Genomic DNA, 144,179 nt, shown 5'->3' on the forward strand with positions numbered 1-144,179 from the left:
CAACATTTCAAAGAGAACATCAGCAACAGAATCAATCAACAGCCAAAATATCATTGAAGCTGCGAATACAAGCCCCACATTTCTTCGGTTTTTTTCTTCAAAGGGATGAAAAGAAAATCAAAGATTCGGGAAGCAGGAACCATCACAATTTTTGCCCTCATCTCAAGCGCATCCACAATTTAATCTAGCACGATTTATTAGACATCCTCAGAAAAACATGACTTCATACTTTCAACGGTTACGCTTTGTTTCCTGATTATAAAGCTATGTTTCTATGCTTGTGTCGGATGCAGAAAAAAAAGATCTGGTAAATGATCTACAAAACTCTAACCAATAATTTCAATTCAAATGTAAATTACTCAGAATATAACTCTAAGGTTAGATATCTACATGCTTTAAAATGTTAAATAAATTAATCAGCATTGCTATTAATATAATAGTCTTCAAATTGTGGCTGTTCGTTCTCATGGATAAAAATAAGATAAAAAGGCTCCTTTTTGTCTATTAACGGGTACTCTCTATTTTAAAGCAAGTTCTACTGTTAAAAGTTCTTATTGAATAGAGCAATTTGTTCCATTTTTGAACGCTTTTCAAGATTAAAGATTTGTAACTCCACTTCCTTTTCCTTCTTTTTTTTTATAATAATTTGATTTGTTCCCTTGTTCTGGCTAGCATTATGGCGACTAGAAAACATTTTAAAATTTTCGGATGTTTCCCCAGTGTTTATATCTGTTTCTAGCTTCATTAGGCTAACTTTTGAGAAAAACAATTCGGCTGGCACGATACGATCTTTATTGAGAAGATCAATGTAGTGGTCACATTGTGTCGTAAATAGCAATCTTTTATTAAGCCCAGTTAATTTGACTGTTTATGCGGTTTATGCTTTTTGCTGTAAGAGACTGAAAGAACACTCCACTGAAAGAAAGACGAGAGAGTAAAATTGACTTGAAAACATCAAATCTTACTTTCAATAGAATTTAATTTATTATAAGATACAAAGAACGACTTGCCTTAGCCACTTTGCGAAAAACTCTTTTTAGGTGATTTTCAAAGGTCTGGTTTGAATCAATTTGTACTCCCAGATAACGCAAAAACATGAGCTGGTTTGATAACTTTTTCATTAAAAGTAGACTCAGAATCCAAGTCAGAATGATTTGTGAAGAATAACATCTCTGTTTTATCCGCATTTGGAGTGAGTTGATTCTCTTTCAGGTATTTGCCTGTTTGTTTTAATATTTTTTCCATTTTTTTATGGAATACTTTCATTACTTTCACATTTGCATCTAATACTAGTGCCATCTACAAATTGAACAACATCAATTTCACCTTACAATTTTTCAGATACATCGTTGACATATAACAGAAAAATAAGAGGTCCTAACACAACTCCTTGTAGAACACCATGATTAATAGTTATTTTATCTCGTAAGTCATCACCCAGTTTTACGCATTGTATTCAATTTGCGGGAAACGATTTGAGAAGTAAAGTTGTCGATTGAGAGAGATTGAAATTTTCAGCTTTCTTGAGAAAGATATCATGTGAAATTGAATTGAAAGCTTTTGCAAGATCTAAGGACACAGCACTTGTGTGGTTGTTATATTTCATATTTCGCAATATTTTTTTAGTAAAGTAAAACACAACATCAGTATACGATTTTCTAGATTGGAAACCGAATTGTTTTTTAATCAACAGCGCATGTTTTTTAAGATATTCTACTAACTGATTAAGTTAAAGTCTTTCAAATTTTTGCAAAAATTGGTGTTACCGAAATTGGACGATAACTGAGTTTTGGAAAAGTGATGTGATGATTAAGATTCGTTGAAAAAATTCCTCTTGAATACAATCGTTAGATATGATCTGAAGATGAGTCCTATTAGTATATTTTCCAGATTTCAACACCCAAGCATTGATGTATCCCGGCCCTGGTGCTTTGTTGTGGTCTAGATTGTCAATAACTTTATAGATTTCCTTAAAAGGTCTAAAGTTAAAGTTTTGAAATTTCTGCTCTATTTTTTCGACGTTCAATGGATCAATCTGCCCTCTCTTGAAACTCTGTTTAAAGCGTTACATATTGACTTTTTGTCTTTCGATCTATCATCAATCTTAGTGATGTTTGGACTGTTGTTTTTCTTTCCATTTTTTTTCTTAATGAAATTCCATTTCTCTTTCGAAGTTTCAATTTTCTCAAAAAATCCTCTGAAAATCGATTTTGTGGATCTTTTAACTTTCGATTTACATGGTTGTGACACTTTTTGAATGACACAAATGATTCAGCACTTTGCGTCACTTTGTCGTTTTTGAAGTGTTATTGTCGTTTTGAATTACTTATGCATATTTCATATGCAATCATACCGCAAGAATCATAGTAAGTTCTGGTTGATATGAACAAGATGTGAATTTGGTTTGTTGTAAAGAAGTAAATTCGTGTAAATGTTGCTATGTCTCTACAATGAAATGTGAAACTTTTGTCAGAATGACCTCCAAATTTCCCATACCCAATTTTTGTGCTAGTTTGTATTCGCTTGCTCATTCATTCATCTATCGTAAATCCTTTTTAATTAATTGTATCCGTTGTCAATTTAAATTCGTACTTAATTTTATTTCTTGTAGGTATAAAATAAACTAAATAAACAGATATGTGTATGCTACAAATAGCTGAATAAAAATACAAAACCATCACAGTTCATAACAGTTTAAAACCATATATTCGCTGGTTGCCATTATTTCTAAGATTGCCAAATATCTTTGTGAGGACAAAAAGTGAAGTTTTACATAGAAAAAATTGTTTTTTTTTTTCAAAAATTCGGTTCCATGCGGCACGAATAATCACACTATGGCATCAGTCGATCGCCTAGCATTTTCTGCTCCAAACAGTTGTCAATTGATTGTTCAGTAAGCAATGGAGACACAGAGCAGTTTAATTTTGTTCAATATCAACTTTCGGTATGAGGACCTCAGCCTGGGATGACTTCCCAAAAGTGCAAATGAGGGTCCCCTGATTGTAACCAAAAGAATACAAGACCCTAGCAGAGGTCTCTACTTATGAATAACGTCCTCGACCGAAATTAGGCAAGCATGAAAGAATTTGGGATATCATTTGACCTGTATACGGTGTCATCGACTTTGGTTTCATCTAAAAATAACGTCCTCGAATTCCACTCCTCAGAGGAAGGTGAGAAGAATTTGTCTCAACTTTGACTAGGTTCCTTTTTATAAGATTATGAAAGCCAATATTTACCCCTCATGGACTTATTAGGTCTTTTCATAAATTGAAAGCCTTGTATAGGGAAGATTATTTTTAGTGCAAAATTATTCCAAGCGGTACATTAGGCCACAAGTGCGTTTTTTCCTTAACAAACTTTTGTGTTCCTTTTGCGTTCTCCCTCCTTCTTTTCTTCTTTTCCTTTTTAATCGGAGGGGTGATTTGCGTGTATTTGAGTAGTTGAGGGAGAGAGAAAGAGAGAAAAAGAGAGGGAGGGGGAGAGAACTCTCCAGATATGATTGTAATAATTGAGACTATTTGAGACGCTTTTTGTCCCTTCTAGAAATACTAAATGCACCACCACTATGTGATTACAAGAACACACCAATATACCACAAAAAGAAAAAAATGAGAGAAAAAGAAATTGGGAAAAAAAGGAATTGAAGTTGATTTAAACTGATTTGCATAAATAATTTTTTCATGGTACAAAGCATTTTTGTAAAAAGAAAATGTAAAAATTCATTTTTCATGCCTTTGCTGATAAGCAAAAAACTTAAAACTATGCAAAACTGACCTTGAAAAAGAAATGTCTTATCAGAAATTTCTGTTTAAAAGGCATGCAATCAATCAATCCTGAAATGGCAATTTTCTAGAAGTAATTATTTCTCAATTAGTCAAATATTATCAATCAGAAGTGTTCCCCGAATTTGTCAATCCAGACGTTTTATTTTTTCATTCTATTTAACCGGCTTAGTTATTTTGAATGAACTGAGCAAAGAACTAGACCTCTGATTAGTTTTCAAAACTTACAGGAGAATTTAGTTTTCCAGGATTTATTCTCGAAGAATAAGATCTTACCTGGCAAGTGATTATTTTCTAAAAATACAGCAATTTAGCATCTTTAGAAACATATTTGGCTGGTTTTATATCGCAATTGGGGTTTCAAAATACTCATTTTTAATTTAGCATTTATCTCAACTTGTTTTGCGACAATTTAATTGCTTTTGTGTTGCTTTCTTCAAGAAAATTTACATAGTATCTTTTAGATTTTACAGCACAATTTTTGAAATCAAACATTTTTTTTGAGAAATGGAAATCAGTTCACATGATTCTCTCTTTCTAAGAAAAAAAGACACAAATTTTTGAACACTCATTGAATCAGGGTCAGAAAAATTTTTTTCTTATTTTTTCAAAAGTTGGAAATCAAATTAAACTGTTTGCTTTGCAACAAGGTTGTTCAGAAAATGAATTATTGTGAAGGTGTTGTTGCTGTATACGATGTTCTCCAAATCAATATACGTAAAAAATTATGAAAAATCTACAAATTTAACGTTTACAAACACAAATTTAACAGTGTCGAGTAGTTGGTTAAGCAATTGGATAATAAATTTGTATTGGACAACAACTTTTCAAAACGTTAATGAAAACTGAAAATTAAGTTTCCCGATAAAGATCTGGATATTGTTTTTTTTTGTTTTTTACTAAATTTTTCTTCGATTACACTTTGTAACATGCAGAAAACCTCACAGTTTCCAGTTTAATCGCTATTAGAGTGAATAAAACGTTGGCGCACAAAATTCAGAAATCAAACTTTTATAAGCGGTAGGGGCAACTGAAATCTTGTTCGTCTTTCCATTTATACAAAGCCACAATTCATGATATATCGAAATTTTATAGAACAATCTTGTGAACAACACAAGATATTCGGTAACCTCCATTAATTGAAAGCAAAATCTTCTATTCCTGTGGCTCTCTTCTATTCATTTTTCTGCTCGAAAAAATTTTTTCAAAGACTTTTGGCGCAAATTTTTATGTGTTGGTCTCCCAGAATAACTTTCAGAATAGTCATCTCTAAAAGGCTCTCTAATTTTCTCTCAAAAGCAATTTACTAAGTCTGAAAAAGATCACAATACAATCTCACTGTTTTTCAAAAAAACTTCACAAAGAAACGATAGAAATCGTTCAAATAAAAGAGGAAAACAGTATTATTTAAAAAATATAACATTTTATATGGCACATGGAAGAGTCTCCGGAATCCGTGTACAGAGGTTAAGTATTGACATAAAGAAAAACGGAGTATTACCGACATAAATATAATTTTAAATAGAAAAAAATTCTCTCAGAAAAAAAATAATTGCAAGGAGTAAATTTGAAAAATGTGCAATAAAATTGACTTTCAAAGATTAATAGCAATGCACATTGTTACAACAACGCTTTTGCCTAGTTGGCATTTTTCTTACTCAATTTTGATGTGCAATCTTTTTGTTTCAGTTCATCATTTAAAACTGCAATTATATTTCGTGAAGTTAGTCATTGCGAGCAGTGTTAGACGGGAACGAAAGATAACTAGTCATTTTGTATGATCTTGCAAGATATTCATTGTCTTGCAAAGTATATCAGGATAAAATTCTTTTGGCAGCATTTTGCACGATAACCATGGGACCTCACATGGGAGAAAGAAGGAATGAACGAAAGAAATAGAGAGAAAGAGAGCAAGAGAGAGAGAGAGAGAGAGAGAGAGAGAGAGAGAGATAGAGAGAGAGAGAGAGAGAGAGAGAGAGAGAGAGAGAGAGAGAGAGAGATAGAGCGAGAGATATGGAATTGAACGCAATGTTAAACCGCAATGTCATTTTAAAAAGTTTTATGTCGTTTTTTATATATGGAACTTCAAATATGACGCTCAACATAAAATGCTATATTCTGAAATATACTTAAAACCCAGAAATTATAGGTTTTATGCTTAAACCATTTTTTACAATGTTTTGCATTTTCTCAACAGGCCATACCAATTTTAAATTATTTCTGTCAAACGTGAATTGATAAGAGTTTCCGAGAAACGGACCACTTGTTTGAGTGATGTAAATTTCGTTTTCTATCATTCATTAAGATTTATTACAAAAACCATTTGGTAAGAAAAGGGCGGATCTAATTGTACAAACGCCCCAACAATTTAAATTAGATTCTAACCAATTCTTTCAAATCTTGTTCATTTTAACTTCAGACAAATCGTCTTCGTTAGTAAAAAGATATAAAAAAAAACCAGTATAGACTCCTTTTATGTTTCTGGCGCCTCGAATCTATATCTCAACAATAGACAAATTTAATTCAGCGTTTGTCTGAATCTCGATTGAAAGTCGGATTCATAGTTGAACAAAAAGAACCCCTAAGGATGGTATAAGTGTGTATAAATTGAAAGACACCCAAAACAATCTTGCATGAACAATCAATAGATTTGTGAAACTCGGCGCACTTGCGTCGAACATATTTTCATCGTGAGACCACGCCTATCAAATTACTTAGACATAAAATCATGCTTAAAGTAGAATCCGATCGTGAACACCCCCCCCCCCCCCGTCTTATCTAGCCATGCAATCGTAGTACAATAAAATACTCGAAATTTCTGCTTCAATGTCAGAGAAAAATATTTGTTTTTGCCGGTAATAAGATACAAGAGAATCCAAAAATTGATACTGTTTTGTATAAGTTTTCTTAAAAAGAAAACGAAAACCTAGAATTTGGGTTTAAATTTATCAGAGATGCTGTACAGGAACATTTTTGCACACGGTTTAGCATACCAAAATTTGATTGCTGTTGCTTGTTCAGGATCTAATATGAAAACATTCATCAATGTATAGAAAAAAGTTAGAATAGCATTTTTAATCGTAATTGTTCTGACCCCTCTTGAGGGGGGAGGAACTATATACTCAACTGGGTTTTTTTTGTTCAGACGGTTTTGACCGATCGATATATTCATCGTAGAGAGTCGTGAGTTGTATCATTAAAAAGCCCGTCCTGCGTAGAATATGGCATGAAAAGATTTTTTTTAAAATTTCGTTTTCTAGAGCGAGTTATCTAAAAATTAGACCGATTTGCAATATTTCATAACTTCGGAATTTTTGCCTACAATTTCGTAAATTTTGCTAAAATATGTAAAAATTATTGACGACAATACTGTTTATTTTATTACTAAAGACAAAAAAGTCTTTTTGACTATGTCAATTTAGTTTTTTGACTAAAATTTGGGCTAAAGATTTCAGAAATCAGCATTTTTCATCAAAAATTGCGCGAACAAAGCTTGTTTAGTCCAGTTTGATTGGTCCACTTTGCCGGAACACACAAAACAACTAACTATCTTTGTAAACTACAAAAGGAGCTAGTCTTACTTCCAATTCCATTGAGAGTAGTCTGGATTTAAATTTTTGACGTTTTTTGCTAACTTTACTCTCTGATTATCAAAAACTCTGCTTTTATATTTGATTTTTTGATTAAAAGATTATCTAGATCTATAACGTTTGAAACAATTGAGCTGTCTTAACGGAGAAACAGCAAAAGCAGGGCTAGTTTCGGTCCAATTATGGGCTGTTAAAAAATCCAAAAATAATTGGGATTGTAATCATTCTGTTTCTCTTTCTTTAAAAAAAGGAACTCTTTCATGTTAATTAATGAACAAAACAATTCAATTCAAAGCTCACTATTGATTGGTCAAAATGGTTTTCTAAGCAGTTCCAAACTAAGTTATCTGGTTTTTTACTCAAAATTTTATGGTTGTTTTGACATTTAAAAATGTTTGATTTTTAAGTAAACAACGGTTTGCTGAAATTTGCCCCTATTTTTCTTTTAGTTTGATCTACTTGTAGCTTAGAGTCCACTAAGAAAGAATGCGTGTTCTTCCTCCTCGTTCTATTGAATCAAATATAAATTTTTTTGGCAGCTTCAGGCTTTAGTATATGGTTATCTGGCTTTGATACTAATAGATTTCAATTTTTTTTATTTTTAGGCATTGGCCGATTTTTCACGTTTTTTTCTCGTTTCGTCACATTATCAGATTATTGACAGTTCACATATCTGGTGTCAACACATTATTGGTGTTCAAAAACACAATTAATCAGAACAAAATCCTTAAAGATATAGATTATTGTTTTAACGGCTTCGACACCACTATCTCGAAGAATTGAGTTTTTTATATTTGTTTTTACTGTCGTTTTTACTCCCGTTCAATAACAGGTTTTATAGTCGTATGAAATTTCCTGTACAATGACCGGTTTCATTGGTTTTTCATGGAAAAATAGATGAGCCGACATTCTGAGTTGTGTAGATAGCTGTTAGCTTTCATGACTTTGAAAAAAATTGTTTTCAAAAATTAAAAACAACTTTTAAAATCAGCTTGCATTTTTTTCTATTTGTTACCTAGTTTTGGGGGTTACAGTTCACATTTGACATTATTGTCGTCGGGGCAGGTTCAAAAATACAAATTCTAAAGTTTTTAAAGAATTCGATATGAGTTTAGTGGCTTGACACCGGATTTTTGCGAAAGTAATAAGAAAATTAGTTTTTTTTCTATATTTGACGTTCTATTTATAGACGTAAGGTAAATTCTGAAAAAATTATTGGTATCAAGCGCCTCTTTTTGCCAAGCGCCTCCGAATCTATTTAATAATTTCATTTTGTAGCTAATGGTTTTAATGACTTTGAAAATAATCGTTTACGAGAAATACAAAAGTATTACTTAGTTTTTTTTCTTTGTTTGTCCACTTGCTGCTTTTTTCATCAATGAGTGGTCCTATACCACTTTATTGGCGTTTGAGGCAGGCTCAATTGAATATATTTTGAGGGGCGAATTATGGCTTTACGGCTTCTACAGCGTTTTTTCGCAAGTTTCAATTAAATTTTTGTTTGTTGTCTATATTTTTTGTTTTTTCTATAACCGCATAAAAGTTGAATACTGACATCTCCTAATGATATCCCATAGAAACGTATGTGATCATAATCTTGGATGTTTTCAATTTCTATCTAATGGTCTTCATTACTTTGCAATTAGGTTACTTCTCGTTTCTAGTTACTTTTCAAACTTTTCTAGTTACTTCCAAGTTTTTTTTGTTTACTTTCAGTTCTATCCGACGCTTTTTTGAACTTTTTAACAAGTTATTTTTTAAAATGGATAAAATTTTGGATGTAATTAACAGTTGTTGTTATTGTTGTTTGATTTTGTTGTTCGCCCTGACTTGCCTTCCTAATAATGGTTGATTTCATCAATCTAATTTGACATTTTTTTTAGTCCACTGAGTTATTTTCGTTGGAGGTGATCTTTTTATTCATACACATTTTTTTTGAAAAATATTTGATTTTTTGGGGTTTTTCTATCTGCTCCTCCTTTGGTAGACATTTATACCAAAAATGTGGATGAGAGGGGTCGGAACCTTATGTGCAATCGCACATTACCGATCCTCCTTATTTTTTCTATATCCAAATTTCTAATATTATATTGCTATAACAGTTTTCAAATTGAACTTCAATAACAAGAGCCGATTCATCAAAGTTTTACTTACTCATATTAAACTTTACGTACTGTAACTGGAAATTTTTCAAGCTAAATATAAAATATTTTAAAATTGAAGATAACTTTTTCGCATGAAATACGCGTGTTTCAAAACTCTGGATCTCTGCAAAATCAGGCTCTAGAGTGCCAAATCTTCTTCTAGAAACTGCCTGATCTTCTTATCAACAATTCCAGATTTTAAAACTGGCGAAATTCGTGCTTCAGGCAACGTTGCGAGACTGCTTAGGTCTCCTCAAAGATCTGACTTGCAATCCGAACCAATACACGCTTTCGACGAATGCCTAAATTTTAATTAACTCCGTCAAGTCATTTACCCAGAAACCCTGAGCATTTGAAGATCCAGCATAATAACTATCAATGCAGGAAAAAGACCCAATTCCTAAAAGTTGATTAGATGACTAACAATTGTTTAAGTAAGAAGATTGAGGTTCCAGCCCTAAATGCCTTCTACTCAGACGTTTTCCAGAGCACATTCTGGAATTGGGCACACTTTTGTGGCTGTCCAGAATGTGAAATTTCGAGCGCAGACCCCCTAGTGCTCTCGAAACTGGTTTGATTAGAGGTCATTTTGTTCTGAGAACCTCAACAGTGTTGGTTAAAACATTGATAGTTAGTCCCATAAAGTTGCAACTCAAGCAAGCTTTCGAAAAGCTTCCGACATGCATATGAACAACGAACTGCTGATCTCCGCATGTTTAAAATTTGATCTTTGACCTTCGAAATGTTTCTTAGCGTTGCAACTTTATGGGACTAAATAAAAAAATCATGTTTTTACTCTATATTTTAAGGTTTTCAGGTTTTATATTTGAGCTACTTTGTTTTGTGATTTTTGAAATTTTCATCTTTATATGGCACGCTATATGCTAACTTATCGACGTAACTGGTCAATCAATAAATTTTCACAGTCAGCGGTAGATCAAAATAAAATGAACAACGCATTTATGCTCCACAAAAAATGTTGCAAATGTTGGTTTGTGTTTGCTTGGATGACTGTACGTCGTATTAGCCACACTACATTGACATACATACTCACATACGCACACATGTATATCAAAAAGGGTTCTGTTTGTCAAGAGCAAGTAGGAGGACGGAAGTGCACTGGAGCGATAAAAGTGGGAAAAGTTTGAACAGAAATTAGGTCCACAATTCAATGAGGAAAATTGACTGTTGAAAGGACAAAGGAAAAGTAAAGGAAAAGCTGTTGGAAAATGCAAAGTGTTCAATTTCCTTGTAAATATTACTATCAAAAATACATGCCCGAGTGATCAAGTGCCCCCAAAAAGCACTTTGACCTAACCCAGAGGTCTTTTTTTGAACCCAGATGCATTTAAAAAGTAAATACAAATTCCATGAATAAGGAAATAAAAGTTTTTGATGTTCAAGATTTGCACTAATTTTTGAGATTTTTTTAGCCATGCAGAAGTTTTCACATAAAAGATGTGGACAAAAAGACAATCGGGTGAACATAAGAAAATTGTACCTTTCTTTCAATCAAAAAAGGAATACCACTATTATAACCAAAATTTTATAAACTTGCATGCAAGTTTATATGAACTAAATTACATCTGCTATCATTTGAAAAATGCAAGTTTAGTGAAAACTCAGATTTGGCTGCTCGAACATGCACGATGAAGTGAGACTTGAATGGTCACAACTCTCTGGTATTCGGGAAAATATCATCTTTCATACATTTGAGTGTCATAATATGCTTAAAAGACGCCGCCGACAAATTTCCCTCCGACAAAATTTTCCCCAAATTATTGCATAATTTTAATCCAGTTTTGTTGATCTTGATTAAAATGACGAGAAATGCCAGTTTTAACTCATTTCAAGCCTTTTTTAGCAAGTAGCTTCTAAAGCGCTGAGGAATTTTTGAAGAAAAACGAATAGCACATGAGAATGTCACGCGCAGAATCCAAAAGAAATTCGTACTAGGCGGTCAAAAGAGGCCACAATATTGCGTGAGTGATTCCATTTGACCCTCAATTGAAAAACAAGTAACCATTTACAGACAGTAATAAATGCAAAAATTATGAACTGATAATTCACTCATATTTTTTAGAGAAACGAAAATGCTGCAAACGGTTCCCTTAAAGCTTCGAAGAAAAATGCATTGGAACTTCTGCTTCAAGTTGTTTCTGAAACGAATATTATACTCTTTTTTGGCAACTGATAGCAAAGTTAAAAAATACGAGGGCAAACAAATAGTTTCCTTATGTGAGATTAACGCGGACATAGCTTATTAACGTAATTTTTAACGCCTAAGCATCGAAAAATTGAAGATTTATCTGAGACTCACTCAAATCAAATGACGAATTTTTTTTACTCCTTCAAATCAAGTCCACCATGATCACAAGTTTATTTTCCCCGAAAAAATGATGGTCAATTTGTTGCCAGGACAAAAACTACCAAAAAATTAATCAAAACTTTACACATTTATTATTGTTACTGCGGGCTCAAAATCAGTTTTAGCACTTTTGGTGGCCCAGTAATTGCTTCAACTGACCTCATTAAAAAAATAATAAAACAATATGGAAAAGAGAGCTTTGATTTCTGAATTCACTAGAATGAGCCTGGAACCCTCAACGTGATAAAATATTTTAAAAACCGATCCAAAAGACTCTATGAAATAAGCATTGAATACTAGAACTCTTTAACAACTGCCATGACCTCCTTAGTATAGGTAATCTAGAGCAATTCAGTGGCTAGGCTCAGTGGTCACTCGGAAATTAAATTCAGAATAATGACAAACCACAGACTATGTTTCCCAAATGATCATGCGGAAAAAGACCCATGCAATAAGATTTTTTCATGTTCACAGCAACCACGCACTAATCTTCTATGGAAGTGGAGATGATTTAGCAGACACACAATAAGTTAAAGATAAGACGAAAAAAATGACCCGGTTTTCTCCAATTGTTCGCATAAACTTTCGACAATGATATTTGAAAAACTGCAATCTCCTTCAACGATTCGTGATTGCAGCTTGCTAATTTCTAACGCCTATGCACTAACAAAATGATATTTGCTCTAAGACACTTTATTTTAGATCTATTGTTGCTTCGGAAGTCCTGGTAAACAAAAAACCAATATGAAAAAGAGGGCTTTGGTTTCTAAATTCACTTGAATGTGTTCAAAATCCTCAATTTGGCAAAATATTTGAACAAACGATTCAGGTGCCTCTATAAAATAAGCATTGTATACTAAACTTCATTAACAAAAACCGTGCACTCCTTGATATTGGCAGTCTACAACAATACAATAGCTGGGCCCGCTAGTCGCTCAGAAAACAAATTCAGAATAATGGCAAACCACAGACTATGTGTCTTAAATGAACATGCGGAACAAAAGCCTTGCAAAAAGAGGTTTTCTTGTTCACTTGTTCACAGTGACCACGCACTAGTCTGCCATGAAGGGGAGATGAGTTTGCAGACACATAAAAATTTAAAAAATAATATAAAAAACATGAACTTATATTCTCCAATTGTTCTTAGAAAATTTCAACACAAATAATTGAAAAAAATTGCAATCAGTTCTTTCAACGCTTCAAAAAAGTGAAACTTCTGCTCGAATTTATCAATGAATGTTTTGCTTCCTTCTTTTTTGGCAACTGATGGTATAGAATTTAAAAACATGATTGCAAGCAAATTTCTCTCCTAAGTGATATTAACGTGGAGCAGCTTATTTATCTAATTTCTAACGCCTATGCATAAAAAAAATAATATTTTCTCTAAGATATTTTCTGTTTGCTCCACTATTGCTTCAGACGACCTAATAAAACAAAACAATAAAACAATTTGTAAAAGAGAGCTTTCGTTCTAAGTTCACTAGAATGTGCTCAAAACCCTCAATGTGAAAAAATATATTTGAAAAAACGATCCGAGCGAGCCCAAAAAATAAGCATTGATTACAAGACTTCTTTAACAAACACCATGCACTCCCTGGTATTTTTAATCTACAACAATACATTAGCTGGGCCGCCCAGAAAACAAATTCAGAATATTCTGAGCAAACCACAGAATATTTTCCTATATGAACATGCGGAAAAAATGCCTTGCAAGAAGAGGTTTTCTTGTTGACGGTGACCACGCACTAGTCTGACATGAAGGGGAGATGGGGTAGCAGACACATGATAAGTTAAAGATGAAACAAAAAACATGACCTTATATTCTCCAGTTGTTCGCAAAAACTTTCAACGCAAACAGCTGGAAAAAAACTTCAATCAGTTCCTTCAACGCTTCACAAAAACTTAGTGAAATTTCTGTTCAAAGTTATCTTTGAAACTATTGCTACATTCTTTTGCTGCAACTGATTGCATAAAGTTCAAAAACATGATGGCAGGCGAATTTCTCTCCTAAGTGAGATTAACGTGAATGCAGCTTGTTTATCTAATTTCTAACGCCTATTGACAAAATGATATTTTCTCTGACATAGGTTCTGTTGGCTCCATTATTGCTGCGGACAACCTGGTAAGCAAATTAGTAGCCCAAAATTTTAAAGGGTTTTTTGGATCTTAAAATTACTAGAAAATGTTTAAAACTTTAGAACTAATCAACTGCTTCCAAAAACGATCCAAGACGTCCTATAAATTAAACAGAGAAGTCTAAAGGTTTCAAACTAAGGCCGTGCCATTGGAAATATTGGTTTTCTGCTCCACAAATACTGTTGCTAGGCCTTCAAGTCAAACTCAGAATTATGACAACACACGGACTAAATTTCGCAATTAATGAAGCAGAGAGAAAATGATTTTATGCATTGCAACAACAGTACTTGATATGCACGGTGACCACGCTTTAGCTTGCGGTGGACGGGGAAATAAAGTAGCGGTCTTATGTCGAAGTAGTTATACAACGAATTATCATCTTTAATATCTCTGCTTTTTGTCGCCAACTTCATTGCCACCATAAGTTGAATAAAAATAGGATTATTTAACCTATAGCATTCAAGACCCACCAGATGCTTATTTTGTTTTGTATTGGAAAGTTAGAAACAGCTGTTTTCGACATAATGTAACGTGTTTGGTACTGGAAAACAATAATTTCAAGTGCAGCTGGAAGGCTGGTTACGCCCTTGATAAGCTGTTACACTCAGATGTTTGGAGTACAGGTATCCAATTCTTATTAAATAGCAGCGGAACACAGTTTGCTCCCTTGCTTTCTTGCTTCAGAGGTACTTGGAAACTTTCTATTGGTGCTCAAGAAGACACTGAAACGCATTGTGGTTATAACAAAGAAAAGATGTTTTGTGTCTCAGGGTTGTTCTTTTTGCGTTCATTACACCTTTGAACAGAAGAACACCATGAATTACTTGTGATGCTTCGCTGAAGAAATCCTAATAAACCTATGCTTTTGTGCTATTTGTTACCTAATTAGAGATGTTAGCACGGCAAACTTATTTTGATCTCAATTCAAAAGCGGTAAAAAAACAATATTTGGTAAACAAAATGCAATATTCTTTCAAATAAGAAGACGAGAGTGAAGAAGGATTCAGTATGTCACTTTTTTTAACCCTGTCAACAGGAAGCCGTGAGAAAGTGCATTAACTAATATCGAACCTTCTTAGCTTTTAAAACCTTCTAACTTTACTTCTCAATTGTTCCTTGAAATCGACCTGACAGCATTACATAACAAAGTCTATTCGGAGTTTTATTACAACGACTAAATACAGAGTCATAGTACAAAATACAAAAGTCAGTGCTTAACTGAGTTACTTTATAAATTTGAGTTGACAAGTTTCGAAACTAAATTCCAAGTTCTGTAAGGCAATTTGAGCTTCAGTTCAATTCGACTTGAAAAGAAGTGTCTACCGAACAACCGAAGAAAACAAAGTTCAAAGGAACTTGAGATCAACTTACGGCTTAAATATAAGAAAAGGTATTTTTATTTCCAATTGCTGCTTTGTAATTGGGTTATGGAATGAAAATATCGAAGGGATCAAATTGGATATTGCTGCCTTGGGCGAAATATCAGGTAACAACGTCAATTTTAATATTAAAACGAGGGTTCTGATCTACCAATATGAGTTACAATTCGGTTTTTATTTCATCATTTCCTAAGTGTTGCTGATTTAGCTGCCGCCTGAACTCTATAATGAGTTGATCATAATTCTGTGTCTTTCCTTTAGAAATTAAGTATGTCCAATATTCAACTTGAAAGGAGGTTTTGGTTTTTCCGAATAACGTTTTGAGATTTAGTTTCTAAAAAGATAAAAAATGCCTATTCTAAAATTGTATCTAGAGATTGAAAGTCAGGTATGGATCAGGCCGGACAGAATGGTCAATCAGGGGCAGACCTTTGCTTCGCGCAGCTCATCAACGTAAACCACGAGCATTGCAAGAAGAAAAAGCCTAGGCTAGAGTCCCAATCTCATCAATGATTCATGATAATTTCAAAGCAGCCCAAAATTCCATCGATGAATTAGAACATTTTGGGAAAAAGCTCTCTAGTCAAAAGATTATATTAAGTAAAGGTTTTTGTTACAGTTTTTTTAATGATTACATATTTGCGGGCAACCGTTTTCAACTTGTTCAAGGACTTGAGTCAAGTTTTCATGCGCTTGACTTGATTGTTTCACAACAGTGTCTGATGTGCACCGCCCATTTCCATTAACTTTAAAGCATATAGATTCGCATAAATATTGTTCATACAGGTTTCTAAGATCAAATATTTCTCAACGATGAATATAAAACAATTTCGGGATGTTTACCGAATATAAAAAATTGAGAATTTTTAGGGATGTGCTATTTTATACAACTTTCATAACATTCATAACTAAATAAGAATATTTAAAATTTTATTTTGCGAGAACTTAGTTGCAAGAAATCAGTACTGTAAACTTCATCAATTACAACAGTCCGGCTTTCCTCAGCGATGACGCAATCAGCTCCTGCTTAATATTGTTGAACACATCGCAAATAGCTGAAGTATTAGTAGCGACAGTTTTGTGGAAAATGACTTTCTGGTCCGGGTTGTCTTTATTCTTAAGTTTCTTTGTGTACAACTTCTCAATGAATTGTAAGCAACTTTCCATGCTTTTCGACTGTCCTTCCTCCTTTCTCCATTCTTTGAACTCTGGAAAATGCTTATCAAAATCAGACGCGGAGAATTTCTCCTCAAACAAGTCACGCTTGTTCAAGAACACTATGATAAGCGTGCTCTGAAAAGCGTTGTGATTGGCGATATACTCGAAGAGTTTCAAACTCTCTCGCATTCGGTTCTCGTCTGTTTTACTCTCGGCTAGTTTCAAGTCGTAATCCGAGAGGGATGCCAAGAATATGACACTTGTGACTATCTCGAAAGAGTGGATCCATTTTCGTCTTTCCGCTCTTTGACCTCCGACGTCAATGAACATGAATTCGGTTCCTTTAACGTTGTACCTTAAAGCAGATACTTTTAAAAACACGAAACTATTCACAACCAGGTCGAGAAGGTCCAGCAATGCTAAAATTGCTAAAGATATGAGAATTGCAGTGAATGCTGTGGAAAAAATTCGTGGCTGAAAAAAAGCAATTCTCACAGAAAAATTTACAGCTAATTTCAACGCAACTCTTATAAAAAAAAATCACCACTTTGACCGCATTCACTACTAAAATATGCAGATACTTTGCGGTGAAAAAAAAATTGTTTTCACCGCTATTTACCGCAATTTTTACTTTATTTCATGGTAAAGCCTCGACCTCTGGCGCTACTACAGAGAACTGGCGTTTTCGAGAACCCAGTACCGGTTCTGTTCAGACCGGACATCAAAGTGACTCTTGCTTAAAACACGCATTCTGTGAGTTTTGAAAAGCACGAAATTTAGGATTTTTAACATTCTGGCTATGCGTGAAGTAACTTCTGGCATTGTAACTTTGGCACTGCAGACATTTACTACATGAAAGTTTTAAACTCTAAATTCAAAAAAGGTCGATAGACTTAAAAAAAATGGAACCCAAATTGTTCAATTTGAATCTAATTCAACTTTTCTCTATCGAAAATTACACAGATATTAATTATAATAATTAGTCGAGACAGGAGGGGGATAAACATTGACTTAAATTACACTTTTTTGACAGATAAACAAATTTAAGTAAATCAAATGCCTTTAATCATTCTGACAATATTTTTTATAAACAATCATTTTTTCTTCGAAACTTTTCTTACATTCTCGAGGTATATCTCAAACCGTACTCAAACTTACTCTAAGACTTTGCCTAAAGCTATACCACGCCTCAAATTTTGCCTATTTTTGAGGACAACATAAAATGAGTAACTAAATGAATTGCAACCTAAAGTTCTTACTGGCCAGTTTTAGAAGAACATTAAAAAATGGGGACAAGTTTGAGGTCGAGCCAGATTTGAGTTTGACTTTTTGTGTTAAAATTAAGTCAAGGACGCCCATATTGACCGTTGTCTGCGTAGAGGAATACTGTTTTCGTTCGTGCTAAGCCTTAAGATCCCACCAAAACCTTCTTATACGCACAATCTGTCAAGCTCGGTCTTTTGGTGCCTAGAAGGGTCGAAGACAATCTTTTTATAAGTTGAATTCCAGACACTCTACTTGAGAGGTCAACTTATCAAAGAAAAGACTGTGGTCGTCATGATGGATGCCAGACTGGATTATGGGTTGAAAAAAGCTGGTCAAGCTCAAAAGTCAACAGATAATGGTCGGGCCGACAGTGTTTTGACTTAAAATCCGAGTGACACTCGACCCGATTAAAAAACTTCTAGAATTTTTCAATTGGGTTGAGGAGTAATTGAAAACAAATCGAACTTCAGCTGAATAATCTAATGAGTAAATGGAGTCTGAGACACAATGAACTTTTACAGTTCTGTGAGTTACTCATTGCAACTAATTTTGCAAACCACCGAGTTTGAAAATGTGGTGAGATATTAGGTAAAATCTAAAATTACCTTTGAGGTCGGCTAGTGCTTGAACTCACAAAAGGAGGAAAATTTCGGGAAGGCACAGTTTGGTTTGAAATGATTATTGATTGACAGATTAAAAGAGTTTGGTTTGGCTTTAACTAGTTTCTCTGTAAAATATTTTAAGCTGTAGTAGTAATTTCGTTCGATTGTATCGCATAAATTTGAAAAATTCTTTTGGAGAAATAGTGGTTTTCAATCAATTCAATTTAGTGGTGCACGTGTTGTTTTTTAATTAATCTCGTTGCGTACTTTACATAAAGCACACTAGAACGTGAGAAATTGCAGCTTTTATTAGTAAGAAAATCACCAAACCTTTGAGTTATTTATGTTAGCTATGAAGAGGCGCTGACTCCTCATCAAAGGAATAAAGGTCAACCTTAGAAAAAGACTTTGGTTCGACTGTATTTCAGGTATTGAAACAATGCGAGTCGACCTATGAAAAGAACGTGGGTCTAATGTATCTTGGTTATGAAAAAAAACGGGTCGACCTACTAAAAGCTTTGGTTCGACTGTACCTTCGGTATGAAAACAACCCGGATCAACCTATGATAAGTCTTTGTGTCGACTGTATCTTAGGTATGAAAACAACGCAGATCGACCTATGAAAAGACTTTGGGTCTAATTTATCTTTGTTATGAAAACCATGGGGGTCGACCTATGAAAAGACTTTGGGTCGGCTGTACCTTGGTTATAAAAAAATGCGGGTCGATCAATGATAAGACTTCGGGTCGCCTGTGCCTGGGGTATGAAAACAATGCGGGTCGACCAATGAAACGACTTTCTGTCGGCTGTACTTTGGGAATGAAAGCATGCGGGTCGACCTAAGATTAGACTTTGGGTCTAATGTGTCTTGGTTATGAAAACAATGCTGGTCGACCTATGAAAAGACATTGGGTTGGCTGTACCTTGGGTATGAAAACAATGCCGGTCGACCTATGAAAAGACTTGGGGTCGAATGTACCTTGGGTATGAAAACAATGCGGGTCGATCAATGACAAGACTTTGGGTTGACAGTACATTGGGTATGAAAACAATGCGGGTCGATCTATGATAAGACTTTGGGTAGACTTTATCTGGGGTATGAGAACAAAGCGGGTCGATCAATGACAAGTATTTGGGTTGACAGTACATTGGGTATGAAATCAATGCCGGGCGACCTATGAAAAGACTTGGGGTCGGCTGTACCTTGGGTATGAAAACAATGCGGCTCGATCTATGATAAGACTTTGGGTAGACTGTATCTGGGGTGAGAACAAAGCGGGTCGATCAATGACAAGTATTTGGGTTGACAGTACATTGGGGATAAAAACAAAGCGGGTCGACCTATGAAACTACTTTCTGTTGGCTGTAATTTGGGTATGAAAGCAAGCGGGTCGACCTAAGATAAGACTTTGGGTCTAATCTGTCTTGGTTATGAAAACAATGCTGGTCGACCTATGAAAAGACTTTGGGTTCGCTGTACCTTGGGTATGAAATCAATGCCGATCGACCTATGAAAAGACTTGGGGTCGGCTGTACCTTGGGTATGAAAACAATGCGGGTCGATCTATGATAAGACTTTGGGTAGACTGTACCTGGGGTATGAAAACAATGCGGTCCGATCTATGACAAGACTTTGGGTTGGCTGTACCTTGAATGTGAAAACAATGCGGGCCGACATTCGAAACGACTTTCTGTCGGCTGTACTTTGGGTGTGAAAGCATGCGGGTCGACCTAAGCTAAGACTTTGGGTCTAATGTATCTTGTTTATGAAAACAATGCTGGTCGACTTATGAAAAGACTTTGGGTCGGCTGCACCTTGGGTATAAAAACAATGCGGGTCGACCTATGAAAAGACTTTGGGTCGGCTGTACATTGGGTATGAAAACAATGCGGGTCAATTTATGATAAGACTTTGGGTCGACTGTACCTGGGGTATGAAAACAATGCGGGTCGATCTAAGACAAGACTTTGGGTAGGCTGTACCTTTGGTATGAAAACAATGCGGGTCGACCTATGAAACAACTTTCTGTCGGCTGTACTTTGGGTATGAAAGCAAGCGGGTCGACTAAAGATAAGACTTTGGGTGTAATGTATCTTGGTTATGAAAACAATTCGCGTCGACCTATGAAAAGACTTTGGGTCGGCTGAACTTGGGTATGACAGCAATGCAGGTCGATCTATGATAAGACTTTGGGTCGGATGTACCCTTGGTATGAAAACTATGCGGGTCGACATATGAAACAACTTTCTGTCGGCTGTACTTTGGATATGAAAACATGCGGTTCGACTAAAGATAAGACTTTGGGTGTAATGTATCTTGGTTATGAAAACAATTTGCGTCGACCTATGAAAAGACTTTGGGTCTAATGTATCTTGGTTATGAAAGCAATGCATGTCGAACCATGATAGGGCTCTGGGGTCGGCTGTACTCTAGGTATGAAAACAATGCTGGTCGACTTATGATAAGACTTCGGGTCGACTGTATCTAGGGTATGAAAACAATGCGGATTGATCTATGACAAGACATTGGGTAGGCTGTACCTTTGGTATGAAAACAATGCGGGTCGACCTATGACAAGACTTTGGGTTGGCTGTACCTTGAATGTGAAAACAATGCGGGCCAACATATGAAACGACTTTCTGTCGGCTGTACTTTGGGTATGAAAGCATGAGGGTCGACTAATGATAAAATTTTGGGTGTAATGTATCTTGGTTATGAAATTAATTCGCGACGACCTATGAAAAGACTTTGGTTTGGCTGTACCTTGGGTATCAAAACAATGCCGGTTGACGTATGAAAAGACTTGGGGTCCGCTGTACCTTGGGTATGAAAACAATGCAGGTCGATCTATGATAAGACTTTGGGTAGACTGTACCTGGGGTATGAAAACAATGCGGTCCGATCTATGACAAGACTTTGGGTTGGCTGTTGTACCTTGAATGTGAAAACAATGCGGGCCAACATATGAGACGACTTTCTGTCGGCTGTACTTTGGGTATGAAAGCATGCGGATCGACCTAAGATAAGACTTTGGGTCTAATGTATCTTGGTTATGAAAACAATGCTGGCCGACCTATGAACGACATTGGGTTGGCTGCACCTTGGGTATGAAAACTATGCGGGTCGATTTATGATAAGACTTTGGGTCGACTGTACCTGGGGTATGAAAACAATGCGGGTTGATCTATGACAAGACTTTGGGTAGGCTGTACCTTTGGTATAAAAACAAAGCGGGTCGACCTATGAAACAACTTTCTGTCGGCTGTACTTTGGGTATGAAAGCCTGCGGGTTGACTAAAGATAAGACTTTGGGTGTAATGTATCTTGGTTATGAAATTAATTCGCGTCGACCTATGAAAAGACTTTGGGTCTAACGTATCTTGGTTATGAAAGCAATGCATGTCGAACCATGATAGGGCTCTGGGGTCGGCTGTACTCTAGGTATGAAAACAATGCAGGTCGATCTATGATAAGACTTTGGGTAGACTGTACCTGGGGTATGAAAACAATGCGGTCCGATCTATGACAAGACTTTGGGTTGGCTGTTGTACCTTGAATGTGAAAACAATGCGGGCCAACATATGAGACGACTTTCTGTCGGCTGTACTTTGGGTATGAAAGCATGCGGATCGACCTAAGATAAGACTTTGGGTCTAATGTATCTTGGTTATGAAAACAATGCTGGCCGACCTATGAACGACATTGGGTTGGCTGCACCTTGGGTATGAAAACTATGCGGGTCGATTTATGATAAGACTTTGGGTCGACTGTACCTGGGGTATGAAAACAATGCGGGTTGATCTATGACAAGACTTTGGGTAGGCTGTACCTTTGGTATAAAAACAAAGCGGGTCGACCTATGAAACAACTTTCTTTCGGCTGTACTTTGGGTATGAAAGCCTGCGGGTTGACTAAAGATAAGACTTTGGGTGTAATGTATCTTGGTTATGAAAACAATTCGCGTCGACCTATGAAAAGACTTTGGGTCGGCTGAACTTGGGTATGACAGCAATGCAGGTCGATCTATGATAAGACTTTGGGTCGGATGTACCCTTGGTATGAAAACTATGCGGGTCGACATATGAAACAACTTTCTGTCGGCTGTACTTTGGATATGAAAACATGCGGTTCGACTAAAGATAAGACTTTGGGTGTAATGTATCTTGGTTATGAAAACAATTTGCGTCGACCTATGAAAAGACTTTGGGTCTAATGTATCTTGGTTATGAAAGCAATGCATGTCGAACCATGATAGGGCTCTGGGGTCGGCTGTACTCTAGGTATGAAAACAATGCTGGTCGACTTATGATAAGACTTCGGGTCGACTGTATCTAGGGTATGAAAACAATGCGGATTGATCTATGACAAGACATTGGGTAGGCTGTACCTTTGGTATGAAAACAATGCGGGTCGACCTATGACAAGACTTTGGGTTGGCTGTACCTTGAATGTGAAAACAATGCGGGCCAACATATGAAACGACTTTCTGTCGGCTGTACTTTGGGTATGAAAGCATGAGGGTCGACTAATGATAAAATTTTGGGTGTAATGTATCTTGGTTATGAAATTAATTCGCGACGACCTATGAAAAGACTTTGGTTTGGCTGTACCTTGGGTATCAAAACAATGCCGGTTGACGTATGAAAAGACTTGGGGTCCGCTGTACCTTGGGTATGAAAACAATGCAGGTCGATCTATGATAAGACTTTGGGTAGACTGTACCTGGGGTATGAAAACAATGCGGTCCGATCTATGACAAGACTTTGGGTTGGCTGTTGTACCTTGAATGTGAAAACAATGCGGGCCAACATATGAGACGACTTTCTGTCGGCTGTACTTTGGGTATGAAAGCATGCGGATCGACCTAAGATAAGACTTTGGGTCTAATGTATCTTGGTTATGAAAACAATGCTGGCCGACCTATGAACGACATTGGGTTGGCTGCACCTTGGGTATGAAAACTATGCGGGTCGATTTATGATAAGACTTTGGGTCGACTGTACCTGGGGTATGAAAACAATGCGGGTTGATCTATGACAAGACTTTGGGTAGGCTGTACCTTTGGTATAAAAACAAAGCGGGTCGACCTATGAAACAACTTTCTGTCGGCTGTACTTTGGGTATGAAAGCCTGCGGGTTGACTAAAGATAAGACTTTGGGTGTAATGTATCTTGGTTATGAAATTAATTCGCGTCGACCTATGAAAAGACTTTGGGTCTAACGTATCTTGGTTATGAAAGCAATGCATGTCGAACCATGATAGGGCTCTGGGGTCGGCTGTACTCTAGGTATGAAAACAATGCTGGTCGACTTATGATAAGACTTCGGGTCGACTGTATCTAGGGTATGAAAACAATGCGGATTGATCTATGACAAGACTTTGGGTAGGCTGTACCTTTGGTATGAAAACAATGCGGGTCGACCTATGACAAGACTTTGGGTTGGCTGTACCTTGAATGTGAAAACAATGCGGGCCAACATATGAAACGACTTTCTGTCGGCTGTACTTTGGGTATGAAAGCATGAGGGTCGACTAATGATAAAATTTTGGGTGTAATGTATCTTGGTTATGAAATTAATTCGCGACGACCTATGAAAAGACTTTGGTTTGGCTGTACCTTGGGTATCAAAACAATGCCGGTTGACGTATGAAAAGACTTGGGGTCCGCTGTACCTTGGGTATGAAAACAATGCAGGTCGATCTATGATAAGACTTTGGGTAGACTGTACCTGGGGTATGAAAACAATGCGGTCCGATCTATGACAAGACTTTGGGTTGGCTGTTGTACCTTGAATGTGAAAACAATGCGGGCCAACATATGAGACGACTTTCTGTCGGCTGTACTTTGGGTATGAAAGCATGCGGATCGACCTAAGATAAGACTTTGGGTCTAATGTATCTTGGTTATGAAAACAATGCTGGCCGACCTATGAACGACATTGGGTTGGCTGCACCTTGGGTATGAAAACTATGCGGGTCGATTTACGATAAGACTTTGGGTCGACTGTACCTGGGGTATGAAAACAATGCGGGTTGATCTATGACAAGACTTTGGGTAGGCTGTACCTTTGGTATAAAAACAAAGCGGGTCGACCAATGAAACAACTTTCTGTCGGCTGTACTTTGGGTATGAAAGCCTGCGGGTTGACTAAAGATAAGACTTTGGGTGTAATGTATCTTGGTTATGAAAAAATTCGCGTCGACCTTTAAAGAGACTTTGGGTCGGCTGTACCTTGGGTATGACAACAAAGCAGGTCGATCTATGATATGACTTTGGGTCGACTGTACTTGGAGTAAGAAAACAATGCGGGTCGATCTAAGACAAGACTTTGGGTCGGGTGTACCCTTGGTATGAAAACAATGCGAGTCGACCTATGAAACCACTCCCTGTTGGCTGTACTTTGGGTATGAAAGCCTGCGGGTTGACTAAAGATAAGACTTTGGGTGTAATGTATCTTGGTTATGAAAAAATTCGCGTCGACCTTTAAAGAGACTTTGGGTCGGCTGTACCTTGGGTATGACAACAAAGCAGGTCGATCTATGATATGACTTTGGGTCGACTGTACTTGGAGTAAGAAAACAATGCGGGTCGATCTAAGACAAGACTTTGGGTCGGGTGTACCTTTGGTATGAAAACAATGCGGGTCGACCTATGACAAGACTTTGGGTTGGCTGTACCTTGAATGTGAAAACAATGCGGGCCAACATATGAAACGACTTTCTGTCGGCTGTACTTTGGGTATGAAAGCATGAGGGTCGACTAATGATAAAATTTTGGGTGTAATGTATCTTGGTTATGAAATTAATTCGCGACGACCTATGAAAAGACTTTGGTTTGGCTGTACCTTGGGTATCAAAACAATGCCGGTTGACGTATGAAAAGACTTGGGGTCCGCTGTACCTTGGGTATGAAAACAATGCAGGTCGATCTATGATAAGACTTTGGGTAGACTGTACCTGGGGTATGAAAACAATGCGGTCCGATCTATGACAAGACTTTGGGTTGGCTGTTGTACCTTGAATGTGAAAACAATGCGGGCCAACATATGAGACGACTTTCTGTCGGCTGTACTTTGGGTATGAAAGCATGCGGATCGACCTAAGATAAGACTTTGGGTCTAATGTATCTTGGTTATGAAAACAATGCTGGCCGACCTATGAACGACATTGGGTTGGCTGCACCTTGGGTATGAAAACTATGCGGGTCGATTTACGATAAGACTTTGGGTCGACTGTACCTGGGGTATGAAAACAATGCGGGTTGATCTATGACAAGACTTTGGGTAGGCTGTACCTTTGGTATAAAAACAAAGCGGGTCGACCTATGAAACAACTTTCTGTCGGCTGTACTTTGGGTATGAAAGCCTGCGGGTTGACTAAAGATAAGACTTTGGGTGTAATGTATCTTGGTTATGAAAAAATTCGCGTCGACCTTTAAAGAGACTTTGGGTCGGCTGTACCTTGGGTATGACAACAAAGCAGGTCGATCTATGATATGACTTTGGGTCGACTGTACTTGGAGTAAGAAAACAATGCGGGTCGATCTAAGACAAGACTTTGGGTCGGGTGTACCCTTGGTATGAAAACAATGCGAGTCGACCTATGAAACCACTCCCTGTTGGCTGTACTTTGGGTATGAAAGCATGCGGGTCGACCTAAGTTAAGACCTTGGGTCTAATGTAACTTGGTTATGAAAACAATGCAGGTCGACCTATGATAGGGTTTTGGGTCGGCTGTACTCTGGGTATGAAAAAATGCGGGACGATCTATAATAAGACTTCGACTCGACGGTATCTAGGGTATGAAAACAACGCGAGTCGACCGATGAAAAGACTTTGAGTCTTATGTATCTTGGTTATGAAAAAAATGCGGGTCGATCTATGACAAGACTTTGTGTCGGCTGTACCTTTGGTATGAAAACAACGCGGGTCGACCTATGAAACGGCTTTCTGTCGGCAGTACTTTGGGTATGAAAACATGCGGGTCGACCTAAGATAAGACTTTGGGTCTAATGTATCTTGAATATGAAAATAACACGAGTCGACCTATGAAAAAACTTTTGGTCTAAATAATTCTGGTTATTAGAACAATGCGGGTCGAGCTATGAAAAACTTTGAGTCGGCTGTACTTTGAGTATGAAAACAATGCAGGTTGACCTATGATGACACTTTAGGTCTACTGTATCTTGGGCATGAAAAAAAGGCGGGTCGACCAATATAAAGACTTTGGATCTTATGTATATTGGTTATGAAAACATGCGGGTCGACCTAAGATAAGACTTTGGGTCTAATGTATCTTGGTTATGAAAATAACACGAGTCGAACTATGAAAAAAACCTTTTGGTCTCATGTATTCTGGCTATTAAAACAATGCGGATCGAGCTATGAAAAAACTTAGGGTCGAATGTACCTTGGGTATGAAAACAAGGCGGGTCGACCAATGAAAAAACTTTGGATCTTATGTATCTTGGTTATGAAAACAATGCAGGTCGACCTATGATAGGGCTTTGGGTCGGCTATACTCTGGGTATGAAAACAATGCGGGTCGACATATGATAACACTTCGGGTTGACGGTATCTAGGGTATGAAAACAACGCGAGTCGATCAAAGAAAAGACTTTGGGTCGTATGTATCTTGGTTATGAAAAGAATGCGGGTCGATCTATGAAACGGCTTTCTGTCGCCTGTACTTTGGGTATGAAAGCTTGCGGGTCGACCTAAGTTAAGACTTTGGGTCTAATGTACCTTGGTTATGAAAATGAAGCGGGTCAACCTAAGAAACGAATTTCTGTCGGCTGTACTTTGGGTATGAAAGCATGCGGGTCAACCTATGATAGGGTTTTGGGTCGGCTGTATTCTGGGTATGAAAACAATGCAGGACGATCTATAATAAGATTTCGAGTCGACAGTGTCTAGGGTATGAAAACAACGCGAGTCGACCAATGAAAAAAATTTGGGTCGTATGTATCTTGGTTATGAAAACAATGCGGGTCGATCTATGAAACGGCTTTCTGTCGGCTTACTTTGGGTATTAAAGCTTGCGGGTCGACCTAAGTTAAGACTTTGGGTCTAGTGTATCTTGGTTATGAAAATAACACGAGTCGACCTATGAAAAAACTTTTGGTCTAATGTATTCTGGTTATTAGAACAATGCGGGTCGAGCTATGAAAAAATTTTGGGTCGGTTGTACTTTGGGTATGGAAACAATATGGGTTGACCAGTGATAAGACTTGAGGTCGACTGTATCTTTGGTATGAAAACAAGGCGGGTCGACCAATGAAAAGACTTTGGGTTGGCTGTAACTTGGGTATGAAAACAATGCGGGTCGACCTATGATAACACTTTAGGTCGACTGTATCTTGGTTATGAAAACAATCCTGGTCAACCAATGAAAACATTTTTGGTCATATGTATCTTGGTTTTGAAAACAATGCAGGTCAACCTATGATAGGGTTTTGGGTCGGCTGTACTCTGGGTATGAAAACAATGCGGGACGATCTATAATAAGACTTCGAGTCGACAGTATCTAGGGTATGAAAACAACGCGGGTCGATCAATGAAAAAAATTTGGGTCGTATGTATCTTGGTTATGAAAACAATGCGGGTCGGTCTATGGAACGGCTTTCTGTCGGCTGTACTTTGGGTATGAAAGCATCCGGGTTGACCTAAATTAAGGTTTTGGGTCTATTGTATCTTGGTTATGAAAATAACACGAGTCGACCTATGAAAAACCTTTTGGTCTAATGTATTCTGGTTATTAGAACAATGCGGGTCGAGCTATGAAAAAATTTTGGGTCGGATGTACTTTGTGTATAAAAACAATGCGGGTTGACCAATGATAAGACTTTAGGTCGACTGTTTTTTGGGTATGAAAACAAGGCGGGTCGACCAATGAAAAGACTTTGGGTTGACTGTAACTTGGGTATGAAAGCATGCGGGACGACCTAAGTTAAGACTTTGGGTCTAATGTTTCTTGGTTATGAAAATAACACAGATCGACCTATGAAAAAAATTTTGGTCTAATGTATTCTGGTTATTAGATCAATGCGGGTCGAGCTATGAAAAATTTTTGGGTCGGTTGTACTTTGGGTATGAAAACAATGCGGGTTGACCAATGATAAGACTTTAGGTCGACTGTATCTTGGGTATGAAAACAAGGCTGGTCGACCAATGAAAAGACTTTGGGTTGGCTGTAACTTGGGTATGAAAACAATGCGGGTCGACTTATGATAACACTTTAGGTCGACTGTATCTTGGTTATAAAAACAATCCTGGTCAACCAATGAAAAGAATTTTGGTCATATGTATCTTGGTTATGCAAACAGTGCAGGTCGACCTATGATAGGGTTTTGGGTCGGCTGTACTCTGGGTATGAAAACAATGCGGGACGATCTATAATAAGACTTCAAGTCGACAGTATCTAGGGTATGAAAACAACGCGAGTCGACCAATGAAAAAACTTTGGGTCGTATGAGTCTTGGTTATGGAAATAATGCGGGTCAACCTATTAAACGACTTTCTGTCGGCTGTAATTTGGGTATGAAAGCATGCGGGTCGGCCTAAGTTAAGACTTTGGGTCTAATGTAACTTGGTTATGAAAACATTGCAGGTCGACATATGATAACACTTCGGGTCGACTGTATCTATGGTATGAAAACAACGCGAGTCGACCAATGAAAAGAATTTGGGTCTTATGTATCTGTGTTATGAAAATGTTGCCGGTCGACCTATGAAATGACTTTCTGTCGACTGTACTTTGGGTTTGAAAGCATGCGGGTCGACCTAAATTAAGACTTTGGGTCTAATGTATCTTGGTTATGAAAATAACACGAGTCAACCTATGAAAAACCTTTTGTTCTAATGTATTCTGGTTATTAGAACAATGCGGGTCGAGCTTTGAAAAAATTTTGGGTCGGTTGTACTTTGGGTATGGAAACAATATGGGTTGACCAATGATAAGACTTGAGCTCGACTGTATCTTTGGTATGAAAACAAGGCGGGTCGACCAATGAAAAGACTTTGGGTTGGCTGTAACTCGGGTATGAAAACAATGCGGGTCGACCTATGATAACACTTCAGGTCGACTGTATCTTGGTTATGAAAACAATCCTGGTCAACCAATGAAAACATTTTTGGTCATATGTATCTTGGTTTTGAAAACAATGCAGGTCAACCTATGATAGGGTTTTGGGTCGGCTGTACTCTGGGTATGAAAACAATGCGGGACGATCTATAATAAGACTTCGAGTCGACAGTATCTAGGGTATGAAAACAACGCGGGTCGATCAATGAAAAAAATTTGGGTCGTATGTATCTTGGTTATGAAAACAATGCGGGTCGATCTATGGAACGGCTTTCTGTCGGCTGTACTTTGGGTATGAAAGCATCCGGGTTGACCTAAATTAAGACTTTGGGTCTATTGTATCTTGGTTATGAAAATAACACGAGTCGACCTATGAAAAACCTTTTGGTCTAATGTATTCTGGTTATTAGAACAATGCGGGTCGAGCTATGAAAAAATTTTGGGTCGGATGTACTTTGGGTATGAAAACAATGCGGGTTGACCAATGATAAGACTTTAGGTCGACTGTTTTTTGGGTATGAAAACAAGGCGGGTCGACCAATGAAAAGACTTTGGGTTGGCTGTAACTTGGGTATGAAAGCATGCGGGACGACCTAAGTTAAGACTTTGGGTCTAATGTTTCTTGGTTATGAAAATAACACAAATCGACCTATGAAAAAAATTTTGGTCTAATGTATTCTGGTTATTAGATCAATGCGGGTCGAGCTATGAAAAATTTTTGGGTCGGTTGTACTTTGGGTATGAAAACAATGCGGGTTGACCAATGATAAGACTTTAGGTCGACTGTATCTTGGGTATGAAAACAAGGCGGGTCGACCAATGAAAAGACTTTGGGTTGGCTGTAACTTGGGTATGAAAACAATGCGGGTCGACCTATGATAACACTTTAGGTCGACTGTATTTTGGTTATGAAAACAATCCTGGTCAACCAATGAAAAGAATTTTGGTCATATGTATCTTGGTTATGCAAACAATGCAGGTCGACCTATGATAGGGTTTTGGGTCGGCTGTACTCTGGGTATGAAAACAATGCGGGACGATCTATAATAAGACTTCAAGTCGACAGTATCTAGGGTATGAAAACAACGCGAGTCGACCAATGAAAAAACTTTGGGTCGTATGAGTCTTGGTTATGGAAACAATGCGGGTCAACCTATTAAACGACTTTCTGTCGGCTGTACTTTGGGTATGAAAGCATGCGGGTCGGCCTAAGTTAAGACTTTGGGTCTAATGTAACTTGGTTATGAATACATTGCAGGTCGACATATGATAACACTTCGGGTCGACTGTATCTATGGTATGAAAACAACGCGAGTCGACCAATGAAAAGAATTTGGGTCTTATGTATCTGTGTTATGAAAATGTTGCCGGTCGACCTATGAAATGACTTTCTGTCGACTGTACTTTGGGTTTGAAAGCATGCGGGTCGACCTAAATTAAGACATTGGGTCTAATGTATCTTGGTTATGAAAATAACACGAGTCAACCTATGAAAAACCTTTTGTTCTAATGTATTCTGGTTATTAGAACAATGCGGGTCGAGCTTTGAAAAAATTTTGGGTCGGTTGTACTTTGGGTATGAAAACAATGCGGGTTGACCAAAGATAAGACTTTAGGTCGACTGTATCGTGGTTATGAAAACATTCCTGGTCAACCAAAGAAAAGACTTTTTGTCATATTTATCTTGGTTATGAAAATATTGCGGTTCGACCTATGAAACGACTTTCTGTCGGCTGTACTTTGGGTATGAAAGCATGCGGGTCGAACTAAGTTAAGATTTTGGGTCTGATGTAACTTGGTTATGAAAACAATGCAGGTCGACCTATTATAGGGATTTGGGTCGGCTGTACTCTGGGTATGAAAACAATGCCGGAAGATCTATAATAAGACTTCGAGTCGACAGTATCTAGGGTATGAAAACAACGCAGGTCGATCAATGAAAAAACTTTGGGTCGTATGTATCTTGGTTATGAAAACAATGCGGGTCGATCTATGGAACGGCTTTCTGTCGGCTGTACTTTGGGTATGAAAGTATCCAGGTCGACCTAAATTAAGACTTTGGGTCTAATGTATCTTGGTTATGAAAATAACACGAGTCAACCTATGAAAAACCTTTTGTTCTAATGTATTCTGGTTATTAGAACAATGCGGGTCGAGCTTTGAAAAAATTTTGGGTCGGTTGTACTTTGGGTATGAAAACAATGCGGGTTGACCAATGATAAGACTTTAGGTCGACTGTATTTTGGGTATGAAAACAAGGCGGGTCGACCAATGAAAAGACTTTGGGTTGGCTGTAACTTGGGTGTGAAAGCATGCGGGTCGACCTAAGTTAAGACTTTGGGTCTAATGTATCTTGGCTATGAAAATAACACAAATAGACCTATGAAAAAGATTTTGGTCTAATGTATTCTGGTTATTAGATCAATGCGGGTCGAGCTATGAAAAAATTTTTTGGGTCGGTTGTACTTTGGGTATGAAAACAATGCGGGTTGACCAATGATAAGACTTTAGGTCGACTGTATCTTGGGTATGAAAACAAGGAGGGTCGACCAATGAAAAGACTTTGGGTTGGCTGTAACTTGGGTATGAAAACAATGCGGGTCGACCTAAGTTAAGACTTTGGTTCTAATGTAACTTGGTTATGAAAACATTGCAGGTCGACATATGATAACACTTCGGGTCGACTGTATCTATGGTATGAAAACAACGCGAGTCGACCAATGAAAAGAATTTGGGTCTTATGTATCTGTGTTATGAAAATATTGCCGGTCGACCTATGAAATGACTTTCTGTCGACTGTACTTTGGGTTTGAAAGCATGCGGGTCGACTTAAGTTAAGATTTTGGGTCTGATGTAACTTGGTTATGAAAACAATGCAGGTCGACCTATTATAGGGATTTGGGTCGGCTGTACTCTGGGTATGAAAACAATGCCGGACGATCTATAATAAGACTTCGAGTCGACAGTATCTAGGGTATGAAAACAACGCAGGTCGACCAATGAAAAAACTTTGGGTCGTATGTATCTTGGTTATGAAAACAATGCGGGTCGATCTATGGAACGGCTTTCTGTCGGCTGTACTTTGGGTATGAAAGTATCCGGGTCGACCTAAATTAAGACTTTGGGTCTAATGTATCTTGGTTATGAAAATAACACGAGTCAACCATTAAAAAACCTTTTGGTCTAATGTATTCTGGTTATTAGAACAATGCGGGTCGAGCTTTGAAAAAATTTTGGGTCGGTTGTACTTTGGGTATGAAAACAATGCGGGTTGACCAATGATAAGACTTTAGGTCGACTGTATTTTGGGTATGAAAACAAGGCGGGTCGACCAATGAAAAGACTTTGGGTTGGCTGTAACTTGGGTATGAAAACATGCGGGTCGACCTAAGTTAAGACTTTGGGTCTAATGTATCTTGGCTATGAAAATAATACGAATCGACCTATGAAAAAGATTTTGGTCCAATGTATTCTGGTTATTAGATCAATGCGGGTCGAGCTATGAATAGATTTTGGGTCGGTTGTACTTTGGGTATGAAAACAATGCGGGTTGACCAATGATAAGACTTCAGGTCGACTGTATCTTGGGTATGAAAACAAGGCGGGTCGACCAATGAAAAGACTTTGGGTTGGCTGTAACTTGGGTATGAAAACAATGCGGGTCGACCTATGATAACACTTTAGGTCGACTGTATCTTGGTTATGAAAACAATCCTGGTCAACCAATAAAAAGACTTTTGGTCATGTGTATCTTGGTTATGCAAACAATGCAGTTCGACCTATGATAGGGTTTTGGGTCGGCTGTACTCTGGGTATGAAAACAATGCGGGACGATCTATAATAAGACTTCAAGTCGACAGTATCTAGGGTATGAAAACAACGCGAGTCGACCAATGAAAAAACTTTGGGTCGTATGTGTCTTCGTTATGGAAACAATGCGGGTCAACCTATTAAACGACTTTCTGTTGGCTGTACTTTGGGTATGAAAGCATGCGGGTCGGCCTAAGTTAAGATTTTGGGTCTGATGTAACTTGGTTACGAAAACAATGCAGGTCGACCTATCATAGGGTTTTGGGTCGGCTGTACTCTGGGTATGAAAGCAATGCGGGACGATCTATAATAAGACTTCGAGTCGACAGTATCTAGGGTATGAAAACAACGCGGGTCGACCAATGAAAAAACTTTGGGTCGTATGTATCTTGGTTATGAAAACAATGCGGGTCGATCTATGGAACGGCTTTCTGTCGGCTGTACTTTGGGTGTGAAAGTATCCGGGTCGACCTAAACTAAGACTTTGGGTCTAATGTATCTTGGTTATGAAAATAACACGAGTCGACCTATGAAAAACCTTTTGGTCTAATGTATTCTGGTTATTAGAACAATGCGGGTCGAACTTTGAAAAATTTTGGGTCGGTTGTAATTTGGGTATGAAAACAATGCGGGTTGACCAATGATAAGACTTTAGGTCGACTGTATTTTTGGTATGAAAACAAGGCGGGTCGACCAATGAAAAGACTTTGGGTTGGCTGTAACTTGGGTATGAAAGCATGCGGGTCAACCTAAGTTAAGACTTTGGGTCTAATGTATCTTGGCTATGAAAATAACATGAATCGACCTATGAAAAAGATTTTGGTCTAATGTATTCTGGTTATTAGATCAATGCGGGTCGAGCTATGAAAAAATTTTGGGTCGGTTGTACTTTGGGTATGAAAACAATGCGGGTTGACCAATGATAAGACTTCAGGTCGACGGTATCTTGGGTATGAAAACAAGGCGGGTCGACCAATGAAAAGACTTTGGGTCGGCTGTAACTTGTGTATGAAAACAATGCGAGTCGACCTATGATAACACTTTAGGTCGACTGTATCTTGGTTATGAAAACAATCCTGGTCAACCAATGAAAAGACTTTTGGTCATGTGTATCTTGGTTATGCAAACAATGCAGGTCGACATATGATAGGGTTTTGGGTCGGCTTTACTCTGGGTATGAAAACAATGCGGGACGATCTATAATAAGACTTCAAGTCGACAGTATCTAGGGTATGAAAACAACGCGAGTCGACCAATGAAAAAACTTTGGGTCGTTTGTGTCTTGGTTATGGAAACAATGCGGGTCAACCTATTAAACGACTTTCTGTTGGCTGTACTTTGGGTAATAAAGCATGCGGGTCGGCCTAAGTTAAGACTTTGGGTCTAATGTAAATTGGTTATGAAAACATTGCAGGTCGATATATAATAACACTTCGGGTCGATTGTATCTATGGTATGAAAACAACACGAGTCGACCAATGAAAAGAATTTGGGTCTTATGTATCTGTGTTATGAAAATGTTGCGGGTCGACCTATGAAATGACTTTCTGTCGACTGTACTTTGGGTTTGAAAGCATGCGGGTCGACATAAGTTAAGATTTTGGGTCTGATGTAAATTGGTTATGAAAACAATGCAGGTCGACCTATCATAGGGCTTTGGGTCGGCTGTACTCTGGGTATGAAAACAATGCGGGTGGACATTTGATAACACTTCGGGTCGACTGTATCTATGGTATGAAAACTACGCGAGTCGACCTATGAAATGACTTTCTGTCGGCTGTACTTTGGGTTTGAAAGCATGCGGGTCGACTTAAGTTAAAATTTTGGGTCCAATGTAACTTGGTTATGAAAATAACACGAGTCGAATTATGAAAAAAACTTTTGGTCTAATGTATTCTGGTTGTTAGAACAGTTCGGGTCGGGCTATGAAAAAACTATGAGTCGGCTGTATCTTGGGTATGAAAACAAGGCGGGTCAACCAATCAAAAGACTTTGGATCTTATGTATCTTGGTTATGAAAACAATGCAGGTCGACCTATGATAGGGCTTTGGGTCGGCTGTACTCTGGGTATGAAAACAATGCGGGTCGACATATGATAACATTTCGGGTTGACCGTATCTAGGGTATGAAAAAAACGCGAGTCGATCAATGAAAAGACTTTGGGTCTTATGTATCTTGGTTATGAAAATGATGCGGGTCAACCTAAGAAACGGCTTTTTGTCGGCAGTACTTTGGGTATGAAAACATGTGGGTCTACCTAAGATAAGACTTTGGGTCTAATGTATCTTGGTTTTGAAAATAACACGAGTCGACCTATGAAAAAACTTTTGTTCTATTGTATTCTGGTTATTAGAACAATGCGGGTCGAGCTATGAAAAAGTTTTGGTTTGGCTGTAACTGACTTTAGGTGGACTGTATCTTGGTTATGAAAACAATGCGGGTCGACCAATGAAAAGACTTTGGGTCTTATGTATCTTAGTTATGAAAACAATGCAGGTTGACCTTTGAAAAGACCTTGGGTCTTATGTATCTTGGTTATGAAAACAATGCGGGTCGACCTATGATGAGACTTTAGGTGGACCGTATCTTGGTTATGAAAACAATGCGGTTCGACCAATGAAAAGACTTTGGGTCTTATGTATCTTGGTTATGAAAACAATGCGGGTCGACCTATGACAAGACTTTAGGTCGGCTGTACCTTGGGTATGGAAACAATGCGGGTTGACCTATGATGAGACTTTAGGTGGACTGTATCTTGGTTATTAAAACAATGCGGGTCGACAAATGAAAAGACTTTGGGTCTTATGTATCTTGGTTATGAAAACAATGCGTGTCGACCTATGATAACACTTTAGATCGACTGTATCGTGGTTATGAAAACATTCCTGGTCAACCAAAAAGAAAAGACTTTTTGTCATATTTATCTTGGTTATGAAAATATTGCGGTTCGACCTATGAAACGACTTTCTGTTGGCTGTACTTTGGGTATGAAAGCATGCGGGTCGACCTAAGTTAAGACTTTGGGTCTAATGTAACTTGGTTATGAAAACAATGCAGGTCGACCTAAGATAGGGCTTTGGGTCAGCTGTACTCTGAGTATGAGAACAATGCGGGACGATCTATAATAACACTTCGGGTCGACTGTATCTATGGTATGAAAACAACGCGAGTCGACCAATGAAAAAATTTTGGTCTGATGTATCTTTGTTATGAAAATATGGCGGATCGAACTATGAAACGACTTTCTGTCGGCTGAACTTTGGGTATGAAAGCATGCGGGTCGACCTAAGTTAAGAGTTTGGGTCTAATGTAACTTGGTTATGAAAACAATGCAGATCGACCTAAGATAGGTGTTTGGGTCGGCTGTAATCTGGGTATGAAAACAATGCGGGTCAATATATGATAAGACTTCGGGTTGACTGTATCTAGGGTATGAAAACAACGCGGGTCGACCTATGAAAAGAATTTGGGTCGGCAGTAACTTGGGCATGAAAACAATGCGGGTCGACCTATGAAAAGATTTTAGGCCGACTGTATCTTGGGTATGAAAACAAGATGAGTCGACCAATGAGAAGATTTTGGGTCTTATGTATCTTGGTTATGAAAACAATGCGGGTCGATCTATGACAAGACTTTGGGTCGGCTGTACCTTTGGTTTGAAAACAATGCGGGTCGACCTATGAAACGGCTTTCTGTCGGCAGTACCTTGGGTATGAAAACATGCGGGTCGACCTAAGATAAGACTTTGGGTCTAAAGTATCTTGGTTTTGAAAATAACACGAGTCGACCTATGAAAAAAAAATTGGTCTAATGTATTCTGGTTATTAGAACAATGCGGGTCGAGCTATCAAAAAAGTTTGGGTCGGCTGTACTTTGGATATGAAAACAATGCAGGTTGACCTATGAAACGACTTTCTGTCGGCTGTACTTTGGGTATGAAAGCATGCGGTCAACCTAAGTTAAGACTTTGTGTCGACTGTGTCTAGGGTATGAAAACAACGCGAGTCGACCAATGAAAAGACTTTGGGTCTTATGTATCATGGTTATGAAAATAATGCGGGTCAACCTATGATAAGACTTTAGGCTGACTGTATCTTGGGTATGAAAACACGGTGAGTCGACCAATGAGAAGACTTTGGGTCTTATGTATCTTGGTTTGGTTATGAAAACAATGCGGGTCGATCTATGACAAGACTTTGGGTCGGCTGTACCTTTGGTAATAAAAAACAATGCGGGTCGACCTATGAAACGGCTTTCTGTCGGCAGTACTTTGAGTATGAAAACATGCGGGTCGACCTAAGATAAGACTTTGGGTCTTATGTATCTTGGTTTTGAAAATAACACGAGTCGGCCTATGAAAAAAATTGGTGTAATGTATTCTGGTTATTAGAACGATGCGGTTCGAGCTATGAAAAACGTTTGGGTCGGCTGTACTTTGGGTATGAAAACAATGCAGATTGACCTATGATAAGACTTTAGGTCGGCTGCACTTTGGTTATGAAAACAATGCGGTTCGACCTATGATAAGACTTTAGGTCGACTGTATCTTGGTTAGGAAAACAATGCGGGTCGATATATGACAAGACTTTGGGTCGGCTGTACCTTAGGTATGAAAACAATGCGGGTCGACCTATGAAACGACTTTCTGTCGGCAGTACTTTGGTAATGGAAACATGCGGGTCGACCTAAGATAAGATTTTGGGTCTAATGTATCTTGGTTTTGAAAATAACACGAGTCGACCTATGAAAAAAATTTGGTCTAATGTATTCTTGTTATTAGAACGATGCGGTTCGAGCTATGAAAAACGTTTGGGTCGGCTGTACTTTGGGTATGAAAACAATGCAGGTTGACCTATGATAAGACTTTAGGTCGGCTGTACTTTGGTTATGAAAACAATGCGTTTCGACCTATGATAAGACTTTAGGTCGACTGTATCTTGGTTAGGAAAACAATGCGGGTCGATATATGACAAGACTTTGGGTCGGCTGTACCTTAGGTATGAAAACAATGCGGGTCGACCTATGAAACGGCTTTCTGTCGGCAGTACTTTGGGTATGAAAACATGCGGGTCGACCTAAGATAAGATTTTCGGTCTAATGTATCTTGGTTTTGAAAATAACACGAGTTGACTTATGAGAAAAATTTGTCTAATGTATTCTGGTTATTAGAACAATGCGGGTCAAGCTATGAAAAATGTTTGGGTCAGCTGTACTTTGGGTATAAAAAGAATGCAGGTTGACCTATGATAAGACTTTAAGTCGACTGTATCTTGGGTATGAAAACAATGCGGGTCGACCTAAGTTAAGACTTTAGGCCGACTGTGTCTTGGGTATGAAAACCAGGTGAGTCGACCAATGAGAAGACTTTGGGTCTTATGTATCTTGGTTATGAAAACAATGCGGGTCGACCTATGGTAAGACTTTAGGCCGACTGTATCTTGGTTACGAAAACAATGCGGGTCGACCAATTAAAAAACTTTGGGTCTTATGTATCTTGGTTATGAAAACAATGCGGGTCGACCGATGAAAAGACTTTGGGTCGGCTGTACCTTTGGTATGAAACAATGCAGGTCGGCCTATGATAAGACTTTAGGTCGCCTGTATCTTGGTTATGAAAACAATGAGGGTCGACCTATGAAACGGCTTTCTGTCGGCAGTACTTTGGCTATGAAAACATGCGGGTCGACCTAAGATAAGAGTTTGGGTCTATTGTATCTTGGTTTTGAAAATAACACGAGTCGAACTATGAAAAAAATTTGGTCTAATGTATTCTGGTTAATAGAACAGTGCGGGTCGAGCTATGAAACAAATTTGGGTCGGCTGTACTTTCGGTATGAAAACATGCGGGTCGACCTAATATAAGACTCTGGGTCTAAGGTATGTTGGTAATGAAAATAACATGAGTCGACCTATGAAAATACTTTTGGTCTAATGTATTCTTGTTATTAGAACGATGCGGTTCGAGCTATGAAAAACGTTTGGGTCGGCTGTACTTTGGGTATGAAAACAATGCAGGTTGACCTATGATAAGACTTTAGGTCGGCTGTACTTTGGTTATGAAAACAATGCGGTTCGACCTATGATAAGACTTTAGGTCGACTGTATCTTGGTTAGGAAAACAATGCGGGTCGATATATGACAAGACTTTGGGTCGGCTGTACTTTAGGTATGAAAACAATGCGGGTCGACCTATGAAACGGCTTTCTGTCGGCAGTACTTTGGGTATGAAAACATGCGGGTCGACCTATGATAAGACTTTGGGTCTAATGTATCTTGGTTTTGAAAATAACACGAGTCGACCTATGAAAAAAATTTGGTCTAATGTTTTCTTGTTATTAGAACGATGCGGTTCGAGCTATGAAAAACGTTTGGGTCGGCTGTACTTTGGGTATGAAAACAATGCAGGTTGACCTATGATAAGACTTTAGGTCGGCTGTACTTTGGTTATGAAAAAAATGCGGTTCGACCTAAGTTAAGACTTTAGGCCGACTGTGTCTTGGTTAGGAAAACAATGCGGGTCGATATATGACAAGACTTTGGGTCGGCTGTACCTTAGGTATGAAAACAATGCTGGTCGACCTATGAAAAGACTTTGGGTCGGCTGTAATTTGGGTATGAAAACAATGCGGGTCGACCTAAGTTAAGACTTTAGGCCGACTGTGTCGTGGTTAGGAAAACAATGCGGGTCGATATATGACAAGACTTTGGGTCGGCTGTACCTTAGGTATGAAAACAATGCGGGTCGACCTATGAAACGGCTTTCTGTCGGCAGTACTTTGGGTATGAAAACATGCGGGTCGACCTATGATAAGACTTTGGGTCTAATGTATCTTGGTTTTGAAAATAACACGAGTCGACCTATGAAAAAAATTTGTCTAATGTTTTCTTGTTATTAGAACAATGCGGGTCGAGCTATGAAAAAAGTTTGGGTCAGCTGTACTTTGGGTATAAAAAGAATGCAGATTGACCTATGATAAGACTTTAAGTCGACTGTATCTTGGGTACGAAAACAATGCGGGTCTACCTAAGTTAAAACTTTAGGCCGACTGTGTCTGGGTATGAAAACCAGGTGAGTCGACCAATGAGAAGACTTTGGGTCTTATGTATCTTGATTATGAAAACAATGCGGGTCAACCTATGAAAAGACTTTGGGTCGGCTGTAATTTGGGTATGAAAACAATGCGGGTCGACCTAAGTTAAGACTTTAGGCCGACTGTGTCTTGGGTATGAAAACCAGGTGAGTCGACCAATGAGAAGACTTTGGGTCGGCTGTATCTTGGTTATGAAAACAATGCGGGTCGACCTATGGTAAGACTTTAGGCCGACTGTATCTTGGTTATGAAAACAATGCGGGTCGACCAATTAAAAAACTTTGGGTCTTATGTATCTTGGTTATGAAAACAATGCGGGTCGACCGATGAAAAGAATTTGGGTCGGCTGTACCTTTGGTATGAAACAATGCAGGTCGGCCTATGGTAAGACTTTAGGTCGCCTGTATCTTGGTTATGAAAACAATGAGGGTCAACCTATGAAACGGCTTTCTGTTGGCAGTACTTTGGTTATGAAAACATGCGGGTCGACCTAAGATAAGAGTTTGGGTCTATTGTATCTTGGTTTTGAAAATAACACGAGTCGACCTATGAAAAAAATTTGGTCTAATGTATTCTGATTAATAGAACAATGCGGGTCGAGCTATGAAAAAAATTTGGGTCGGCTGTACTTTCGGTATGAAAACTTGCGGGTCGACCTAATATAAGACTCTGGGTCTAAGGTATGTTGGTAATGAAAGTAACATGAGTCGGCCTATGAAAATACTTTTGGTCTAATGTATTCTGTTTATAAGAACAATGCGGGTCGACCTATGAAAAAACTTTGGGTCTTATGTATCTTGGTTATGAAAACAATGCGGGTCGACCTATGAAAAGAACTTGGGTTTTATGTATCTTTGTTATGAAAACAATGCGGGTCGACCAATGAAAAGATTTTGGGTCTGATGTATCTGGTTATGAAAACAATGCGGGTCGACCTATAAAAAGACTTTGGGTCTTATGTATCTTGGTTATGAAAACAATGCGGGTCGACCTATGACAAGACTTTGGGTCGGCTGTACCTTGGGTATGAAAACAATGCAGGTCGACCTATGATAAGACTTTAGGTCGACTGTATCTTGGTTATGAAAACAATGCGGGTCGACCAATGAAAAGAGTTTGGGTCATATGTATCCTGGTTATGAAAACAATGCGGGTCGACCTATGAAAAGAATTTGGTTCGGCTGTACTTTGGATATGAAAACATGCGGGTCGACCTAAGATAAGACTCTGGGTCTAAGGTATGTTGGTTATGAAAATAACATGATTCGACCTATGAAAATACTTTTGGTCTGATGTATTCTGTTTATGAGAACAATGCGGGTCGACCTATGAAAACTTTAGGTCGGCTGTACTTTGAGTATGGAAAGCATGCGGGTTGACCTATGATAAGACTTTAGGTGGACTGTATCTTGGTTATGAAAAAAATGCGGTACGACCAATGAAAAGACTTTGGGTCTTATGTATCTTGGTTATGAAAACAATGCGGGTCGACCTAGGGTAAGACTTTGGGTCGATTGTATCGTGAATATGAAAACAATGCAGGTTGACCTTTGAAAATACCTTGGGTCTTATGTATCTTGGTTATGAAAACAATGCGGGTCGACCTATGACAAGACTTTGGGTCGGCTGTATCTTGGGTATGAAAACAAGATGAGTCGACCAATGAGAAGATTTTGGGTCCTATGTATCTTGGTTATGAAAACAATGCGGGTCGACCAATGAAAAGACTGTGGGTCTTATGTATCTTGGTTATGAAAACAATGCGGGTCGACCTATGAAAAGACTTTGGGTCTTATGTATCTTGGTTATGAAAACAATGCGGGTCGACCTATGACAAGACTTTGGGTTGGCTGTACCTTGGGTATGAAAACAATGCAGGTCGACCTATGATAAGACTTTAGGTCGCCTGTATCTTGGTTATGAAAACAATGCGGGTCGACCTATGAAACGGCTTTCTGTAGGCAGTACTTTGGCTATGAAAACATGCGGGTCGACCTAAGATAAGACTTTGCGTCTATTGTATCTTGGTTTTGAAAATAACACGAGTCGACCTATGAAAAAAATTTGGTCTAATGTATTCTGGTTAATAGAACAATGCGGGTCGAGCTATGAAAAAAATTTGGGTCGGCTGTACTTTCGGTATGAAAACATGCGGGTCGACCTATGAAAAGACTTTGGGTCTTATGTATCTTGGTTATGAAAACAATGCGGGTCGACCTATGAAACCTTTGGGTCGGCTGTACATTGGGTATGAAAACAATGCGGGTCGACCAATGAAAAGATTTTGGGTCTTGTGTATCTGGTTATGAAAACAATGCGGGTCGACCTATGAAAAGACTTTGGGTCTTATGTATCTTGGTTATGAAAACAATGCGGGTCGACCTATGAAAACTTTGGGTCGGCTGTACCTTGGGTATGAAAACAATGCCGGTCGACCAATGAAAAGATTTTGGGTCTTATGTATCTGGTTATGAAAACAATGCGGGTCGACCTATAAAAAGACTTTGGGTCTTATGTATCTTGGTTATGAAAACAATGCGGGTCGACCTATGACAAGACTTTGGGTCGGCTGTACCTTGGGTATGAAAACAATGCAGGTCGACCTATGATAAGACTTTAGGTCGACTGTATCTTGGTTATGAAAACAATGCGGGTCGACCAATGAAAAGAGTTTGGGTCTTATGTATCCTGGTTATGAAAACAATGCGGGTCGACCTATGAAAAGACTTTGGGTCGGCTGTACTTTGGATATGAAAACATGCGGGTCGACCTAAGATAAGACTCTGGGTCTAAGGTATGTTGGTTATGAAAATAACATGATTCGACCTATGAAAATACTTTTGGTCTGATGTATTCTGTTTATGAGAACAATGCGGGTCGACCTATGAAAACTTTAGGTCGGCTGTACTTTGAGTATGGAAAGCATGCGGGTTGACCTCTGACAAGACTTTAGGTGGACTGTATCTTGGTTATGAAAACAATGCGGTACGACCAATGAAAAGACTTTGGGTCTTATGTATCTTGGTTATGAAAACAATGCGGGTCGACCTAGGGTAAGACTTTGGGTCGATTGTATCGTGAATATGAAAATAATGCAGGTTGACCTTTGAAAAGACCTTGGGTCTTATGTATCTTGGTTATGAAAACAATGCGGGTCGACCTATGACAAGACTTTGGGTCGGCTGTATCTTGGGTATGAAAACAAGATGAGTCGACCAATGAGAAGATTTTGGGTCTTATGTATCTCGGTTATGAAAACAATGCGGGTCGACCAATGAAAAGACTTTGGGTCTTATGTATCTTGGTTATGAAAACAATGCGGGTCGACCTATGACAAGACTTTGGGTTGGCTGTACCTTGGGTATGAAAACAATGCAGGTCGACCTATGATAAGACTTTAGGTCGCCTGTATCTTGGTTATGAAAACAATGCGGGTCGACCTATGAAACGGCTTTCTGTAGGCAGTACTTTGGCTATGAAAACATGCGGGTCGACCTAAGATAAGACTTTGCGTCTATTGTATCTTGGTTTTGAAAATAACACGAGTCGACCTATGAAAAAAATTTGGTCTAATGTATTCTGGTTAATAGAACAATGCGGGTCGAGCTATGAAAAAAATTTGGGTCGTTTGTACTTTCGGTATGAAAACATGCGGGTCGACCTAATATAAGACTCTGGGTCTAAGGTATGTTGGTAATGAAAATAACATGAGTCGACCTATGAAAATACTTTTGGTCTAATGTATTCTGTTTATAAGAACAATACGGGTCAACCTATGAAAAAACTTTGGGTCTTATGTATCTTGGTTATGAAAACAATGCGGGTCGACCTATGAAAAGAACTTGGGTTTTATGTATCTTGGTTATGAAAGCAATGCAGGTCGACCAATGAAAAGACTTTGGGTCTTATGTATCTGGTTATGAAAACAATGCGGGTCGACCTATGAAAAGACTTTGGGTCTTATGTATCTTGGTTATGAAAACAATGCGGGTCGACCTATGACAAGACTTTGGGTCGGCTGTACCTTGGGTATGAAAACAAGGCAGGTCGACCTATGATAAGACTTTAGGTCGACTGTGTCTTGGTTATGAAAACAATGCGGGTCGACCAATGAAAAGAGTTTGGGTCTTATGTATCCTGTTTATGAAAACAATGCGGGTCGACCTATGAAAAGACTTTAGGTCGACTGTATCTTGGTTATGAAAACAATGCGGGTCGACCTATGAAAAGACTTTGGGTCTTATGTATCTTGGTTATGAAAACAATGCGGGTCGACCTATGACAAGACTTTGGGTCGGCTGTACCTTGGGTATGAAAACAAGGCAGGTCGACCTATGATAAGACTTTAGGTCGACTGTGTCTTGGTTATGAAAACAATGCGGGTCGACCAATGAAAAGAGTTTGGGTCTTATGTATCCTGTTTATGAAAACAATGCGGGTCGACCTATGAAAAGACTTTAGGTCGACTGTATCTTGGTAATGAAAACAATGCGGGTCGACCAATGAAAAGAGTTTGGGTCTTATGTATTCTGTTTATGAGAACAATGCGGGTCGACCTATGAAAACTTTAGGTCGGCTGTACTTTGAGTATGGAAAGAATGCGGGTTGACCTATGATAAGACTTTAGGTGGACTGTATCTTGGTTATGAAAATAATGCGGGTCGACCAATGAAAAGACTTTGGGTCTTATGTATCTTAGTTATGAAAATAATGCAGGTTGACCTTTGAAAAGACCTTGGGTCTTATGTATCTTGGTTATGAAAACAATGCGGATCGACCTATGATGAGACTTTAGGTGGACTGTATCTTGGTTATGAAAACAATGCGGGTCGACCAATGAAAAGACTTTGGGTCTTATGTATCTTAGTTATGAAAACAATGCAGGTTGACCTTTGAAAAGACCTTGGGTCTTATGTATCTTGGTTATGAAAACAATGCCGGTCGAACTATGACAAGACTTTAGGTCGGCTGTACCTTGGGTATGAAAACAATGCGGGTTGACCTATGATGAGACTTTAGGTGGACTGTATCTTGGTTATGAAAACAATGCGGGTCGACCAATGAAAAGACTTTGGGTCTTATGCATCTTGGTTATGAAAACAATTCGGGTCGACCTATGAAAAGACTTTGGGTCTTATGTATCTTGGTTATGAAAACAATGCGGGTCGACCTATGACAAGACTTTGGGTCGGCTGTACCTTGGGTATGAAAACAATGCAGGTCGACCTATGATAAGATTTTAGGTCGCCTGTATCTTGGTTATGGAAACAATGCGGGTCGACCTATGATGAGACTTTAGGTGGACTGTATCTTGGTTATGAAAACAATGCGGGTCGACCATTGAAAAGACTTTGGGTCTTATGTATCTTAGTTATGAAAACAATGCAGGTTGACCTTTGAAAAGACCTTGGGTCTTATGTATCTTGGTTATGAAAACAATGCGGGTCGACCTATGAAAACTTTAGGTCGGCTGTACTTTGAGTATGGAAAGCATGCGGGTTGACCTCTGATAAGACTTTAGGTGGACTGTATCTTGGTTATGAAAACAATGCGGTACGACCAATGAAAAGACTTTGGGTCTTATGTATCTTGGTTATGAAAACAATGCGGGTCGACCTAGGGTAAGACTTTGGGTCGATTGTATCGTGAATATGAAAATAATGCAGGTTGACCTTTGAAAAGACCTTGGGTCTTATGTATCTTGGTTATGAAAACAATGCGGGTCGACCTATGACAATACTTTGGGTCGGCTGTATCTTGGGTATGAAAACAAGATGAGTCGACCAATGAGAAGATTTTGGGTCTTATGTATCTCGGTTATGAAAACAATGCGGGTCGACCAATGAAAAGACTTTGGGTCTTATGTATCTTGGTTATGAAAACAATGCGGGTCGACCTATGACAAGACTTTGGGTTGGCTGTACCTTGGGTATGAAAACAATGCAGGTCGACCTATGATAAGACTTTAGGTCGCCTGTATCTTGGTTATGAAAACAATGCGGGTCGACCTATGAAACGGCTTTCTGTAGGCAGTACTTTGGCTATGAAAACATGCGGGTCGACCTAAGATAAGACTTTGCGTCTATTGTATCTTGGTTTTGAAAATAACACGAGTCGACCTATGAAAAAAATTTGGTCTAATGTATTCTGGTTAATAGAACAATGCGGGTCGAGCTATGAAAAAAATTTGGGTCGTTTGTACTTTCGGTATGAAAACATGCGGGTCGACCTAATATAAGACTCTGGGTCTAAGGTATGTTGGTAATGAAAATAACATGAGTCGACCTATGAAAATACTTTTGGTCTAATGTATTCTGTTTATAAGAACAATACGGGTCAACCTATGAAAAAACTTTGGGTCTTATGTATCTTGGTTATGAAAACAATGCGGGTCGACCTATGAAAAGAACTTGGGTTTTATGTATCTTGGTTATGAAAGCAATGCAGGTCGACCAATGAAAAGACTTTGGGTCTTATGTATCTGGTTATGAAAACAATGCGGGTCGACCTATGAAAAGACTTTGGGTCTTATGTATCTTGGTTATGAAAACAATGCGGGTCGACCTATGACAAGACTTTGGGTCGGCTGTACCTTGGGTATGAAAACAAGGCAGGTCGACCTATGATAAGACTTTAGGTCGACTGTGTCTTGGTTATGAAAACAATGCGGGTCGACCAATGAAAAGAGTTTGGGTCTTATGTATCCTGTTTATGAAAACAATGCGGGTCGACCTATGAAAAGACTTTAGGTCGACTGTATCTTGGTTATGAAAACAATGCGGGTCGACCTATGAAAAGACTTTGGGTCTTATGTATCTTGGTTATGAAAACAATGCGGGTCGACCTATGACAAGACTTTGGGTCGGCTGTACCTTGGGTATGAAAACAAGGCAGGTCGACCTATGATAAGACTTTAGGTCGACTGTGTCTTGGTTATGAAAACAATGCGGGTCGACCAATGAAAAGAGTTTGGGTCTTATGTATCCTGTTTATGAAAACAATGCGGGTCGACCTATGAAAAGACTTTAGGTCGACTGTATCTTGGTAATGAAAACAATGCGGGTCGACCAATGAAAAGAGTTTGGGTCTTATGTATTCTGTTTATGAGAACAATGCGGGTCGACCTATGAAAACTTTAGGTCGGCTGTACTTTGAGTATGGAAAGAATGCGGGTTGACCTATGATAAGACATTAGGTGGACTGTATCTTGGTTATGAAAACAATGCGGGTCGACCAATAAAAAGACTTTGGGTCTTATGTATCTTAGTTATGAAAATAATGCAGGTTGACCTTTGAAAAGACCTTGGGTCTTATGTATCTTGGTTATGAAAACAATGCGGATCGACCTATGATGAGACTTTAGGTGGACTGTATCTTGGTTATGAAAACAATGCGGGTCGACCAATGAAAAGACTTTGGGTCTTATGTATCTTAGTTATGAAAACAATGCAGGTTGACCTTTGAAAAGACCTTGGGTCTTATGTATCTTGGTTATGAAAACAATGCCGGTCGAACTATGACAAGACTTTAGGTCGGCTGTACCTTGGGTATGAAAACAATGCGGGTTGACCTATGATGAGACTTTAGGTGGACTGTATCTTGGTTATGAAAACAATGCGGGTCGACCAATGAAAAGACTTTGGGTCTTATGCATCTTGGTTATGAAAACAATGCGGGTCGACCTATGAAAAGACTTTGGGTCTTATGTATCTTGGTTATGAAAACAATGCGGGTCGACCTATGACAAGACTTTGGGTCGGCTGTACCTTGGGTATGAAAACAATGCAGGTCGACCTATGATAAGATTTTAGGTCGCCTGTATCTTGGTTATGGAAACAATGCGGGTCGACCTATGATGAGACTTTAGGTGGACTGTATCTTGGTTATGAAAACAATGCGGGTCGACCAATAAAAAGACTTTGGGTCTTATGTATCTTAGTTATGAAAATAATGCAGGTTGACCTTTGAAAAGACCTTGGGTCTTATGTATCTTGGTTATGAAAACAATGCGGATCGACCTATGATGAGACTTTAGGTGGACTGTATCTTGGTTATGAAAACAATGCGGGTCGACCAATGAAAAGACTTTGGGTCTTATGTATCTTAGTTATGAAAACAATGCAGGTTGACCTTTGAAAAGACCTTGGGTCTTATGTATCTTGGTTATGAAAACAATGCCGGTCGAACTATGACAAGACTTTAGGTCGGCTGTACCTTGGGTATGAAAACAATGCGGGTTGACCTATGATGAGACTTTAGGTGGACTGTATCTTGGTTATGAAAACAATGCGGGTCGACCAATGAAAAGACTTTGGGTCTTATGCATCTTGGTTATGAAAACAATGCGGGTCGACCTATGAAAAGACTTTGGGTCTTATGTATCTTGGTTATGAAAACAATGCGGGTCGACCTATGACAAGACTTTGGGTCGGCTGTACCTTGGGTATGAAAACAATGCAGGTCGACCTATGATAAGATTTTAGGTCGCCTGTATCTTGGTTATGGAAACAATGCGGGTCGACCTATGATGAGACTTTAGGTGGACTGTATCTTGGTTATGAAAACAATGCGGGTCGACCAATGAAAAGACTTTGGGTCTTATGTATCTTAGTTATGAAAACAATGCAGGTTGACCTTTGAAAAGACCTTGGGTCTTATGTATCTTGGTTATGAAAACAATGCGGGTCGACCTATGACAAGACTTTAGGTCGGCTGTACCTTGGGTATGAAAACATGCGAGTCGACCTAAGATAAGACTCTGGGTCTAAGGCACGTTGGTTATGAAAATAACATGATTCGAACTATGAAAATACTTTTGGTCTGATGTATTCTGTTTATGAGAACAATGCCGGTCGACCTATGAAAACTTTAGGTCGGCTGTACTTTGAGTATGGAAAGAATGCGGGTTGACCTATGATAAGACTTTAGGTGGACTGTATCTTGGTTATGAAAACAATGCGGGTCAACCAATGAAAAGACTTTGGGTCTTATGTATCTTGGTTATGAAAACAATGCGGGTCGACCTATGATAAGATTTTAGGTCGCCTGTATCTTGGTTATGAAAACAATGCGGGACGACCTATGAAACGGCTTTCTGTAGGCAGTACTTTGGCTATGAAAACATGCGGATCGACCTAAGATAAGACTTTGGGTCTATTGTATCTTGGTTTTGAAAATAACACGAGTCGACCTTTGAAAAAAATTTGGTCTAATGTATTCTGGTTAATAGAACAATGCGGGTCGAGCTATGAAAAAAAATTGGGTCGGCTGTACTTTCGGTATGAAAACAAGCGGGTCGACCTAATATAAGACTCTGTGTCTAAGGTATGTTGGTAATGAAAATAACATGAGTCGACCTATGAAAATACTTTTGGTCTAATGTATTCTGTTTATGAGAACAATGCGGGTCGACCTATGAAAAAACTTTGGGTCTTATGTATCTTGGTTATGAAAACAATGCGGGTCGACCTATGAAAAGACTTTGGGTCTTATGTATCTTGGTTATGAAAACAATGCGGGTCGACCTATGAAAAGACTTTGGGTCGGCTGTACTTTGGATATGAAAACATGCGGGTCGACCTAAGATAAGACTCTGGGTCTAAGGTACGTTGGTTATGAAAATAACATGCTTCGACCTATGAAAATACTTTTGGTCTGATGTATTCTGTTTATGAGAACAATGCGGGTCGACCTATGAAAACTTTAGGTCGGCTGTACTTTGAGTATGGAAAGAATGCGGGTTGACCTATGATAAGACTTTAGGTGGACTGTATCTTGGTTATGAAAACAATGCGGGTCGACCAATGAAAAGACTTTGGGTCTTATGTATCTTAGTTATGAAAACAATGCAGGTTGACCTTTGAAAAGACCTTGGGTCTTATGTATCTTGGTTATGAAAACAATGCGGGTCGACCTATGATGAGACTTTAGGTGGACTGTATCTTGGTTATGAAAACAATGCGGGTCGACCATTTAAAAGATTTTGGGTCTTATGTATCTTAGTTATGAAAACAATGCAGGTTGACCTTTGAAAAGACCTTGGGTCTTGTGTATCTTGGTTATGAAAACAATGCGGGTCGACCTATGACAAGACTTTAGGTCGGCTGTACCTTAGGTATGAAAACAATGCGGGTTGACCTATGATGAGACTTTAGGTGGACTGTATCTTGGTTATGAAAACAATGCGGGTCGACCAAGGAAAAGACTTTGGGTCTTATGTATCCTGTTTATGAAAACAATGCGGGTCTACCTATGAAAAGAGCTTGGGTCGGCTGTACTTTGGATATGAAAACATGCGGGTCGACCTAAGATAAGACTCTGGGTCTAAGGCACGTTGGTTATGAAAATAACATGATTCGACCTATGAAAATACTTTTGGTCTGATGTATTCTGTTTATGAGAACAATGCGGGTCGACCTATGAAAACTTTAGGTCGGCTGTACTTTGAGTATGGAAAAAATGCGGGCTGACCTATGATAAGACTTTAGGTGGACTGTATCTTGGTTATGAAAACATTGCGGGTCGACCAATGAAAAGACTTTGGGTCTTATGTATCTTGGTTATGAAAACAATGCGGGTCGACCTATGATAAGATTTTAGGTCGCCTGTATCTTGGTTATGAAAACAATGCGGGTCGACCTATGAAACGGCTTTCTGTAGGCAGTACTTTGGCTATGAAAACATGCGGGTCGACCTAAGATAAGACTTTGGGTCTATTGTATCTTGGTTTTGAAAATAACACGAGTCGACCTATGAAAAAAATTTGGTCTAATGTATTCTGGTTAATAGAACAATGCGGGTCGAGCTATGAAAAAAAATTGGGTCGGCTGTACTTTTGGTATGAAAACATGCGGGTCGACCTAATATAAGACTCTGGGTCTAAGGTATGTTGGTAATGAAAATAACATGAGTCGACCTATGAAAATACTTTTGGTCTAATGTATTCTGTTTATAAGAACAATGCGGGTCGACCTATGATAAGACTTTAGGTGGACTGTATCTTGGTTATGAAAACAATGCGGGTCGACCTATGAAAAGACTTTGGGTCTTATGTATCTTGGTTATGAAAACAATGCGTGTCGACCTATGAAAAGACTTTGGGTCTGCTGTACTTTGGATATGAAAACATGCGGGTCGACCTAAGATAAGACTCTGCGTCTAAGGTACGTTGGTTATGAAAATGACATGATTCGACCTATGAAAATACTTTTGGTCTGATGTATTCTGTTTATTCTGTTTATGAGAACAATGCGGGTCGACCTATGAAAACTTTAGGTCGGCTGTACTTTGAGTATGGAAAGAATGCGGGCTGACCTATGATAAGACTTTAGGTGGACTGTATCTTGGTTATGAAAACAATGCGGGTCGACCAATGAAAAGACTTTGGGTCTTATGTATCTTGGTTATGAAAACAATGCGGGTCGACCTATGATAAGATTTTAGGTCGCCTGTATCTTGGTTATGAAAACAATGCGGGTCGACCTAAGATAAGACTTTGGGTCTATTGTATCTTGGTTTTGAAAATAACACGAGTCGACCTATGAAAAAAATTTGGTCTAATGTATTCTGGTTAATAGAACAATGCGGGTCGAGCTATGAAAAAAAATTGGGTCGGCTGTACTTTCGGTATGAAAACATGCGGGTCGACCTAATATAAGACTCTGGGTCTAAGGTATGTTGGTAATGAAAATAACATGAGTCGACCTATGAAAATACTTTTGGTCTAATGTATTCTGTTTATAAGAACAATGCGGGTCGACCTATGAAAACTTTAGGTCGGCTGTACTTTGAGTATGGAAAGAATGCGGGTTGATCTATGATAAGACTTTAGGTGGACTGTATCTTGGTTATGAAAACAATGCGGGTCGACAAATGAAAAGACTTTGGGTCTTATGTATCTTAGTTATGAAAACAATGCAGGTTGACCTTTGAAAAGACCTTGGGTCTTATGTATCTTGGTTATGAAAACAATGCGGGTCAACCTATGATGAGACTTTAGGCGGACTGTATCTTGGTTATGAAAACAATGCGGGTCGACCAATGAAAAGACTTTGGGTCTTATGTATCTTAGTTATGAAAACAATGCAGGTTGACCTTTGAAAAGACCTTGGGTCTTATGTATCTTGGTTATGAAAACAATGCGGGTCGACCTATGACAAGACTTTAGGTCGGCTGTACCTTGGGTATGAAAACAATGCGGGTTGACCTATGATGAGACTTTAGGTGGACTGTATCTTGGTTATGAAAACAATGTGGGTCGACCAATGAAAAGACTTTGGGTCTTATGTATCCTGTTTATGAAAACAATGCGGGTCTACCTATGAAAAGAGCTTGGGTCGGCTGTACTTTGGATATGAAAACATGCGGGTCGACCTAAGATAAGACTCTGGGTCTAAGGCACGTTGGTTATGAAAATAACATGATTCGACCTATGAAAATACTTTTGGTCTGATGTATTCTGTTTATGAGAACAATGCGGGTCGACCTATGAAAACTTTAGGTCGGCTGTACTTTGAGTATGGAAAGAATGCGGGTTGACATATGATAAGACTTTAGGTGGACTGTATCTTGGTTATGAAAACAATGCGGGTCAACCAATGAAAAGACTTTGGGTCTTATGTATCTTAGTTATGAAAACAATGCAGTTTGACCTTTGAAAAGACCTTGGGTCTTATGTATCTTGGTTATGAAAACAATGCGGGTCGACATATGATGAGACTTTAGGTGGACTGTATCTTGGTTATGAAAACAATGCGGGTTGACCTATGATGAGACTTTAGGTGGACTGTATCTTGGTTATGAAAACAATGCGGGTCGACCAATGAAAAGACTTTGGGTCTTATGTATCTTGGTTATGAAAACAATGCCGGTCGGCCTATGAAAAGACTTTGGGTCTTATGTATCTTGGTTATGAAAACAATGCGGGTCGACCTAAGACAAGACTTTGGGTCGGCTGTACCTTGGGTATGAAAACAATGCAGGTCGACCTATGATAAGACTTTAGGTCGCCTGTATCTTGGTTATGAAAACAATGCGGGTCGACCTATGAAACGGCTTTCTGTAGGCAGTACTTTGGCTATGAAAACATGGGGGTCGACCTAAGATAAGACTTTGGGTCTATTGTATCTTGGTTTTGAAAATAACACGAGTCGACCTATGAAAAAGTTTGGTCTAATGTATTCTGGTTAATAGAACAATGCGGGTCGAGCTATAAAAAAAATTTGGGTCGGCTGTGAGTTCGGTATGAAAACATGCGGGTCGACCTAAGATAAGACTTTGGGTCTATTGTATCTTGGTTTTGAAAATAACATGAGTCGACCTATGAAAATACTTTTGGTCTAATGTATTCTGTTTATAAGAACAATGCGGGTCGACCTATGAAAAAACTTTGGGTCTTATGTATCTTGGTTATGAAAACAATGCGGGTCGACCTATGAAAAGAACTTGGGTTTTATGTATATTGGTTATGAAAACAATGCGGGTCGACCAATGAAAAGACTTTGGGTCTTATGTATCTGGTTATAAAAACAATGCGGGTCGACCTATGAAAAGACTTTGGGTCTTATGTATCTTGGTTATGAAAACAATGCGGGTCGACCTATGACAAGACTTTGGGTTGGCTATACCTTGGTTATGAAAACAATGCAGGTCGACCTATGATAAAACTTTAGCTCGACTGTATCTTGGTTATGAAAACAATGCGGGTCGACCAATGAAAAGACTTTGGGTCTTATGTATCCTGTTTATGAAAACAATGCGGGTCGACCTATGAAAAGAGCTTGGGTCGGCTGTACTTTGGATATGAAAACATGCGGGTCGACCTAAGATAAGACTCTGGGTCTAAGGCACGTTGGTTATGAAAATAACATGATTCGACCTATGAAAATACTTTTGGTCTGATGTATTCTGTTTATGAGAACAATGCGGGTCGACCTATGAAAACTTTAGGTCGGCTGTACTTTGAGTATGGAAAGAATGCCGGTTGACCTATGATAAGACTTTAGGTGGACTGTATCTTGGTTATGAAAACAATGCGGGTCGACCAATGAAAAGACTTTGGGTCTTATGTATCTTAGTTATGAAAACAATGCAGGTTGACCTTTGAAAAGACCTTGGGTCTTATGTATCTTGGTTATGAAAACAATGCGGGTCGACCTATGATGAGACTTTAGGTGGACTGTATCTTGGTTATGAAAACAATGCGGGTTGACCTATGATGAGACTTTAGGTGGACTGTATCTTGGTTATGAAAACAATGCGGGTCGACCAATGAAAAGATTTTTGGTCTTATGTATCTTGGTTATGAAACAATGCGGGTCGACCTATGAAAAGACTTTGGGTCTTATGTATCTTGGTTATGAAAACAATGCGGGTCGACCTATGAAAAGAACTTGGGTTTTATGTATCTTGGTTATGAAAACAATGCGGGTCGACCTATGAAAAGAACTTGGGTTTTATGTATCTTGGTTATGAAAACAATGCGGGTCGACCAATGAAAAGACTTTGGGTCTTATGTATCTGGTTATAAAAACAATGCGGGTCGACCTATGAAAAGACTTTGGGTCTTATGTATCTTGGTTATGAAAACAATGCGGGTCGACCTATGACAAGACTTTGGGTTGGCTATACCTTGGTTATGAAAACAATGCAGGTCGACCTATGATAAAACTTTAGCTCGACTGTATCTTGGTTATGAAAACAATGCGGGTCGACCAATGAAAAGAATTTGGGTCTTATGTATCCTGTTTATGAAAACAATGCGGGTCGACCTATGAAAAGAGCTTGGGTCGGCTGTACTTTGGATATGAAAACATGCGGGTCGACCTAAGATAAGACTCTGGGTCTAAGGCACGTTGGTTATGAAAATAACATGATTCGACCTATCAAAATACTTTTGGTCTGATGTATTCTGTTTATGAGAACAATGCGGGTCGACCTATGAAAACTTTAGGTCGGCTGTACTTTGAGTATGGAAAGAATGCCGGTTGACCTATGATAAGACTTTAGGTGGACTGTATCTTGGTTATGAAAACAATGCGGGTCGACCAATGAAAAGACTTTGGGTCTTATGTATCTTAGTTATGAAAACAATGCAGGTTGACCTTTGAAAAGACCTTGGGTCTTATGTATCTTGGTTATGAAAACAATGCGGGTCGACCTATGATGAGACTTTAGGTGGACTGTATCTTGGTTATGAAAACAATGCGGGTTGACCTATGATGAGACTTTAGGTGGACTGTATCTTGGTTATGAAAACAATGCGGGTCGACCAATGAAAAGATTTTGGGTCTTATGTATCTTGGTTATGAAAACAATGCGGGTCGACCTATGAAAAGACTTTGGGTCTTATGTATCTTGGTTATGAAAACAATGCGGGTCGACCTATGAAAAGAACTTGGGTTTTATGTATCTTGGTTATGAAAACAATGCGGGTCGACCAATGAAAAGACTTTGGGTCTTATGTATCTGGTTATAAAAACAATGCGGGTCGATCTATGAAAAGAACTTGGGTTTTATGTATCTTGGTTATGAAAACAATGGGGGTCGACCAATGAAAAGACTTTGGGTCTTATGTATCTGGTTATGAAAACAATGCGGGTCGAACTATGAAAAGACTTTGGGTCTTATGTATCTTGGTTATGAAAACAATGCGGGTCGACCTATGACAAGACTTTGGGTCGGCTGTACCTTGGGTATGAAAACAATGCAGGTCGACCTATGATAAGACTTTAGCTCGACTGTATCTTGGTTATGAAAATAATGCGGGTCGACCAATGAAAAGGCTTTGGGTCTTATGTATCCTGTTTACGAAAACAATGCGGTTGGACCTATGAAAAGAGCTTGGGTCGGCTGTACTTTGGATATGAAAACATGCGGGTCGACCTAAGATAAGACTCTGGGTCTAAGGCACGTTGGTTATGAAAATAACATGATTCGACCTATGAAAATACTTCTGGTCTGATGTATTCTGTTTATGAGAACAATGCGGGTCGACCTATGAAAACTTTAGGTCGGCTGTACTTTGAGTATGGAAAGAATGCGGGTTGACCTATGATAAGACTTTAGGTGGACTGTATCTTGGTTATGAAAACAATGCGGGTCGACCAATGAAAAGACTTTGGGTCTTATGTATCTTAGTTATGAAAACAATGCAGGTTGACCTTTGAAAAGACCTTGGGTCTTATGTATCTTGGTTATGAAAACAATGCGGGTCGACCTATGATGAGACTTTAGGTGGACTGTATCTTGGTTATGAAAACAATGCGGGTTGACCTATGATGAGACTTTAGGTGGACTGTATCTTGGTTATGAAAACAATGCGGGTCGACCAATGAAAAGACTTTGGGTCTTATGTATCTTGGTTATGAAAACAATGCGGGTCGACCTATGACAAGACTTTGGGTCGGCTGTACCTTGGGTATGAAAACAATGCAGGTCGACCTATGAAAAGAACTTGGGTTTTATGTATCTTGGTTATGAAAACAATGCGGGTCGACCAATGAAAAGACTTTGGGTCTTATGTATCTGGTTATGAAAACAATGCGGGTCGACCTATGAAAAGACTTTGGGTCTTATGTATCTTGGTTATGAAAACAATGCGGGTCGACCTATGACAAGACTTTGGGTCGGCTGTACCTTGGGTATGAAAACAATGCAGGTCGACCTATGATAAGACTTTAGCTCGACTGTATCTTGGTTATGAAAATAATGCGGGTCGACCAATGAAAAGGCTTTGGGTCTTATGTATCCTGTTTACGAAAACAATGCGGGTGGACATATGAAAAGAGCTTGGGTCGGCTGTACTTTGGATATGAAAACATGCGGGTCGACCTAAGATAAGACTCTGGGTCTAAGGCACGTTGGTTATGAAAATAACATGATTCGACCTATGAAAAAATTTGGTCTAATGTATTCTGGTTATTAGAACAATGCGGGTCGAGCTATGAAAAAAATTTGGGTCGGCTGTGAGTTCGGTATGAAAACATGCGGGTCGACCTAATAAAAGACTCTGTGTCTAAGGTATGTTGGTAATGAAAATAACATGAGTCGACCTATGAAAATACTTTTGGTCTAATGTATTCTGTTTATAAGAACAATGCGGGTCGACCTATGAAAAAACTTTGGGTCTTATGTATCTTGGTTATGAAAACAATGGGGGTAGACCTATGAAAAGAACTTGGGTTTTATGTATCTTGGTTATGAAAACAATGCGGGTCGACCAATGAAAAGACTTTGGGTCTTATGTATCTGGTTATGAAAACAATGCGGGTCGACCTATGAAAAGACTTTGGGTCTTATGTATCTTGGTTATGAAAACAATGCGGGTCGACCTATGACAAGACTTTGGGTCGGCTGTACCTTGGGTATGAAAACAATGCAGGTCGACTTATGATAAGACTTTAGCTCGACTGTATCTTGGTTATGAAAACAATGCGGGTCGACCAATGAAAAGACTTTGGGTCTTATGTATCCTGTTTATGAAAACAATGAGGGTCGACCTATGAAAAGAGCTTGGGTCGGCTGTACTTTGGGTATGAAAACATGCGGGTCGACCTAAGATAAGACTCCGGGTCTAAGGCACGTTGGTTATGAAAATAACATGATTCGACCTATGAAAATACTTCTGGTCTGATGTATTCTGTTTATGAGAACAATGCGGGTCGACCTATGAAAACTTTAGGTCGGCTGTACTTTGAGTATGGAAAGAATGCGGGTTGACCTATGATAAGACTTTAGGTGGACTGTATCTTGGTTATGAAAACAATGCGGGTCGACCATTGAAAAGACTTTGGGTCTTATGTATCTTAGTTATGAAAACAATGCAGGTTGACCTTTGAAAAGACCTTGGGTCTTATGTATCTTGGTTATGAAAACAATGCGGGTCGACCTATGATGAGACTTTAGGTGGACTGTATCTTGGTTATGAAAACAATGCGGGTTGACCTATGATGAGACTTTAGGTGGACTGTATCTTGGTTATGAAAACAATGCGGGTCGACCAATGAAAAGACTTTGGGTCTTATGTATCTTGGTTATGAAAACAATGCGGGTCGACCTATGAAAAGACTTTGGCTCTTATGTATCTTGGTTATGAAAACAATGCGGGTCGACCTATGACAAGACTTTGGGTCGGCTGTACCTTGGGTATGAAAACAATGCAGGTCGACCTATGATGAGACTTTAGGTCGCCTGTATCTTGGTTATGAAAACAATGCGGGTCGACCTATGAAACGGCTTTCTGTAGGCAGTACTTTGGCTATGAAAACATGGGGGTCGACCTAAGATAAGACTTTGGGTCTATTGTATCTTGGTTTTGAAAATAACACGAGTCGACCTATGAAAATACTTTTGGTCTAATGTATTCTGTTTATAAGAACAATGCGGTCGACCTATGAAAAAACTTTGGGTCTTATGTATCTTGGTTATGAAAACAATGCGGGTCGACCTATGAAAAGACCTTAGGTCTTATGTATCTTGGTTATGAAAACAATGCGGGTCGACCTATGATGAGACTTTAGGTGGACTGTATCTTGGTTATGAAAACAATGCGGGTCGACCATTGAAAAGACTTTGGGTCTTATGTATCTTAGTTATGAAAACAATGCAGGTTGACCTTTGAAAAGACCTTGGGTCTTATGTATCTTGGTTATGAAAACAATGCGGGTCGACCTATGATGAGACTTTAGGTGGACTGTATCTTGGTTATGAAAACAATGCGGGTTGACCTATGATGAGACTTTAGGTGGACTGTATCTTGGTTATGAAAACAATGCGGGTCGACCAATGAAAAGACTTTGGGTCTTATGTATCTTGGTTATGAAAACAATGCGGGTCGACCTATGAAAAGACTTTGGCTCTTATGTATCTTGGTTATGAAAACAATGCGGGTCGACCTATGACAAGACTTTGGGTCGGCTGTACCTTGGGTATGAAAACAATGCAGGTCGACCTATGATAAGACTTTAGGTCGCCTGTATCTTGGTTATGAAAACAATGCGGGTCGACCTATGAAACGGCTTTCTGTAGGCAGTACTTTGGCTATGAAAACATGGGGGTCGACCTAAGATAAGACTTTGGGTCTATTGTATCTTGGTTTTGAAAATAACACGAGTCGACCTATGAAAATACTTTTGGTCTAATGTATTCTGTTTATAAGAACAATGCGGTCGACCTATGAAAAAACTTTGGGTCTTATGTATCTTGGTTATGAAAACAATGCGGGTCGACCTATGAAAAGAACTTGGGTTTTACGTATCTTGGTTATGAAAACAATGCGGGTCGACCAATGAAAAGACTTTGGGTCTTATGTATCTGGTTATGAAAACAATGCGGGTCGACCTATGAAAAGACTTTGGGTCTTATGTATCTTGGTTATGAAAACAATGCGGGTCGACCTATGACAAGACTTTGGGTCGGCTGTACCTTGGGTATGAAAAAAATGCAGGTCGACCTATGATAAGACTTTAGCTCGACTGTATCTTGGTTATGAAAACAATGCCGGTCGACCAATGAAAAGACTTTGGGTCTTATGTATCCTGTTTATGAAAACAATGCGGGTCGACCTATGAAAAGAGCTTGGGTCGGCTGTACTTTGGATATGAAAACATGCGGGTCGACCTAAGATAAGACTCTGGGTCTAAGGCACGTTGGTTATGAAAATAACATGATTCGACCTATGAAAATACTTTTGGTCGGATGTATTCTGTTTATGAGAACAATGCGGGTCGACCTATGAAAACTTTAGGTCGGCTGTACTTTGAGTATGGAAAGAATGCGGGTTGAACTATCATAAGACTTTAGGTGGACTGTATCTTGGTTATGAAAACAATGCGGGTCGACCAATGAAAAGACTTTGGGTCTTATGTATTTTAGTTATGAAAACAATGCAGGTTGACCTTTGAAAAGACCTTGGGTCTTATGTGCCTTGGTTATGAAAACAATGCGGGTCGACCTATGATGAGACTTTAGGTGGACTGTACCTTGGTTATGAAAACAATGCGGGTTGACCTATGATGAGACTTTAGGTGGACTGTATCTTGGTTATGAAAACAATGCGGGTCGACCAATGAAAAGACTTTGGGTCTTATGTATCTTGGTTATGAAAACAATGCGGGTCGACCTATGAAAAGACTTGGGGTTTTATGTATCTTGGTTATGAAAACAATGCGGGTCGACCTATGACAAGACTTTGGGTCGGCTGTACCTTGGGTATGAAAACAATGCAGGTCGACCTATGATAAGACTTTAGGTCGCCTGTATCTTGGTTATGAAAACAATGCGGGTCGACCCATGAAACGGCTTTCTGTAGGCAGTACTTTGGCTATGAAAACATGGGGGTCGACCTAAGATAAGACTTTGGGTCTATTGTATCTTGGTTTTGAAAATAAAACGAGTCGACCTATGAAAAAATTTGGTCTAATGTATTCTGGTTAATAGAACAATGCGGGTCGAGCTATGAAAAAAATTTGGGTCGGCTGTGAGTTCGGTATGAAAACATGCGGGTCGACCTAATAAAATACTCTGTGTCTAAGGTATGTTGGTAATGAAAATAACATGAGTCGACCTATGAAAATACTTTTGGTCTAATGTATTCTGTTTATAAGAACAATGCGGGTCGACCTATGAAAAAACTTTGGGTCTTATGTATCTTGGTTATGAAAACAATGCGGGTCGACCTATGAAAAGAACTTGGGTTTTATGTATCTTGGTTATGAAAACAATGCGGGTCGACCTATGAAAAGACTTTGGGTCTTATGTATCTTGGTTATGAAAACAATGCGCGTCGACCTATGACAAGACTTTGGGTCGGCTGTACCTTGGGTATGAAAACAATGCAGGTCGACCTATGATAAGACTTTAGCTCGACTGTATCTTGGTTATGAAAACAATGCGGGTCGACCAATGAAAAGAGTTTGGGTCTTATGTATCCTTGTTATGAAAACAATGCGGGTCGACCTAAGAAAAGACTTTGGGTCGGCTGTACTTTGGATATGAAAACATGCGGGTTGACCTAAGATAAGACTCTGGGTCTAAGGTACGTTGGTTATGAAAATAACATGATTCGACCTATGAAAATACTTTTGGTCTGATGTATTCTGTTTATGAGAACAATGCGGGTCGACCTATGAAAACTTTAGGTCGGCTGTACTTTGAGTATGGAAAGAATGCGGGTTGACCTATGATAAGACTTTAGGTGGACTGTATCTTGGTTATGAAAGCAATGCGGGTCGACCAATGAAAAGACTTTGGGTCTTATGTATCTTAGTTATGAAAACAATGCAGGTTGACCTTTGAAAAGACCTTAGGTCTTATGTATCTTGGTTATGAAAACAATGCGGGTCGACCTATGATGAGACTTTAGGTGGACTGTATCTTGGTTATGAAAACAATGCGGGTCGACCAATGAAAAGTCTTTGGGTCTAATGTATCTTAGTTATGAAAACAATGCAGGTTGACCTTTGAAAAGACCTTGGGTCTTATGTATCTTGGTTATGAAAACAATGCGGGTCGACCTATGACAAGACTTTAGGTCGGCTGTACCTTGGGTATGAAAACAATGCGGGTTGACCTATGATGAGACTTTAGGTGGACTGTATCTTGGTTATGAAAACAATGCGGGTCGACCAATGAAAAGACTTTGGGTCTTATGTATCTTGATTATGAAAACAATGCGGGTCGACCTATGAAAAGACTTTGGGTCTTATGTATATTGGTTATGAAAACAATGCGGGTCGACCTATGACAAGACTTTGGGTCGGCTGTACCTTGGGTATGAAAACAATGCAGGTCGACCTATGATAAGACCTTAGGTCGCCTGTGTCTTGGTTATGAAAACAATGAGGGTCGACCTATGAAACGGCTTTCTGTAGGCAGTACTTTGGCTATGAAAACATGCGGGTCGACCTAAGATAAGACTTTGGGTCTATTGTATCTTGGTTTTGAAAATAACACGAGTCGACCTATGAAAAAAATTTGGTCTAATGTATTCTGATTAATAGAACAATGCGGGTCGAGCTATAAAAAAAATTTGGGTCGGCTGTACTTTCGGTATGAAAACATGCGGGTCGACCTAATATAAGACTCTGTGTCTAAGGTATTTTGGTAATGAAAATAACATGAGTCGACCTATGAAAATACTTTTGGTCTAATGTATTCTGTTTATAAGAACAATGCGGGTCGACCTATGAAAAAACTTTGGGTCTTATGTATCTTGGTTATGAAAACAATGCGGGTCGACCTATGAAAAGAAATTGGGTTTTATATATCTTGGTTATGAAAACAATGCTGGTCGACCAATGAAAAGACTTTGGGTCTTATGTATCTGGTTATGAAAACAATGCGGGTCGACCTATGAAAAGACTTTGGGTCTTATGTATCTTGGTTATGAAAACAATGCCGGTCGACCTATGAAAAGACTTCCAGTCTTATGTATCTTGGTTATGAAAACAATGCGGGTCGACCTATGAAAACTTTGGGTCGGCTGTACCTTGGGTATAAAAACAATGCGGGTCGACCAATGAAAAGACTTTGGGTCTTATGTATCTTAGTTATGAAAACAATGCAGGTTGACCTTTGAAAAGACCTTAGGTCTTATGTATCTTGGTTATGAAAACAATGCGGGTCGACCTATGATGAGACTTTAGGTGGACTGTATCTTGGTTATGAAAACAATGCGGGTCGACCAATGAAAAGACTTTGGGTCTAATGTATCTTAGTTATGAAAACAATGCAGGTTGACCTTTGAAAAGACCTTGGGTCTTATGTATCTTGGTTATGAAAACAATGCGGGTCGACCTATGACAAGACTTTAGGTCGGCTGTACCTTGGGTATGAAAACAATGCGGGTTGACCTATGATGAGACTTTAGGTGGACTGTATCTTGGTTATGAAAACAATGCGGGTCGACCAATGAAAAGACTTTGGGTCTTATGTATCTTGATTATGAAAACAATGCGGGTCGACCTATGAAAAGACTTTGGGTCTTATGTATCTTGGTTATGAAAACAATGCGGGTCGACCTATGACAAGACTTTGGGTCGGCTGTACCTTGGGTATGAAAACAATGCAGGTCGACCTATGATAAGACTTTAGGTCGGCTGTACCTTGGGTATGAAAACAATGCGGGTTGACCTATGATGAGACTTTAGGTGGACTGTATCTTGGTTATGAAAACAATGCGGGTCGACCTATGACAAGACTTTAGGTCGGCTGTACCTTGGGTATGAAAACAATGCGGATTGACCTATGATGAGACTTTAGGTGGACTGTATCTTGGTTATGAAAACAATGCGGGTCGACCAATGAAAAGACTTTGGGTCTTATGTATCTTGGTTATGAAAACATTGCGGGTCGACCTATGAAAAGACTTTGGGTCTTATGTATCTTAGTTATGAAAACAATGCAGGTTGACCTTTGAAAAGACCTTGGGTCTTATGTATCTTGGTTATGAAAACAGTGCGGGTCGACCTATGACAAGACTTTAGGTCGGCTGTACCTTGGGTATGAAAACAATGCGGGTTGACCTATGATGAGACTTTAGGTGGACTGTATCTTGGTTATGAAAACAATGCGGGTCGACCTATGACAAAACTTTAGGTCGGCTGTACCTTGGGTATGAAAACAATGCGGGTTGACCTATGATGAGACTTTAGGTGGACTGTATCTTGGTTATGAAAACAATGCGGGTCGGCCTATGACAAGACTTTAGGTCGGCTGTACCTTGGGTATGAAAAGAATGCGGGTTGACCTATGATGAGACTTTAGGTGGACTGTATCTTGGTTATGAAAACAATGCGGGTCGACCAATGAAAAGACTTTGGGTCTTATGTATCTTGGTTATGAAAACATTGCGGGTCGACCTATGAAAAGACTTTGGGTCTTATGTATCTTGGTTATGAAAACAATGCGGGTCGACCTATGACAAGACTTTGGGTCGGCTGTACCTTGGGTATGAAAACAATGCAGGTCGACCTATGATAAGACTTTAGGTCGCCTGTATCTTGGTTATGAAAACAATGCGGGTCGACCTATGAAACGGCTTTCTGTAGGCAGTACTTTGGCTATGAAAACATGCGAGTCGACCTAAGATAAGACTTTGGGTCTATTGTATCTTGGTTTTGAAAATAACACGAGTCGACCTATGAAAAAAATTTGGTCTAATGTATTCTGGTTAATTGAACAATGCGGGTCGAGCTATGAAAAAAATTTGGGTCGGCTGTACTTTCGGTATGAAAACATGCGGGTCGACCTAATATAAGACTCTGTGTCTAAGGTATGTTGGTAATGAAAATAACATGAGTCGACCTATGAAAATACTTTTGGTCTAATGTATTCTGTTTATAAGAACAATGCGGGTCGACCTATGAAAAAACTTTGGGTCTTATGTATCTTGGTTATGAAAACAATGCGGGTCGACCTATGAAAAGAATTTGGGTTTTATATATCTTGGTTATAAAAACAATGCGGGTTGACCAATGAAAAGACTTTGGGTCTTATGTATCTGGTTATGAAAACAATGCGGGTCGACCAATGAAAAGACTTTGGGTCTTATGTATCTGGTTATGAAAACAATGTGGTTCGACCTATGAAAAGACTTTGGGTCTTATGTATCTTGGTTATGAAAACAATGCGGGTCGACCTATGAAAACTTTTGGTCGGCTGTACCTTGGGTATGAAAACAATGCGGGTCGACCAATGAAAAGACTTTGGGTCTTATGTATCTTAGTTATGAAAACAATGCAGGTTGACCTTTGAAAAGTCCTTAGGTCTTATGTATCTTGGTTATGAAAACAATGCGGGTCGACCTATGATGAGACTTTAGGTGGACTGTATCTTGGTTATGAAAACAATGCGGGTCGACCAATGAAAAGACTTTGGGTCTTATGTATCTTGGTTATGAAAACATTGCGGGTCGACCTATGAAAAGACTTTGGGTCTTATGTATCTTAGTTATGAAAACAATGCAGGTTGACCTTTGAAAAGACCTTGGGTTTTATGTATCTTGGTTATGAAAACAATGCGGGTCGACCTATGACAAGACTTTAGGTCGGCTTTACCTTGGGTATGAAAACAATGCGGGTTGACCTATGATGAGACTTTAGGTGGACTGTATCTTGGTTATGAAAACAATGCGGGTCGACCTATGACAAGACTTTAGGTCGGCTGTACCTTGGGTATGAAAACAATGCGGGTTGACCTATGATGAGACTTTAGGTGGACTGTATCTTGGTTATGAAAACAATGCGGGTCGACCAATGAAAAGACTTTGGGTCTTATGTATCTTGGTTATGAAAACATTGCGGGTCGACCTATGAAAAGACTTTGGGTCTTATGTATCTTGGTTATGAAAACAATGCGGGTCGACCTATGACAAGACTTTGGGTCGGCTGTACCTTGGGTATGAAAACAATGCAGGTCGACCTATGATAAGACTTTAGGTCGCCTGTATCTTGGTTATGAAAACAATGCGGGTCGACCTATGAAACGGCTTTCTGTAGGCAGTACATTGGCTATGAAAACATGCGGGTCGACCTAATATAAGACTCTGTGTCTAAGGTATGTTGGTAATGAAAATAACATGAGTCGACCTATGAAAAAACTTTTGGTCTAATGTATTCTGTTTATATGAACAATGCGGGTCGACCTAGGAAAAGAATTTGGGTTTTATATATCTTGGTTATGAAAACAATGCGGGTCGACCAATGAAAAGACTTTGGGTCTTATGTATCTGGTTATGAAAACAATGCGGGTCGACCTATGAAAAGAATTTGGGTCTTATGTATCTAGGTTATGAAAACAATGCGGGTCGACCTATGAAAACTTTGGGTCGGCTGTACCTTGGGTATGAAAACAATGCAGGTCGACCTATGATAAGACTTTAGGTCGCCTGTATCTTGGTTATGAAAACAATGCGGGTCGACCTATGAAACGGCTTTCTGTAGGCAGTACTATGGCTATGAAAACATGCGGGTCGACCTAAGATAAGACTTTGGGTCTATTGTATCTTGGTTTTGAAAATAACATGAGTCGACCTATGAAAAAAATTTGGTCTAATGTATTCTGGTTAATAGAACAATGCGGGTCGAGCTATGAAAAAAATTTGGGTCGGCTGTACTTTCGGTATGAAAACATGCGGGTCGACCTAATATAAGACTCTGTGTCTAAGGTATGTTGGTAATGAAAATAACATGAGTCGACCTATGAAAATACTTTTGGTCTAATGTATTCTGTTTATAAGAACAATGCGCGTCGACCTATGAAAAAACTTTGGGTCTTATGTATCTTGGTTATGAAAACAGTGCGGGTCGACCTATGAAAAGAATTTGGGTTTTATATATCTTGGTTATGAAAACAATGCGGGTCGACCAATGAAAAGACTTTGGGTCTTATGTATCTTAGTTATGAAAACAAGGCAGGTTGACCTTTGAAAAGACCTTAGGTCTTATGTATCTTGGTTATGAAAACAATGCGGGTCGACCTATGATGAGACTTTAGGTGGACTGTATCTTGGTTATGAAAACAATGCGGGTCGACCAATGAAAAGACTTTGGGTCTTATGTATCTTAGTTATGAAAACAATGCAGGTTGACCTTTGAAAAGACCTTGGGTCTTATGTATCTTGGTTATGAAAACAATGCGGGTCGACCTAGACAAGACTTTAGGTCGGCTGTACCTTGGGTATGAAAACAATGCGGGTTGACCTATGATGAGACTTTAGGTGGACTGTATCTTGGTTATGAAAACAATGCGGGTCGACCAATGAAAAGACTTTGGGTCTTATGTATCTTGGTTATGAAAACATTGCGGGTCAACCTATGAAAAGATTTTGGGTCTTATGTATCTTAGTTATGAAAACAATGCGGTTCGACCTATGACAAGACTTTGGGTCGGCTGTACCTTGGGTATGAAAACAATGCAGGTCAACCTATGATAAGACTTTAGGTCGCCTGTATCTTGGTTATGAAAACAATGCGGGTCGACCTATGAAACGGCTTTCTGTAGGCAGTACTTTGGCTATGAAAACATGCAGGTCGACCTAAGATAAGACTTTGGGTCTATTGTATCTTGGTTTTGAAAATAACACGAGTCGACCTATGAAAAAAATTTGGTCTAATGTATTCTGGTTAATAGAACAATGCGGGTCGAGCTATGAAAAAAATTTGGGTCGGCTGTACTTTCGGTATGAAAACATTCGGGTCGACCTAATATAAGACTCTGTGTCTAAGGTATGTTGGTAATGAAAATAACATGAGTCGACCTATGAAAATACTTTTGGTCTAATGTATTCTGTTTATAAGAACAATGCGGGTCGACCTATGAAAAAACTTTGGGTCTTATGTATCTTGGTTATGAAAACAATGCGGGTCGACCTTTGAAAAGAACTTGGGTTTTATGTATTTTGGTTATGAAAACAATGCGGGTCGACCAATGAAAAGACTTTGGGTCTTATGTATCTGGTTATGAAAACAATGCGGGTCGACCTATGAAAAGACTTTGGGTCTTATGTATCTTGGTTATGAAAACAATTCGGGTCGACCTATGACAAGACTTTGGGTCGGCTGTACCTTGGGTATGAAAACAATGCAGGTCGACCTATGATAAGACTTTAGGTCGCCTGTATCTTGGTTATGAAAACAATGCGGGTCGACCTATGAAACGGCTTTCTGTAGGCAGTACTTTGGCTATGAAAACATGCGGGTCGACCTAAGATAAGACTTTGGGTCTATTGTATCTTGGTTTTGAAAATAACACGAGTCGACCTATGAAAAAAATTTGGTCTAATGTATTCTGGTTAATAGAACAATGCGGGTCGAGCTATGAAAAAAAATTGGGTCGGCTGTACTTTCGGTATGAAAACATGCGGGTCGACCTAATATAAGACTCTGTGTCTAAGGTATGTTGGTAATGAAAATAACATGAGTCGACCTATGAAAATACTTTTGGTCTAATGTATTCTGTTTATAAGAACAATGCGCGTCGACCTATGAGAAAACTTTGGGTCTTATGTATCTTGGTTATGAAAACAGTGCGGGTCGACCTATGAAAAGAATTTGGGTTTTATATATCTTGGTTATGAAAACAATGCGGGTCGACCAATGAAAAGACTTTGGGTCTTATGTATCTTAGTTATGAAAACAATGCAGGTTGACCTTTGAAAAGACCTTAGGTCTTATGTATCTTGGTTATGAAAACAATGCGGGTCGACCTATGATGAGACTTTAGGTGGACTGTATCTTGGTTATGAAAACAATGCGGGTCGACCAATGAAAAGACTTTGGGTCTTATGTATCTTAGTTATGAAAACAATGCAGGTTGACCTTTGAAAAGACCTTGGCTCTTATGTATTTTGGTTATGAAAACAATGCGGGTCGACCTATGACAAGACTTTAGGTCGGCTGTACCTTGGGTATGAAAACAATGCGGGTTGACCTATGATGAGACTTTAGGTGGACTGTATCTTGGTTATGAAAACAATGCGGGTCGACCAATGAAAAGACTTTGGGTCTTATGTATCTTGGTTATGAAAACATTGCGGGTCGACCTATGAAAAGACTTTGGGTCTTATGTATCTTGGTTATGAAAACAATGCGGGTCGACCTATGACAAGACTTTGAGTCGGCTGTACCTTGGGTATGAAAACAATGCAGGTCAACCTATGATAAGACTTTAGGTCGCCTGTATCTTGGTTATGAAAACAATGCGGGTCGACCTATGAAACGGCTTTCTGTAGGCAGTACTTTGGCTATGAAAACATGCAGGTCGACCTAAGATAAGACTTTGGGTCTATTGTATCTTGGTTTTGAAAATAACACGAGTCGACCTATGAAAAAAATTTGGTCTAATGTATTCTGGTTAATAGAACAATGCGGGTCGAGCTATGAAAAAACTTTGGGTCTTATGTATCTTGGATATGAAAACAATTCGGGTCGACCTATGACAAGACTTTGGGTCGGCTGTACCTTGGGTATGAAAACAATGCAGGTCGACCTATGATAAGACTTTAGGTCGACTGTATCTTGGTTATGAAAACAATGCGGGTCGACCAATGAAAAGAGTTTGGGTCTTATGTATCCTGGTTATGAAAACAATGCGGGTCGACCTATGAAAAGACTTTGGGTCGGCTGTACTTTGGATATGAAAACATGCGGGTCGTCCTAAGATAAGACTCTGTGTCTAAGGTATGTTGGTAATGAAAATAACATGAGTCGACCTATGAAAATACTTTTGATCTAATGTATTCTGTTTATAAGAACAATGCGGGTCGACCTATGAAAAAACTTTGGGTCTTATGTATCTTGGTTATGAAAACAATGCGGGTCGACCTATGAAAAGAATTTGGGTTTTATATATCTTGGTTATGAAAACAATGCGGGTCGACCAATGAAAAGACTTTGGGTCTTATGTATCTGGTTATGAAAACAATGCGGGTCGACCTATGAAAAGACTTTGGGTCTTATGTATCTTGGTTATGAAAACAATGCGGGTCGACCTATGAAAACTTTGGGTCGGCTGTACCTTGGGTATGAAAACAATGCGGGTTGACCTATGATGAGACTTTAGGTGGTCTGTATCTTGGTTATGAAAACAATGCGGGTCGACCTATGATAAGTCTTTGGGTTGACTTTAGTAGTGAACTTGACACATAATCACGCTAGGGAAATTACACCCCTACCCCCACCTCAACATTAACAAAAGACTAATAAAGTCGAGCTGGGGGCAGGGGTGTAATTTTCCTACCTTGGTTACGTGTCGAGTAGGGAAAGGAAAGGGGTAGGGAAAGGACCGCAATGATCGGATCTTTTGTTCTAAATGACCAAAAATGGAAGTGTTATATGACCGAGGACAATTAATTATCTTTTCCTAGAACTTTTAACAATTCACAAATTGTTTGTGGTCCAACTAGCAATAGTACCTGTATTCCAAGATGCCAGTGGTCTTCATTCGACAGTGGACAATGTCGTCATTGTTGGGAGTGTATCCATGGGATCCTATTCTGTCCAGACTCTCCATGAAGTACTTACAACAATCTGCAAGTTGAAACTCACTACGCTTGTTGTATGCATTCTGGATGCCTGAAATTACAATAAATTTCCGCTTGTTTAACAGAGCCTACCTTTTAGCTTATGCTGAAATCTAAATGTCCCCAGTAATGCGCCTTGGCGTTAAGATTGCCTGCCCAGGTTGAGGTCCCATACCGAAAGTCCATATGTCCAGAGCGTCCAAGACAAAACTTGTCTATGTCCTGACCGTCCCAGACGGAAAGCACCCATGTCCAGACTTTCGTGCGTTCAAAAATACTAAGTCCAGATTTTTGTACGTCTAAGAATTTTTGTGCGTTCTTCCTGCGTTCAAAAGCGCTAATGTCAAGATTTTCGTGCGTTTATGTCCAGACCCATCTCCCTTCTTAATCATACAAACCGTGTACAACATTTTTATAATGTATTCATTTCAAGTTTAGATATTTTAGGGCGATGGTTGTGATGAAGTGCCCCAGTAGTTGGTATACATTAAAAACTATTAAAACTTGCTAGATGAACATATTAGTTGAAAGATGTGTCAGCTCTCTTTTTGTTAAAGATTCATTTTTTCCCAATTTCATTAATGTTCTATAACTCTAAGCGTGAAACCGTCCAAAGCAAAGCAAAATGTTGTATGCAACTGTTTATGTGTTTGAGGGTCTGCAACTTGCAACATCAAGTGGGTGAGGTTTCATAGAAACCTTTCACTTGAGTGAGCAGTCTTGTATGAGTGTATATAAAAACACCTTAATTTTTCACCTTCATTTTTAAGGAAAATTTACCTTAACTAATATAATTTACCTTAAAAGTTCAGGTTAAATTGAGGTATTTTTAAGGTAAATTTCAGGTATTTTTACCTTAAATTTTAAGGTAATTTTTGCGCGTTTTTCAGGTAAGTTTAGGAAATTTTACCTTAACTGTTCAGGTGTGTTTTTCAGGTAAATTTAAGGTATGTTCAGGTAAAAGTTCAGGTGGTGCCCCCTTAACTTTTCAGGTAATTTTCAGGTAAAGTTGAGGTAAGTTAAGGTAAGTTCAGGTAAAGCAAAACTACCTGAACGTTTCAGGTAAGTTAAGGTATTTTTCAGGTAAATTTACCTGAACTTTATTTAGTGTGCACTCAAACATGAGCTCATCAGTATTTGGCATCAATGTTCCTATTTAAAATGTGTTCGTGTGCTCGTGGGTCACAATGTCGTGACTTTCGTGCGCTCAGAATGGCCTATGTCCAAACCATTGTGTGTTCAAAAATACATCTGTGTAGACTTTCGTGAGTTCTTTTTTTTCCAAACCGTGCTATTTTGAATACACGACACCCTCATTGTGAGTCCATTTTGGTCTGGAGATATCACAATATAGACATAATTCAGCGCTTTCTCGGTTCTTTTTGAAAACTTTTTGACGACAGCTGAACCTTTTCAACAACTTTTTGATAAAGAACTCAGCCTTTTCCTCAAACTTTTTTCGGTGCATTTTCAGCGTATTCTGCCACTTTTTGTCAGCACTTTCAAGCGCTTTCCATAAAAGTGAATTCAGCGCGAACAGGTTAAAATTTAGGCCATATTCAGCATTTGTGCCCGGACTATACTCGTAGCAGCAGCCGCACTGTTTTCCATCGCCATAAGCCAAAATAGAACAATTATATTTTTCTGGGGGATCCAGGTCTCACGTTCGGTTGTGATAGATTCATATCAAGTCCCACGGGCCGCTGAGGCATGACCATGGCCCGCGAGGCATAGCCAGATGCGGTAAAGATTATTAGGCTATGTCCAATTAGGCTATGTCCAATTTCAAACATTAGGCTTCTTACATTAGGCTATGTCCAATTTAGGCTAATTGAACGCATAAAGGTACAATGTTTTAAATTTCTCAACCAATCACATTCGTTGAAATTTCTACATTTTGGTAGGTCTAATGGTTAAGACGTCATCGGGTAAAATATAGCCAAATAACAGTGGTATAGAACTACATCTACGTTAGCTGAATAATTGAAGAACAATTTCACGCTATTTTTCATGATAACCTCGAACAGGTTTGGTTTTGCTGGTCACTCTTCCTTGGTAGCGTGAAATCCAAAGCTAATTTTCTTAGTCGTCTATAAAACAACGGATTAAGTCTTATCAGAAAAGTGTTTTTCCGGAAAAAGGCATATTGGAAATAATTTTTTTTCTCTTTTTTCTTCTTCTACTGAGTGAGTATAAAGTTGTTGTTTGCCTCAAAATAGTAATGTACTTTCATAAAGAAACTAACATAAACACGGTTAATTTTTGTCTCATTTAACAACTTTGAAACTGATTATGAAACTTGAAAAACGTGTTACCCTTCTTCGAACAAAAACGTCTTGGGCCATATAAATTTTGACGCTGTTATTAAAACAATAGGAACGGAGGAGAGGAGATCTAAAACTTTTTATTCGGTTCATTTTAGTTTGGTTCTTATCAAAAATCCAGAACTAACAAAAATTTTCTAAAACTACCATCACAGAGCACATTGGATGAAAAAATTAAACTCGAGAGATTAAAACAAAATTCTGGGGTCTTTCCCATTATAGCCCCCCCCCCAGAAAATTATAGCCCCCCCCCAAAAAAAATCAAGTTATAGCATACAATTAAATTCATCATTTATGCTTACAATTGTGGGTTACAAGTTTTTGTTTTGTTCCAGTATCGAATGCTGGAATTTTCCAATCGCTATTGTTTCCCATTTATGTTTGCAGGTTTCTACAATTTTCATTAAGTTCATAGGAGCCATTTCGTATTATCTCTGTCATCATCCAGCGGTTCGCCTACAATGATTTCTGATTTTGTGTTAAAGAAGTGGTTATTAATTTCAGTGGCTCGCCTACATCGATTTCCGATTTTGTGTTAAAGAGGTGGTTATGAATTTTCATCTGGGGGGGCTATAGGTTACATGCCCACTAAGCTGGGGGGGGGGGGCTATAATGGGAAAGACCCAAATTCTGACTCAACGGATCATGTTTTTTCTTCGTAATTGTTTGCTTACAAAATTATCATAGTAAAACAAATTACTGTCTGATCAAAACAAAGAAGAATACTTGTATCAGAACAGTTGCTAATAATTTCACACTAATTTGATTGAATCCGTTCAGATGCAACTTTTGGCTTCTACTTTGTATCAAAATGGGGTGACATACGTACATCGGTTCAGTAAAAAAGACCCATAATGATTCTAAAGATTTGCGTAGAAAAAGTAATCTAATGCTACTGCTGACTACAATTTTTAAAATGGTTTAAAAGTTTGAAAATATAAGCTTGAAATTTTAATACAATTTTCTGTCATAAATTAGAGGCGGGGATAAAATGCAGAGATTCCAGTATAATTTCAACATAATTTGGTATCAAATATCTACTAGACAGAAGTTAAGTCTTTTTAGTAACGTTTTTAGAGCATTTTAACCATCGAAATTGAAGAACCGTCACTGATATTGCAGCTAATTCAAAAAAAGTGATCCGATATGATACAGAGGAAAATACAATTGCGAACAAAGGATAATAATTCACAAGAAGCATCTCTTCTGAATTTAGAAAAGATTTAACAATATGATAAGGAAAGGTAAATGTTGTGTCTAGACTCGTGTTTGTTGCTTTGAACTAGTTCGTTAGTAGAGACAATCGCTGTTAATCATATTTCATTATCAGCCACGAAATGACATTAATTTTGGTTCTTTGTAACGGCAGTGACGCATCATTAGGCTTTTTGCGTGCACTGCTTTAACGGTGACTTTTTATCGGCTGTCCCTTTCTACCATTCCCACATTTCAGATTACACATTTTGTGAGCATGGATGATTTTTTTCTGGTGAATATGGTCACGTTTTTTGCGCATGGCACTTTCAATTGCTAACATCATTGAAGCCAACAGTGGTCTGGCTATAGTAAACTTAAAACTATGAAACGAAAGTGCTCATATTCAAACAGACGGCTTCATGGAGGCAGGACGTGTCGATAGATCATTAGCGTGTGAAATACAAACAGTACGCCCCGGCTATCACGCCACTCTAATTGGTCTAAACAAGTTGTCTTCGATGAACAATAGAAGCAACCAATAGAAGAAAGTTTCCTGGTATAGCAAACAATTAATTCAATTCCTAAAGTTTACATGCATGCCGAATAGAATTTATATATCTAATTTTGTTAACAAAAGTGACATCTAATAAAAAGTTTTCAAATTGGCACAAGAGTTAACAACTTTTGAAAATTGTACGTTTTAATTTTTTATGCAAATAGGTAAGCGTTGCTAATGACTGTCAATATCAAATTGTGACGAGAAGACACTTTTCGTGTTTCTGAATGACATTTACTAATGTCCTTCTCGGTGGTTGAGTATTTATCCAAATGCAACGTTTTTAAATTATTCAGATTTGTTATCTAATGTTTCATTTTTATTAGAAAATTAAAAAAAATTTGGAATCTCTTTCTTTTGTGCCCAGCCACACAAAAATGCTACGATTTTAAAGATTTTTCTATCACACAATCTGTTTCAAACACCAATTATTTTATCAGATAGAGGATGTGGAGGAAATTAGAAAAATTAGTGAAAATTAGAGGTTGGTGGCAGAGCGAACCATCACTGAATCAGTCTAGAGACACTATTGTTTTTTAGGATGACCAGTACTCTGTTTATGTCACAATTTACACTGGTAAGTCCTGATTTTGAGTAGAATTTACTTCAAGAAAAATAATATGTTCAGCTTAACTCCCTGTTACGAAGTAAATGAACGAATAATATTAACCAATCAGAATTGAGTATTTATTTTCGTATTTAAATGCGTACAGAAATCGTTCTAAATTAATAAAACGTTCTAATATACGTAGAAAGTTCCGAAAAAGTTCATTTAACCTAATTTTAAGTAAATATAACCACTATATGTATCGATTAAGCTGGTTTTCGGCTTAATATTTTTAGGTTTTCTAGACACTTGCCGATTGAATACGAACTGATTTTGACGTCAATGACATCAGACAAAAAACCAGTAAAAGAGCATCGAAAAAACATTGACGTCTAAGCTTTCACTTGTTGCTATGATCAGACACGTTGCTTATATGTTGTTGCTATGTACACTGTCTACTTATACGTTGCTTTGTCGATAAAAACGTTGCTATATAAAGCGAAAAAAGAGCTAATTGAATCTACGAAAGAGTGTTTTGCACCTTTAACATTGGTGCCGCAACCGGAAATACGAACACCCATTTACTTATTAAATAGGTTAAATGTGAGCGGATGTTGAACTTTTACTTTGTTCCCAATATCAGTCCAGATGCCAGTGTAGACGAGATCAAAGCCAGATGCAGGTCTGTGGTACTTCAAAACAACCCGGACAGCTTGGGCCAATTCGCTAGAATCGGATGCCTTTACGAGACTCATAAATCATATTTGGTATACGTTGATTGACCCACAGCGACGCAAACAGTACGACACACAGTTGAACCACCCCGGAGTCCGGGACACTGCTTAAACCAGAAATTTGTTATCGGAGACATCATCCCGATGTGTGAAAATGCTTGTGTAAAATTGGACGACTTGTCAGATGAGAGCTTATTTTAATGATACTTCGGAACTTGCACGAACACGATTTACGACCCATGTTTGAGGAATTTGGACCAATTGTAGAGTTTTCCAATTTGGTGGAGTCACCTGAGAGGGCTCTCAATAAACTGTAAGACAAAACATCCAATTTAATTATAATATCATAGTTTTATATATTTATATTTAATTTAGACGGCAAGAAACCCATTCCGTGAAATTTTTTATTGTTTTCGGATGGGATAGTAAAAAATTAACTATTCTTTGTAGAAAAATACAGGTAAGGGGTCCACGCAAACCAAAATTTGAGACAAAAACCATCGCTTTTGAAAATTTTTGGTAGATTTACCAAAAATTCGAAAAAATTGATATAGTCGGTTCGTATATCAAAGAATAACCTCTGATAAAGAGAAAAATGAGAGAAAATTATGCTAATTTGTCCAATTTTGAAAATTTTTGGTCAATTTTGATGCAAATAAAAAAAACATAGAAAATCAATACTGAATATTGATAAACCGTAATTTCAGGCATAAAACCGTCCAATTTACCAGATTACCGTTCCGTATTCAAAAAATTGCAGAAATGTTGACCAAAAATAGAAAAAATTGAACAAAAGTACAAAAATTTGACAAATTTGTCAAAAAAAATCATTTTTCTCATCAAGAAGGTTCGTAAATTGAGTGAAACTCAATAAACACAAAAAAGTTATGAAAATTTTTACAACCTCCGGCCAACAAAAAAATTGAAACAGAAAAAATCGAAACCCTATAAAATTTTCTCGTCGCTCGTTTATGTGCCGTTTCGTCCGCGTCCCTTTCGTCCTTTAACTTTCCAATTCTCCGTGTTCCGTTTTTTTCTCAATAACGTCGCTCTCCCAAAACTTCGCTTTTCGTTTTCTTCGCTATTTTTCCGATTTTCGAGGTAGTATGTCAAATGTGATGAAGTATGTTGTTGTTTTGCTGTAGTATGTTGAGTATGCTAGTATGCTGGTTTGTTGTTTAGGTCTTATAGCTTTTTAGGGTGTGACTTAAGTTTATTCTCGAGTTACGGCTGGATTGTCCCTTGACTTTTCAACTTTACTAATTTACTAGCCCTTCTGTTGTAGTATATTGATTTTGTGCTGTATGTTTGTGTGTACCTGTACGATTGCTAGTTGGTTTGGTCCTGTTGCCTTCTAGGGTGTGACTTAATTTTATTCTCGAGTTACGGCTGGATTGTTTCCCGACTTTTCCAACTATCTTAGTCTACAAACACACTAATGTAGTTTATTCAATTTTGCTGTAGTTTGTTTAATAACTTAGTATGCTGATTGTTTGTTACGGTTTGGGCTTCGCTAGGATGTGACTTAAGTTTATTCTGGAGTTACGGCTAGTAATTTTCTCGACCTTTTCATCCTTTTAGTGTACTACTTAATTGTCGTAAATTAGTTTGCCATTAAATATGTCGTTATAGCCCCATAATGAACTATATTAGATTGTCTTGCACTAGCTTTTCTCCTTCTTCCTAGGGTGTGACTTAAGTTTGTTCTGGAGTTACGGCTAGGTTGGTCGGTTGAGTTTTTGCTGTGGTATGCTAACATAGTTCTTTCCAACCTCATTTTCCGCCCGTTTTTTCCCACCGTCCCGTTTCGTTGCGTTGCGCGTTTTTCACCCGTTTTCCCGCACGTCCCGTTTCCTTTCCGTCGCGCACTGCTCGCTCGACTTCCCGTCCTTAACGTCTCCGTTTCGTCGCGCGTTGCTCGCTCGATTTCCAGTGTGTCTTTAGTCTCCCTCCGCGTTGAGCGCCTAGCGTTCAGCACCCCACTTCTGTTTTTGTCGGGCACTGTGTGCTCGACGACCTTTTTGCTCTTTGGGCGGTTTGTTTTACAGACTGTCTACAGTGTGCTGTGTTTGGTGCCTTTTTGCGTTGGGATTGTTTTGTGTGGGTTTGATTTGTTTGGAGTGTGCTTATAAAAGATAACCGTTTGCAGTGGTAGTTTTGCTGGTATTTGGAAATAATAACATCGTGATGTCTAACAGTCTTGATCAAAAAGTCAAAAAGTTGTACGCTGCCAGGTCAAAGCGTGAAGCTGAATTGCATGCTATACATGAAGATTTTCTTCATTGTATAAATTGTAAAAGTAGGCGAGTGAAAGTTGAACGCCTAGTAACAAAGTGCAACGAAGTATTTATGACTGTTGTAGACAAAAATGAGGACCTGATTGCATTTGCTGGAAAAACGGAGGATCCAAGTGCACTCGTTCCTTCATTAGAGTCTTACTTGGAGGCAATGACAACTAAGATTGACAAGATACTCACTTCAGCACGAAGCTACATCAACTCTGCTGATGATAATGTGAGTGAGCTCCAGGAACCAAGGGCTCCCATTCTTTCTAGACTTCCCTCAATTATGACCTCGTCAAAAACATCCAGTCAGCGTAAACATGACTACGTAATTGCTAAAATGAAGCGCGAAATTGAAAAAAAACAGAATGAGGCAGCCATTCGTCTTGCTAAACAGAAAAAGCAAATGGAATTAGATGAACTGGAGGAAAACAACAAGAAACAGTTGGCAGAGGCAACTTTGCAAGAATTTGAATTGCTGGACGCCGTTTCTAAAGGTAGCCAATCTGAAACAACTGCAAGTGCTAGGAGCTCAATGAGAAGTGAAAAGGCTGTCCAAGACTGGATCAACACCTCACTTGCTTTAAGTTTTCACAATGAGGAGAAAACTAGTGAACCAGAGGTTACGATTGACCCTCCAGAATGTCCTAGCCACAACAACGGCAAAACAGTGGAAGATCTGAACACTGAAATTTCAAGGCTTTCTATTCCAAAAAATTGTCGAGGCAATTACATTTTAAGCAATGAGACCTTGCAGCAACTCGACCCCTATTATACTCCACCTGAAAATTTTTTGGCTGCTGCTAACACACAGGCGTTGTACCAGGCGCACCTAAGAGCGCAAATGGATCAAACAGGCCAGCAAGGCATGGCGCTTCCAAGCATAACTAATCAAGGAACCGCGGATAGTCAGCCGCCTTCTGTACACGCCCCAGGGGCTTCTTCACCACCCATTCAACAGCCCATTCCACCACAGCCGTTCGCACCGCAAGAAAATCAGAATAATGCAACAGAGTTATTTCCAAACGCACAACTTCAAATTTCACAATCCAGGGGACCTGAAACGTCAAGTCTGCCCAAGAATAATTCGGCCCAGCAAATATGCTCCCGACAACAAATTAATTTTGTTCCCCGAGGGCCAAACGCCACTCTTCCTCCTTTTCCGACAACAAATCATCCAGCCCCCGCAATAAACGTTCCCCTGCACCCAAGCGCCCCACCAAGTCCAAAAATTCAACAGCACAACTCCGAACCCGCTCATCCTAACGTCCTTCCCATTCCGAACCCAGTCTTCGCACCTAACCTCACTGCTCCCATCCCACACGCCCCTTTGATTAACCAGCCTCCGCGTTGAGCGCCTAGCGTTCAGCACCCCACTTCTGTTTTTGTCGGGCACTGTGTGCTCGACGACCTTTTTGCTCTTTGGGCGGTTTGTTTTACAGACTGTCTACAGTGTGCTGTGTTTGGTGCCTTTTTGCGTTGGGATTGTTTTGTGTGGGTTTGATTTGTTTGGAGTGTGCTTATAAAAGATAACCGTTTGCAGTGGTAGTTTTGCTGGTATTTGGAAATAATAACATCGTGATGTCTAACAGTCTTGATCAAAAAGTCAAAAAGTTGTACGCTGCCAGGTCAAAGCGTGAAGCTGAATTGCATGCTATACATGAAGATTTTCTTCATTGTATAAATTGTCAAAGTAGGCGAGTGAAAGTTGAACGCCTAGTAACAAAGTGCAACGAAGTATTTATGACTGTTGTAGACAAAAATGAGGACCTGATTGCATTTGCTGGAAAAACGGAGGATCCAAGTGCACTCGTTCCTTCATTAGAGTCTTACTTGGAGGCAATGACAACTAAGAATGACAAGATACTCACTTCAGCACGAAACTACATCAACTCTGCTGATGATAAAGTGAGTGAGCTCCAGGAACCAAGGGCTCCCATTCTTTCTAGACTTCCCTCAATTATGACCTCGTCAAAAACATCCAGTCAGCGTAAACATGACTACGTAATTGCTAAAATGAAGCGCGAAGAAATTGAAAAACAGAATGAGGCAGCCATTCGTCTTGCTAAACAGAAAAAGCAAATGGAATTAGATGAACTGGAGGAAAACAACAGGAAACGGTTGGCAGAGGCAACTTTGCAAGAATTTGAATTGCTGGACGCCGTTTCTAAAGGTAGCCAATCTGAAACAACTGCAAGTGCTAGGATCTCAATGAGAAGTGAAAAGGCTGTCCAAGACTGGATCAACACCTCACTTGCTTTAAGTTTTCACAATGAGGAGAAAACTAGTGAACCAGAGGTTACGATTGACCCTCCAGAATGTCCTAGCCACAACAACGGCAAAACAGTGGAAGATCTGAACACTGAAATTTCAAGGCTTTCTATTCCAAAAAATTGTCGAGGCAATTACATTTTAAGCAATGAGACCTTGCAGCAACTCGACCCCTATTATACTCCACCTGAAAAATTTTTGGCTGCTGCTAACACACAGGCGTTGTACCAGGCGCACCTAAGAGCGCAAATGGATCAAACAGGCCAGCAAGGCATGGCGCTTCCAAGCATAACTAATCAAGGAACCGCGGATAGTCAGCCGCCTTCTGTACACGCCCCAGGGGCTTCTTCACCACCCATTCAACAGCCCATTCCACCACAGCCGTTCGCACCGCAAGAAAATCAGAATAATGCAACAGAGTTATTTCCAAACGCACAACTTCAAATTTCACAATCCAGGGGACCTGAAACGTCAAGTCTGCCCAAGAATAATTCGGCCCAGCAAATATGCTCCCGACAACAAATTAATTTTGTTCCCCGAGGGCCAAACGCCACTCTTCCTCCTTTTCCGACAACAAATCATCCAGCCCCCGCAATAAACGTTCCCCTGCACCCAAGCGCCCCACCAAGTCCAAAAATTCAACAGCACAACTCCGAACCCGCTCATCCTAACGTCCTTCCCATTCCGAACCCAGTCTTCGCACCTAACCTCACTGCTCCCATCCCACACGCCCCTTTGATTAACCAGCCTCTCGTCAACAACAATTTTCAGAATAGTAATAACCGCGTACACAAAGTTGTACGTTCTGTTGCTCCTCCTTTCCCAAATATGCCCAATATCCCTCTTGGCCAAAGTTTTGTGCCAAAAATGAGTCATTGGCGTTTTCCGCAGCACAGACCGTCATTAGTTAACCAAGACATCACTACCGTAAATAATGTTGCTCCAAATGTACAGGCACACATTGCACCATCAGTTTCTAATTTTCCACAACAAATATATTCGCATTCACCCCGTTTGATTGATATGCAATCACCATCCGGCATACATCAGGAAAACCCGATTGCAACTACAAGTAATATTGTACCTGGTCTGGCCACTCCGGTTTTTCAGCCAACATACCCTTATGTTGGGCCCACTCCGTTGAGTTGGAGTGGTCCGCAGGTGTCTGCACCTGCCCCTCCGATACCGGACAATGCGTCATTGATTAGGGAATTAGCTGATGCAGTAACCAGCAAGAAAAATGACCCCTTGCCAGAATGGAAACTTGCTCAGTATAATGGCGATCCATTACAATGGCACGAGTGGTATGGTCAAATCAAAAGCGCGATTGACTCGCAATCGCTAACTGATGACGTTAAATTGACATACCTCAAAACCCTCGTCACCGGTAAAGCAAAGATTGCAATCACCGAGTTTGCTTACTGTGGTTTAATGTACAAGGATGCACTAAGGACTTTAGAACGTAAATTTGGCCAGCTACAGGCAGTCGTAAGTGCACACTTCGATAAACTAAGCAATTTTCCGCCTCTCAAAATGCACAATAGTGATAACATCATTAACTATTCTGCAGCCATATCCAGCTCGTTGGAATTTTCAAGTCACTATCATATGATGCTGACTTGAAGAGCGCTTCCCTATTTAACCAAGCGGTACAGAAGTTACCACCAAACATGAAAGAGTCATGGTCACTCTTTACGGTTACGAAGCACTGGGTTAAGCCTACCCTCCTTGACTTTAACGATTGGCTTAAAGAAAAGGCTGAGGCCCATGATCTTATGAAACAAAGCGCAACCAAGTCAAAACCTGAAGAGAACACCACTTCAGTAACCAAGACCAAAACAGCCTCAAAAGTGTTTGCATCAAATTCGCAACAGAGGGAAACAAAGAAGCAAATGCCATCTGCTTCCACAAATACTTACTTTCGATGCATTGTATGCAAAGGTAACCACCGGTTATGGGAGTGTCGAGTTTTCAAGGAAAAGACTCCAACCCAGAGAGCTAAGTTGGTGGCGGATAACAAACTTTGCTTTTCGTGCTTACGGGACAAGCACGCATTCCGCCAGTGCCCTCAACCAAGAAAGTGCCGAGCAGAAGGGTGCAATAGTTCGCATAACACACTATTGCATGGAGCAGATAGGGTTTTCCCAACAAAACAGTCGACAAATTCCAATACCATTCAACCTTCTGGCAACACAGGTCAAAGTAAAGCAACTTCTAGTCAACTCCAGCCTAATAAGACCACAACAATGTCATCTGTTACTGACGTTAAGGGGCTCCTTCAGGTGACTGAATTGCAGTTGGTCAATTCGTCCGGTTTAGATACCAAGGCTTTAGTTTTGTGTGATACCGCCTGCAGTAACTCTTGGGTGGCCGGTAGTCTCGCAGATAGACTTGGTTTGCACGGTAAAGCACTAAAGCTAACTGTCATGGGTATTAATACCGAAGAAGTAGTTGATACTAGGGTTGTTGAAGTTACTGTGAAACCAAGAGAACAACAAAATTTCGAGCCATTCACCGTCAATCCTTTCGTTAAAGAGAGTCTGAACGTCGGCTCAGATATAATTAATGTAGGGGCCCTGCAAGAGACTTACCCACACTTAGCAGTCATTGATCCCGTAACATATTCCTATAAAGACATTGAGATGATACTCGGACAAGATGTCTATCATGCCATCCGCCCGTTAGAATACTTCTCTGCCGATGAGAAGCGTTCACCCGTTGCCGTACGCTTGCCCATAGGTTGGGTCTTAAGTGGTCCGTTACCATCAAGTTCGTGTTTAAACTCAACGTGCTTTAAAGTGAATATCGAACAAGACAATGAGTTAGCAAGTCAAGTAAAGTCATGGTACGACCTTGAATCATTCGGGGCAAAGAAGCAGGTCGACTCAAGATCTGCAGCAGACGCAAGGGCTCACGAAATCCTTGAGAGTACCACCATACACAATGGCCTGAGATACGATGTCGGAATGCTGTGGGCAGCAGATAACACCAAGCTCCCAAATAATTACTTCTCATCCCTTGTGCAACTAAAATCTCTCGAAAAACGATTGGCTAAGGATGAAGACCTTAGAGAGAAGTATACTAGTACCATCAAGGAAGACCTAAACAAGGGGTATGTAATTGAGGTTCCGGACGCTCACAAGGTTGACAACCGGTCCGATAAAGAATGGTACCTACCCCACCATCCGGTTTTAAACCCGAACAAACCGGGTAAGGTGCGTAGGGTGCTCAATGGAGCAGCAAAATTTCATGGCGCCTCACTGAATAAATCTTTGCTCACTGGCCCTGATCTGCTCCAAAACCTTATTTACGTACTTCTTCGCTTCCGACAACATCCATATGCCGTCTCTGCCGACATCGAGGGAATGTTTCTACAGGTTGGTGTATTACCATCAGATCAACCATCACTTCGCTTTCTGTGGTGGGACTAACGTTGTAGTGTATCAATATACGCGCCATATATTCGGGGCTAAAGACTCGCCCACATGCGCCAACTATGCATTACAACGCACTGCGAGAGACAATGCCAAGTTTTACCCCGAAGCTGCAAAAGCCGTCCTTGAAAACTTCTACATGGACGATTACCTTGACTCAGTGGAGTCTCCTGAGAAAGCCATCAATAGATCGAAGGAATTGGTACATCTTCTCCATCTCGGTGGGTTCAAGCTTACAAAGTTCGTAAGCAATGTACCAAATCTGGCTGACCGAATTGATGGTTCCTCTCAATCTACTGAGCCCAAGGTTATTGTTTCATGTCAGGAGGATTCATTGCATGTGCTAGGGTTAAAGTGGGATCACACTAATGACACTTTAGTTGTGAGTCGGGGTACAAGCTGCGCTATCACCAAGTCCCTCACGCAACGCTTGGTCCTAAGTCTTGTCTCGAAAGTCTTTGACCCCATTGGTCTTGTCGCACCGTTTACCGTCGGTGCGCGATTGCTCTTAAAAGACATCTGGCGTGTTACAGGAAAACAATGGGATGACGAGCTCCCACAAGACATGGTTCAAAGATTTTTGGTCTGGAGTGCGGACTTACCAAAGCTTGAAAACATCAAAATTCCTCGAAGTTACTTTAGTGGACCCTTTGATAATACAGAGTTGCATATGTTCGGTGACAATTCCCAGGATATTTTTAGTGCCGCCGCATTTCTTCGAGCCCGAGTAACAACTCCTACGGGCAAGATAAAAACAGCGTTTGTTTTGGGAAAAGCGCGCGTTGCGCCAATGAAAGTAATGACTGTCCCTAAACTGGAATTGCAAGCAGCTCTACTTGCCGCTCGGCTGAAGAACAAAATTATTCAGGCACTTACTGTAACTGTTAACCAAGTATTCATGTGGACAGACAGCACGACCGTTCTTCAGTGGATAAACTCTAATGAAAAGCAACCAATCTTTGTTGCAAACCGCGTTTGTGAAATTTTGGAGTAAACCAGCGTTGACCAATGGAACCACGTCGCAACTAAGGATAATCCAGCTGACGCTGGCACGCGTGGAATGTCCGCTGAGGTTTTGCAACTAAGCGGTTGGGTCAATGGTCTACATTTCTTATCTAACTCAAGTTTCCCTTTCGTACCGAACAAAGACGTCATTAATAACATCAAACTTGGCGTCAACCAAGCAGTCATCATAGAAGACACTGTCTCTCTCGCTACATCTGTTAAAAAACAGACAACTCCCGTTCCGTTGTTATTCCAATTTGATAAGTTTAGTTCTTATCAAAAGTACTTGCGCATTGCCGCATACGTTCTCCGGCTTTTGCCGAAACATGCCGGCTACCGTAACCCCGATGGTAGCATTACCGACCCTACTGAGCTTGACGAAGCCGAGCGTCATCTACAGTATTTGGTGCAAGGAGAGTCTTTTGAAGCCGAAAGAAAGGATCTTCTTGACATTAAATTCGTTAAACGGAGTAGCCAAATTGCTCCACATTCACCGTTTATTAGTCCAAATGGGCTAATCCGTTCCTCGGGCCGCATCAAGCGGTTAATCGAAGTTGGGTTTAATGTAAAGTACCCAATCATCCTAGATGCACGTCATCCGTTTGTAAAATTGTTCCTTGAACACACGCACGTAGAGCATTATCATCAAGGCGTTGAATACCTCAGATCAATTGTGCAGGAACACTACACAGTACTGAAACTAAGATCATCCTTGCGTTCCATCAAAGCACACTGCCTGAGATGCCGAGAATTCCAAGCTGTAACTATGCAACCAATCATGTCTGACTTACCTAAGGAGAGACTCGCCTACCAGTCACCTCCCTTCACTAACACTGGCGTTGACTACTTTGGGCCATTCTATGTTACTGTCCGCCGTACTACTGAGAAAAGGTGGGGCTTCCTCTTCACCTGTCTCACTACTCGCGCTGTCCACGTCGAGATAGTTACATCCATGGACACCAGTTCTTGTGTTATGGGAGTTGAGCGGTTTGTGTCCCGTAGGGGTACACCTGCCATGATTTGGTCGGACAATGGCACTAACTTTATTGGAGCGGAGAAAGAACTCCGAGAAAGTATTGAAAAGTGGAACGTTGTCAACATTGCAGCTGAGCTTGCTCACAAAGGTATAAAATGGAGATTCAATCCACCCAGCGCACCACATCAAGGTGGTATCTGGGAGAGTTTGGTACGCAGCTTCAAGCGCGTGTTGTATACTATTCTTGGCACGCGTCGCCTCACGGATGAGGTACTGCATACTACCTTTTGTCTCGTGGAGAATGCTCTCAATTCGCGTCCTTTAACACCAGTAAGCTCTGATCCGTGCGATTTGAACGCTTTAACGCCCAACCACTTTCTTCTAGGAGAATACTCTACCGGTAATCCGTCTGTTGTCGGCAATAATGAGCTTGACCATCGTAAACGCTACGCCCGTGCGCAGTCGTACGCTAATGCGATCTGGTCCCGTTGGATCAGAGAGTACGTACCGACGCTGAACCGACGCTCTAAGTGGCAGACGCCTGCCGAGCAACACCTTAAGACCGGTGACTTGGTTTGGATAGTTGAAGAAACCAACCCTAGGGGTTACTACCCAACCGCTCGGATTGTGGAACTCCGCTACGGCTCCGATAGCGTCGCGCGCTCCGCCGTTTTACGTACGTCGACCGGTTCAGTCGTCCGCCCGCTTGTAAAACTTGTACCAGTTTTCCCAACATCTTCTTCCGGGCCGGAGGATGTTACGAAGTAAATGAAGGAATAATATTAACCAATCAGAATTGAGTATTTATTTTCGTATTTAAATGCGTACAGAAATCGTTCTATATTAATAAAACGTTCTAATATACGTAGAAAGTTCCGAAAAAGTTCATTTAACCTAATTTTAAGTAAATATAACCACTATATGTATCGATTAAGCTGGTTTTCGGCTTAATATTTTTAGGTTTTCTAGACACTTGCCGATTGAATACGAACTGATTTTGACGTCAATGACATCCGACAAAAAACCAGTAAAAGAGCATCGAAAAAACCTTGCCGTCTAAGCTTTCACTTGTTGCTATGATCATCGCTAATACAGACACGTTGCTTATATGTTGTTGCTATGTACGCTGTCTACTTATACGTTGCTTTGTCGATAAAAACGTTGCTATATAAAGCGAAAAAAGAGCTAATTGAATCTACGAAAGAGTGTTTTGCACCTTTAACACTCCCACCAACGAGGTTTGCTTTATATGCGACTCGAACTTCCGCGTGGGCACTTGTAAGATTTAATTTGCATGGCAAGTCGTAACCTCTAAAATAATTGGGCATTGTGGTAATCGCCTACAAACTAGCTTATTTATAATTAGTGCGTATACTACTGTAGTAATTACCAGTTATAAGCTTCAAAAGTACGACGTCATTCTGCTCAAACTTCATTTTGGGGTAGGAGTAACTTTCAGACTTTACACGTTAAATTTAGCCTGGGTGAACTCTATGACCTCTATGTAATCACAATGAGGAAAAATTGCAGATAAAGAAACTTAAAATTTTTTGATGATGCATTGTTTCGGAACTGGGATCTTTTCCTTTTGTGCCCAGTACGTTATGTGCCCGCCAGTTGCAGAGCACATGCCATTGCATAGTAAATGATTATTGCAAAAACATGGCACGTGCGTCTGGGGGGTGCAAACAATATGAGCCAACTAAGATTGGATGGGGCACAAACGGAAAAGATCCCAGAACTGAATTATGTTTTTACTCATGAAATGTGCTGCTACAGCGCTGAAAAGCTCTTAGACTCAAGTCCGGGAACATATTAGCAAGATAGAGGATGTGAAGGAAATTAAAGAAATTATAATTAATTTATATAAATATTATTTGTATCATCTAACTTTTAAGACTAAGATAACTTGTAGCTTCTAACTTATTCAAAGTTCATCAATCGGAAAAATTTTCTGTTTAAATTTTGAAATCGAAACTGTTCAACATTTTAAAATTTCAGTGAGGGGGCTATAATGGTAAAGAACCAAATTTTCTCTGACCTTCAAAAAACTTTAAAAATTGACTTGAAAACCTTGATCAGATAAAATCTCATAAGAGTAGCAGAAACAGGTCTTTCCCATTTTAGCCCCCCTCCCCCCCCAGCCTAGTGATCAGATAACCTATAGCTCCCCAATCATGGTATATATATATATATATACCATAATAGGGGGCTATAATGGGAAAGACCCGCAGAAACTACGAGGAATTGAATTGGTAAACGCTGATTTTCGGGGCAAAGAACAGTATGAAGTATATGGCCCATTTATTCCGCATTTTCTTGCTTTTGTAGATATCAGCTGAGAGCAATTTTAACAAACATTGGCCGAAATACCGAAATACCCATTTTGCCACTGAGGGAGCAGCAGGGGACAAATGTCCAATAACACCTCAGTAAATTAACTATTAATTACCGGAGCTTTTCTGTTTTTGACATTCGGTACGTTATGCTCTCCCAGTTACACAGCACGTACCATTACACATTAAGTCATTATGTAAAAAATTGTATGTGCATCTATGGGGGAGGGGGGGGGGGGGGGACGAACTCATTAAGCGGAGGGGGGGGGGCACAAACGGAAATTAATCTAATAACCTTTATCATTCCAAATTTTCTTGATTTTAGTGGCATCTTCTGGACTCATGCGTAAGTTGTCAGAGGATACTTGATGGGCATAATCCTGGATGTTCTTCGAGTTCTCTGTCCTCTCGTACTTAATCCTTAAAGCGTCCATTGCATCTTGAAGATTAGCCAGGGCCTGGTACACATTCTGGACAATAACTGGCGCATATCGCGACCTCTCTTCACTACTGTACCCTCCTGACTTTCCTTTTTCGTAGGCTGGATCGAGGATAATACGTAACTGTTTGACGAATGTTGACTTCCCGGATTCCCCAGTTCCAAGAATTAGAGTCTTGACGACGTTGCCGGACTTCTGCTTGTCAGCTTTCAAATTCTCCTCAATTTTCCTGTCTTGGGTGCCGGACTCTTTTTCAGCGGCACACCCCATTTTGGGGCTAATATCTGAATCTTTTGCGTTATTGAAGCCAGTTGATGTACGTTACAATATGTGCCATTTTAAACAAACTATGATGAGTTAAAGATTATTTCTTATAATAACACCCCCCCCCCCCCCCCCAGCTTACCAGCTTAGTGGTCGTATAAGTTATTGTAGCTATACTCACCAGTTATTGTAGCTATACAATAATGGGAGCTATAAATTCGCGGGAAGGGTCTATAATCAAAAATGGGATCTATCTGACCCCCCCCCCCCCCCCCCCCCCAGCTTACATATGTTCTATGACCCCCAGCACGTGCATTATTTTTACATAGTAACGTGCTATATAACAACACAATTTGTAACTGGGGGGGGGGGGGGGGGGAGGTCATAAAAAACGCTGGGGGCCGAAACAGAATAGATCCCAAAACGGTTTTTCCCATTATATCCACACCAACGTTGTGGTCAGATATCACACCCCAAGTATTTTATTTATCCTAAAATTGGGGCCATAACCGTGGATATTAGTTAACGCAGAACTTGCATTGGGGGGCGTGAGTAGTTCGCCTTCACTACGCTGGGTGATAGTGTTCACGAACGGAAAAGATTCTAAAATTTAGATGGATGTTCTAGTTCTGTTTCTCTTTGTTGCAGAATTGACGAATAAAACAGATCTGTCTCACCAACTGATTCAACTCATGGCACTTTGGTGCCAAGATTCGACGCTCTTTTGGCGGTTGTTTTCCTAGTTGACCATAGTACAGTACATTTGAATGCCACAGAACAGCTGATAATAGCACGTGCTAAATGCAAAAGAAATATTGGGTCAGATTCCAGTCTATCTAAATGATTTCTGACTTTTATGACCGGAAAAGTTATGTTAATGTACTGAAAGCAATGAAAGCATTAAATACGCTCATTGAACATTTTGGGGCTTTTCTATTAAAATACCCGGATCTTTTCCGTTTGTGCCCCCCCAGCTTAGTGGGTGCATATTATTTGCAACCCCCAGATGCACGTGCAATATTTTTACATAATGATTTACTATGTAATGACACGTGCTCTGTAACTGGGGGGGGGGGGCATAACGTACTGGGGGGGGGCACAAACGGAAAAGATCCAAATACCCTTTGACCCCCCCCCCCCCAGCTTAGTGAGTGCATATTATTTGCACCCCCTAGATGCACGTTCCACTTTTTTTACTTTTTAGCTGTGATTTACTGTGTACTGGCACGTGCTTTGTAACTGAGGGCGCACAACGTGCTGGGGGGCACAAATTTCAAAAAAGTCAAAGAGCAGAACAGTTGGTAAATGCAATTTGCTGCGTAACTCGAAATCCAACCAAAGTTTTGATTAAAAATGCCTCAGCAGACTAAAACCGAATTGAGTAATGAACTTTCAAGACTTACAAACATCATCGAGGACATGCGAAAACAGTTAAAGCAAAAAACAAAATCGTACAAGAACAGAAACAATTAATCGATTAACAAGCTCAAACGATGTCAGAACAAAACCATGTCATTGAAAAACAAAAGCAGCAGATAGAATTGAAAGATGATGCAAACGCGTACCAGTGTCGAATGAATGATCAATTCCAATCGGAAGTAGGATATTCAGGGGATCAGAACAGTTCTCTATTGGAAAACATATTGGGTCACAATATTCAAAATTCAAAAAAATTTTTGGAGCCGTCGGAACCCAAATTTTTTCCAAAATTTATTAACAGAAACACTAACCATTTTATAATTTTAGGCACATACAAAAAAATACAACAATCTGACATTTCTTATGATACTGGGATTCATTCTTAACCCTCTGCAACAATTATTGATTTGGGACAAACAGTCGAACAGTATTCGTCAGGAGCAAAATGCCAATCACTCATTTTTCATGCGGGTCATAATAGTATAGATAAGGGTGTTTCGGGGTGGCCGCAGCATCTCAATTATGTGAAACTGTTACAAAAGCAATCAAAAAGTTGAAACTTCACAGAGTTCTACGTTCTGAAATTCCACAAGTTAAAAATGGCCATTATGGGCGTTAATCGAATCACATTGAAATTGAAGAGTTCATTACGCAACTGGGAAATATTGCTTTGGAGTAAAACCGAACATTTAAATGGACAAAAGTAGAGGTTTTGAAATGCAACATTACAACATCCGAAATATCTAATGATGGTGTTCACTAAAGTTTGGCGGGAGTACAAAAAATTTTCAAGAGTCACAAATTTTATTCAAAATCAAGGTAATCAAAGACAGGAGTAAACAAGGGTGGGGTGTTGCCATCTGGGTTCCTAGGGACATATCTTCAAAACAGCGAAATGATCTATATGGGCTCAATGAAAGCTTTTTTGAGCCCTTATGGGTAGAAATATCTGGGCTATCGGTTAGCAAAATCCTTACTAATGCTTCGTATTGTCCAAATAAAAACTTGGGAAACTATTTCATTGACGAATTAACATCAGAGACTTCCTCGGCGTACTCAATCGCTGCCGAAGTTTTGCTTTTTGGCGATTATAATTTCAATTATTTCAACAAAAGAGAATCCACTTTATTGGATGAATTTGGGAGTAATTCCGGCCTTACCTTGTCAAACACAGAAAAACTAACACGAGCCACCAGCCAAGGCATAACACTAATCGATCATGGGATTTCCAGCAAAAACCAAATTCAAGATGTTCACATTTTTTCGCCATCAGTTGAAATGGATCACTTGGTTGTTTTATATACTACCAATTTTCTTGTTGAACCTACAAACAGGAAGCAAAGTTTTATCAGTAGAAACAAAAGAAAGTTCGATGCAAATAAATTTAGTCTTGATTTTTCAAATCAGGACTGGAGTAACTTATATCAATGTAAAGATGGAAATAGCATGTACAATGTTTTCTTAAACGTTTTTAGTACTACTCTAGAGTTCCACGGCCCACTTATAGAAACTTTTCAACCAGAAAGAAAAATTGCTGAAAAACCTTGGCTGACAAAAGAGCAGAGAGAAGAAATCACCAAACAACATAGACTTTTTAATATCTGGCAAAAGAACCCATCGGAGCAAGCGCATACCATTTTCAAATATCAGAGAAATTTGGTTAATAGGCGTTTCAAAACAGCCCAGAACGAGTTTTGCAAACAATTTTTCAAAGAACTACTATCAAAAAGAACAATGGAGTCCCATCAAAAAAAGAATTGGCAAAGAAAGGGAGTGTCTTGTTTTAGACAAACTAATCGATGGTGAAACAGAAGTAGAAAATGAACGTGATATTGCAGTTGTCTCAATAGAAGTTTTCAAAAACTTGGGTTATACGATGGACAATGTGTGAGCGCTCCAAATATTTCTCGCATAGAAGTTAGGGAAAGGTTTTGCTTCAGAACAGTTACACTAAAGGAACTATATGATGCCATCAATTCACTCGACAACAATAAGTCTCCGGGTCCAGGTGTTTTTAATGCTTGGGCAATCAAGGCAGCAAAGCGTCCAATCGGAACCCATTTGCAGTTTGTTTTTAACACATGCATTAGTCAAAAATTTTTCCCGGAAAATTTAAAACTCGCTTTCATTAGTCCGGTCTACAAAAAAGGGGACGTAAAAATTTGCGAGAACTATAGGCCTATTTCAATTACTCCAATGTTTGCGGAACTCTTTGAGCGCATACTTCTCAATCAGAGAACGGTACACAGTTTGGATTTCAAAAACATAAGTCTTCTACAGATGCTGTTTTACACTTAATCGAAGCATTACAAGAAAACTATGATAGCTTAAAAATTTCAGTTGCTGTTTTCATTGATCTGGCTAAAGCATTTAATTCAATATCGCACGAAATTTTTCTCAAAAAAATTAAAGCTTACGGTTTTTCACAAAGTGCAGTTGAATTATTTGCTTCATTTCTTAAAAACAGACGGCAGTGTTTTAAGATAAATGATGTTTACTCAGAATGATTGGAAACAAATCTTGTTCCACAGATAACGGTGTTCCACAGATAACGGTTTTAGGGCCACTAGTATTTCTTCTCTACATTAATGATTTTCGAGAAAAGGTACAAGGAAACTTCGACATATTTCAATTTGCTGATGACACAAGTTTCCATTTTAGCAGAAACAATGTCAGCGAACTGGAAAAATGTGTTTCTGAAATACTGGAGAAAACAGATAATTATCTAAAGCAAAACAAATTAACCATGAATACCGTAAAACTGAACTTCTTTGCGTCCCGAAGGAAAATGAAAATTTTGATCAAATAGTTTTTCGGGGACAAGAAATTAAACCAGAAAGTCACTGCAGATACTTGGGAATAATAATTGATTCTAAATTAAATTTTTATGTACAACTAAACAAATTCCTATCAAATATGGCCTCAGCGATTAGATCCATATACCTTTTACGTTAGCTCTGAAAGCACGATATGCTATTCAAATCCCTAGTCCTTTCTCCTTTAACATTCAGTGCTCTATTTTTTCAGAACTTGAATTTCTCTGCAATGCAACGAATTAATCGACAAATCAATTGGGGAATTAATGTTTGCTATATGAGAAAAAAGTTTGAGAGATCTACAGATCTCTTAATAAAATCTGACATTTTGCCTGCAGAAATTTTAATAAGCCAGATGAGTGTTTCAAAACTTAGGAATTATATTTCATTAATGAAATCAGACGGCACTGAGAGTTTTTTTCTAAGTGGTAATGTCTTAGTAAGAAAAAAACAACATAACTGAACAGCTAATTCTCTTAAGGTCGAGCAGTCGATCATTACAAAAAAGAAGCATCCAAAAATGGAATAAACTTCCGCGTGAAGTCCGGACTATCAGATCACGCTCAAAGTTCAAGCGCATATTAAAACAGCATCTGCTCCAACAATTCAAACTTGTACAGTTGGAAATGAACGTTGGTGGCTTCAAAAGTTATTTTTACTTTAAAAAACGGAACCACTTATTTTGATTTTTAACATTGTACTAATTTTGTTTATATAATTTTAAACTTGTAATATTTAACCCCTGGGTTGTATTTTCAATTTACTTGTTTAAACAAAAAAAAAGATCAAAGCTCCCCTATCGCAGAGGTCATTTTACGTATAGTAACAATTAGCGTAAATAAGCCGTAATAGGGGTTGTAATTTCGAGCTGGGGAAGCTATAATTGGAAAGACCCGACTTTTGGGTCCTTCCCATTATAGCCGCCCATGAAATTTTAGCCCCCCCCCCATCGAGCTATATTTACTATGATTTTAAGGAGGTTTTAGGTTATTTGACCACTAAGCGGGGGCGGGGGGTATCACGAGAAAGACACTGAAATTTTTTTTTACAATCTAGGTACTGAAGCCAGATAACATGTTGACAATTTTCAATTGCTTCCTTCCTTGCTGAACAAAATTTTTCAAATTATTGTTGTGTACTCTGACAATAAAGATCTTCTGATTCGGTCCCCCATTATAGTGGGCCATATAAAATGATCTTTTCCGTTTGTGCCCCCCCCCCCGTTAGTTTTGCACTCCCCAGTTACAGAGAATGTGTCATTACATAGTAAATGATTTAGCAAAATTATGGCACCGCACGTGCATCTAGGGGGTTCAAATATTATACACCTACTAAGCTGGGGGCACAAACGGAAAAGATCCAACTTTCACACCCCCAGGCGCACGTGCTATATTTTTACATAGCAACGTGCTATATAACAACACATAATTTGTAATCGGTGGTCAAAAATATCTCTGCGGGCCGATGCAGAATAGATCCGACAATACTATTGATAGCGTAAATCCACAGTTATAAAGTATAATTCCTCCCTTCCAAATCAAAAGTCAAATCAAGCTTTAAAAGGGAGCAGTTATGAATGAAATTGAAAACTTACATATTGTAACTCTATGCAGAGCGATTCTAATAGGAGTTTTCCTACTAAAATTTAGGTTCCAAGTGCGTTTTTTATGTATCTTTTTCCAAGTAATTTCTAAGTGTTTAGGTTTGCAAGCGTCCAGTATTCTGCTAATTTGAGAAAATTTTACAAGTTCTGAAGATGAGGAACTGCACTGAGTTTCGCAAGAATCAATTTGATAGAGAAAGAATAAATCGTGCGATGCATTTCTTATTTATACTTTTTATTTACATTTTTGTCCAATTAGTATTGAGTTCATTCTGTTAAAAGATAAAAAAAAATTTATAATTTTTCTTTGAGTCTGAGTCTTCCTGCTCGATACTGCGGCTATCTAGAAAAGCGTTTAGCATGGGTTGGAATACCCATTAATTTGTAAGTCTAATTCTTTGTTTCAAGTTTTGTTGAGTTTTTCAGTTGAGAGTTGCTCAAGTTTGAGGCTTTTTCTTGTCTTTTCCCGTATACGTTGGATTGTTTAAAGTTGGCCTCAGAGGCAACGTAGTGTCCAATAGTGGTAGTGAATTTGGGGTTGTTATTGACTATATTTGAGTGAGGTTAAGGCAATTTGTGTAGTGATGGAATTAATAGATGTGGTTCCCCATTGTCTTTACTTCATTAAATTTGTGTGTTCAGAGGTAATGGATTGACCGAAATTGAGGTAGATTAGAGGAGAGAAGGGTTTTTCAATCAGAGAATTGAATTTCATTTGAATATATAATAATTTGATTGAGTGCTAACGGTCACGAGATGTTGATACAATTTTTCTCGTGGTTAGATTCTTCATTTTTTTGGATTGTGTCTGTTGAGTTTTGTTTGGAAGATTTCGTTGGTTTTGCTTTGTCGAGTTCGTAATTATTATTTCAGAGAAGTGTTATGGCTCGATAGTTTACTTGGTTAAAGATGTCAAATATTCTATCGACACGTCCGGAAACGTTCGTTTCAAGTTCGAAAAAAAGTTTGAATACGGCCTTGTTTAGGAGTACCCGAAAAGGAGGTGACCTGCTGGGTGATATCATTAAGATTAAAGAGGAGTAGCTAAAGAGGGATAAGTCAGTAGAACTTGGGTGGGAAGAAGTTCCATTGGTTGACGGTTCTGGAATAATTAGTTGGCATCAGTTAAGGGCTAAGTTAGTTGGAGAGGGGAAGGGGTCAACAGAAGTTAAAAACAGTTGGCCAAAGTTGCCGTCAGAGAGCCGAAAAGAAGAAATAAAGCGGTTAATGAAAGATTTTTGCGGAGAAATGGAAGCGCTTGCTGAAGTAAATCAAGTTGAAGGTTTTGTTGATAAAATGCCTATTTATCGTGGCGAATTATGCATATAAGCTATGGTATCAGTCTATGAAAATTTGTATGGTTCAGTCGGCTGGAGATCTAATATTCAAGGAGTGTTATATGGAGAATTTCCCTGCAATCTAGATTGTAATACGAAAGATGCAATGATTCAGTTTGCTCCTTGGTGGACACAATCACATATAAAAACAGATGGAAGTGACAGTGTTTCAAAAACAATTGTGGGTGAAAAACATTTTCTCATTTGTGTGAGCTACGCGACGACCATTGCATTTAATAATGATGTAGAAACACAACTGTATTTCATGGAGTTAATAAGTCGTGGTTCTAAAGCTAGTAAGCTACCGAGTGACCATTGGTATTATATTTCAAATAAGTCTATTGCTTTATTTCAGCCAACACTATGAGCTCATGCTGTTTTAACAATAACAGTGAAGTCACCCTAGTAATTGAATGGATCATATATAAATTTTAGTAAAAATAAATTTAAAATGACTAAGAGATTGTATAAGAAAAGGGTTAAGAGAGAGGGGGGGTTGCGTGCGTAAGTCTAAGATCAAAATGAGAAATGTGGGCGAGGTGGAAGAAGACGCAATTGTGTACACTTTCCTGCCCCCTAAGGGTCCTTCCAAGCTTTAACGTGAATTTAGTATTTATAATTTGAGTTACGGCTGGTGTGAATGTTGATGCAAATGTAATTGCTCGACCTTTTAGAGAGCGTTATTCCGAGCTAAGGTCGTAATATATGTGTAAAAAAAATAGTTTAACACTAATGTTCCGATATAAATTTGGACACATAGTAGTCTTTTTTGAAATCGATCTCTTTATCAAACCAACTTGCCGGTTTTATTTTTATGTAGAATATCCTTGAAACTTTATTGCCACGTGTATCTCTTTTCCTTTCGAGTAATCATATGACCAAAAGGTGCACAAATCTTGGTTTGATTGTTTTAGGGCGTGGGATGAAAATATTTTTAAGAAAAAAAAATAAATAGTTGTTTTTGTAAGGAATGTACGATAAGTGAAAAATGAATAAAAATTACTGTCTGTACTATAATAACGTCTTCTGAAAGCCGTATATTGACTTTTTTGGAAAACGCTTCTTTGTCTTTTTTTGGAGTTTTGTTTTTTGTTCTAAGGTTCTGTTTAGAAAAGGACAATGGATTTGCCGTGAGAAAACGCAATTTTTTTCGACTGTTGACGTTAAAATGCTTTTGCTCTTTCTTTCTTTCTTTCTTTCTTTGAGAGCATTTCAGTTGTTTGAGATAGGATTGATGGAAATTTTCGAGCTTCATTTGTGTGTGTTTATTTTGTGTGTGAGTTGTGTTTTTATTCATTGTAGATGTTATATGTGTGCTCTAGGTTTTTGGGGTATATCCGGGCTCTGTGATTCCAAATAAAGAGAAATGGCTCCATTGTCGCGGATAATATAGTAATCACATTCGTCGAGCATCCGTCGTCGGGCGTGCCATAGGTATATGTACATTAGGAAAGGGTGCACTTTTGAGGTTTATTTGGAGTCGGTGTCCCGTCGGTAATAATCCCAGATCATGAAGGGCGATTGGGTGCTGCGCTTTAAATTACCTATTTTAGTTATTGAGGTTAAATAAATCAAATTTCTCGTTTAAAAATTCTTCGGTACTAAATTAAATAAATGCACTTATATCTCGGTATGACGGGGAACTTTTCCCAAAAATTACTTTATGGATGGTGTCTTGGAAAGTGGTTATCCAGAATACAATTGATTCGTAGTTGTTAAAATAACAAAGAAATATTAACATCAATAAAAAATTACATAAATAAAGTAAATCATGTGGGTGCGATATCAAAATAGGTAAAGGTTTCCTTAGAGTCTTCAAAGGGAAAAATAAAGAAGTAGAGGACATGGAAATTGATGTAATTTGAATGGTTTGCAGTTGTTTATTGAAAGGAATGCGATTGACTAAAGGGGAACTTGTCATTGGGGAAACGGTTAAAGGTTCGTCGGAAATAATCTCTTGCTCAGAAGATACGGGGGTGTCAGGGATTAGATAAGAATGTTTTGGATGTTGGGGATGCTACCAATGATTAAAGGGGTGTGGAATACTTAGTCAATATTCGCATTTTGTGTGATTGTGTTTAAACAATTTTGAAATTCAGACCAGGGGAGGAGTACGTGAGGAGGGTTACAGTTTCGTTAATAATAAATTCCTGGCGGATATTACCTTGAATAATCGGTTCTTGAAATTTAAAAAAATTGACCTTCTGTAACTAACAATGGTTGAATTATGGTTGTTAAAGGAGGTAGAAATAGAGAACTTTCAATTAAGAATTGACAAATTTGTTCAACCAATCGAATTTTCTCTTTTTTTCAATTTGGCAAGATGCTACTAGTGTCTGTTTCTTGCAGTCGAACGAAGAATAAAACAATCTATTTTTTTGCCGAATAATTACGCTCTTCAGAAGTTTGTTCTCTGTATTGTGATTAGTTCGGAATACAAATTTTTCTTTTCACTGTAGCATTTGGTTTTTTTTTCGTGTATAGGTTTCATTTTTGGGGTCTGAAAAATGTTGCATTTGACAAATTCACTTCTCCGCATGGGGTTAATACAGTATTTGATTTGTTTTTGTTTTATTATAAGTCCCTTTTATTTGATTTCATTACATGTAATGTAAGTTAGGTTATCATTTCTTCTGGATTATTTAGCATTGAATCCTTGGTTGTTGTTTCGGTAATGAAGTTTGATGGTACCTGCTTTCCATTTTTTAATTAAAAAATTGAAGAAACTGGTCGCTTTCTCTTCCCTCGTACATGAAGAATGTTGCTGCTAATTTCTCTTTTGCGTGTTTTTCCTTTGGTTTTCATACTAAAGCTCGATTGCGATTAGTTTGGTGAAAACTTCTCCAGCGCTGGAGTTTATATTGAGCCGCGCTATAGAGGTTGATGAGATTGGCAATTTAAGATCTCTTTTGGTTTTTTCTTAATTTTCGTGTTAATTCAGAATTTTTTCCAGATTTTGAAATTGTTGCATCATTGAGGAAAAATTTCAAAAAAAAATTAAACCGGGTTCCACGAGGAGCCCGGAAAAACCGTTTTTATTTAGTCTGGACTTTGGGCTGAAAGTTTGAGGATCGTATTTCTTCCAGTTTTCGAGATATTGCACTTTAAAGTTTAATTTTTTTTGTTATTCATAATTTTTTTCAAAATTAGTTTTCCCAAGGGAAAATTTCTGGCGTTTCTTTCTCTTCGGATTTTGATCAAGATAAAAAATTTCCCATTTTGTTTTATTTTTTTCTTTTGAGACATTTCCGGTATTTATTTTTCCGAATAAGTACGCCCGGTATTTGGGTGTAAATTGGTTGGAATGTTACTGGTGGAGGTCTGTTGATATATCCAACAGTTAGGGTGGGCTCTTCCGATCTTTTCAGTTGTTTGATGTAGTCCCTCAAAAAGGTGTACGATGTACGTACTCGTGTGCTATCGGTGTCCTGCTGGGTGTTAAATTCGTTTTTAAATTCCAAAAGTGAACATTTATCTAGTGGGTGTTCAGGATAGTCTTGTAGATATTCGTAGTAATTTATTGCAATTAATTGTAGTGGCTTCTTTTTAATATTTCTCCCTTTGTGTGTTATTTGGAAAGGAAACCTGCGGTTTAATGTTGCCCATTTATGTAAAAAAGTACGTTTGTGTATCAGTGATGAAAAAATCAAAAAAATAATGACGCCATGGAATGTATTCTTTGAGCCTGTTCTCAAGCTTGGGATAAAGTGCTTGAATTTCCTCTAGAGTTTTCTCAGTGAAAATTTCAATCCTCTTTGCGCAGGTCGTTCACGAATCAATTTGTTGGAATTGTGGCTGTCTTTGATGTAGAGTTTGAATTTGTGCTTCTGATCATGATGAGAAACTTGGCAAATCTTTAAGAGACGGTAGCAGGTCAAAAATGGTACTGATTGGGTCGGGTAATTACAAGTCAAGTCGTATTGCCGGTACCAAATAAGCAATAATAAGCACGAAGATCTGATCGTAAGTGAATGTTTGGCCCACGTGACAGAATTCCACAACCTTATGTGACGATGCAAACCTAATGTGACGATAAAAGTATTGCTACAATTCCTTGCGCTCTCAATGCGTGTATAGTTGTCGCCTGCCGAAGTAACTGACCAACAACAGAAGCCAAGTTTGCAGGCCTTTTTAGTCAAGTGCAATTCATTTACATCCAATTGACAGCGTTGCGATGCAATTAGCTCGACTTCGTGGTATAAAAGTGTAGCCAAGAAGTCGTGATAAGTCTGCTCGGTAGTTATGGCCTTTGGGCAAACTGTGTATTTCGCGGACCCAATACAATCTTTGAGCTCTTTATCATCGATGATAGCGAGTTCCTCTACGTCGTCTGCGACGGCCATATGGTTGGCTTATAGACTCTCTCCAAACTAATTCTTTGCTTGTATCTCAGTCTGGGTTGGGGATGGGAATGGCACGTAGCAAGTTCATAATTGTTCTTTTTGATTCTATTGGCACGGCCAGTGTCAAGATTCGAATGGATTCAATTGCTTCAAATTGGGTGACCAATTTTTGTCTTGTAGTACTAAGTAAGATCTTGGAACGATATGCCGGGTGACAAGCGGTCCTGTAGACGCTTTTGTTGTAAGCGTACCAATATAAGAATTTTATGGAGTTGCTATTGGGGATCCAGTGACATCCAGTTACCAGCTGATCCATCAGTGGTGTATGTGAGATACGACATTGATGCCAAAACTTTACAATACTGCTCGGTAGGTTTTAACGTTTGACACGATTTTTTCAACGATTTTGCTTAAAACAAGACTATGTTGGTTAATTTGCTACCGAATATGGAGGTACTGTACACATTTCCTCATATGGTGTAAATTTTGGCGGAGTGCGAAAAACTTGCCCTCGGCTTGCTCACATTTTCTGTTTTAATTACTTCACCCTGCGCCTCTTTAAAATCTTTAGGTTCTCAAGAGACTACCAAGATTTTTGGTTTTGTTTAGTAGTGTTTTGTTCGAAATGTTCTCTTACGTATTGTAGATAACCCGTAGCTTGTCTAGTGTTTTCTTGGTTTCGTTTTATTCTTTTGATGCATCAACCAAACCCTGACTTGATAGAGCAGAGTAATTTGTCTCCAGCGGCAATGCCTATTCCCGACACTGCAGCGGCTGCTCCAGCAGCGGAGGTAGCTGTTGGTTGGCGAGAAAAAGTTGTGTCTGTCCCAGCGTGTGAGCGTGGAAAGGAGTTGTGAAATTTCTATTTCAAACAACTCAAAATCTTTTTGTGATACTTCGTTTTCCATAAAAGCTTCTTTTGGAATCCAATGTAAGCCAGATGTTGATTCAGTCATGTTAGTATAATTGAGTGGGCAGCTATAATTCTTTAAAAGACTGGCGGAGGAACTGCAATTTCTGTTTTTACAAATTTTTCTGTTAAGAGAGTTTTCTGATGTAAGTTATAAAGTACACCATCTTTAGTTGCCACTGCCGGCTGATAACTTGAGGTGATAGGGATATTTGTCAGTAAGTGAAGTAGCAAGCAGGCTGTGGCTTGCTTTGGATGGTAGCCGTTTTGTTGATGAAGTAAGAGGTTTACTTTTCAAGTTAAGACTGCTGCTGATTCCGAAGGAGGTAAATTGAAGGATGAATTTTGACTATTTTTTGTAATATATAACGAGTGCAAACGACTGTCATTGGACAAAGTTATAACCATTAAGGAAGCAGCGGTAAGGTAATGAAGTCATAGTGGTAAATCTGTGTCTGTTGCAGAGTCCAGAATGTGGTGGAGAATACCATCATTTTGTTGTCTCTGGAGAATAATTGGAGTTCCCATCTTCTATTTGGTAAAGCTGGGCCCAGGTCTATTACCTTTTTGGGAGATACCCGATACCTGAGTGGCAATGAGTGCCAGGGACCTGGGGAGATGAAGTTCGGGTCAGTTTCTGTTGTATCTGATATTGGGCGTTAGTTTCTTCCGAATCGTTGGTATAATTTTGAAGAGGGGTTGTTTCAGGCAAGTTGCCGTTTTGAGGCATTGAAGTGTTGGTTTCCGCGGAATTGAAGGTGTCCTCCATTTTTCGCTAGGTTTATGAGAAGTAAAATTCTAGTGAAAACTTGGGATCACTGGTGCTAGTTTCTATATCGCTAATGTCCGCGTCATTGAAAGCGATAGAGATGTCAGGGTCTGAGTAATGACTGAGTAGTAAATAAATGATCACTTTCACTTGAGGACCTTTTTCGGATACTTCTAAGCTTGTGAGCTGTTTTAGAGTAAGTGCTCTCTTGCCAATGCAAGGTGGTCGCCTCATCTCAGGTTGAAAAGCCTTTGTGACCCTTATCGTGCATCTGCTTGAGGGAAGTGACTGTTTGCGGAAAAGACGTAGTCTCCCACATATATTGTTTCTGGTGTTGCTCTCACTGCAGACGGGACTGAGCCTTTTACAGAGAAGGTGTTTTCGTCGTATATAGGTTCCTGTGTCATTTGTTGATAGTTGTTGGAGGTTTTTGTGCTGAAAAGCTTGCAGTTTGTACCTTCTGTTTGTTACTGATTGATCTGGTCTCGTTCTTGTTAGAGTCATTTCTTCTTTGCAGATGTGTTTCTCTATCTGGTTATCAACAAACTGAGGTTCTATTCCGTCCTCTTGGGATTGTGGGATTGGTCTCAAAGTGTCGAGGATCGATTGACTCAAAGTCTTTGATTTCATATTGTGGTTTCATTGGTCGCAATCGCATTCTGTTAACCCATTGTGTATAGTTTGAGCTAACTTTTGCACGATAACGTTGGCATTTGTGAATCTTTTTTTTCCACTCCGTACATATGAATCCATCTGCTATGTTGTTTGATCATAGTTGCGATTTGTGTTGTACTTTTTTGGTCCAAAATGAGGTAATAAACTTTTTCTTTCAGAGGCGATGCTTTGGCTTTCCTATCTCTTGTATTTGAGGTATGAGTGGATAAGAGGGGAGAGTTTTCTTTAACTGAAGCGAATAGCTAAGTAATTTTAGCATGGATTTCCTTTATTCATTCTGCTATTGGCTTGTGTTGCCAAAGACGTGCTTCAGGTGGGTTGACTGGTATGCGTCTGTGAAATACATCTGATGTCATACACCCGGATGCCGGAGAATAGGCAGTGTTGTGTATGAATACTGCAAAATCAACGTATCTGTGTCAGTCTGAAGACGTTTGGTTTTAGTTGATTCGCATTTGTTTGATTGGGGCGTGATTTCTTTCAAGTAATCCAAGTGTTTTTGCGTGTGACAATGTGCATCGCTTGAGTTAGTTGATATCAAGAATTGTGTCGAGTTCACTCATTAATTGTTACGTAAAAGCTGTCTCTATGTCGCAGATTATTTGTGAAGCAATGTATGATTGTTTCAGGAAGATAAAAATAAGCGCCTGAGCTACAATGTCTGCGTCAAATTTTATCTGAGGTTTTGCGAATAGATATTTAGGGACGGCGTCTAATCCCGATATTAAGTGTAGGGTGAGAATACATTTTTCCGATGAGTCGTAAATCCGCAGGAAAAGTTTGTAAGGGAGACGTTGGCTGTAGGCGTTGTCTCAAGGCTGCTGCGGGACTAAGTTTTGTTGGTAAACATGTCAGACATTTTCGAATGTAGTCAGTTGGCGTTTCTGTGAAGTTCGGGTAGAATCATTTTCCAAATTAGAATATGTTAGGCGATACTCCCTTATATCCGCTTCAAACAATGTTGTGGATGCAGAAAAAAAAACTTCGTTTTGCAAGCGAATTGGAACACAGTGATTTTTGCAAAAGCTGTTGCCTGTGTTATTGTAGAACTTCCTGTGTAGAACTTCGTCAAACACAGCGAGTCCTGTGTTTTGTTTCAAATACTTTTTCAAGTCTGTTCAGAGATATTGGCCAGTTGTCGATGGGCCTCCTTCGAACCAAAGAATATCTCTTTTGATGTCTCAGTCTTTTGTTGTTCAGATCATAGATTTGATGGCAAGTGTCCGTTTGTATCGAAGTCATCCATTGATTTGTTTTCGTGTATTGCCTGGCGTTCCACTGGTTTCAATTGTTGAATATGAACCTCTTCATTGATTTCTGTTTGTTCTGTTACGTTGACTGTTTGACAGAGATAGTGTTATCTCGATTTTTCCTCGGACGACCATTGCAAGTGTATATTAATTGAGTTGTCCGGGGCTTCGGCGGTAGTGTCAAATTCGTCTGATTGATTTATTCGAGTTGAAGTGAAGTGTAAGTTTTCCTTCGGATTTATGTGTATCCTTGAGCTAATCTGTTGCAATGTTGGCCATTCCAGTAATATGTTCTAGTATTGTGTCAAAACTCAAGAATCTAATGCTTTCCAGAGCGTTGGTGGAAAGAATATTGTTTGAAAGAATATTGTGATAGCTCTTCTGTCTGTTAGGACTAGTACTGTTTTCTCATGTCCCCATAGCATTGTTGCAAACATATCAATGGGAAAATGAACGGCGAGAAATTCTGTCACGTAGATTGAAATCTTGAGTTGATTCTGTTTAAAAAACAATAAACTGAAACTTACAGGTGCATTGATTTTTTGATCAGAAGTTATGTTTGCCGTTTGGGTGTCATCCTCGATCATTGATTCAAATCCCGCACAATAGAAAGATGCAACGGCCATAATGACATTTGCTCTATTGGTCATCGGTAGCTTCAGTGATTTTTTGCTGGCTGAATGCAGATCTTGAGTCAGTTTTTTTAGAACATTATGTTGAGTTCATCGTTTGTTTCGAACTTCTTTCTTTATTAATCTACAAAATTGAAGCAGCTTTTCTCCAAGTTCTGGCTTGAAGGCTTTATAAAACCTGAAGAAACCAATCATTAGTTTTGTTCGCCTAACATTTGTGGGCAAATTAACTATCTGGGAAATATCGCAATTTTCTGTCTGATGGGAGTCAAACCCTCTCATTTTGCCGTACTCCCCAAGAACTGAATTTTTTTCAGACCAAAGACACATTTATATGCGGCTAGCTTCATTTATGATTCTCTTATGTACTTAAAGACTGCTTATAGTATTTTCACCGTATCTTGACGATCATGAGCACCTACTCCAATGTCGTCAACGTAATGAATACAGTTGTCTGCTGTAATTACAGTGTCGATATTTGGTCGCATGAATGAGCTGAATGCGCTGACGCTTCTGCTTACTCCATGTGCTAATCTTTGAAATGCGTATGATCGGGATGCAAATTGAAGGCAAGTAGTTGAATTGATTGCCCGTCGGCCATTGGGACTGAGTAGTATCCAAGGCTTCCAGTCATATTGCAGAACTTTTTGCCTGCAAGATGGCTTCCTGCGTCAGCTGGAGTTGCTGTTGGAAATTTTTTGTTCTTGCAGTCGTTTCTAATCAAGTGGTTGATTTCACTCAGATCTAATACTATTCGATTGCTTTTTCTTTTTGCAAATATTGGCGATGAATAGCTACTGCACGGCAATTGGCTACTGAATAGCTACTAGGAGATCGTCTTTGAGATGGACGGAAACTCTTTGGTTTTTGAGTATACTGGTCTGTCAAAATCAATCATGAACTCTACTGAGAATTCGGAGTATTAGCCAATGTCAAGGCGATTGCTTGTAAATAGGTCGTTGAATTCCATAAGGAGATTCTCTGTCTTTTTTCTTTCGTCGTTTGTTATAACACTTCATTGCCAAATAAAGGAGGCTAAGAATGTTTTTCGATCCTCTGCATTATCCAGTGGTCGAATGCACTCTCTCTTCTTAAAGCGAATGTGTTCTTCATCGTTTTTCTATTCCAGAGAGTTTGGATGGATCATCAGTTGTCTCAGGGGTAGGAAAATATTAATTAGCGCGGTGGTTAATTGTGATGTGCTTTAGCTGACCCTTGCTACTTTCTCTATATTTGGATAAGGCTTTTATTTTTGTTGAGCATTAATCGGTTTCCTGCAACTTGGGCTCTAATGGGATAAGAGAGCGGGCTTGTTCGGTTGTGAATTTTGTGAAGGTTGCCGTTAATGTGTTTTGTTCGATTGTGATAGGTACTTCCGTTGTGTTGATAGCCAATAATTGAATTGATTTGTCGATTAGGATTTTGTCTATCGTTTTCGTAAAGCAGGCTCCTATTTTTATTTGGTTTTTAGACTCTACTATTCCAATTTGAAGATCTACGTCTAATGATTGAGAAGGCATGAGTTTAATCATTCTCTGTTTGCTGAGGTTATTTGTAACTCGAGTGTTTGTATTTAAATAATTTTGTCGTCAACTGATGCATAAACACTGTGGGGAATTTAAGTTCCTGTGGTGCTCTTGTTATTGGTTTTTCCGTTGGATGATTGTAGATTTTTTTCAACAAAATTTTGTGACATAGCACTACTAAATGCTCCAGTGTCAGCTAAAACTTTCATTGTATTTGAGCCTAACTGAATGGGAACAAGAAAAACGTTCTCGTTCTAACTAGTTTTCAATAAGAATTTTTCGTAGAAAAAATGCAGACTACTTTTGTATTCAACTTTTGGTTGAATTATTTTGTGGCGTCGCGGTAAGGTGGTTGCCTCTGAGTGCAATCACGTGCGGTATGCTGGTTTCTTGCTCATATCCTGCAAAAGGTCCGCGTTGGAGTGGGAGAGCGTTGTCGCTGGTTGCATTGTTGACTTTAGTTCTTGTTTCTGAATGTCACGTTTCTACCTCTTCCTCTTGCTCAAAAGATGGGACGCTTCTGATAACTTGAAAACCTTCTAATTTGGTATGGCGGTATGTGTGATGTGACATTTCTGTTGTAGTTTGTGAACGGCTTAAAAAATCACTTTTGGTGGTGTTCGGCCATTTTGGTGGCGTTGTTTGTGAGAGTGATGCCTGAATTGAAAAAATTCATGATGCTCTTATATTTTCGACCGATTGGCTGAAAACAGATTTTCTGGAACTGGTTAGTGAAGATTGTGGTGTGCGCTACCTCTGGGTTCAGTTGGCCTATTCGAAGGCGCTTTGTGACAATGGAGCAAAGCCGATTACTCCGACATTGTCCAGATCTATGAGAAGTGTTTTTTGAATTTGAAGGGCATCCCTCGTATAAATTGTTCTCGGATTCTTCTTGCGATCTCATCATTGCGGTCAGTTAGGGCACCAGCGTCATCGACAATTGCTAAGTTGGTGAGCTGCTTAAGTCAGTTAGAAAATTGTCTGGTTGTTCTTTCTCGGGATCAAAAGTTCTGCTCTGTAGGACTAGCTCAGAAATAGGCCGTTGTTCTGGACCTGAGTAACGGTTGCAAAAGTGTTCTAATGCGTCATCAAGGGTGTTTCGTGTCATTTTTGGCAAGAGTAGATAAAAGTTTATTGGGTTTCCATCGAGGTGTAAATGTAGGTAACGGGAATGCTTATTAGAATCCTGGCTACAGCTAAGCTTGGTCTCAAAAGACCTTGGAATTGGTTCATGATTTCGTTGGGTAGCCCGGCAAAACGTTTGAGCCATACTTGGGATGGGTGAGGCACGGCCATTGCTGTTGCAGTGTTTTATGAGTGAAATGAACAATTCTCACGTGGGTCTTGTCCTTTTGCTTTCAATCGACAAAGTTGGCACTCTGGATTATTTGTTTGTTTGAGGTGCTTACGCTGATTTTTCCTGCATGGGCTTCTATAAATTCGTGTCTGTCACCTTCTGGGAGTTTAAGTTTTGTTGTGTTTGGGTCATTTTGTTTAGTGATGAAAATTTCGTACTTCTTAGAGATCGGGGGAACAATTTTGACGTTGGTGAATTGCGAAACGGCATTCAAATTTGCTTGCTTTCATGTGTGTAATAAATTTCCCAGAAGAACAAACATCAATTTGTGAAACTAAAGACAATGGATTTTTTGTTATATCTGTGAAGCTTATTTGTATTTGTTATTTCTGTGCACTGGTATTTCTTATTTAATTCCTCTAGTTTTGCAGAATGACGCTCTTGATCTCTGTCGCCATATTGCAACTCTCTGCAGAGCGATTCTGATAGTAGTTTTCTTACTAATATTTTGGTTCCGAGTGAGTTTCTTAGGTATCTTTCTCTAAATGTTTTCTAAGTGTTTTGGTTCTCAAGCGTCTGATATTCTGCTTATATGAGAAATTTTAACAAGTTCTGAAGATGAGGAACTGAACTGAGTTCCGCAAGAGTCATTTTGATGGAGAATTAAATCGTGCGATGCATTTCTTTTTTATATTTTTTGTTTATATATTTGTCCAATCAGAGTTGAGTTCATTCTATTAACAGATAGTAAATATTTTATAAAATTTCTTTGAGTCTGAGTCTTCACGCGGGATACTAAACGTTGAGAATAAATTGTCAACCTTCTCTGGTCTCATTTAGTCTGACATCCATATTTTTACAATCGTAGAAGTAGGGAATTTCTTAAACGGGATTTTTTATTCTCAGCAGCTGATTCCACATTCGTCACATGAATTGTTTCCCAGGTCACAATTCGGGTTCTCTCTTATCGGTTTGCTGAAAATCTTGGTTCGTAGAGAAATGGAGAGTGCATTGAACTTCCATCTATAAGAAAGGCGACAGGCATAACCATGAAAACTATCGGCCAATCTCGGTCACTCCAACATTAGCAAAAATTTTTGAGAGTTCTCTTGGAAAAAAATATAAAAAATCAATTTGGTTTAGAAAAAAAGTGGTGTCTTCATACATTTTTTGCCCTGACAGAGAAAATAAATCAATATTTTGAACAAAAGGATATAGTCTCAACAATATTTGTGGATATAGCGTAAGCTTTTAACTCAAAATCCTGGGACATTTTCAATCAAAAAAATGAAAAATATGGTTTTGGGGAAAACAGAAAAATCTTATTGAAATCGTTTCTAAATAACAGGAAACAGTGTGTTAGAAACGGAATAGTTGAATCCGACTGGAAAATTAAAAATAACGATGTTCCACAAGGTACTGTAATAGGACCACAAGTATTCATACTTTATGTAAATGACTTCTGTGAGGAAATAGGGAAAAACTTGAAAGTTTTACAATTTGCAGATGATACAGCATTTTTATGTCAAAAAATGAACAGTGTTTAGAAGCAAAGGTTAAAAAAATATTGATGGAAACTGAACAATATATGAAACAAAACAAATTAACTCTAAATGAAGGGAAAACAGAAATAATGGTTTTCCAAAACTAAAAATTACCAACTGTCAATTGCGTTGATTTTAAAAGTCATTCATTGAAACCAACAGATGAATGCATATACTTAGGTAATATTCTTGACAAAGAGTTGACATACCAGAAACAACTTAATAATGAGATCAGCAAAATGGCTTTAGCTATCAGATCAACTTAATTGGTACGCAACAAAATACCTTTAAAGGCTCGAATAAATCTCTTTAACTCATTTCTTTTTATCGCATTTAGAATTTAGTGCATTTTTTTTCAAAGTTTGCCATTCTACTCAATGGGACACAAAAAATTGCTTTTTTCGCACAAAATATGACAGTGCTCAAAAACTACTTCTTGAAAATAAAATACTTCCTGCAGAACTTCAAATAGCAAAAACTTCATTCAACAGACTTTTCGATATTGTCCAACAAACAAACATGCACGACCAAAAAAAAATTCAGAATAATCGGAGACGTTGAAATTAAAGTACATAATCGTACATTTGATTTTTCTCTCACAACAAAATGTAAATCAAAATGGAGTCAAAATTTAAGTATAAGAAAATTCGTTCGGAAATGGAATAAACTTCTAAGAGCTCTGACAAAGGAAAAATCAAAAAATCAAAGAAAATTTAAAAAAAAAAATTAAAGGAAGAGATGCAAAAAAGAAGACACGAACGAGTTCCAATGGACAAAAAAAACGGCTTTAAAAGTTTATTTTTGTAAAATGATTCACGAAAACTAGAAACTGAACCTTAGTTTGTTATTATATTTAATTATTCAAGGGAATGATGTATGTTTGATTTATAATATTACAACATGTAACTTCAACCTTGGGGTTATTCGAATTTACATGTTTGAGATTCAAAAAAAACTATACAAAAAAGATACAAACTTTTGAATAATAGTTGTATCTAAGGCATAACTGCTGGCTCCGTCCTAGCAATGTATCAATCTCTCAAATACGGTTAACAAAAGTAATTTATCTACCAGATGCTGTTTATAGAAGTATGCAAAAATGCTGTCGCTTCATTGGGTATAACCAAGATTCACTGTTATCTCTTTTGGTGCAATTTGGAGGTATTGGTTTTACGTTGACAATCGAATAAAAGGACCTCTGATTATAATTTACAAGGTTCAGGAAGAATTGCAAGCAACTTTCCGACGTAATTATTACATGTTGGAAAAATTAATGCTGCTGTCTTCAATTTTGCAGAGCAGATCAATGGGATCTTTTCTGTTCCCCGCCCAAACTTAGTTGGCATATAATTTCTGTGCCCATCAGTTGCAAATGTTTTTTTAAGCTATATAACAACAAAACATTTAAAATTGGGGGTCAAAAAACTCTGGAAAACAGAATAGATCCAACTATTTAAATAGTTTCCTTTACATTCCAACATAAGCTGCTGATATTACTACCATGGGGGAAACATTTCCATTTTTTAAATTTTATTTTCTGTTTTGTGTGCCAGATCTGGCATAAGAAAAACTATTCATTAACAAAAGAAATTGATCTGGCCGCTTTCTGACAAGTGGGACATGGAGGAACCGCAAGCTGCTCAAATCAGTTTTTTAAAGCTAAAGCAAGAAAATTATTACCCGGGCCGAGGTTTCATCCTTAATCCACCCCTAATTAGCAGGGATTGGGATGTAAAGCGGATTCCACTCTTATTTATCGGGGAAAAGAGTGTAAGAGTGTAATTTTGAAAAAAATACACTGTATTTACACTCTTTTCTCCACTCTTTTTACACTCTTTGCAAAGAGTGTAATTTAGGGTGGACTGATAAAAAAAATTACACTCTTACACAATTACCAATATAACCGAAATTGAAACGTGTAAAGATAGTATGAGTTGGCACAAGGGTTAACGCTCAGGGTGAATGTAACATGTTCGAGAGAGGGAAGATAGGGGACGAATCCTCAGTACCTCCTTCCACCTTTATTTTTTTTAAATTACACTCTTGTAATTACACTCTTCCACCGTTAATTAAGCGGAGAAATAGGGATGTACATTTTTTTTTATTTTTACACCCTTTACACTCATTTCCCCGTTATTTTTGGGGAAAATGCTCGGCCCGGGTAGAAACCACCTCTGGTTGAGTTTTGATTATAATATGTCGTTGTCGATAATCATACAATGTCCCATTTAAAATTAGGCCTCTCCGATTACTCATTTTGAATTTCAGAAGAGTCTAAGATTCCAAAACTGAGACTAGATTCACTAGATAAGAGGTCAACTTATCAAAAGACCGCAGTCGATTGATTTGGGTTTGAAAAGACCGTGAAGCTAAAAAACAGTATCTTGATTAAAATTATTGTTACCGAGTAAATTGGAATGAATAATTTATATCATTAGATAGAGAATTTTTGTGCGTATTATATCAAAACTTTCGCTTAGATTTTCCGTTCTAAATGCAACATACGTATTATTTCTCAGAAATACAAAAGCCGATTTCCCATTAAGAATAACTTCCAAAATGGCTCTAAAGAGTTCGCTTAACCTAACAAATTTGGTTTTTGGAACGGATTAGTTTAAATTGATCACCTAGACTATGACCTGCTAACAAATGGAACTAGATTTGCCGAGGCACTCTGATGTGCTTTTGCCTTGGAACGAGAGCATGTTACGTTGCTTAAATATATAGACGCGCTATATCTTGAACATAGATTACGATAGTGTTTTCACCTGTATTTTGGCGCCGCGACAGGCTTTTATCCAAATTGTTGTCATATTAAATAGAGCTACTTATTGAGTCTCCAACCGAGTATCAAATGCCTGCTTATCTACAGTAGCAATCAAAGAGATTGCCCATTTGAATGTCTCTGGGCACTGAGTCTCACAAATCGAGCAACTATAATTTGACTTGGAAACAAGTTACCATCCTCCGATTATCAAAACAGAAGAAGCGTCAAAATTCCGCCCCCTCAGCAGATTGAAAGATATCAATATCAGCACCATCAACCAGAGACAACTGTGAGAGTCAAAGGACGAGAGGATGATTAGATTATCAACCAGTTGATAGACTGGTTACCGAAAGGGAACCATGTCTGGTGGACCAAGGCTCCAACAAGTCAACCAACGAGGTCCAAACGTTCAATCGCTGTAAAATTGGTCAAGTTGACCTAGACGGTGAATCGCAGTTGTCTCAGAAAGAGAAAGCGGTCATTGCGGGCCAGCAGCCGAGTAAACGAGAGCAGCAGCAGAGGAAAGCTCAGGAGGGGGAGGGAAAAAAGAGACGGCGCCTGCAAATTGGAAAGTGGAGGAATTCCAGTTGTTCAAGAGCAGTCAAGACTATTTCAAAGCTCCAAAAACTCGTAAAACTCAGCTGAAAGGAGACATTTTTTCTCCGATGTCTCATAAATCCGATGACTCATAAATCTAAACCGGCAAATCTAATAAACCCCACCTCCATATATTTCATCTCCATTTATAAACGTTATCCTTTATTTGAAATTTTGGGTAGGTTTTACATATTAGTGCGGTCACCGATAGTCCACTCCATATAATTTTTTTTGTGCAAAAGCATTGAATTTGAAAAATTTTGGTCAAAATTATAGAATTGGCCAAATCGAGATAAACGCTAGAACATTGACGGGTAAAGTCTTATATGTTCTAAATTGCACGAAGCAAAAAAAAATTTGAAAAAATTGACCAATTGTGAGAAAATTCCTTAGCATGTTATAGAAAACTAATCCGGGATGCAATAATTGCATAAAGTTGTCAAAAAAAACAAGTTGGTCAAGTTTTCAAATTTGGAAAACACTCAGTTTTTTTCGAAATAGGCGTTCATTCTTAGAAAGTCGTGAAAACTGTGCATTTAACACCAAGGTTCGCAGTTTGAGCAAAGCTCAAATCAATTATGTTGTAAAAAACATTATATGGTTTTCATATTAGCTGCAAGTTCACTGCATCACGCCATAAAAATTTTGCCTCAAGCGTTACAAGACCATTATGAAAAAGGACTTTACGCATTACCGGGTCTGAGTTTCAACCCTAAAGCGGTGAAAGAACGAAAACTGCTCAGTTCCGATTGAGTCATTTCTTCCGTGATAAAAATAGGCTAGTTATATGGCATGATGTGGTGAACAATTCATTGTCCCATCATCGCAGTAACAACAATAAGTCTTTAACACCTTGCTTATTGCAGTGCTTGAAGAATATCAGGAGCGCATAGAAGCTATAGTGCATTGCCCCAGAGAAAGAACTCCTGATTTTTACGATCAGCTCAAGCGTAGTACTCTGGTTACCTTTCACATAGTTTGTGTCCAAACGTTAACAGAAAGATCCTAGTTTACTTAAAGAGTTAGTTTACACCAAAGGCCTAGTTTACACCTAGTTTCTAAGATCCTAGTTTACAACAAAGGCCTGCGCTTGAGCTGAAAGCACTCACTATTGTGTTAGCACATAAGAACAACCTCCGGTCCTTGATAACACGCTCCCAACCGAAAAAACTCTCTAAGCGCCGTCGTATAACGCTTCGCACTCGTCAATGCTTCGAGGAGGCGGAACTCACTCAAGCCTTTGATAACCTGAATGTCACTTAGTCTTGCGTTGTTGTGGGAGTCTACCCGCTGACTGGCGGTGTGACTTAATTTACTCACGAGTTACGGGTTAGTTAGTGGTTGGTTCCTCCCAATAGCGCTTCACTAAAGGTTTTGCTCTCCCCATATTTTGAGTTATTCACTACCGTCCGTTTTCCGCAGGTTATCTGGTTTCATTTTTCCGTTTCCGTCTTTTTGTTTCCGTGTTGCCGTGTTTCTTTCTATCCCCCGTTTATCTGTTGTATGATGTAGTATGTTGAGTTTTTGCTGTAGTAATTTTTTTCTGCTAGTATGCTGGTTTGTTGTTTAGTCTCGTTGCTTGCTAGGGTGTGACTTAAGTTCATTCTGGAGTTACAGCTAGTTTGTTTCGTGACTTCACCACACTTGTTTGCTAGCAATTTGTTGTAGCTTTATTAATTTTGGTAGTATGCACTTTTGTTGACTGGGTATGGTGGTTTGCTAGGGTGTGACTTAAGCTTGTTCTGGAGTTACGGCTAGTAAATTTCCTGACCTTTTCGACTTTTGGTTATACTACTTCGTTGCCGTAAATTATTCTAATGTTTTGATGTCCCATAATGACGATGATTTGATGTTTTGATGTCCCATGTAGATAAAGTCCCATAATGTTTTGTGCTAGTTTACCTGGAAGTAGCTTCTCTCCCTCTTTCTAGGGTGTGACTTAAGTTTATTCTGTAGTTATGGCTAGTTTGTTTGGTTGAGTATGTTGCTGTGGTCTGCTAGCATTGATCTTCCAGCCTCCTCGCTTGTGGTTTACTGTCTCCCTCTCGTGCTATCTGGTTTTCGTCCCGTCGCGCGCTACCCAATCGGCGTTTCTTTCTCGTCCGTATCGTTTTCCCGTTTCGTCACGCACCGTCCCGCCGACGTTTCCGCCCCGCCCGTGCCATTTTCCCGCTTTGTCACGCGCTGTTCGCCCGTTGCTCCCGTTCGTCCGTCCGGTTTCCCTTTGCGTCGTGCGTTACTCGTTCGGCGTCTCTTCCCGTCCGTCCCGTCTCCCGTTCTGTCCCGTGTCGCGCCTTCAGCGCGCACATTTCTTTCTTTCGTTCGCCGGGTACTATTGTACTCGACGAACAACTTTGCTCTTTGGCGGTTTGCTAGGCAAGCCGTCATATTAGGGTTCGGTTCAACCCATTTGTGTTGTGCTGTTGTATGTGTACTTTGTAATAGCACCAAATTAAACTTGGTTCCTGTTTTGATAAGATCATGACAACATTCCAGGACAAATTCAACAAACTTTATAGTGCGAGGGTAAAATTAGAGGCTGAACTTAATAACTTCTATGGTGAAATTAACAATGCTGTGAATAAACAAGACAGGAAAGTTAAGATTGAACGTCTCATTGTGAAGTGCAAGGATGCTTTTACTAGAGTAGTTGATAAGAATTAAGAGCTCTTTGATCTGGCACAAAAGACTGAAAATCCAGATGCTGCCTGTAAGAACCTTAAAAAATGGTTAGACTGTAACAAAGAAAACTGATGAGTTCATTGCGGCTGCTCGAGGGTATCTCAATTCGATCCAAGACAAAGAGACAGCAGAGCAGTATACCTCTCACCATTCAAGATCAGGTTCACATATGAGTTCCTGAAAAATATCAAGTCAGCGCGAACGAGACTTAGAAATATCAAAACTTAAAAGGGAGCAACTTAAGAAACAACATGAGGCAAAGCTACGCATTTCTAGACAGCGTCTTGAAATTGAAAAACAAACGAAATTGCAAGAATTGGAAATTGAGCAGCTGCAGGAGGATCATCGCAATGAAGTAGCCGCTGCAGCCCTTGAAGAATCCCCTTGACAAAAGCATCCGCCGACGGGTCGGATACTGGCAAAATGAGCGAGCTCTTTACGGAAAAAAGTTCAGTCAAGAGCAAAAAACTTGTTCAAGATTGGCTCAATCCGTCACCGGTCGGGAAAATGGCAGATGTTGCAAATGAACCGAGTTTGCACTTTTCTGGTTCCATCGCCCAATCCAACCAAGCAATTATGTCACGTCCTTCTTCAACTCATTTTCTAAACTCGCACTGCAATCTCAATACACATGGTCAAGTTGAGGCCAACATCAACCTTCCTGTCCATGAGCCGCAAGAAACAAGTAGTAAAAACAATGTAACCAATGATGCACATAATGCAAACAACATCATGCAAGAGCAGCAACAGCCTCAATATACGTCTCCATCACCCCCAATAAACTTTGGTATGCCAACTCAACTAAACGCCTCAAACACAGCACGACAACTATCTCAAGCAACAATGCATTTCGATGGTTTACAGTTAGATCATCAATTCTCGCGCAGGTCGAGCAAGCCGGGACAGTTGAATTTAGTCAGCCCTCCGCGTTCACCACCTTTAAATACACTCGTTAATGCTCCGCTAGCACTTAATCCGCAACAAGCACACATAAATGTACCAGCCCAGCCATCCACCGTTTTAAACCCGGGGCCAACGCATTTCCCGTTAATCCCACCAGCATTCCGCTTTCCTCCTTCGCCGCCACAAGCACTCCCACTACACGCCACTAACCCAGTGGCGAAAAATGTCAATCTGTTACCGCATTCTCCGCCTACACCTTTCATTTCCTCCGCAAACGTTTTTGTACCTCAATTAATTCATCCACCGCCCCCACAAAAGAGTTTCCAGCCCCAAGATTTTGTACCCATAACCAACGTAACCTCTGCTCCTCCGGATCTAAATGTCTGGCGTTTTCCGGCAGCAGCCCCATCTAATGCAGTACCATTTGTACGTACATCTGCAAACTCAAACACGGTACAACCGGCCCCGTTAATAAACCCTCATATCACTACATCGCTCCGCTCCTCCCATGTCCAAGCAGCAGGGCTTCAAAATTACGTAACATCAGACTTCATGCAAGCGAATCCATTTAGTTCTTCCACAGTTACAGCCCCCAACTTTGTCACTCAGATCATTCCGCCAACGTATGGAGCTACCGTTTCGAACCCGTTGTGTTGGGGTGGGCCGCCGCATACACCTTCGGCTCCTTCTTTGGACTCTGCGGATTGGATAAAGCAGTTGGCGGACGCAATTACTTGTAAGAAGAACGATCCACTGCCCGAGTGGAAGTTGTCACAGTACAATGGTGATCCACTGCAGTGGCACGAATGGTTCGCACAATTTAAAAGCGCCATAGACGAACAGTCCTTAACTGATGATGTCAAGTTAACATACCTATAAACATACTGTGCATTTCGCATACTGTGGTGTAATGTATAAGGAAGCATTTAAGACACTCGAACGTAAATTTGGCCAACCACAGGCGGTATTCAGTGCACATTTAGACACACTCAGCTCTTTTCCTCCATTAAAGATGCACAACAGTGTTAACATCATAAATTATTCTGCAACAATTTTAAGCCTTGTTGGGGCCTTTAAATCATTTTCATATGACTCAGACCTTAAGAGCGCCTCACTTCTTAACACGGCTGTGCAAAAATTGCCGCCCAATCTGAAAGAGTCTTGGTCACTATTCACAGTGAAGAAACATTGGGTTAAGCCAACACTTCTTGACTTCAACGATTGGTTGAAGGAGAAGGCGGAGAAACATGATTTAATGAAACAAACTTCATCGATAGCAAAAACTGAGGATAACACCAACTCAGTAGTAAAGACCAAAGTAGCCTAAAGAACTTTTGCTGCTAATACGCAATCTAAGGGCCCTCAGAGCCCAGCCTCAACATCGGCAACGCCTCCAACCCCTCGCTGCATTGCGTGTAAAGGTAACAACCGCATCTGGGAGTGTAGGGTATTTAAAGAAAAGTCTCCCACTCAGCGAGCAAAGGTAGTGGCGGAAGCAAAACTGTGCTTCCCATGTTTGAGAGAAAGCAATATGTTCAGGCAATGCCCAAATCCCAGGAAATGCAGGACGAACGGATGTAACAGCTCCCATAATACACTTCTACATGGAGCTGAGAGGGTCTATCCATCAAAAGCCCCTTCAACCAACAATAGTAGTTCTAATGCTGGCGCTAATCAAAGTAAACTTCCTAGTGTCCAATCATCGAGTAAGACATCTACTTTGTCATCTGTGAGTAATGTGAAAGGCCTCCTTCAGATGACTGAATTACAGTTGAAGAGCTCTTCTGGTAAAGATACCACGGCTTTAGTTTTGTGCGATACCGCTTGCAGTAACTCTTGGGTGTCCAATGATCTTGCAAATAGACTTGGTTTGCACGGTACAGCATTGAAACTAACAGTCAAGGGTATAAATACCGAGGAGGTTGTAAACACTAAGTTAGTTGAACTATTTGTAACACCACGCGACAACCAAGCATTTGAACCATTTAAAGTCAGCCCTTACGTAAAGGAAAATTTGAATGTAGGCGCCGATGTCATTAACATTAAAGCACTTCAGGAAACATACCCGCACCTAGCAGTTCTAGACCCAGTTACATATTGCTATGGAAACATCGAGATGATACTTGGACAGGATGTTTATCATGCCATCCGCCCGTTAGAGTACTTCACTGCCGACGAGAAGTCCTCACCCTTCGCTGTTCGCTTGCCCATAGGTTGGGTTCTAAGCGGCCCTCTACCGTCGTCTTCAGGTTTAGTCTCGACTTGTTTCAAAGCTAATATGGAGCAGGATTTTGAACTCGATAGTCAGGTAAAATCTTGGTCCGACATGGAGTCGTACGGCGCACTTAAGCAAGTAGACCCTCGATCCGCCGCGGATGCACGTGCGCATGATATTCTTGAAAACACCACAGTGCATAATAGAAAAAGAGACGATGTAGGAATGCTATGGGCTGAAGACAACATCGAACTGCCCAACAATTACTTCTCAGCGCTGGTTCAATTAAAATCTTTGGAAAAGCGGCTAACGAAAGATCAGACTTTAAGTGAAAAGTACTCGAATACCATCAAAGAGGACTTAGACAAGGGCTATGTAGTAAGGGTCAAAGATGCTCACAAGGTGGAAAGTCGCTCGAAACGAGAGGTACCTACCACACCATCCAGTTGTTAACCCGAACAAGCCGGGCAAGGTTCGTAGGGTAATAAACGGAGCAGTTAAATTCCATGGCGCATCCCTTAATAAGTCATTACTCACCGGACCCGACTTACTGCAAAACCTAATCTATGTACTCCTACGGTTCAGACAACATCCATTTGCCGTATCCGCCGACATCGAGGGAATGTTCCTCCAAGTTGGAGTGTTACCATGTGATCAACCATCATTGCGTTTTTGCGGCGGGAGGACCCCACATCAAATGTTGTGGTACAACAGTATACGCGCCACATCTTTTGGGCAAAAGATTCGCCCACCTGCGCCAACTACGCACTTCAAAGCACGGCACGTGATAATGCTAAGGAGTACCCAGAAGCTGCGAAAGCCTGCCTCGAGAACTTCTACATGGACGATTACTTGGACTCAGTGGAAACCCCCGAGGGGGCGCTCTTTAGGTCGAAGGAATTGGTACAACTTCTCCATCTAGGTGGGTTCAAGCTTACTAAGTTTGTAAGCAATGTACCAGATCTGGCTGACCGAATTGATGGGTCTGCTCAATCCTCTGAACAGAAGGTCATCGTTTCATCAAAGGAGGAATCAATGCACGTGCCTGGGCTTAAATGGGATCACAACAACAAAACTCTGGTTGTAAGTAGGGGTACTAACAGCACCATCACAAAAAGTTTAACACAGCGCTTGGTCTTAAGTCTAGTGTCAAAGATATACGATCCAATTGGTCTTGTCGCACCGTTTACTGTTGGTGCTCAGTTAATCTTGAAAAACATTTGGCGTGTCAATGGACAAAGTTGGGATGACGAGTTACCTAAAGACACAGTTGATAGATTCCGTGTCTGGTGTGTTGAACTACCGCGGTTAGCTGAGATCACTATAACCAGAAGTTACTTTTCTGGACCATTCCAACATCTTGAACTCCACATGTTTGGTGATAGCTCGCAAGACGTATTCAGTGCAGTAGGCGTTCATAGGGCTCAACTAACTTGCACTTCCGGGAACATTACAACAGAGCTGGCGTTTGTCCTGGGCAAGGCCCGCGTTGCACCTATGAAGGTAATGACAGTTCCTAAGTTGGAAATAAAAGCCGCTCTCCTCGCAGCCCGTTTAAAAAGGGAAATCTGTCGGGCATTAACGGTTACTGTGGATATTCCTTATGTGGACAGATAGTACCATCGTCTTGCAGTGGATAAACTCAACAAACAAACACCCCATCTTCATTGCAAATCGTGTTAGTGAAATCCTGGAGAACACCAGCGTTGACCAATGGAATCACGTCGCCACTTGTGATAATCCGGCAGATGCTGGCACGCGTGGTATGTCCGCAGAAGTTTTGCAATCAAATAACTGGGTGAGTGGTCCTGACTTCTTGAGAACTAATCAATTCCTTTTTGTTCCAAATACTGACGTCGTTGATAACATCAAGCTCGGCGTTGTAACCAAGGAACAAGATGATGACTCCATCTCATCTTTAGCCTCATCCGTAACTAATCCCCCTAAGGAACAAAGTACTAATCTAATCCCGTTTTATAAGTTCAGTTCCTATCAAAAACTGGTTCGTGTCACCGCATATGTGCTCCGTCTTTTACCATCTCATGAAAGTTACCGTACCATAGACGACAGCATAGCCGACCCTGTTGAGCTTGACGAAGCCGAGCGTCATCTCCAGTACTTGGTTCAAGGAGAGTCCTTTCATACCGAAAGAAAGAATCTTCTTGACAACAAATCCGTTAAGAAGAGCAGCCGCATTGCTCAGTCTACTCCGTTTATAGGGCCTCATGGTCTCATCCGTTCTTCTGGTCGACTCCGACGCCTAGTGGAAACTGACTTTGACACTAAGCATCCTATCGTGCTGGATGCGCGTCATAATATTGTTAAACTGTTCCTGCGGCATACTCATTTGAAGAACCATCATCAGGGCATCGATTACTTACGGTCAAAGGTACAGGAACGTTATGCCATCCTTAAACTACGTTCCACACTGCGTTCCATCAAATCAAACTGCGTCTTGTGTAGAAAGTTCCGTGCAGCAACCATTCAACCTATCATGGCAAAACTCCCAAAGGAGAGACTCGCATACCAGTCTCCTCCCCTTACCAACACCGGGGTTGATTACTTCGGCCCATTCTACGTCACAGTTCGTCGGACTACCGAGAAGAGGAGAGGATTTCTCCTCACTTGTCTCACTACTTGTGCTGTCCATGTTGAAGTTGTCCCGTCTATGGATAATAGCTCCTGTGTAATGGGAGTGGAGCGGTTCGTCTCCCGCCGGGGTACTCCTGCTATGCTTTGGTCGGTTATTGGTACGAACTTCATTGAAGCGGAGAAAGAGCTCCGTGAATGAGTGGAGAAATGGAATACGCTTAACATTGCTACCAAACTTGCACATAACGGCATTAAGTGGAGGTTCAATCCACCCAGTGCGCCACAACAAGGTTGCATCTGGGAGAGGTTAGTTCGTAGTTTTAAAAGAGTACTGTACACTATCCTCGGTACGCGCCGTCTCACAGATGAGGTGTTGAACACTACTTTTTGTCTTGTTGAACACGCACTAAACGCAAGTCCCTTAACGCCTGTAAGCGCCGACCCGTCCGACCTAGGCGCAATAACATCTAACCATTTTCTACTCGATAACCAAGCAACCAGAATTCCGTCTATGGATGAGTTTGATCATCGTAAGCGGTACGCCCGTGCACAGTCCTACGCCAAAGCAATTTGGAGACGTTGGCTTAAGGAGTATGTACCTGAACTGAACCGTAGATCTAAGCGGCAGACGCCTGCCGAGCAGCACCTCAAGGTTGGTGATTTAGTTTGGATCGTTGAAGAAAGCAACCCTAGGGGTTACTATCCAACTGCTCGGATTGAAGAATTCCGTTACGGCTCCAACAGCTTCGTCCGCTCCGCCGTCGTACGCACGTCGTCCGGATCGCTCGTCCGCCCATTCGTTAAGCTTGTCCCAATCCTCCCAACATTTTCTTCCGGGCCGGAGGATGTTACCGAGTAAAGTGAAATGAATAAATTATATCATTAGATAGAGAATTTTTGTGCGTATTATATCAAAACTTTCGCTTAGATTTTCCGTTCTAAATGCAACATACGTATTATTTCTCAGAAATACAAAAGCCGATTTCCCATTAAGAAGAACTTCCAAAATGGCTCAAAAGAGTTCGCTTAACCTAACAAATTTGGTTTTTTGAACGGATTAGTTTTAATTGATCACCTAGACTATGACCTGCTAACAAATGGAACTAGATTTGCCGAGGCACGCTGATGTGCTTTTGCCTTTGAACGAGACCAGGTTACGTTGCTTACATATATAGACGCGCTATATCTTGAATATAGATTACGATAGAGTGTTTTCACCTATAATTATTTTGATTATTGTGAAACCAAGCACAATCTTCTCCTGCAGGATTGGAACATTTTCTCACTTTTGAATACTTCCATAGCATTTGACGAAGGAACTACGACTGAGGAGCCAAAAATGATCAAAAAAATCTAACTGCGACAGAATTTAACAAGCATGACCACGGAACAAATAACTTTTATAACCTGCAGTTGTCCTAGGGTTTGATACTAGTACGATTTTTTATTGTATTTGATCTCGTTCGTTTTTCAACAAGTATTCAGATTATGGGCCCACTATAGTCTTAGAATGAAAAATACATAATTAACAAAAATTACGTAAGACTGAAAAATACGAAAAATGAAAAATATGTAATAATGAAATGAAAATTACGTGATAATGAAAATTACGTAATAATGAAAATTACGTAATAATGAAAATTACGTAATAATGAAAATTACGTAATAATGAAAATTACGTAATAATGAAAATTACGTAATAATGAAAATTACGTAATAATGAAAATTACGTAATAATGAAAATTACGTAATAATGAAAATTACGTAATAATGAAAATTACGTAATAATGAAAATTACGTAATAATGAAAATTACGTAATAATGAAAATTACGTAATAATGAAAATTACATAATAATGAAAATTACGTAATAATGAAAATTACATAATAATGAAAATTACGTAATAATTGAAACAACGTAAAAATGAACACTAGGTAATAATGAAGCTTACGTTATAATGCAAATTACGTTATAATGAAAATTACGTAAAAATGAAAACGGCTACCTTTCCACAGAATCTGATAGCATGGTCTACGATCTGGACAGTCTTATCAGGACCCCATCCAGAGTCTGCATGGTCTTTAAATAAAGATTCGTTTCAAAATAACTTCAAAGAACGCTCGTATAGCTTAAGGTCAAGTTGCTTGTGTATGGTCAACTTGGACTATTTCTAAATTTCAAATTTCGATTTTATTAAATAATTCCATGAAATAAAACAAACAAAAGTTTCCCTGATGATCTGTTAAATGATAAAAAAATGTGCATTTGTCAGTTGCTGTCTATCCTGAGTAACGACTCAAACTGAAATCTCATTTCAATTCGTCCATTCTCTCCAAGTAAGTCTTGAGTTCAGCCATGAAGTCATCGAAGGAGGGAGATCTGTCCATCTCAATGTACCTCTTGCCAGAGATTAGCAGTTTCACCCACGGCTTCCAGTCCACCCCTGGCTCCAGTTTCAAAGGAATCATCGGCTTCCTCTCGTCAAATGTCATACTAGCCTCTCTCTGACAGTTGAACGAGTTCTGGTAGTTGTCGGTTAAGCAAATAAGAACAGCGTCGGAGTTGAAGACACCTTCTGCCATTGACAGCATGACATTGTCGCCCATTTGATTGTCATCGATCCAGGTGTCGTAGCCCCACGATTCCAAGGCGTCCTTGATCTAAAGCATAAACCAAGTTTACTCAAATCACTGAAACCTTCTTATAGAGCATTTAAAATCATTTGTTATGTCAGTGCAGTCACAGCTCGTCAATTATAGCATGACTCTTGTGAATTAACTGACAAAATCTGGCATTTGTGGCGAATCGCGTTGCAATTCAAGATGTACCTTTTTTCTCTTCAAAAATTCCACATTAGTTGTTGATAAGACTTTTATAAAAAAAACTCATGCTATCAATAGAGAAAACCGGTCCTTCCCTTTATGGCACCCCACGAATCTACAGCCCAAATTATGGTACTTTATCCATGATTGGGGGGAGGGGTGATGCCGGGGCTATACGTTATTGGTGTTGCGAAAATATAGAATCACTGAAAAAATATAAATCGCATTTTGGTCTCTTTGAAGGCGGCAAACGAAAGTAAAACAATTACCTTCCTCACTATATTGATATAAGCGCTGGTAATAATACATTATTGTGACACATAATTTTTCTGCACTTTCTCAAAAGTGACTAGGAAGCCCAAATGAAGCTCAGCGCACAGTCAAATTTTCTTTGCCGGTAAAGCGTGACTCCGATGAAGTAACTGAAAAAATCTTGCATTTTTGCGAACCGCGTACCAGCTTAGGATGCACGTCAGAATTTTGAAGTAACTATAGCAGTAGTAAGGTGTCTTACTGGGCACGCAACGGGGGGGGGGACATTTGGGTGTTACTGTGTTCGCAACGGGGGGGGGGGACATGAAAAATTTTTTCGAAAAGTTGATAGTTTTTGGCGTTTTGGCAAGAGCGGTGGAAAACGCCAAAAACTATCGCCTTTTCGAAAAATTTTTCGTGTCCCCCCCCCCCCGTTGCGAACACAGTACCACCCAAATGTCCCCCCCCCCCGTTGCGTGCCCAGTAAGACACATTTTTGGCAAATTTCTGATTTTTTTTGACGTTTTTTGGTTGGTTTGGTTTGTTTTATATGTTAGTCGGGAAAAAGCACTGCTGTTCCAGTGGTTGTCATTTTGTAATCAGCCCAGGTGAGCCTCATCAGTAAAAAAAAATTTTTTGAAAAAAAAATTGAAAAAAATGAAAAATTCAAAGTGTTAAAATTGCATGAATTGTATTTTGCGCTGGGTTTCAGGTCTCAAAGACGATTTTTTGTTGACCTCATCTCACCTGGTGGGCCTAATCATTGAAAAAAAACTTCGAAAAATTTTGGGAAAATTCAAAAATTTTGAAGTATTAAAATTGTGAGAAACACAATTGGCGCTGGGTTGCAGGTGTTAATGTTAATTTTTTGTGGACATCATTTTACCTGGTACTAAGATTATATCAAATGTTTTATAACCAAAAACTGTCATCAATAGGTTGTTGACTGTTTGTAGTATTCTTTATGTCTGTTACTATCAGTCAGTCTTCTCAAATACTCTTATAACCCTTTATTTGATGATGCATGAGAACAAAATATAGTAATAGGCAAGGAGGTGAGTGGTTGTTGCTATGCATGTGCTGTTGTTAGAACTCTCTGTGTCATGAATCTATTTTTAGAATATAATGTATACTATGACTAACTACTATAGTCACTGCCGAAGGTCATTATACACGAGTAGTTGTCGTATTCCATTGTGATTGGGAGACCGACCGACCGAGAGTGTCAATGATTTATTTTTGAATAAGTTTACATGTTCAACTGTCTGCATTGGGTGGTTTTGTTATTACAGTTTAACACAGTACTTGTATAGCAATAAGGCAAACTTATAAGAATTTGTTTGAGTTTCAGTTTGAGTTTGATTTGTAAACAAATTATGCCAGAGGTTGACGATTGTTCCTTCTTTGACTTTTCTCACGATATTACGTGTACAGAAAAACGTTATGTAGTTGCTTGTGTGAAAATTTATGACTCTGCTGGAACATATATAACGGTAAAACTTTAAAAAAAAAGATAACTTCCGTGATCAAACCCAAGACAACAGAAACAACTGTAACAGTGATGGTTTCAAGTTCAACCAGAGAATAACATTATCTTTAGCTGAGTTTGAACAATTATCTCAAAGCTACAATTCACTCTGTGAAAAACTAAGGACCGGACAATCAGAACAACCTATCAAAAAAGAACACAATAAGATAACGGGAAGGAAACGACGTTATCAGTTTGCGTTCTCACCGGAGACGAATAGCGTTAATTCAACTCAGGTTGCTGGTCGATCAAAGAAGAAAGCGAAGAGAAGTTCTGAGAGCGACACACAGTATTGAAAATGGTTGAGGCAATGTTTGAACGAACACCTGAATTCTTTTGACAGTTTCAAAAGAAATTTCACCATTTTATCTGCAGAAGTGAGCCAATATTTGATACTAAAGAAATCAACAACAGTTTTGCTTACAGTTTCCATGAGAACAACAGCTTTTGTAGAATAAAAGAACAACATTATCATGTTATTGCAGCTTTGGATCAAGTAACAGAGGCTTTAAAAAAAAATTCTTCAAAACCCTATTCTATACCTTGCCTATACACATGTTTCAGAATTCTACTCCACAAAACACAATCTGTCAACATCACTTTTCACGAAGAAACTTTTGAGAAGTTGCAGCAAGCAGTCATTTACAATCACCAACATCAGCTAGATTTATATAGCTCCAAAAGAAAGCTTCCAAATATCTTTGAACTGGAGACTGTCAAAGAGAATGTTAAAGTTCAAACTGATTTCATACCAACTTGTACTTTTAACTGATTTTTAAGTATTTATCAGAACAGTTCTTATGCAGAATTTTCAAAAATTATTGATATTATTATTAGTGGATATGGCTCCCTGAATGTTGATAATGAGAATGTAAAAATTAACTTTCGATTTGAATTAAAAAATTAAACTCACATGTTTCATTAAAAAATGAGCGATCTAGCCTCAATGGAAAAAAGTTAAGAATTTATGAAAACAGTTGATGCTAAAAAATTTAAATTGATTGATTTGTCCTACATCATATGCTTAGCAAATCGTAGTAAATCATCATCATTCATGTAGTGTACAAAGGGATAGCTATATGTGAAAATAATATGAGCAATATAAATACAAAAGAGTCCACACAGTTTGGAGTTTGGGCTCTGAATTGGCTGCAATCTGAGACACTGAACGACTTCTTCTTCGAAGTAGAACTGCAGCAGTCGAGTGTATACAAAATGGTAGCAATCCAGTGCTTGCCCAAGTGGATCAGCAAAGTACCTTGTTTTTTTATAATTACAAATCAGTAGCCAATGACTACCCGATGATGTTGATATTGAGGCATTGACCACATCAAAGCAATTATCTCGCAGTCTTGGAAAATTGTCAGCTGCAAAAACTCCACAAAATGTGTGCTTCAGATGAAAACATTTATTTACTAGATAAGTTATCTCAAAATTATCCAGCAACAGGATATGTAATAACCGAGTTTTTGGTAACTTTTCGTTCAGAGTTGACGTAAAAAGTTGAACTTCGTTCACCTAGGAATAAAATTTCAACGCTGTCACCAAAGGTGTTCCAAAAGTGAGCTCCACTGAAATTGAACAATTTGTTAATTCAGGATGAATAAAATCGTGTGAAGCCTCCTGTGTTGAAGTAAGGTCGAAGGCCAGAATAAAGTGATTTGGATAATCGGCTAGGGGAATGCCATGACCACCTTTATCAAGAAAATCTAAAGCTTCAAGCGTGTTGAAGTAGACTCGTTGATCTGAGGTTGTTGAAATTGGTGTTCCAACAACCGGTAGTGTTGCGGCTGCTCAAGAATCTCAGCGGAACCGATATATCACAGCCTGGTTCTCGAGTTTTACGCCGGCCTGGTTCTTCACTGGGTTCGATTGACTAACGATCTCGCAGAAATAATTAGTCGCTCGGACGTATTAAAAGGACTGTAACTTTAATTTTGTTGATTTAAGTTAAGAAAATCCGTAGTGATAGTCTATGTTCAATCTCGTGCTGAAGTTTGTAAGGCTTCAGCCAGTAGCTAGTATTGTTGCAAACTTCTCGTTAAGTAAGCTCAACTAACTTAGAACTCGCAAGATCTTAAGATCTAGCAAAACTTAGCAAAAAGACTATAGTTGTTAAAGAATCAAATTTTAGTCTCTCTGAGAGCCAACTGCTCTTGGTAACAGTTTCTAATGGTTCTAAATACAATACGGTTTCGCTAATCCAACAATTGGGTAAAAGTAAATAATCAAATATTTATCATTTATAACATCATTGGTACTTGTCTCTGATTGGTTAATCAAGAAAATGATTTAGGTCATTGTTTACATAGTAAATGTCAAATTACTGCAATATATACTTTTGTTGACATAAGCACGGATGGTTACTACGTGGCTGTGACTGCCTCGAATGTACGGTATTTCACCTTTAATGATCATCTAAAGTATCACAAAATAAACAATTTAAGAAGTTTACCAATAAATAACAAAATATCGAAAATTGCCAATTTTGCACCAAATAAGTGCTAATAGCCACACTTGTGGGTCTGATGCAATAACGTTCGTTGGGTCCATGAGTAGCTTGGAAGTAACCCTAACCGTCTGCCATAACCTCGGGTTGCTCGGGTTTTGCCTTCCCAAAATCGGAGGGGGTGGACAAATTTTCGGTCCCAACTTGTAAAATTTTTCAGTTTTGACCATTTTTGAGTTTTGACAAATTCTAAGTTTTTTCAGTTTCAAAAGTTATTTCTTGCTGTCTGATGGCTTTTCTAGCTGATCTGAAGTGGCGCCAACATCGCCGGCCCTGTTTTCGATCTCGGAAACACCATCGTAGAATATTGGCGCTAACTTCACGACTGGCCGGTTTAGCTCTCCATGTGCCATTTTGACTCTCGTCGTTGCCAGTGACGATCTCAATGATTCGTCCAAGCTTGTATTCACATCGTTTCACAGAGTCATCTACTAGCCACACTAACTCGCCTTCTTTCAGGTTTCGCACATGTTCTTTTGACCACTTTGATCTCTGGTTCCATTGTGGAAGATATTCGCGAGTCCATCTTTTCCAGATCATCTCGGCATATGCTTGAGCCGTTTTGAATGATTTTCTCAGGTCATGGTAGCGTTCACTGGATGGCGTGAATGGTGCACTCGCGTTCTCTCGTCCTAGCAAAAAATGATTAGGTGTGAGTGCTGTCAAATCTTCAGGGTCGTCACTTACTGCCGTCAGGGGTCTTGCGTTGGGAGTCTGCTCTACAAGACACATTGTTGTACTGAGTACCTCGTCGGTGAGGCTTCTGTTGTCCAAGATTGCAATCATGACCTTCTTGCAACTTTGAACCAGTCTTTCCCAGATTCCACCAAAGTGAGGAGCTCCGGGAGGGTTGAATTTCCAAACAATCTTTTTCTGTGCTAAGTCACTCTCAATCTTAGCTTTGTCCCACTCGTTCATGAATGCTTTCAGCTCATTGGCTGCACCAACAAAGTTTGTTCCGTTGTCACTAATGATGGTATTTGGGTAGCGACGTCTTGCAATGAATCTTGTCACTTCAGCTAGACATGACTCGGTGTCCAATGACTGAGCGACTTCAATGTGTACTGCTCTCGTTGTCAGGCAAGTGAAGAGGCAGCACCATCTCTTCAAGGTACGTCGTAGGAACTTGATTTCGAAGGGTCCGAAGTAGTCGACTCCGGTATGAGTGAATGGGAACACATGTTCATCAAGTCGTTCTCGGGGTAGATCTGCCATCGGTGGGTGAATTGGGTTGGCGTTCCTGTGTCTGCATCTGATGCATCTCGACTTGATTTTCCTTAATGCATTTCTCAGACCGATGATCCAGTATTCTTGTTGGAGCATGTTTCTCACATATTCTGTGCCCTCATGTAGGTTGTCTTGATGTGCTTTCTCCAACAAGTTGTACAACTGGATGTTTTGCTGTTAACAATATTGGGTGTTTTGCATTGTAGTCAAGGTTTGAATGCTTCAGTCGGCCTTTTACTCTAATTATTCCATCTTCCTCTATGAAGGGTGACAATTTGGAAATGTTTAAAGTTTTGGAGATTTCTTTGCTGTTTGCTATAGACTTCGAAACATTCGGGAAGCTTTCGTTTTGAACAAATCGAAACAGTATTTGCTCGGCTTGATGAATTTCGTCTGCTTTGAGGGGGCCCTTCCGCTTTGTCTTTAACCTCACGCAGTAGGCAATGAAGTTCCTATTTCGGTTGAAGGAACTGTATCGTCTCTAGTCAAATATTTGGTCTAGTTTTGTTTCTGTTGCTACAGTACTCATAACCTGCTCAGGTTCGAGTTCATTCACTTGGCACCACGGCTTTGGCCACTTTTCTTCATCTGCCTGGAGCCATGCCGGCCCGTTTAGCCATACAGACTCCTTGAGGCCTTCGATGGACATTCCTCAGGTTCCGATGTCGGCAGGGTTTTCGACACCTTTGAAGTGTCTCCATTGATCCATCGATGAGTTTTCCAATATTTCCGCTGCTCTGTTCGCAACGAATACTTGTTGTTTCTTGTGCGCTGCCTGTAGCCACTGTAGCACTGTTGATGAGTCGGTCCAATGATAGATTTTGTCAATTTTGACATCATGTTCATTGAGTATCTGCTTTCTGAGACGAACTCCGTAGAGTGCGGCTTGAAGTTCTAATTTCGGTATTGTCATATGTCTGATGGGTGCCACACGGCATTTCCCTATTACATCTGTCAGTTTTAGCGTTGCTCCATCTTGCAGATATGCCACAATGCAGATTGCTTCCTCTGATGCATCTGTAAAGATGTGTAGTCTCAAGTTTGTGCATCCGTTTTCAAAATAAAGTCGATTTATTGACATTGTCCTTATTTCTCTCAACTCATAGCACCAATCACTGAACAGTTTTGAGTGTTCTGCTGACAACTCTTTGTCCCATGCTTCTCCCATTGCTGCCCAGATGCTTTTGAGTAGAAACCGCATTCGCATGGTGAATGGTGAACATATCCCAAGTGGGTCGAACACTGCTGAGACAAAGGATAGGACAAATCTCTGAGTTATTTTTGCTGGAACTTCTTACTCAGTTCCACGACAGACTATGAGACTGTCTGTGTCCACATTCCAGTTGAGTCCTAGGATTGAGGATGATTGTGGTTCTGCTTCGAAAGTTTTCACAACTTTCTTTGATCTGTCTGTCTCTGGAATGTGTGACTTGACTTCATTGTCTTTCGCATTATCTTTCGCCACTTGGTGCAAGGCGTAATTTGCACAAGTCGGCGAGCTTTTCGCCCCAAAAACGTGTCGTGTTTACTCGTAGATTTCTATTCTCCGCTCTGGATCTTCTCTCCAGAGGAATTGTAAACATCGGCTGTCATCCTTTGGGACAGCTACTTGAAGAAACATTGCTTCTATATCGGCTGATAAGGCTATTTGGTGTTCTCGGAAGCGAAATATGATTCCGATTAAACTCTGCAGCAGGTCTGGCCCAGGTAGAAGTTTGTCGTTTAGGGCTACACCTTGATACTTTGCTGCTGCGTTGCACACTCTTCTGACTTTTTCGGGTTTGTTCGGGTTTATGACGGGATGATGTGGTAAATACCATTGCAGTTTATCTTTGGTTTCATTCAGTTCAGCTTGATCTACTTTCCGAACGTATCCAGCGTTGACATCTGTGTCGATTGTTTCTTGGTAGCGCTTCTTTAGCGCCCCGTCTTTCTGTAGGCGTCGTTCTAAGGACTTGAGTTGCCCCATTGCAGAGTAGAAGTTGTTTGGTAACTTCACTTCGTCCTCTCGCCACAGAAGTCCAACTTCGTATCTTTCACCATTGAATCGCGTTGTTTGCTCCAACGCCTTGATGGCTTTTTGTTCCTCTTTCGAATGACCGGTAACATCTCAGTTTGAAGCGTAGGACTCGATATCCCACCACTTACTCAACTGGTTTGCTAATTTGTCATCTGCAATTGATGTTGCTGTGGTCGCAAGAGTTGCTGCTTGCTTCGCTGGTAGGGGTCCACTTAAAGCCCAACCAATCTTTGATTTCACTGCCCATGGTGCAGCTTTGTCTTCTGACTTCTTGAATTCAAAAGGGTGATGAATGTCGTAGCAATCTTGTCCAAGAATCACTTGAACATCGTTTAGATAGTAGCTCTGATCTGGGAAATTCCTCAAATGTGGGTAACGGTCTTTCAACTCTTGCAGTTCCACAATCTGGTCCCCCAATTTCAGTTTCTCGTGCACATAGAATTGCACTGTTGTCAGTGGTCGAGACTTCTCATGCGCTGAAACAGCTATCGGCACTATTTCAGTCTTGACATCTTGTGAGCCATGGATCCCTGCTACTGATAGAGATGCTTTTCGGCCTTGGAGTTGGAGTTTTGACACCACTGATTTGTCCACAAATGAGATTGAGGATCCCGAATCACACATCGCCAGTACATTTAGACTTAAGTCTCTGTTTGTCAGCTTGATTCGTACCACTGGAAGTCCTCCTTGTGTGATGTTAGTTGCTACTGCCGTTGTAGCATCTGAGACATTCTTTGTAGTATCCTTCTTCGGTAGGTCGCTGTGCAAAAACCTGTTGTGTCGCCTTCCACAGCTGGGTACGCTACATGTCCTGCTTCTGCAGTCCTTCGACATGTGGCCTGGTTTCAAACAATTGAAACACAGTCGGAACCTCTGGACATGCTCTCGTCGTTCATTTACTTTCAGTGATTTAAACTTTTCACACGTCCATATAGGATGCTGTCCGTCTTTGAAGGGACATACGAAATTCTTGGGTTGGCTTGACTCTTCAGCGTTTGATGCAAAGGTACTCGTCTTCGGTTTATCACGGCTTTGAAATTTGTTTCTGTCAAACGACGAGTTCGTCTGTGCTAACAAGTTCTCATGAATTGCAGCTTTGGAGGCAAGCCACTCCTTCAGAATAATCAGGTTACCTCTCAGTAGTCGACGATCTTGCATATACTGCAACCACTGTTCTCTCAGTTGCGGAGAAAGTTTTCTCGTTGCTGAACTTAGTCCTGCTTCTGCTTCTAGATCTGATGTGTATCCAAGTTGAGTCAAGGTGTTCACCACATTTGTAACCACATTTGCGAATTTGACGATACTCGTAGAATCGTCATGCCGAACTGGAGGATGAATATGTATTTTCTTGAATTGCGCGTTGACTATGAAATCTGATCTGCCGTACTTCTCACAGAGTATATCCCAAGCGTGATAGTATGATTGCGAGCTGAATCCCATTCCCGATATTGCTGCCTTTGCTTGACCCGTGAGACTGGTCTTGAGGTATTGCATCTTTTCTGTATCGCTGATTGGCTTTTGATGAACAACAACATCAAAAAAACCTGACCACTCTGGCCACTCCAGTGGGTCTCCTGAAAACTCAGTCAGTTTTAGTTTCGGCAAGCCACTGGCAGCACTGCTTGGTACTGGTTGGTAGATTACTTGGGGAGTGGTGTGATTCATTGTGCTCCTGTTTCTGCTCTCGGCAGACCTGTTCCGAAAGTTGTTAACGGGACTCTGACTCCTGTTTCTGTCTTGAACTGCTGACGTTCGCTGCTGCTGAAACGTCGTCCTTGTCAACGGCGGTGCTGGTGGGTCCGTTACTCTAATTGGTTTACGGACTTCTGGTTTCTGAAGAATGCTCGGTTCAGCCAGTTGCGTTGAAAAAAGCCTTTCGCCTGGTTGGAACAGCGGGGTAGTTCGTTGGAGGGTCGATAACAACATTCGGAGATAGTGGTCGTTGAGGGACAGACTGTTGAGCCCCTGATTCTACCCACCCGGCTGTTCCTCCGTGGTTTCGTTTTGATCCGACACTTTCTATCTCATCTGCCACTGATCCAGATGCCCGTGAGCTTCCTTTGGTCAGCTCAAATTTCATACGTCTTTCTTCTTCGTCTTCTTCTGCTTTCCTTCTTTCGTTTTCAACGGCTCGTTCATGCTGTCGAAAACGCAGTTCGTCTTCTTGTTGCTGCATCTTTAGACGTAACTCTTGTTCTTGTTGTTGTTGTTGTAACTCTTGCTCTTGTTGTTGTTGTAACTCTTGCTCTTGTTGTTGTTGTAACTCTTGCTCTCGCCGCTGTTGTTGTTGTTGCTGTTGCAAACGTAACTCTTCTTGCTGGCGACGAAGTTCTATTTCTTCACGCTCTTGCTCTAACTCCAACTGGCGCTCTCGCAGTCGTTGCTCTGTTTCTTTCTTTGCTTTTAGGTGTTCGAGCTCCATTTCTTCGATCTGTCGCCTTTTTGATGATCGTCAGTTGGCGATACTGGGTTGTTTTCTGCTTCCGTGTGTAGCAGAAAGCTTGGAAGAGACCTCGGCGTTCTCCTCAGCGTTTTCTATGGCTCCATTACCTGTATCAATTACAGTTTCGTCGTTTGGGTCTTTGTCACCAGTCGATGTAGTTGACACTAACGATGTTTGGTTTCCACAATCCTTGCTGAGCCTGTACTGTTTGATCAGGTCTTGATAGTAACTCCTAGCATTACTGAAATTCGTAAACCCATGGTGACAAGCTTCTGTCTTCGCTATTCGAAAAGCTTCTGCACAGATTTCATCTAGCTTTTCTAATAACCGTTCCGCCTGATCACACAGTATCTGTTTTTCGGATTCGCTTAAATTTTCTGCTTTCAATTTCTCTTCGAGTTCTAACAATTCGTTCGCGATTGGAACATAATCTCCCAATAATTTGTACTCTCTCAGTGTATCTTTCCGGTAGTCGACGACTATTGCGCGACAATCTTCAATGCCTCGGAGATCTGGTACTTTGTCAACTACCCATCGCAAGACCTTCCTCTTTTCTTCTAACATACGCTTGGTGTCATTGTCGAAGCTTTCAAAATTCTTTGGTTTTAACAGTAACCTCTGCTGTTGTCGGTTGTCTTCCAAGTTGTCGTATATCTCGAAAAAACATCGATAAGCACCTTCGGCCGTCATTCTTTTGTTTTGTGTCAGGAAGCCTTCTAGCTCGTTGAGGTATCTGGAGAAGGACTTGAGTAGATCAACTTGCTCTTTCTCTAACGTCTTGAGTTGACCACTCGCCTTCCAATCAGCTGTCTTCCAGTGTCTGTTGGGACTTTTGCTGGCCATCGTTGCTGGTTGTGTTTTGGTCCACCAGGTAGAATCGAAGATTCGTTGCTGTTCGTGTTACTGCTGTTGTTGGTGTCCGGGTCGGCGGACCAAATGTTGCGGCTGCTCAAGAATCTCAGCGGAACCGATATATCACAGCCTGGTTCTCGAGTTTTACGCAGGCCCCGTTCTTCACTGGGTTTGATTGACTAACGATCTCGCAGAAATAATTAGTCGCTCGGACGTATTAAAAGGACTGTAACTTTAATTTTGGTTGATTGAAGTTAAGAAAATCCTTAGTGATAGTCTATGTTCAATCTCGTGCTGAAGTTTGTAAGGCTTCAGCCAGTAGCTACTATTGTTGCAAACTTCTCGTTAAGTAAGCTCAACTAACTTAGAACTCGCAAGATCTTAAGATCTAGCAAAACTTAGCAAAAAGACTATAGTTGTTAAAGAATCAAATTTTAGTCTATCTGAGAGCCAACTGCTCATGGTAACAGTTTCTAATGGTTCTAAATACAATACGGTTTCACTAATCAAACAATTGGATAAAATTAAATAATCAAATATTTATCATTTATAACATCATTGGTACTTGTCTCTTATTGGTTAATCAAGAAAATGATTTAGGTCATTGTTTACATAGTAAATGTCAAATTACTGCAATATTTACTTTTGTTGACATAAGCACGGGTGGTTATTACGTGGCTGTGAATGCCTCGAATGTACGGTATTTCACCTTTAATGATCATCTAAAGTATCACAAAATAAACAATTTAAGAAGTTTACCAATAAATAACAAAATATCGAAAATTGCCAATTTTGCACCAAATAAGTGCTAATAGCCACACTTGTGGCTCTGATGCAATAACGTTCGTTGGGTCCATGAGTAGCTTAGAAGTAACCCTAACCGTCTGCCATAACCTCGGGTTGCTCGGGTTTTGCCTTCCCAAAATCGGAAGGGGGTGGACAAATTTTCGGTCCCAATTTTTCAGTTTTGACCATTTTTGAGTTTTGACAAATTCTAAGTGTTTTCAGTTTCAAAAGTTATTTCTTGCTGTCTGATGGCTTTTCTAGCTGATCTGAAGTGGCGCCAACAGGTAGTCCATTTCGATAAATTACAATTTCATTCAAATTGAATTTCTGGTAATGGAAAGGATTCGTTCTGTTAGTTCCTAAATATGACTGATTGGTTGACATTGCTATAATCATTCTTCGAACTGGTTCTTTGGAGAAGATGTCTTCTTGACTCCAACTGCGGATGCCAGCAGTGGCAAGAAAAGTTCTGGGCAACACCTCCGTGTACCGATAGACAGCTGGTGTTTTAAGCAAAGTTTTTTCTATCGCAGACAACACATGATCAGCTACGGTCATTTTGCGCACGTACAGATTTGCTTCAACAATTTTTACTCTGTAATGTTTATTAGATTCGGATATGACACTAAAATTGTTTGGAGACCTTCTGAAGGAGATGCGTAGTGTAACACCACTGAGAAGATGTTTGTCACAGGTCAATATATCACAGGCCGGTTTTCCAAGTAGAGAACATTCCAGAGAGTCAGCAACTAAAGCTTTTCGCGCAGCAACATCAGTAGCTCTGTTGTCAGCTCCATCAATTTTAGCGGGTTCGTTTTCATAATAATAGCCTTGACAAACTAACCAAGTGCTCTTTGCTGTTGTTCCGGATGAGAATTCTGTTTCTATGAAAGCCTTGTGTGCGTAGTTGCCGTTTGTATTTGACAATTTAACGCCATTTGCCGAAACTGTACACTCTGAAAACAGAGAATGCAATGCGTTATTGCTAAAATACGGCGAATATGTGTTTGTGGCATCAGAACCAGTTCTAAAATCGGCGTCATTGGTTCTCGTGATTTTGCATTTTATTTCAAGTAGAAACTTCTGCAAATCAATTAAGTTGTTCCTGTCCTCAACAACTTCGAATTCCAGCAATGGACCATCCGGTGAGTATGATGGACCAACTTTTTGGGTAAAAGCATTGTCAAAGGTGATCAGGAGAGGCTGCTTTTCAAACAAGTCTAGAGTTGTTTGTGTTGCCTCTGCTGGCAATAAATTAGTATTCATTTTTCACTTTGGAAAAGAAATCTGACCGACTTCTCAGTAACGGTTGTTTTCTCTGAATGATTTTTCGGGATTTGACAGGACCGCTCTGTTTCTGTTTTTTATAAACATTTCCACCACGAACACTTCCAATTCGGGCTCTTGAGCCACCGACTTGTTTCTTTACCGTTTTCTGAACAGTTGATTTGAGTGCTTCTTTGGGACTCTTCTTTTTGGCTACAACGTCAACAATCTGTGGTGCCGCCTGTACAAACAGTTCTCTTCCAGTCTTTTTAGCAACGGGCCACAAAAACTTTTTAGCTATCGGTATGGGGTATGGCCGCCCTACCAATTCCAGCCGCTAAAGCCCCGAACCCACTGCCTCGTTGACGATAGTGTCCTGCAAAGTATGGTGAAACTGATTGTTGTTGATAGTAAGCTTCCATTTAATTAAATTTTTTTAAGTTTAAAGTCAGAATAACTTTTCCTGTTCCCGTAAATGGAACAAATTTGCCAGTTTCGGTTCTCAACTGAATCTCAATACACTGAAAATTGTTTGACAACAATTTCTTATATTCCAAATTGCTAAAAACTATTCTATGCGTAGGTTCAATTTCACAAAGGCTACCGTTTTTCAGACGTTGTTTTGAATCAATGATACGAATCAGCGGAGCTTTTGTGTCTCCAATGTGTTGATACTCAATTATGTTGCTGTATACAAATATCAATTGTTTTCCTGCAAGCAGATCAAAAGGGTAATCAGCAACAAAAGCTTTTGCTGCGCCGTCACCCAGTGCTAAATTGTCAAAGCAATCTATCATTTTATAACCAATATGAGTACCTGACCCATCTTTGATTCCTTCAAAGCCCAGAATGCTTGGTATTTCTGCGTCAGGAAATGTAATTCCTTCGTTTTTGCCAAAAAACAAAATCAAAACGCCTGTGATTTTATTGTACTGATGACTGAATTTAGTTAGACCAGTAGCTGTCTTGATGGCTTTTATCAGGTGTTCCAAGTTCTCATAGCTTCCAGTATTGATCAAGACTGTCTCCCCTTTGTATGGTTTTGAAACAGCACCAGATGGAATACTTCTCTGATGGTTTTTGTTACCTTCAGAGGAGTACTTTATGATTCGAGTGTTATTAACCTGGTTGATTCTGGATGGGAAGATAATTTCACTCAAAGCTACTCTCCAATCACCTTGCAGGCTGATTTCTTCATTGAAAAAGTTTTTGAAGTTATCCAAAGTGTTCTCTGGAAAAATGTCCATGGAAGCTGATGAAACTAAATGTATGGTAAACTCATTCATGCTTTGTGAACGCTTCGCTGTTGTCAGCAACTTTCACTAGTTCCAATTGATAGAACTTACCACTGATTGGATTCTGATTCGAATCAATAAAGCTGTATGTTGGAGGGTTTATCGTTGGAATATCGTAAACTTCAAACACTTCGTCGGTAAATGTCTGTTTATAACCTTTTCGGAAGGGTAAATCAATTTTTGATATTCTAACAAAATCACCAATTTGAAATTTGGGTCGACTAACTAATTTCTCGGATGCAATTGCATTTAATGATAACAGATAAGGAACGTCTTTTTTGGTTACTTTGTTCGGAGCTATTTTTGTTACACGGTTGATGCGTGAGTTTATTGTTTGCACAAAATTTTTCAACTGAGAGATGTATGAATATGTCCATTTTTCTTCCAGATACTTGTAGATAAAATTCTTTAAAGAGCGTATGTTCCTTTCTGCAAACGCAGACTTCTTTTCGCTGAAAGTTTGATAAATTTTAATGTTTCTCCTCTGGCAAAGTGTTTTGAAGTTTCCCTTAAACTCTGTTCCAGCATCCACCCAAACTTTTTTTGGCTGTTTATGCTTAATCATACGTTTGAAGGCTTCAGCTGTTGTTGTTGCATATTTTGATTTGAGTGGCTCGACACGTAGATAGCGTGAAAGACAGTCAACAGCAATCAATAAGTACTTAATACCTGCGTTTTGTTTTGACAGTTTGTCCACGTGTGCCAAGTCAAGAGACCAAATTTCATCAAGGTCATATGCAATAACTTTCAAACGTGTAAAACTTTTTCGAAAGCCCTTATATTTTGTGTGAGCATTCTTAGTATCTAGAAACTGTTTCATTTTGCGAGATTGTAATTTTGTGTTTTTTTGTAAATTTTCAACGCTTCCAAACGCAGCTGGCCCTTTTGTGTACATTGACTGCAGCAATTTCTCTTCACTCGTCGTAAGATTCCCATTGTTTTTCCTTCTGTACAATTGGTTCGTACGGAGTTTCGAAACCTTCCTCTTATTTTTCGTCACTACTGCTTTCGTCTTCGGTGAGTAGTGCTCTGCTGGTCTGTTGCTGCTTCTGGTTGTCTTTTTTTGGGGGCTTTTGAAACTTTGAACGTTTTTGTTTCTGTGATTTCTTGACGATTTTTTTCTCTTTGTTGCGGTTTCTGGAGAACTTTTCCTGATCGAAGTTTTAGCATTGCTGTTAATTACTTGTTCTTCCTTTATTTGTAACACTTTTAATAATTCAAAATAATCAGGACTGTCAATTTTCTTTGTTGGTTGCTGTAAATTGTACAAGAAAGCGAATGCGTTTATGTCAGTTGGACTGTTGTCAATGAGTAACTTCTCGTCTTCACCAATGAGCACACGATTAGACTTTTTAATTAGATTTACAATATAATCACACTTTAGGTATTTTGAATGAGGCAAGAGAGATGATAATGTTTTTAGGACCTGATCTGCCCGTCTATTTGAATGTTTGAGCCGATTTTCATCAACATCAACATCAGAGTCTTGTTCCGACAGTTTGTCACTGAACTCTGCTTCAATGTGTTCCTTTGGTCGCATTCTATTTATAATAGAGAGCTGTGCTGATTTGTGTTTAATGTCAGGATTCTCTAAGACCCGGGTTTGGTATGGTTGAGTTTTCATATAAACTTTTTTGGGAATTAAAATAAATTCCTCAGCAGTTTTCATTTTCTTCTCTTTTATGATTGACTCAAATACTGGTAGCAAAAATGAATAATGAGCCGAACTAAATCAAAACCTGTTTTTGTGAGTAGTATGGCTCTTTTTTTTCAACTGAAACGTTTTTACGAAGAATAGTCTTGATCACGTTTTCATATTGCTCCAAATCGTTAATCTGAACTTTTACATGTCCTCTGATTACGTTGTAAAAACATTCACACAGTACCAATACAATATTGTCGTCGTAAGTGCGGAGAAATTTCCTCAACTCAGGATCAGATAAAAATGCACCATTCGCTTCAGTATAAAGAATTTTTTCTCGTACATTTGATATGTGAGTAATATCGGCTTTGTCTGAAGGTATGTAGAAGACCGACGGTCCAGGCTCTGTAATGTTTGAACAAAATCGTAGACAGTCCGAAGTTTTTGGATCCAGGTCAATCAATAAGTGTCCAAATGCTTCTCTTGTTGCTATTTCATAACAATTTTTTAAAAAAATGAGTAAGATTCAGTTGCTTACCGAGAAACTCGACTTGCTGAACGTCACGTGGCGATTTGAACAAAATGATATGAGTTGTATTCAAATCTATTGTTCGTGACCATTTACTTTGCTGGTAAAGATTGTGTTTCACATATATGACATTAATGTTCTTGTGTCGACCTGCGGTAGCCAGCTTGACAAACTCTTTGTCATTAAAAATTTCCTCACAAGAATCATCAAATATAAGCAAACAATTTTCAGTATTTTGCAAAAACTCCAAGTTTGTGAATTTTTTGAAAACAATGTTTGAAGGCTGGTCAACTTGTGAGTATATTGGTTGCATTTCGTGGTAAAGAAAAATAAAATTTTTAAACTTTGGATAACAGGTGTTTCCTGTTATTATTCTGAAAATTAAATTCGTTTTACCACAATCCGACGGACCTACCACGGCCATAAAGATTCTGTCACTGGTAGGGATAATTTTGTTCATAATCGAGGATTTGGTAAGATATATCCAACTAAACTCGACAAAATCGAAATCCAAACTGATGTTTCCTCACAAGTTGGTTTAAGCACAGTCAATTTCACAATGCAAAGAACTATTAGCATCAAAATTACAAACATTTGAATAAAAAACACAACTTCCGACCGTGGTAACGTTATCTGGTTACAAAATTTCCAATTAAATTTTCCACTACTTTGCTTTTCGAAAAGAGTTTCTTGCACAACTTGATCAACTGTTACTTGTTCCATCACAAAAGAAAATGTGTATAAAATGAAAATTTATTGTACTTTTTAATGTTTTACATAGAACAGTTCATAACAACTATAATCACTCAAAAATTCAATCATGTGCACCATGAAACATGCGGGTAATCTTGTAGTTTTTTCATAGTACACAATTTTTTTTGACTTTGTCCGTGTTCACGAGTTCCTGAATTTCTTCAGGCAGCATTTTGTCATTTGGATCTACTTCTTTACCAGTTGGATGTTTCGATATCAATAGAAGTTTCGGAGGCGAGACTTTGCGTTGAGAATCCGACATTTTGTTTTCTCTGAATAAAAGGCTCGATGTAAAAAACCAAGTGTGTAATCGAACGAATTTCCTCCTCTGTCAATAACACCCTAACTTTTTTCTGACGAATTTAAGTACCACTTTTTATCGCTTCTCCTTTGCAAATTGAAAGGTTCAGTGTCCCCTCCTTCGTGATCAAGGCGCAAATAGTAGAATTCGCTGACAAGGGTGCTTCCACTTTCGTCAATTCCTCTCTCATTAGTCAACCAGTCAAAATAGTAACAAGCTTTTTCCCGTGCACAATGATTGTTGAAGATACCATGTTGTGTTGAGCTATGATTCCCACAGTTAACTGTAAAAAAAAACTGTAAGATATTTTAGGACACTTCAGAGTATTTAAATCGATTACTGGACAATCGAGCAACTCCGATAAAAGTTGAGACTTTTCAAAACCCTTAGCGTAGTAAACCGCTCTTGGGTTTCTTAAGCGAACGCTTTGGACAATTTGTGTTAGATAAATGTAAGGATAGTTTTCAGTGTTCCAATCTAAGCCATGTAAGTTTTTAGATAACCAACTGATTGAAGTTTTCTGCGGATTTGTCAAATCGGAAAATTTTGATGGTGGTGAAAACAAAACACAATCGTTGTAATCTTCAGTACATATACCAAACTCTTTAAAAATAAATTTTTCTTTCCTGTGACGGAAACCTTCAAGGTCTAACACAGCTGTTTTACTGCTTGACATTCCAACAAGTGATAAATTTTTGAGTGGAAAACTTTAATATACAAACAAAAAAGAATTCCTGTCAGATGTCCAGTGAAACAACTATTAAGCTTCCAGGGAAGCATGTACGAGTAGCCGGGTCCTTCAGTGTAGAGCTCCTGTATGAAACCACCAGCGACATGCAAAATTGCGTGTAATCGTAGAATTTTGGAGTTGTTTAGGTATGAATCTAAAGAAGAGTGATCTATTCCAATAAGTCCTCCGTAAGGTCGAAGTTTCAAAGCATTATCATAATCGAAGTTTTCCTTTTGACTAAAGTATTCACTTGCTGCTAAGAAATAGTTCAGTCTTACTGAATTGTTTGGGTATGTTGTGGCTAATAACAAATACTTCTCATGAATGTTTTTCAAACAATATCTACAAACTATTGGTTTATCAAGACGCATTCCGAGTTAGATTGAAGCCGACAGAATCTGAAAAAAATAGACACTTTTAATTTTCTCTATGAAAAAATTAAATCAATCTAATTCATAGAGGAACAGATTACAAAACTAATTGTCTGCTGCAGTTGAAAGCGTTAAAAGTAATTAAAACATTTTTCATGTTTGTCCTCGTTCATTCGTAAAACAGTGAAATTTTTATACAAACTCTCTTTCATTAGAAAGTCAAACACAACAAAAAAAAAGAATTTGTCTATTATTTCCGTTTTATAGAACCAGTTTGAACATAAGGTATTGTAAATAAAATAACAACCCACTTAAAATGTTCTATATTGATTCTTAAAATAGCTTTCCGGAAAGATAAGAACTGGCTGGGATTACACTGATACTTTCAAATCTGTCTTTATTTTAGATAAGCTGAGTACATGTAGCATAAAAACAGCAGACACTAAAGAAAATATCTTCTCGTCCATATAATTAAATCTTTGTAGAACACAAACACTTCTATTTACGGTAGCAGACCACCCACAAAATGAGTTTTCAGTTCTTCGCTTAAACCAGATTCTTTAGATTCAATATTTTATAAGTAAAATATTTATATTCTGTCTCAATCGTTGGAAATTGTATTGATATAAGTTTGCGCTTTGATAATTCCTGTTGATAAGAACTAATCAGATTACTTCAACAGTAATTAACTCATTATATTTACCATATTCTTCTTAGATTTTTCTAACAGTCTTTTTTTTGGTATATTTTACAGTCTTCATCAATCTATTCAAGGCCACTTATACGAGTGTAAACAAACGAAGATATCACTGAAATCTTAAAATGTTTCCCATGGCAATTATACTAAAAGAAAAATCTTCTTCCAGCAGTCGAACAATTGCATACGAGACTTTTAAAAAAGAAAATATTGTTGTTGTTCAGCAAGAGTATGAAGGCAAAGACTGGAAAACTGTGAAACACATGGCATTACCTGTTGTTACTTTCGATTTCATTCAGTCTTTTAGATTTGAAAAAGCGTCACTTAAGGGAGCTCAATATACTCTGGAATTCGTTGCGGGCTGTACTCGTGAGTTTATATTTGACTCAAACGTTCTGGGAGATGATATTAGAAGAATTCTCTATGATTACGATGTTCAAGAAGTACCTATCCACGAAAATCAGGAAGAATATTGGCAGGATTTGGAACTCATCGAAAACTTTTGGAAAATTCCAGCTATTACTGAAACTCCAGATTCAACAACCAAGAACTTAGAAAACTCGATAACATTTACAACAATTTCAACAAGTTTAGTCAAAACACCCGAATGTAGTAGGCTCGTGGCAACCAACAGTCTTGAAACGCCGCCTGTCAGTTCTTGTCTTGCTCCAAAAAAACGTAAACTCTAAACAAGTCTCCTAAAACCTCAAACAGTTATAATCTTTTGAATTGCATTTGCTCAACCTCGATAAACTACTAATAAAACAATAAAACATTGTTCGTTGTTTTGTTGATGTTTTAATTGTTTGTTTGTCTCTCTAGTGTTCTCTAATTTGATGGCTAAAAGTATGTTCTGAAAAAAAAACACTTTCATAATGACAAATTCAATATGTTTTCCTGGCAGGACAATTCCTGGCAGTTTGCTAGTACAATATGTTTTCCTGGAAGTTTTTATCCAAATAAATTAAATCTGTTAGTTCAAGCGCAAGACATAGGCAGATTATTTACTTCCTTAATGTCTCTATTTTTTTAAGTATAATAACAAGTGTTTACACTGACAGCTACAAAACGTCTTTCTGTCATGAGAAAAAACAAAGAAGGAACAATCGTCAACCGCTGGCATAGTTTGTTTACAAATCAAACTCAAACTGAAACTCAAACAAATTCTTATAAGTTTACTCTATTGCTATAAAAGTACTGTGTTAAACTGTAATAACAAAACCACCCAATGCAGACAGTTGAACATGTAAACTTATTCAAAAATAAATCATTGACACTCTCGGTCGATCGGTCTCCCAATCACAATGGAATACGACAACTACTCGTGTATAATGACCTTCGGCAGTGACTATAGTAGTTAGTCATAGTATACATTATATTCTAAAAATAGATTCATGACACAGAGAGTTCTAACAACAGCACATGCATAGCAACAACCACTCACCTCCTTGCCTATTACTATATTTTGTTCTCATGCATC

The 144,179-nt window shown here is 39.2% G+C and overlaps 2 protein-coding genes across 6 annotated transcripts in view; both read right to left on the reverse strand.

Annotated features, from left to right (window-relative positions):
* Positions 1 to 16,315: 16,315 nt before the first annotated feature.
* On the reverse strand, positions 16,316 to 89,614 carry LOC142342526 (guanine nucleotide-binding protein subunit alpha-14-like). 2 transcript variants are annotated; one of them, XM_075393875.1, is made up of 4 exons: positions 89,408 to 89,614; positions 88,391 to 88,819; positions 70,326 to 70,485; positions 16,316 to 16,915 (listed from the first exon to the last, which is right to left on the reverse strand). In XM_075393875.1, the coding sequence occupies exons 2-4, from the start codon at positions 88,803 to 88,805 to the stop codon at positions 16,384 to 16,386; spliced, it is 1,107 nt and encodes a 368-aa protein (XP_075249990.1). In that variant the 5' UTR covers positions 88,806 to 88,819; positions 89,408 to 89,614; the 3' UTR covers positions 16,316 to 16,383. The 2 variants fall into 2 exon arrangements, with proteins under 2 accessions (XP_075249990.1, XP_075249989.1); XM_075393874.1 differs by having other exon boundaries at positions 89,393 to 89,614.
* A 33,226-nt stretch (positions 89,615 to 122,840) lies between these two features.
* Positions 122,841 to 144,179, reverse strand: part of LOC142342527 (uncharacterized) — a 68,137-nt gene continuing 46,798 nt past the window's right edge. For all 4 annotated transcript variants that reach the window (XM_075393878.1, XM_075393879.1, XM_075393877.1 and 1 more), the window contains one exon: positions 122,841 to 123,336. In XM_075393878.1, coding sequence (XP_075249993.1) covers positions 122,986 to 123,336 — 351 coding nt within the window. In that variant the 3' untranslated portion in view covers positions 122,841 to 122,985. The remainder of the gene's footprint in view (positions 123,337 to 144,179) is intronic.

This window comes from Convolutriloba macropyga, chromosome 7, assembly GCF_964194025.1.
Source record: "Convolutriloba macropyga chromosome 7, txConMacr16.3, whole genome shotgun sequence".
Classification (NCBI taxonomy): domain Eukaryota; kingdom Metazoa; phylum Xenacoelomorpha; order Acoela; family Convolutidae; genus Convolutriloba; species Convolutriloba macropyga.

Bases quoted from the DNA above. Each gene is read 5' to 3' on its own strand.
- LOC142342526 (XM_075393875.1), bottom strand. From the start codon at position 88,805: ATGGGGTGTGCCGCTGAAAAAGAGTCCGGCACCCAAGACAGGAAAATT. The intron at 70,486-88,390 runs GTTATTAGATTA...TTGTAATTTCAG, and splicing joins GAAAATTTGGAATGATAAAG to GCATCCAGAATGCATACAAC. The intron at 16,916-70,325 runs GTACTATTGCTA...ATCTGCTTTAAG, and splicing joins ACTGGCATCTTGGAATACAG to GTACAACGTTAAAGGAACCG.